This window comes from Erinaceus europaeus, chromosome 8, assembly GCF_950295315.1.
Source record: "Erinaceus europaeus chromosome 8, mEriEur2.1, whole genome shotgun sequence".
NCBI lineage: Eukaryota > Metazoa > Chordata > Mammalia > Eulipotyphla > Erinaceidae > Erinaceus > Erinaceus europaeus.
This window is the reverse complement of record NC_080169.1, coordinates 56,830,287-56,952,794: the sequence shown is the minus strand read 5'-3', so window position 1 is coordinate 56,952,794 and position 122,508 is coordinate 56,830,287. Positions and strand designations below refer to the sequence as shown.

The window sequence follows — 122,508 nt, the reverse complement described above, 5'->3', positions numbered from 1 at the left end:
CTATATATTGCGTTAATGAAGTACAATCTAGATACTTCCTCTTTTACATAAAAATATAACATATTTTATTCAAGCTCCCCTCCCCACCTGTAGAGGGAATGCATCATGAGCAGTGAAACAGGTCTCTCTCTCTCTCTCTCTCTCTCTCTCTCTCATTTCCCTCTCCCTCCTCAATTTCTCTGGTCCTGTCAAATTAAAAAGAGAAACTGGCCACCAGAGCAGTGGATTTGTAGTGCCAGCACCAAGCTCCAGCAATAACTCTGATGGCAAGTAATTAATTAATTAATTAATTAATACATATGATGTTTTAGAGTGGATTGTGGGTATCAAAAGATATATGACACTATTACAGTCTGAAATTTATTATTGGGAACTGGGTATTGGCACACCTGATTGATTGCCCACCTTATAGGACCAGGGTTCAAGCCCCCCAGTCCCCACCTGCAGCTTCACAAGTGGTAAAACTGTGCTGTAGGTTTGTATGTCTCTCTCCCTTTCCGTCCCCCTTCCCTCTCAATTTCTTTCTGTCTCTATCCAAAATAAATAACACAGTAGATAGGCTTCCCTATGTAAGACTGACTCTAGCAAAGACAGTATCATAATAAGTTTTAAATTATAACTGAGGTCATAGAATCTCCTTAAAAAGTCCTTCTGTCCACTTTGCCATTTTTAGGAACAGTTTACAAGAATAAAGGGTAGGCATTAGGGTAAGTGATTACTTATAAATCTACTCTAGAGTCATATAGCCAGACAAACTTGATATTCCACATTAAAATTGCATTTTGTTGAAACTCTGGCCAGAAAACCCTATATTTTTCTATTCATTTACTTTTTCTTTATTAAAATTAAAAGTTACCAACAAGATACAATTATATGAACTCTTTCTAATATTATAACAGTTCTAAATTTAGCTACTGGGTACTACTAAATCCAGTAGCCAATAAAAAGAAAGCCTTTTTTTTTTTTTTTTTTACTTACTGAAGTCTACCTTTTATCAAAAACTTTTTTTTTGTTTGTTAGCTTTATTTACTTATTGGAAGGAGCAGTCAGAAATCAAGAGGGAAGGGGGAGATAGAAAGAGAGACAGAAACATCTGCAGCACTACTTCACTGCTAGCAAAGCTTTCTCCCTTAGGTAAGGACCAGGTCTCAAACCCTGGTCCTTGTATATTGTAACATATGCACTCAACCAGTTGTGCCACTACCCAGGCCCTGAAACCTCCCTTTCTCACCAAGAGCTGTCTCTCTACTTTGTCAGCTTGGTATATCACACATGATTCTCTGATAGTCTACTAGTAAATTTTAATAAAGTTAAACATTTAACAATATGGGGGCCAGGCAGTGGTGCACCTGGTTAAGTGCACACATTACAGTGCGCAAGGACAAGGGTTCAAGCCCCTGATCCCCACTTGCAGGGGGAAAGCTTCACAAGTGGAAGATTTCCCTCTTTCCCTCTCTATCTTCCTCTCCCCTCTTAATTTCTCTCCATCTCTGTCCAATAATTTTTTTTTAAAGTTAAAAATGTAAAGAACTAAACACCACTTAATAATATGTAGTAGTGAAAATTATAACATATTTCATATACCTCCTTTTTTCCTTGTATTTCTCTTAAGACCATATTTTTACCATCTGATGTGAAAATAAAGTAGAATATTAACATTTTAAAACTTGGATAGCTATTGGACCATATTGTTTTATGTATATAATAAGCACTCAATTATAAAAAAAGATTGCCACTACTATAAGCAACTGAGACCTTTGAAAATATTTTTAAAAACAGTTTTTGAAAGTATTTAGAATATGTAACTATTGTTTCAGATGACAATGTCTGGGCAAAAGAGATAGCACCATCAGTGTCATAGTAGGCTTTAAGCCTGAGGATCCAAAGAACAAACATTCAATCCTCAGCACTACCATAAGCCAGAGATGAGCATTGCTCCGGAAAACACACACACACACACACACACACACACACTAGTTTGCTTAATGAAAATTGTTTCATAGTGTATAGGGCAGTAAACACCATTCATCTAAGTAATCTGTAACTAGTAAGTTCTTTTGACAACTCACTAAAATGTATGAACATATCACCAAATGCCTGTTAGCACCCAGGAAAAGTAATTTACTAAAATAAATTCCTTATTGTTCGTGAAAAGGTTAGAGAGGGAGATGGTAATAACTTCTTTTCAGAGGTACAAAGATTAAACAATTTTCAATTTTTAATAAATGTCATGTATTCATTATAATTCTAAATGATAGTTTCTCTAAAGTATAAAAATATGTTTTTAATTGTTTTATTTAACTGACTTTGAATTGTCTTATTTTACTAACTCCTACCTTGTTGTTTTTTAGTTTCTCATTATTTTCATGATGATTTGTATAAATGATTACTCTGGTCTCAGAGGTAGGACTGAACACTGCTTCTGCAATATGTGAGGATGTGGTAGGAACTTTCAAGTATCAGGGATTTGTTTCCTTCTCTGTATTTTGGGAAGTGTCCCTCAGAACTTAAGAATGTAGCTATTATATCCAGTATTAATCCTATGCAAGAAAAAAAAATCAAATAACTGTTTCATAAGTGGAAAATTACACAGACCTAATCATGTGGTTTAGCTTTTGTGTACAGATTTCATATGCCTCCTCTATTATGAAGATTTAAAATCATGTTTAAATAATAATATATTCATGCTAATATATATTTTTCAACATATATATTAAAAAATTTAGCCCAGATTATCTACATGTAGAGATTTTTATTTAAATTTAAAATATTTTAAAGGATCAATAAATTATATTTATAGACATTTCTTAGAGATCATTATTTTGTGCTACATACAGGATTAGGTAATGAGCTCCGATGTTGAACTATTGATTAATTTATTATAAATCAATACAATTTTGACAAGGGATTTTAATTTTAAGAAAGATTGACTTAATAATATCAACATAAAGTATATCCACACTTATACAACAGTCAGATTACTTATGCACTAAAAGGGCTTTAAAAATATGTCATCAGATTTTTTTGTATTGTTTAGCTCTTCTGTAATACAATAAATCCTTAATGCTTCTTAATTGCCATTTGCCATTAAAATGTTTCATAATAGATTCTATACAGTTTTATCCCAAGAGCAGTTTATTTATGAAACTTTTTTTTCTTTTTTACCAGAGCACTGATCAGCTCTGGCTTATGGTGGTGCAGGGGATTGAACCTGGGACTTTGGAGCCTCAGGCAAGAGAGTCTCTCTGCATAAACATTATGCTATCTACCCCTGCTATTCTTTGTGAAATTTAAAGATTTTTTTTTTATGTGATAGTTTAAGTAAACTACTATAGATATAACTCATAAGTATTTCCATATGAATATTATAAATAATGTCAATCTGTACAATCTGTTTGAAATAGATAATCAGCCTAAAATTTTGTGAACACCTGAATTTGTAAATTCATAATTTAAACAGTGCTATACATAGTTTAACAGACCTCAGTCTATTGTTGAGAATTATATTTCTGATGTGTCATTATGAAAATGAGATACTCAAATCTCAATTGTTAGCTATAAATTAAACTGTGATAACTTTAACAGTAGAAATAATATGTTCATATCTGTGAACAATGAATTTCATAGTAATAGTGTTTTAATGTGAGAAAAATTACAAAGTGTGTAGTGCTCAGAGATTCTGTCCATATGATACTAAATACATGTATTTCAATCTAACCTACACATACTGAGTTCTTTTTAACTTTATAAGCTAATTGGATTTCCATTGTGCAAACATCTAAAATTTGGATTATGTGGATTCTTTGAATAAGAAGGTGGGGTAAATTAAATCAGAACAGCAGGTGCTTGTGTATGATTTACAAATTGCCAACTTCAAGAAAGTGTTCTCTCAAGATTTTCATTAAAGGTCTTTCATAGCTTGCAGATCCAGTCTGAACAGTAACAGAAGTTATCTCTCTATGTCCAGTTACCCTACTTCTTTAAAAATCACTGCCCATCCCTTGCCTCAGTAGCCCTTGAAGTTAGTTTTGTTCATATAACTGAGTGCTGGCTAGGAAGATATTGAAGTACAGGCTTTATAGAGTTTATTCAAAGGAAAGCAGAATGGGTTCTTTATACTATTCCTCCATTATGCAGCCAGGATTGTAACTATGATAATAGGATCAACTATCTCTAGAGTACCAAGGCCACAGCCTAAAAGAAAGCAGGTTAGTGTTTGAAAATATCTCGACTATGTCACTGTTTCTATTGCCTTTTTCTGTATTTAAATCATTCTAAGTTTGAACTTATTTAAAGTCAAAACTCATAATTTCTGGCCTTCAATTTATTATAATCATGCCACTTAATACTGTTTGAATAAACCAAATTGCAATAATTCCCACCTTTAAAACCTTTTAAAGGCTAATGTATAATTTGCATTAGAATTGACTTTCCATTGTTAATTGTTTTCACTCATCTGCTTCCTTTGATCTTCCATTATACATTTTGTATCTTCCTGAAAAGATAGTGTCTTTATGATTGTATAATTGATATTTGCTAAAATTCTGTAATCCAAAATATTACTGTCAAAACACATACCATGTTTTTGTAACATTCTCATAGATCTACCTTATGCACACCTAAATAAAAGTATTATTTAATGTGTTTTTTAATTTTATTAGTGATTTAATAATGATTGACAAGACTGTGGGATAAAAGGGGTACAATTCCATACAGTTCCCATCTCCAGAGTTCTGTATTCCATCCCTTCCATGGGAAGATTCCCTATTCTTTATCTCTCCGGGAATATGGACCAAAATTCTTTATAGGGTGCAGAAGGTGGGAAGTCTGGATTCTGTAATTGCTTCTCCACTGGACATGGGCACTGGCAGGTCCATCCATACCCCCAGCCTGTTTCTATTTTTTCCTAATGGGGTAGGGTTCTGGGGAGGTGGAGTTCCAAGATACATTGGTAAGGTCGTCTGCCCAGGGAAGTCAGGTTGGTGTCACAGTAGCATCTGCAACTTGGTGGCTGAAAAGTATTAAGATATAAAGCAGAACAAATCGTTTAGTAATCAGGAACCTAAAGATAAGAGTATAGGAGATGAGCTTTGGGGTCTTTGTGTTGAGAGGCACTAGATGTCTAACTATTTTCCAATGGGACCTGACTTTCCTAATTTTTGCCTGGGCCCAACAGCTAACATGCAGGTGGGATAAAGATATTGTCTGTGGAGATGGTGTCGGGTTGAGAATAGAACTAAAAAGCTAGATCAGGTCAGAGAGTAGCTCCCAAATATGGGAAATGTATATAAATACTATTAACTGTAAACCACATTGATTTGACCTAAGGCCCATGTCTATTCATACTCAGCACAGGAGCCTGTATAACCTCTGCATCCTTGTCAGTCTGAGCTGACATTCCATGGTCACGGATAGGAACATTCTAGGCTGTACTCAGTTCAGGACCAGTCTTCTTCAAGTGGCAGAGTATGTTGACCCAGCCTCCCTTCTGAGAGTGGGGCAATTTCTACCACAGTTATTCTACATTTGAAGTCAAGTTCCTGTAGAGACCCACAAGAGGGTTTATAATGTTGTTCATGCTGGAGATGACCAGTGATAGTGGTGAGAGATCTGTTAGAAGTCTAGGCCCATCATATCTATGTGGAAATCCCAGGATTCCCTGACTAGGGCCCTGGATGTTGGGGTGGCCTGGTAGTGACCAAAAAGACCATCATTAAGAGTAATACGGGAGTCGGGCAGTAGTGCAGTGGATTAAGCGCACGCATCGCAAAGGGCTGGCTTAAGGATCCCAGTTGGAGCCCCCGGCTCCCCATGTAGGGGAGTCCCTTCATAGGCAGTGAAGCAGGTCTGCAGATGTCTTTCTCTCCCACTCTGTCTTCCCCTTCCTCTCTCCATTTCTCTCTGTCCTATCCAACAATGACAACAAAAATAACTACAACAATAAAACAACAAGGGCAACAAAAGGGAATAAATATTTTTTAAAAAAGAGTAATACATACTAGTTTTGCATTCATATATATATATATATCCACAGTTTTTATGAAAACTTCCACATAATGAGTATATATTCTTAAAACTGGTTCATTTAACTTCCATTTACTAAGTTTAAGTCAAGAACATGCCAGCAAAATAGCTTACTTGGATAGTGTGCTTCTTTGCCATGTAGGTGACCCAGGCTCTAGCCTGAGCCCCCACTGCACTGAAGGAAGCTTGGTGCATTGGTCTCTCTCACTCCCTCCTATCAAAACAAAATAAAAATAATAAACTAAGACCATACACAATATTTACGGAAGAGCCATCTTATTTTCTACTAAGCATCAGTTCTAAAACTTCCCACTACCCCATGCTAAAATAAAATCTCTAGATCCTAAAGTACTATATGTAAAATTGATTGTGTATAAGTTGCATTGCTCTACTTGAGATCATTTCTTTTTTAAATTTATTCATTATTGGATACCGACAGAAATTTAGAAGAGAGGGGAAGATAGAGAGGGAAAGAGACAGACACCTGTAGTACTGCTCCACTACTTGGAAAGCTTTCCCCCTGCAGGTGGAGACCAGGGGCTTAAACCTGGGTACTTGCACACTGTAATATGTGCACTTAGCCAGGTGCGCCACTGCCTGGCCCCTGAAATGATTTCTAAATTACTTACAATATGTAATACAATGTAAATGAGTTGTAAGTAATGTAAATAATTATATATTTTAATATTTATGTATTGGATAAAGACAAAGAAATCTAGGAGGAAGGGATAAAAAGATAAAAAAGAGAAAGTGATACCTGCAGCACTGCTTCATAAAGCTTTCTCTGTGCAGGTGGTGAACTTGGGTCACTGTACATTATAATACTTGTGCTCAGCAAGGTGCATCACCACCTGGCCCCCTCATTATACTATTTTATTTTAGAATGAGAGGGAATAAAGTTAGCACATGTTCAGTACAGTTGTAATGATCATAGTCCTTACTACCTATTATGTGTATTCTATCCAGAGTTCACTGAATTTGTAGATGTAGAACTCCAATATGGAGAGGCTGCTGCATATCCTGAAAGTTCCTACTAGAAGTTCTGTCTCGCTTACTTCTGTATTCACAACGTCTAATAAAATATGTCCTATAGATACAATTGAGGTATTACAAAGGATGTTGAGCCAGCACCATACTGAGCATGAAGCCCAGATTCAAGCCCTGGCATTACAGCACCAGGGAAAGCTCCATAGAAGGTGGAGTAGTGCTATGGTGTGACCCACTCTTTTTATCTTTCTCCCTCTATAAAATATAAAAGTATTTTTTTCAAAACAACTACTGATTCAACATTACATGAAATTATGAGTTTTTTGTTTTGTTTTTCGCCTCCAGGGATATTGCTGGTGCCTACACTAGGAATCCACTGATCCTGGAAGCCATTTTTTGATTTTTTTTTTTTATAGGACAGAGAGAAATTGAGAGAGATGAAGAAGACAGAGAGGGGGAGAGAAAGATAGACACCTGCAGACCTGCTTCACCACTTGTGAAGCAACCCCTCTGCAGGTGGGGAGCCAGGGGCTTGAACCAGGATCCTTGCTCAGTCCTTGTGTTTCCTACTATGTATGCTTAACCCAGTGTGCCACTGTCCGGCCCCTTGAAATTACATTTTTTATTATACAACATCCATGAAACTAGACCTTTATCCTGCTTACATCCTTCCATTTTTACCTGTTATTTCTGGTACTAAGAGTTGAAGTCCAAATGATTGGGGGCTGGGATCAAAGTTATATTGTGTATGAAACAACAAGGGAGATATCTAAGTACTACAATGAAAGATTGTTCTGATTAGAAATTATCAGGGCTTCAAAGAGCTCACTAAATAGTGCATCTGATTTGTCATGTAGATGATGAAAGTTTAAACTCCCCTTGTGGGGGCGGCTTTGGTGCTATGGTGTCTTTCACTCTCTTTTTTTTCATTCTTTTTTTTTTAATTATCTTTATTTATTTATTGGGTAAAGACAGGCAGAAATCAAGAGGGAAGTGAGTGGTAGAGCGGGAGAGAGACAGAAAGACATCTGCAATTGCTTCACCTCTCACAAAGCTTTTCTCCTGCAGGTGGGGACTGGGGGCTCAAACCTGGGTCCTTGCACATTGTACCATGTACAGTCAACCAGGTGTGTCACCACTCAGTTTCCTCACTCTGAAAAAGTTGACTCATAGCAGTGAAGTCCCAGAGTCTACCAAGAATGAAAAAGAGGAAGGGGTGAGTGAAGGAAAAAGGAAGGGAAGGAGGGAGGATGGAATTATACTGTATATAAATCATTCCTGATGATGTAATAAGTGCTCTAATGAAAGAACTGCGGTTATCAGAAGGGGGTGAGGAGAAATATAATGGAGGAATATTGGTGGTTGTTTTTTTTTTTTTTTTTTGCCACCAGAGTTATCACCTGGGCTCAGAACTTCCACTAAGAATCCACTGCTCCCAGAGACCAATCCCCCCACCCATTTTTTAAAAAGTTATGATAGAGACAGAAAAAGAGAGAGAGAGAGAGGGAGGGAGAGAGAGAGAGAAGGAAAGACATTTGCAGATTTCCCTACCTCTCCTGAAGCTCCCTCCTTCAAGTGGAAATCAGGCTAGAAACTAGGTCCTCACACTTGTGCACTTTACCTGTCATGCCACGGCCCAGTTCTGATATCTGTACTTTCATGGTCTGTGTAGTGTGATAACATTTAAAAAAAATTTTTTTTGTGATAACATTTTTAAAGAGTTGTGAAACTACTTCTAAGGCATATACAGTGTTGCAAATATTACAATTAAAAAAACGTTTCAGGTGCCAGGCAGTAGCACAGCAGATTAAGTGCACATGGCGCAAAGCCCAAGGACGGTGTAAGAATCCGGGTTCGAGCCCTTGGCTCCTCACCTTCAGGGGAGTCACTTCACGGTTGGTGAAGCAGGTCTGCAGGTGTCTATCTTTCTCTCCCCTTCTATATCTTCCCCTTCTCTCTCCATTTCTCTCTGTCCTATTGAACAACAATGACAGCAATAACAACAACAATAATAACAACAGCAATGATAAACTACAAGGGCAACAAAAAGGAAAAATCCAGGAGCAGTGGATTTGTAGTGCAGGCACTGAGCCCCAGCGATAACCCTGGAGGCCAAGAAAATGTTTCTCTTATGACCTTTTTCTTTTAAAGTCAGGCAAATCCTTGAAATCAGCTTGCACAAAGAAAGACATGGAATGAAGTCATGGTGCACGTTTATGAACTACTTAATCTTGCTTGACATTTAACTGAAGCAAAAGTGCCTTTTATCAGTTGAACGTTATCAGTGCATTTCAGAGAATGTGGTAACAAGTTAAATCTATGTTGTACTCAAGCCATAATGGTTTCAAACAATTTTTCTGTGATAAGAATAAGTTTGCATGTTGAATTGCCAGTAACCCTTATACAGCTGTGATAATCTTTGTTTTATATGCAAATCAACAAATGAAAGTTTTGATTGTTGTTGCTCTGAGGAAAAAAAAGTTTCCCACTCTAGCCATGGCCCCTGGACTTGAGGAGAAACGAACCTCCTGCCTGTGCACGTATGTGTGGAATATCTGGCTCCAGCAGTGCCAGATCAGGGACATGTATATTCAATGCTAGACACATGGACATTATATCGAGAGACTGGGGTAACCAGATAAGCTTCAGGACACTCAGTTAAGTTTAAAATGCAGACAAAGAACAAATGACTTGTTTTAGTGTAAGTCTGTTACAAACATTATGTGGATCTTTTTTCCCCTTTGGCTAAAGCTTGTACCCTTACTTAAACAGGTATCTTTGATCAAAGAGATGCAGCACAAGAGGGAACTGGTAGATAAATTCTCCTTCCTTTCCCTTTGGTGACAGATTCCAAGCTGCAGTCATTCATAAGACCTCCATAAACACATCCTAAATGAAGAAGCCGTTAGCTACACTTATTCCAAAGCTAGGCCCACTCAGTAGGCTAGTATTTGTGTCCACTCTTCCACCATCCACTTCACTTTGAGCTGTTCTTCACTTCTACTTCCCAGAGATAGCACCCTCCTGGCAACAAAGTGGCAACGGGTGAGTATTTAGACAGATTCCAAGGAACCTGGTCTAGTACTTTTGGTAGCAGGTTCTTCAAATGGAAAATGAAACATTAAATCAATGATTTTGATGAGGTCAGGTACAGGGTTTTGCAGGTCCAAAATCCTAATTGGCCAAGAGTTCCAAAAGTGGATGAATCTTTTAGGGACAGATTCGTGCTAGTCAAATGTATCGTGGTAGACAATTCAACCAGAATATTAATTTCTCACTACTGTGGGAAATAATCAATGTCCCATAAGGCAGAATACTAGTATTGCCTTAAGTAATGATACTTTGTTCTTGAAGGGGCACACCTGGCAGAACACACATGTTACCAATGCACAAAAACCTGGGTTCAAGGTTCCAGTCCTATCTTCTGGGAGGAACATTTCATAGCAGTGAAGCAGTGTTGCAGGGGCCTCTCTTCCCTCCCCTTTTTTTTTTTTTTTTAATCTCTCCGTCCCTCTCAATTTCTCTGCCTTTATAAGAAAAAAAGTACTCTGACCTTCATAATAATTTAAACTATAACCCAACGGACTTAGGGTTCTGTTATAGGTTAGATGGTAAGCCATTAAAATACATTTGCTGAAATCCTAATTGCAGTGTCTCAGAATGACTATATTTGAAGATGGGCCTATTCTGTGGAAGAGATAATTTAGGCAAAATGAAGTCATATAGAGAAACAATTATTGTTCAGTATGACTGATTCTTTGTGAGAAGAGGTGATTAAGAAACAGAAATTCCATGTGATGACAAAAAATGCTCATCTACAAACACAGATGTCTTTGAATGAAACTAGTCTTGGACACTTTGATATCTTTAACTTGTAGACTTCAAACTATAAGAAAATGAAGTTCTATTGCATCATTTACCCAGTCTATATTTGTCCTAGCAGCTCTAGCAAAGTAATAGATTACACATAAACAAAGCAATTTTAGTTAAATAATTTGAACAATTTATATTCTTGTAGTAAACACATCTGATTAGTTCTGTTCCACAATACATAAAGTTCTATATTGAGGATCTTAGCTAGTCAAACACAATAGTTTTTAGTTATAAATGCTAGGAAGCATTTTCTTTTTTTAAAAAACTTAATTTTGCTGTTATTGCTATTCTTGTAAAAAAAATTGGCAGTGCTATGATCTTATACATAAGTGGTTTTACTGCTTGAGGGCCAGTTTTCTTTTTTTCTTTCTTTTTTTTTTTTCTTACTTCCCTCTCTCTATTCTCCCTCCCCTCTACAGTTCCTGTCTCTATCCAATAATTAAATAAAAATATTCAAAAAGAAAGAAAGCAGAAATGAAAGATGCTTACAGACATCAAGGAATCTTGGACCATGAGCAAAGAGAAAGGGAGAGCCACCATAGCAATGGGGCTCCCACTGGTGCCAAGGATCACTCCTGGCTGCACACACACTCCTAGGTGAACTATCCTGGGTAACATTTTCATTTCATGGAAATTTTCCCATGACATCAAACTGAACGTTTGATGGGGCACATTTCTTACTACTTATTTAGTTATTCCACTAAATAATAATAGCTCCTGTAGTTTCCTATGTAAAAATCACTTGCACTTTGGATTATTTGTATACTTTTTGTTAGAATGGTTGACTTCAGGAATAGTTGTCCTTTTTTTGTTGTTGTTCTATACACTTATTATTCCCAAATTTGCATTCATGGTTCTGTTAGAAAGATACAATTACTTTTGTTTCTTTTCTTTCTTTTTTCTTTTTGTTCTTTGTTTCTGTAACAATCAACCTGAACTTTTTTAAACCAGACATTTTAAAACAATAAAGTAGATTAAATTACAGCTTTATGTGTATTTCTTGTTACATAATTCCCCTAATACTAACCTACAAAGATTGTACTATAATCATATCCCCTATGTGCTATAAAAAGTCTGTTTAAAATAAATTATTGTGACTCAGAAAGGAACATTTTCTTGAACATTTAGAACATCTGGCACTAGTTTAGAGACTACCAAATTCATATGCAATCAAAAATACTTAGAAACATTCCTAATTCATATCAGTGAATAATTATAATTCCAGTAAACATTGTTAATTAGGCAGTACATAAACAGGCATCAGAAAAATAACAATAATATTTTAATTTTTTCATTCATATGAAAATATACATAGAAAATAGAACTTGTGCATAGGGAGGTTAACATATAAAAATTCCCAGTTTAAGCCCCAAAATGCATTTTTTGTTTTTATTTTTTTAGTCTTTTTCTTCTAGCGTTTGCCCTTCTTCCGTAGCCAGTCAACAGCATCAGGTTGAGCCTGATGTAAAGTTTCGAGACCTCCTTTGAATCTGGAGAGCTGGCAGTCGTTGACTATGTGGGTCATAGTCTGTCTGGAGCCGCAGGGGCAGTTCGGGTCGTCTCTGGCTCCCCAGCGATGGAATATAGTGGCACACCGGCCATGGCCTGTTCGATAGCGATTGAGGAGGGCCCAACCATAACGTGCTAGGTCAAAGCCGGGTTGACGCTTGCAGGGGTCTGTGATGAGGTGTTTGTTCTTTACCTCAGCTGACTGCCAACTCTGTTTCCAAGAGACTGGAACAGAGAAGTTCAGTGTAGGCATAGGGGACCAGATTGGGTGATGGAGATGTCAAGCGTTGGACAGGGTGGGCGAAGATATCCGCGTATATTGGCAGGTCCGGTCGAGCATAGACGTGGGAAATGAACTTAGATGATGCCGCATTTCGACGAATATCTGGTGGGGTGATGTTGCTAAGAACTGCATGCAACCGGGGTGGAATGGATGGTTCCAGAAATTATCCTCATGGAGGAATATAATTTGGAATCGACCAAGTGGACATGGGGGCTACGGAACCATACTGGGGCACAGTATTCTGCAGTGGAATAGCATAATGCCAGAGATGATGATCGTAGTGTGGAAGCGCTCGCACCCCATGAGGAGCTGGTCAGTCTTGCAATGATGTTATTCCTCGCGCCCACCTTTGCTGCAGTTTTTATGAGATGTTCGTGAAATGACAGGGTGCGATCGAGAGTAATGCCAAGATAGACTGGCTAGGCTTCATGCCGGATTCTCTTATCATCAAGCTGCACATTAAGCTCACGCGAGGCCGAGGCATGGTGTAGATGGAAAACAGATGATACCGTTTTTGCAGTGCTAGGGATTAGTCACCATTTTTTACAGTAATCAGATATCAGAGACATGTCTTTCGTGAGTGTTTCCTCGAGGACGTCAAACTTGGATGCCTGAGTTGCACAGCAGATGTCATTGGCGTAGATGAACTTCCTTGAAGAAGTTTCTGGGAGGTCATTGATGTAAATATTAAGTAGCGTAGGAGCCAGAACAGAGCCTTTTTTTTTAGTGAGAGAGAGAGAGATAAAGAGGAAGAGCTAGAAAAAAAGACCAGAGCACACTGCTCAACTCTGCTTTAAGGTAGTGATGGAATTGAACCTAAGAGTTTTGATGCCTCAGTCATGAAAGTCTTTTTGCTATCTACCTAGTCCTCAGTTTGTAATCTAAAAGGAAAGTTAAATTGCACAAAATTGCTATTAGGCTAAAGCACATTTATTTTCTTCGTGTGACTCACTTCTCTATTACTAATTTATCTTTTGCTAAAATAAATTACAATTTCATTAGTCAATTTACCCATATATCCCTCTATGTTTTGATGTTATGAAAATGCCTCCTGTGCTTTTTTTTTTTAAAAAAGATTTTTATTGGGAGTCGGGCGGTAGCGCAGCGGGTTAAGTGCAGATGGCACTAAGCACAGGGTCCAGAGGAAGGATCCCGGTTCGAGCCCCCGGCTCCCCACCTGCAAGGGAGTCGCTTCGCAGGCGGTAAAGCAGGTAATAACTACAACAATGAAATAACAAGGGCAACAAAAGGAATAAATAAATAAGTAAATAAAATAAATTAAAAAAAGATTTTTATTTATTTATTAGATAGAAGGAGAGAGAAAGAACCAGAAATCACTCTAGTACATGTGTTGCTAGGGATCAAACTCAGGACCTCATGCTCCGGAGTCCAATGCTTACCCACTGTGCCACCACCTGGACTACTGTCTCCTGTGCTTTTGACATATATATTTTTTTCTTCAAAGATTTTATTTATTTATTTATTAATGAGAAAGATAGGAGAGAGAAAAAGAACCAGACATCACTCTACTACATGTGCTGCCAGGGAGTGAACTCTGGACCTCATGCTTGAGAGTCCAATATGGACCAAGGACCAAAATATAGCTCAACGGGTAAAAAGTCTGGCTTACTATGTGTGAAGTCCTGGGTTCAAATCCTGCAAGAAATGTGAGCACCAGGGACAACACCAGAGGATTGATATGAATGGTAAAAGACTGTTTAAGTATCTTCTATTATTTCTAAATAAAAAAATGAAAAAAAATTGGGCTCAGGAGGCTGCTTGGCAGCAGTATCAAGCATGCACAATTGGGGCCTTTATTTCATCCCTGGTGCTACATTAAAAACTATTAAAGAAAGACCGAGGGAGTCGGGTGGTAGCGCAGTGGGTTAAGCGCACGTGGTACAAAGCAAAAGGACCTGCACAAGGATCCTGGTTTGAGGCCCTGGCTCCACACCTGCAGGGGAGTCGTTTCATAGGCAGTGAGGCAGGTCTTCAGGTGTCTATCTTTCTCTCCCCATCGCTGTCTTCCCTTTCTCTCTCCATTTCTCTCTGTATCCAACAACGACGACATAAATAACAACAACAATAATAAAATAGCAAGGGCAACAAAAGGGGATAAGAAAGAAGGACCGAGGTGGTTGTACACCAAGTTGAGTGAACACATCACCAGGTGCAAGAACCCCAGTTTAAACCCCTGGTCCTCACCTGTAAGGGAAAGTTTCACAAGCAGTGAAGTGCTGTAGGTGTCTCCCTTTTTCTCTCCCTCTCTATCGTCCTCATCCCTCTCAATTTCTCTATGTCCTATCAAAAGGAAGAAAGAGAGAGAGAGAGAAGGGGGGAGAAAGGAAAGAAAGAAGGCAGTAAGGGAGGGAGGGAGAAAGGAAAAAAAGGGGGGCTACTAGAGCAGTAGATTCATCATGCTGGCACCAAGCCCTAACTGCAAGCAATAAAACAAAACATAATAATAAAAAAGAACTTAATAGAAAAATGGACATTGATTTAATTGATTGATTGATTGATAGGAGAGAGAAGGCAGACACCACTTTAACTTCCATCTCATTCAATCCTCTCAAAACAATTCCACTACAGAAATGAAAATGTGGGCCTTCGGCTGTTAACTTGCCCTCAATTCACTAATTTAGTTCAAAAGCCTTCAAAAGTTACGTGCAACGCCTTAATTCACTACACACTGGTATGGATAAAAAGCACAGAAGAGGTGAAAGTGTGGGAGACAAGAGGTGACAATGGCCAGAAAAATGGCTCGGCTATATCAAGATCATTCAGCCCTCACACTTAAACCTATTGGCGCCTGCTTTAAGAAAGTCCAATAACTACTGGTAAGACACACCTGGTGTCTCCTGGAACATTCCTCGTTTACACAGGCGTCTTCTGTCTTTCCTTCACGCGAAAACTATTCCACCTTCTTCTTCTTCTAGCGTTTGCCCTTCTTCCGTAGCCAGTCAACAGCGTCAAGTTGAAAGCTGTCAGGAGCTGCTTGTTGCTGGCTTTGAAAGTGACTGGGATCCATGTGGATTCAGTCGGCTAGGAAGGAAGGATCGTCAGTTTCCCCAATGAATGGGTACTCACGGGATGCACCACGAGAAGGTCGATCCAATTCCACCTAATACTGAGCATCACAGGCTCAGATTTTTGCTTGGTTTGGCTCCCAGGGTTTCCGTAGGAATTGTTACAGTCCCCACCTCGCTGGGCCCGCCCCTAGCAACGAGCTGACTGTGTTAGCAACGGGACCGCGGGCGAGAAGGAAAGTTGCTGGGTGGACAGTCGCAGACGCTTTGCAGGCGATGTCGGGGTGACTGAGGTCACAGCAGGACCCCCGAGACCTTTCGTGACTTTAGCAGCGCGCAAGTGGCCTGTCCTCGGCGGCGCGCCTTGGGGTTCCCCCGGCTGCCTGCGGGCTTTGTGGAGGACTGGGGGTGGGGCGGCCTCGCTTTTTCACTTTTGCCGCAACAACCATGTCGAAAGCAGAGACTGCGGCCCCTGCGGAGGCCCGGGAACCCGGCGGCAGGGTCAAGTCCGGCAGCCCGCGCCACCCGCTGGTGGTCGGAGCAGTGTCGGAGGACGAGGAGGCCCAGGTAGGGGCGGCATCTGTGCTTTGGGGAAGTGGCTGCAGGACGGGATGAGCTGGGGGGGGGTGAGGGCGGGACAAGGCTGAGGCGAGACCGGAACGGAAATGGGGTCGGAGGGGAGTCTTCGGGAGCCCGTGGGTTCCTAGCGCAGATCCGACCCCTCCCCAGAGAGCTGGGCGGCCTGAGGGGCGGCGGGCTGTCGTCAGCCTCCCGCCTAGGGAGAGGCGTGGCGGGGCCCTCCCGGAGCGTCACCTGGGCTGTAGCGCCCTTGCTCCTGGTAAAGTGTAACCCTGAGGACTCTGGGAAGGAAGGAAGCAATCTCTCTCTCTCTCTCTCTTTCTCTCTCTCTCTCTCTCGTTTACTTTTTATTATCTTAATTTGCTTGTTGGATAGACAGAAATCGAGAATGAAGGAGGTCATAGAGAAAGAAAGCAGAGAGAGAGAGAGAGAGAAACACCTGCTATACTGCTTTACCACTCCCAAAGCTTTCCCCTTGCAGGTGGGGATCGAAACCAGATCCTTGTCGCGTTGCAACATGTGTGCTCAGCCAGGTGTGCCACCACCCAGACCCTCGGTTAAAAATCTTTATTCTTTTACTTTTTATTACTATCTTTGTTTATTTAGATTGTAACATGTGCACTCAACCAGGCGCTTTCCCGCCCTTCCTCCCACTCCCCCTTTTTAAAAGCATTTGGTGACTTTGTACTGAGCTTTTATATTGTATATGATTCTGGTTATCTGGTTTCTTGATACAGTTGTAAAGTCTCCCATATCTAAATTTGCTTGTGTAAAAACCTCCCAGTTGGGGAGTATGGATTGCCCTGCCAACGCCCACCCACGCTTAGCGGGAAAGCAATTACAGAAGCCAGATCTTCCACCTTCTGCATCCCACAATGACCTTGGGTCCGTACTAAAGGGCTAAAGAATAGGAAAGCTGTGGTCCGGGAGGTGTCGCAGTGGTAAAGCTTTGGACTCTCAAGCATGAAGTCCCGAGTTCGATCCCCGGCAGCACATGTGCCAGAGTGATGTCTGGTTCTTTCTCTACTCTCCTATCTTTCTCATAAATAAATAAAATCTTAAAAAAGAATAGGAAAGCTATCAGGGGAGGGGATAGGATACGGAGATCTGGTGGTGGGAATTGTGTGGTGTTGTACCCTCTTATCCTGTGGTTTTGTCAGTGTTTCCTTTTTTTTTTTTTTTTTAATTTTTTATTTAAGAAAGGATTAGTGAACAAAAGCATAAGGTAGGAGGGGTACAACTCCACACAATTCCCAACACCCAATCCCCATAACCCACCCCCTCCCATGGTAGCTTTCCCATTCTCTATCCCTCTGGGAGCATGGACCCAGGGTCCTTGAGGGTTGCAGAAGGTAGAAGGTCTGGCTTCTGTAATTGCTTCCCCGCTGAACATGGGCGTTGACTGGTCGGTCCATACTCCCAGTCTGCCTCTCTCTTTCCCTAGTAGGGTGTGACTCTGGGGAAGCTGAGCTCCAGGACACATTGGTGGGGTCTTCAGTCCAGGGAAGCCTGGCCAGCATCCTGGTGGCATCTGGAACCTGGTGATTGAAAAGAGAGTTAACATATGAAGCCAAACAATTTGTTGAGCAATCATGGATCCCAAGCTTGGAATAGTGGAGAGGAAGTGTCAGGGAGGTGCTCACTGCAAACTCTAGTGTGGTCCTGCTCAGTGTTTCCTTTTTATGAATAATAATTAAAAAAGAATAGGAAAGCTATCGATGGGATGGGATGGGATATGGAGTTCTGGTGGCAGGAATTGTGTGGGGTTGTACCGCTCTTATCCTATGGTCTTGTCGATATTTTTTATTTTATAAATAAAATTAAAAAGAAGTCTCCTGTTGTTTTTGTTTTTGCCGTGAAGCCAGCCCGTCGAAAACAACAGTCTCCCAGTTGGGGCAGGGACTTAAAAAGGTAAATTAAGCATCATTTTGTTTGTTTAAAGAGATACAAAGAAAGATACAGAGAAAGCCCAGTGTACTACTCAGCCATGGTTTATGGTGGTGTTGCTGGGGATTGAACCTGGGACCTCAGAGCCTCAAGCATGAAAAGTGTTTGTATATAACCATTCTGCTATCTCCCAAATCCACTAAGCATAAATTTCACCTAAAATTCGAAGCTGATTGTAGGGTGGGTTGGAAACAGGAGAGAATACATTTATTGTGCTCTGGTTTTGAATAGTTTTTGTTATAAGTGCAAACTTAATTCTTTCAAGTTGCGAGATTTCACTTGGGAACCATGACTTAAACCTCCAGGCAGGGTGTTCAAAAAATTCCAAGCAGTTTGTTTCAGACTCGAGTTCCACTGCTCCTCTCCAGAGAGCCATGATCACTCCCTAAAATGTGAATTCTCTGGAGGAATCCATCCTGCCTCCTTACACAGAAGGTGTGGGGCCACTTTGGGAATTCCCGTTGAGATTTCACAAGTCTCAGGCTGCGTCAAGAGTCCTGTCTTTTACGTCCACATCCTGGAGCCTTGGAGAGTTCCCTGGCAGTGGCCAGTTGACTGGGGACCTCTACCACTGTGGGTTGCACTCTCTGAGGACTGTCAGACATTTACCCAGTAACCAGTAGAGAAACAACACTGTAGCAAGGGGAAGGGGGGGCAGATGTTAGGGGAATTTACCTAATCAGCCTTGTGGATGTATTTCCAAGTCCAGCAGGCAGGGAGACCTTTGAGGAACAGCAGCTCTTCTTTCCCAAAGCTGCAAGCAAAGGGGCTCAGCATAACAGCATTTTTCCCAGCCACAGGGCAAACCTGAAAAGTAGGTGACTTTTTCTATCTGCTGATTTCATCTTTCCTTTATTTGTTAATAAAGGGCTTGGGGAGGAGATAAGTTAGAAAAGCATGAACAAAAGAGCAGGAGGGGTGGGAGTGGAGGCAGGGATACTTTAAACTACCCATTACCAAAATGCGCCACAACATTCCAGGTAGAACAAGTTTACGTATGTGGATGCTTGTGTCTTTTCTCCCTTTCCATCCCCTTTCCTTTTCTCTCCCTTTCCAGGCCCTAAAATTCTCTTCCAGGAAGAAATCATTTGTGTAAATTAAAGTCTCTATCTTGTTGATAACTATTTCTAGGAATAGTAACATTTTTAAATACCTAAGAAAAATGCAGTTTCTAGTGAAATAAAAAAGTAGATTTTTTTTTTCAGAGCTGGAAGGAGTACTTACTCAACCTTGGTTTTTGTTTATAATTGTTTTTACAAATGATTGCTATTTAAAAAATACTTTATTAACATAGAGAGAGAGAATCAGAACATTTCTTTGGCATATGTGATACCAGGGATAGAGCTAGGGACCTCGTGATTTAATGATTTGTTTTGCCACCAGAGATATTTTTGGGTCTTAGTACCTGCATAACAAGTCTTTTGATCCTTGAGGGTTATTTTATTAGTAGTATTAGTATTCATATTCTATGGAGGTGAGACACCTGTAACCCTGCTCCATCACTCCCAGAGCTTTCCACTGGCAGGTGAGGACTATAGACTTGAACCAAGGTCCTTGAGCATGGTAACATGGGTGTTTTACTGGGTGAGGTACCACCTGACCCCAGGACTTCAGTTCAGCACTGTAGCTACTGTGTCACCTCCCTAGCCACTGATGACTCTATTAAGACCATGAATAATTGATGAGGGTTGCTCAGTTTCTTATTCATAAAGTGGGGTCTAATGCATATATATATGTATATACATATATATATATGTAGAAACGGGGGAGATAGAGAGAGAGAGAGAGAGAGATAGAAAGACCTGCAGCCCTGCTTCACTGCTTCTGAAGCTTTCCCCCTGCAGGTGGGGACCAGGGGCTTAAACCTGCATTCTTGTGCACTGTAATGTATGCACAAGGTGACCACTGCCTGGCCCTGGGTCTAATGCTGTTTGCTATCAAAAAAAAAAAAAAAAAAAAAGGGAAGAAAGATATCCTTTCAGAGCTCTGACAAATACCAGTAGAAGAAACACCCATTTCTAGTTATTTGAAATCATCCCACATTTCCAACCTCCTCTGCCTTTGCTGCTTGAAATACAGTTTATCTTAGTGACTAAAAGTGAGTATGGTGTCAACCTTAATGTAGTAAATTAGCCCCCTCATATACTTAAAGCACAAAGTTGAGGTCTGAGTGGTGGTGTACCTGGTTGAGTGTACATGTTACAGTGCACAAGGATCCAAGTTCAAGCCCCAGGTACCCACCTGCAGGGGGAAAGCTTTGTGAGCGGTGAAGCAGGGCTGCAGGGCTGTAGATCTCTCTCTCTCTCTCTCTCTCTCTCTCTCCCTTCCCCTTCCCCTTCCCCTTCCCCTTCCCCTTCCCCTTCCCCTTCCCCTTCCCCTTCCCCTTCCCCTTCCCCTTCCCCTTCCCCTTCCCTCTTGATTTCTGGCTCTCTATCTATTGGGAATGATTGATTTGTCCCGCAGGCACTGAGCCCCAGGTAGCAAAAACAAACAAAAAACCTGAAAAGCACACGCACACATGGCAGTTACAGTTGCCATAGAAGTATGTCTCTTATCTCTCAATGTTAAGTATCTGTGCCGTGTTCCCACGACCAAATACCATCTTCCTCCACCATCATGCTCTTGGTCCCCCTCATCCTCTCACACCACTGTGAATGCACCTCTTCTTCTTTCTTTCTTTCTTTTTTAAATTAGAAAGAAAGAGCAAAAGCACACATCACTCTGGCACATGGAGTATCAGGAATCAAAACTGGGGGAGGGTCTGCAAGTTCTGCATTCTACAACTGCTCCACCTCCTGAACTGATCTTTTCTTTCTTTTTTTTTTTTTTTTTTTTTTTTTTTTTAAGAATTTATTCATTCTTGAGAAAGGAGAGAAAGAAAAGCCAGATATCATGCTGGTACATGTACTGCCTGGGATTGAACTAGGGACCTCATGGTGAGAATCCAGTGCTTATCCACTACATCACTTACCAGATCACAATTTTCTATCTTTTAATGTCATTTTCCTCTTTGTAAAGGATCCCAAAGCTGTTTAAAGCAGTGTTTTTCAAACCTGAATGTGCATTTGTAGCACTTGGGGATTTCATTAAAAGGCACATTCTGAGTGTGCAGGTCTGTATGAAGATCCTGATTTTATTTTTCTAACAGGTTTCCAAATTATGACACTGGCTGCTACTTAAGCTTAGTCCTATGTACGCTTAATCCTGTGTGCCACCACCCAGCCCCCCAACTGGCTGCTACTTGTTAAGAGTACCCTCTTTCCCACTCTGGCTAGCAGTACTTAGTATATTATAGCTGCATATGGTGGAAACAGTGCTACAGAGTTCCACAGCTAAATTTTAGAAAGCTGTAGAAGATAGTTTCATGGTAGTCGGGTGGTAGTGCAACAGGTTAAGGATCCCAGTTCGAGCCCCCGGCTCCCCACCTGCAGAGGGGTCACTTCTCAAGTGGTGAAGCAGGTCTGCAGGTGTCTATCTTTCTCTCCCCTTCTCTGTCTTCCCCTCCTCTCTCTGTTTCTCTCTGTCCTATCCTATCCAACAACGACATCAATAACAACAACAATAATAACTACAACACCAAGGGCAACAAAAGGGAAATAAATAAAAAAATTCAAAAAAATAAAAAAACGATAGTTTCATGTATACTCAGATTATAAATAAAAATAAAAGACAGGTAAGACAGCTCACTGCAGTAGTGCGCTGCTTTGCTATGTGCACAAACCAGATTCTAGACCAAGCCCCACCCCACTACATTGAAGGAAGCTTCAGTGCCTTGAACTTTTTCATTTTCTCCTGCTTCTTTCCTTCCTTCCTTTCTTTTTCTTTATTCCTTCCTTCCTTCCTTCTCTCTCTCTCTCTTTCTTTTTAAATATTTATTTATTTGGTTGTTATGGGATAGAGACAGAGAGAAATTGAAAGGGGATGGAGGATAAGGGGAGAGAGAGACCTGCAGCCCTGCTTCATCACTTGTGAGGCTTCCCCTGAAGGTGGGGACCAAGGGCTTAAACCTCTGTCCTTGTGCATTATGTGTGCACTTAACCAGGTGTGGCAACACCTGGCCCCTCCTTCTGCTTCTTTCCCTCTCTCTATCTAAAACAAGGAAAGAATGGAGTGTGGGAAGAGAAAGAGAAAAGAAAGAATGCCCAACTGTCCCCCTTAAGTCAAACAATGTAGTTTAAAAAGGAAGTCAAATGGGGTCTTAAGAAAACTACTTGCTCTCTTGTCAACACAAGGCCTTGTATCCATCCTTGTATCCTTGTATCTGTCCTGTATTACTGTGATGCCCTTTGGCTTGTACTTCTTTTTCTGCCCAATCTGTTTTCCAGAATAAATCCTTAATAATTCTTTTTTTTTTTTTTGCAAAGCACTGCTCAGCTCTGGTTTATGGTGGTGTGGGGGTTTGAACCTGGGGCTTTGGAATATCAGGCATGAGAGTCTCTTTGCATAACCATTATGCTATCTACCCCCCACCCTTATTAACTCTTCTACCTGAGTCCTCCATTTCCTTCATTCTTTCCTTCCTTCCTTCCTTCCTTTTTTATTTCACAGTAGCTCCTTAACTGCATACCTCACCTAGTATAATTACATTAACCAAAATTATTTAACCTATATAAATCTATTTCCTTTTCTATAAAATGAGTCTATACTAGATAATGCTCCTCAAATTTGGTGGACTGTCACAGTCATGTGGGGAATTCTGGGGAAAGAAAAACACTGAGTTTGGAACTAGGTGGTAGCATACTGAGTAAAGCACACACATTTCCATGCACAAGGACCCAAATTTAAGCCCCCAGTCCCCATCTGCAGCAATGGAAATTTCACTAACAGTGAATCAGTGCTTCAGGTGTCTCTCATACTCTCTAACCCCTCTATTTCTCTTCACCCTATTAAATTAAAACAGAAAAGAAAGGGAAAAAATTGCCATCAGGAACTATGGAGTCATCTTGCAGACACTGAGCTCATTGGTAACACTGATGCCAATCAAGTAAATAAACAGACAAACCTGATTCTACTCCAGATCTAGTCAATCATAACCCTCAGTGATATATATATATCCTTATTTATTATTTATCTGTTAACAAGAAAGAGAACTAGAGTCACTGGCATATGCAGTACCAGGGATTGAACTTGGGACTTCAAGCTACCTGATGCACCAACTCTTGGGTCACCTGGAACTCTTTAAAAGCTACCTCTAGCTTATTATTGGAGCACCAACTTGCATGTTTGATGCCCCAGAGGTCCCAGGTTCAGTCCCCAGAACCACCTTAGGCCAAAAATGAAAGGTGCTACCTCACTCACTCATATATATACACACACATACACACAGAATGTTCTCTTTATTTATTGGGTAAACACAGCCAGAAATCAAGAGGGAAGGGGGTGATAAAGAGGTAGAGAGATACTTACAACAATACATAACCATGCGCAGAGGTTTCTCACAGCAGGTAGAGATGGAGGGTGGGGCTTGAACCTGAGTCCTTGCACATTGTGCCACCCACCACCTAGCCCTAAGAGTCTCTTTGCATAATAATCATTATTATGATAGCACCCTGAGCACACCCGATCTCATCTGATCTCAGAAGAATTAAGGTGCAAAGAACAAGTGTTCCTGCATTAGAGAAGCCCACTAACCCATTTATTACCTTTGCAACCTTAATAATTTAGTTCTTATGTCTCCAGTTTCAACAACTGAGATACAAATGTTACCGGTATATCATGTATTTGGGAATAAAATAAGATATACCAGACACATAAAAGAACCACAATAAAGGCTAGGTTCTTCCCTTATAATTATTAAATTGGTTAAAGAGACAGGATTTCTCTCCTTTGAAATAATCCTTGATAAGGCAGAAATGTAAGTTTATTCTATACCTTGAAGTAGACGTCTAATTTTCTTCAAAGCAGTTAATTAAACTCTTGATCTTACATTTTTGTTAAATGTTTTAATTTTTTTCTATGCACATGTTATGGTGATATCAGTTATTTTGTTATTTACATTTGTATGTTCTCTTCTGTACACTGCTTGTGTGATCTCATTTATCCAAATTCAGCCAATTATTACTCTAAGACTATGATTTATAAATCTCTACCTTACATTTGTCTCATCTGAACCTTCAGCACAAGCCTTTTCCTTCAGTACTTCCTATCTCAATAAATGATGCCACTGCTGTGTTATTTCTTAAACCAAGGAGTCAGTCATCCTTTTTGTTTCCTTTTCTTTCCCACTGGATAACATCACTCATTAGACTCTACTGATTCTACCTCCTTGATGTTTGGAGTCCCCTGATGCCACTACCTAAGATTTTAAAAATATTTATTTATTACTGGATAGAGACAGAGAGAAATTGAGAGGAGAGAGGGAGATAAAGAGGAAAAGAGACACCTGCAGACTTGCTCCACCACTCATGAAACTTCCCCCCTACAGGTGGGGGGCAGGGGCTTGAACCTGAGTCCTTGTACACTGTAATGTGTGCCCTTAACCAGGTGCACCACCATCTGGCCCTCACTACCTAAGATTATAGACTATTCTCCTATCTCCAATTTAGGCCTTGCCAGTTCAGTTTCTGCTCAGCAGACAAAATTATCTCTTGTTGCATTTTTATCATTAAAAACCTGTGGATGTATGGCATGTAAAGATCTCTCATTTGGTGAAAAAATCATGTTAAGTGAAATAAGTCAGAAACAGAAGGATGGATATGGGATGATCTCACTCTCAGGCAGAAGTTGAAAAACAAGATCAGAGGAGAAAACACAAGTAGAACCTGAACTGGAATTGGTGTATTGCACAAAAGTAAAAGACTGGGTTGTGGGGGGGGGGAATACAGGTCCAAAAAGGATGACAGAGGACGTAGTGGGGGTTGTACTGTTATATGGAAAACTGGGAAATGTTATGCATGTACAAACTATTGTATTTACTGTTGAATGTAAAACATTTATTCCCCAATGAAGAAATTAAAAGAAAGAAAAAGAAAACTGAGAAATGTTATGCATGTACAAACTATTTACTGTTGAATGTAAAATATTAATTCCCCAATAAAGAAATTTAAAAAAAACCTGTGGAAATAAGTCACCATAAAAAGAAGGTATTTATACACAGTTTGTTTAAAAAACAGAGTCAGCCTGGTTGCATTTGGCAGAGACCCCAAAGCAGTCAGTAAAGTTGTGGAAGAAGGGAAGACTTCTGTTGTGTTCTACTAGGAAATTGTTTCCATGAGGAGGGTGGAGGTCATTTAGGGTCATATAGCTAGAAGAAGATCATCCTATGTGATTGACTTGGGAGGCAAATTTGGCTTTTATTGATTGGTAATTGTTGGGACCATGTATAAGCCTGATAGAGCTTAGGGAGAACCACCCCTGTCCCTGGATGGAGGTCTGAGAAGATAACCTCTTGGTAAGTCTCTCTCAACCGAGGTGAGCATAAGGGGGGAAACTCAGACTTGGTTCTTTCCTTCTTGACTCTCAGGCCCACAGAAACCCCAGTACTTCCCTCCATTAACTGCAGGCCACATGGCCGCAGATTCACTTATTCAAAGTCACCTTCTGATCACAGAAGAACACACCTTATCACACACTTCATCACACACCTCAGACCCCAGACAAGAGAAATTCCAAACTATATGGCTTTTTGATATCCATCTTCTCTTTGTCTCACCCCTACGGATTTAACCCCTATGCTTCTCTCAGATACCTTTGGATAATTAAGTTGCTTGTGTCATGGAGAATAACTGTCTTATATCTCATCAATTCCTGTCATACCAGCCCCCTACCTTAGGGGCATGCTGACCGTTAAGAAACCTGTAATTTCTGTCATATTTCAACAGTAATTTTCTTCGTTGCTTTTCTGTTTAACTCATGTCCACTTTGCTAATGAACGGATTCTACAGATTCTAGGATTCTACGGATTCTAGGCACGCTAAGAGTCCCCTGGTGTCTTTTACTTCGTGTCACCCCTGTCATGAGTGAGAAAGAACCAGCCCGTTACCTTTCCCCTGGAGACCACCCCAAACCAGAGAGAGAGAGAGAAATACCGAAAGGTAATGAGTTGTAATGGGAGGGTGCTAGAAATGGGAAATATGGAAGTCATTGACCACCAAAACCTGACTCTTTCTAGTCTGTATATTGCTGCACAAACTGGTTTGTTCCCCAACTCTGGTTTGGCTTCTGTGGAAGTTGTAAGCCAGAATTGTAATTTGACTTCACCTCAGCAGTCAGCTGTAGGCCCTATTTCCTATACTAGCCTCACCACACATACTAAAACAAAATGTCATGTTTGTTTTTTTTTTTCCTCTTGCCTCTAGTCCTTCACAGATGTTACTTCCTCCATCTCTCTCTCTCAAACCTGTTCATTTCTCTAATCCTGCTCAGCCTCACCTCTGCCTATAGATTATTTCTGGAAGCTGTCCCAGTTTCTTCCATGTGCCATTCTGTGCCTCTTCTGTGTACTTCCAGAATACAACTCTCAGCATTCATGAAACATGTCACATACTGTATTACCTGTACCCCATAGCAAACTGATAGCTTACTTCAGTTAAGGACAGTATGTTGTTCCCCCATTTTTAGCATGGTTCTTAAAATGCAGAAGCTGCTTATATATGTCAAAGGAAGAACAGACTCTAAGAGGAGAGAGGGGGAGAGAAATATTTAAATTGTGATATATGCCAAACAGTTTAAACACAGAATAACAAGAAGTGATAATACACTGTAAATATAAAAGTTATCAGCAATTAATTTGTACTACTTCTTATAAAAGTTGCAGATTTGGGGGGAATATTTTCTGATAATACTGGTATTAAAAGAGAACTTTTAAACTGACTTTTGATTCAGGGTCCTTTCCAACCTACAAAACCAAAAATCAGAAAACAGATTTGTAATATATAGAGCTTTAATCTAGCAGGCAGCGGGTACAGATTGTATTGAACTGGCATACCAAGCCTATTACAGTTTTATACTTAACAACAGGTGGCAAGAAACTTAAAGCTAAGAACCATGTGGGAGTCTTGGCAGTAGCCTTCCAGACACTTTCTACAATCTTGCTGAGAGCAGGGACAGTGGATGACATATTGGATTTCAGTCTTCTTAGTAACAGACTTAGTAGCAGATTCTGGGGGGAGCACTCTACCCCTAGGTAGCAACTGATTTAGCTAGGGACTCTGAAACATAAACCAAGAGTGTTAACTATCTGCAGATAGTCCAGGCTTTTACCAGCTCAAACCTTAAAACTAGCAGAAAATGTCCTGTCGACCTCCCAAAGCATATCCCACTAGCAAGGGGGATTCTATTGCCTGCCTTATTCCTCTGTCAAACTATAAATGCCAGAACCGATTCCCAGCCAGTCCCAGACTGTGAATGTTATCGCCACCAGAACTGAGACCCTAAGCTCCTTTGTGACTTGAACCCCCACCCATGGAAACTTAAAGTCTACTGAGAACTTGAAGTCTTCAACTCCTGGTCACTACACAGGTTGACTTGATCTCTGTTCTATAGCTTCTGTCATGTACTTGTGATCATGAAGCCCTTGTTACTGTGCAGGCCTGCTCAAGCACAGACCCCTGGCCCATGTCCTTAAAGAGCATCAGACATAATGAGAAGACAGAGGAAATTACCCACAGTGATGGACCAGGACAACAATTTGAAGAAAACCTCAAATCCAGTAGAGGTATGTTGTCTTCCTAAATAGGCCTTCAAATCAGTGGTCCTTAAGATGTATATTGAGGTGAAAAGTTCAGTGGAAGAAAGCAATAAAGTCAAAGATAGTATGAAACTATAAGAAAAGTCATAACAAATCCAAGATAAAGAATAAAGTAGCTAAGCTAAGGGCCACTAATAGAAAGATAGAAGCTAATGGTCAAAGTGGTAAGCTGGAAGATATGGGAGAGAAAGTCAACTATCTCTGGCTCTGTTTCTGTCTCTCTCTCTCTCTCACACACACACACATACCACAAACACACATGCATACCATCAGAACTAAAACAAATGAAAATAATATAATAGCTTTATGGGATAGCATCAGATAGAACAGCATTTGCATCATGGCTGTGCCAATAAGAGAAGAGAGGAAGAGACAGAATTATTATTTAAAGAAATAATAGCAGTCCTTGCCATGTCTTCCCACAAGTCTTTCAGAATCAAGCACTTCCTGGATAGAAGTAAAAGCAGAACTGTCCCATTCTCCAATGGATTTGGATGAAAACTGGTAATAAAATTAGGTACAGCTCCAAGAGGAGACAAAACTGGATCTATACGGATTCCCCAAAGGATTCCGCAAGGTTTTTTTCTTTACCAGAGCACTACTCAGCTCTGGCCTATGGTGGTGTGGGGGGAATGAATCTGGAATTCTGAAGCCTCAGAGTTCTTTTCTTTGGTGTGATATACCATCCTTGAAACTGCACTTTTAAAACTAGTTTTGATGTGGGGTAATAGCATAATAGTTATGCAGCAACATAGTCTTGTAAACTAAGAATACCTTAAACAAATTTATTTCATTTTATTTTATCTTTTTAATCTCTTTATTGGGGGATTCATGGTTTACAGTCAACAGTAAAATACAATAGTTTGTACATATATAACATTTCCCAGTTTTCCACATAACAATTAAGTACTCACTATGTCCTCCTCTGCCATCATAATCCAGGACCCGAACTCTCCCCACAACCCCATAGTCTTTTACTTTGGTGCAATACAAACAAATTCATTTTAAAAAGGAATATGAGAGAGATGAATGATAGTTTTAAAGGGCAGAAATATGATAATGTTAATACTAAGAAGTTATTTATCGTAAACAAAAACATGAGAGATAATAAGTACATATAAATAATATATTTAAATGACAGGGATAAGTAAGATTTTCTTTCTTTTTTTTAATATTTATTTTATTTATTTATTCCCTTTTGTTGCCCTTGTTGTTTTATTGTTGCAGTTATTATTGTTGTTGTCGTTGTTGGATAGGACAGAGAGAAATGGAGAGAGGAGGGGAAGACAGAGAGGAGGAGAGAAAGACAGACACCTGCAGACCTGCTTCACCGCCTGTGAAGCGACTCCCCTGCAGGTGGGGAGCCGGGGTTCGAACCGGGATCCTTATGCGGGTCCTTGTGCTTTGCACCACCTGCGCTTAACCCGCTGCGCTACAGCCCGACTCCCAATTTTCTTCTTTCTAAGTATATTTCATATTATCCTTACATCATCTTTTCAGATAGTTAAAATAGATATAATAAAAATCCAACAGGGAAATTAGGCAGTAGCGCAGCGGGTTAAGCGCACATGGCACGAAACTCAAGGACCTGCATAAGGATCCCAGTTCAAGCCCCCAGCTCCCCACCTGCAGAGGAGTCTCTTCACAAGCGGTGAAGCAGGTCTGCAGGTGTCTTATCTTTCTCTCCCCCTCTCTCTTCCCCTCCTCTCTCCATTTCTCTCTGTCCTATCTAATAATGACATCAATAAACAACAACAATAATAACTACAACAATAAACAACAAGGGCAACAAAAGGGAAAATAAATTTTAAAAAATCCAACAAAAAATAAACAAAGTAATTTCAAATGATTTAATTCACAGAGGAGTAACTCTGATAGTGAGAAAGAGCATAAAAGGTATATCCCTCCCCCAAAAAAAATCAATAGTGTACATTTCTTGTAAAGGAAATAAAAATCTTGAACTTTTATTTTAAAAGATCCACTGACCAATAGGGGAAAAGGAGGTAAATTTTTCAGATCATTCCCCCACTTCATTATTGTCCTTTTTCTGTTATATATAGTCCCTGTCATGCTTGTATTGTGCAAGACCCCACGTTTTTCAGTCACATGCTTAAAGCCCATCCTGTAAAATTGGGTGTTTCTTTTCAGTACAGGATATGGAGAAATAAAGTCATAGTTTTTTATATTTTTATATTACAGAATTACATGTCAACAGGGGTTTAAATCCACACCATTCCCACCACCAGAGTTCTGAAATTTCACTTCCCCCACTGCAATCCACCAAAGTTTCCCTAAAGTTTTAAGACATGGGCCAACCATCTTCTCTACAACTGTCTGTCCACATTTATACAAAGTTGTCCCTTCTTTTCCTGATTCAATCCTCTCTTTCCCTTTAAGCCACTCATGACATCATAACTACCTCCATATGTCCCTCTCCTTTTCCTTCTCTCTCTCTGAGTGCTGATGGAGCTGGAGTGCAGAGTCCTCTTATCTTCATCCTATCACTTCTTCCCTGCTGGGAGTATGGATTAAGGTTGTTTATGGGGAGCAGAAGGTAGGAGTTCTGGCTTCTGTAGCTGCTTCTCCACTGAGCATAGGCATTGACAGGTCAATCCATATCCCCAGCCTGTTTGTATCTTTCCCTAGTGGACCAGAGCTTTGTAGATGTGAGGGTCCAGGACACATTGGTGAGGTCACCTGCCCAGAGAAGTAGGGGTGGTGTCATGGTAGCATCTGCAGCCTGATGTCTGATAGGTGCCATGACCTAAATTGAGAAAAGATGGTTAATGGACAGGAACCAGAAAGCAGGATCATAGCAGATACGATTAGGGATTTTAGGATAGAAGAAAGCTAGGAAATCCATTTTAGGCATGTTCCTGGGGACATACAACTATGGTAGTTTTGCTTGAGTTTGGTAGCTAGCCTGAGGTTGGATGAGAATATTGTCTGAGAGAATGGTGTCAGAGTGGAGAAAAGGGCTAGAAAGTTGGGTTAGGGAAGGGAGTAGTTCCCATTCTTATATAAAAAAATTGTGGCTAAAATTATTTATCTCCATCCACCTGCTTCAGGGCCCATATATAAATGCATATTTATATTTAGTGCCAGAGCCCGTGTAACCTCTAAGTTGCTATTGAGATTATAACTCATGGTCACATCTAAGGAACATTGCAGGCTGCACTCATTTCAGGACCAGTCTTTTTCAAGTGGCTGGGTAGGATACCCCCAGCCTCCCTTCAGAGACTGGGGTTATGCTTACCGTCATTGCTTTATGGTAGAGCCAAGGTCCTGAGAGGGTCCACAAGACATTGTTCCTTATGGAAGTGACCAGTGGTAGTGGAGAGAGGGACCCTTTAGAGGTCAAGACACATCATATGTGTATGGGAATCCAAGGATTCCTAACTAGGACCCCAGATGATCAGGTGGTGTGATATTAACCAAACAGGCCATTATTAAGTGGGCCAGTCTCTTGCCTTTATCTAACTTTTGTAGTCCTTTCTTTATCTGATTATCTTAGATTTTCTCTCAGTTCAAGTGTTCAGTATCATTTGTTGAGCCCAACCAGAGTTGGGTTTGGGGGATCTGTCTTCTTTGGGCCTTTCTGTTAGGCTGTCCTGCTAATTTGGTCTAAATTCAATCAATTACAGAATTTATGATGCCTTCTTTAGGCACTTCAACCATTATTAAGCGCTTTGATTTTGGGTTATATGATTGCCACTTGTTTATGGATATGTGTACACCTGTATTCAGTACCCTAAACCCTAGCCTAATCAGGTATCTGTTACTTACAAACTAGAATTCCTTAGCAATAAATTTTAATCTCTTCTTGCTCTATCACAATGGGAGTAATATTGATATGTGAATTAAAAAGAAAACATCATGTAATGAAGCATTGATCTCCAAGTTAAATATAGCAAGGGCTGTGTTTACAATTGGGAAATTTCTGTATCATCTATAAGTGCTTACACTTTGGACTGTGGCATCTTCTATTTTATCCTCCACTTTACCTACAAATAACTATGATAAAATTACCTGTTGGTTGCATTATAAGCTTTTACTGAGTAATCAGTGATATCATATGCCAGGTTCAGTGTTGATAGTAAGAATGAAGGACAACAAAAGTCTTCAAGTAAACTTTGGAGCAGAGTATGGTGGAGATGAACATATAAACTGTTCTAGATCAATGTGATGAGGATTGTCATATATATATATATATATAGATATATATATATCTTAAGGGTGCTGTGGAAACACAGAGAAAAGACATAAAGTTCTTTTTTTTTTTCTTTCATACCTTGGGGAGGTGACATCTAATCTGTGGAGGTTAACCAGTGAGAGAATTGTTTAAATGAAAGTAGAAGAATTAGTGGCATCACTTGAGACTTGTTGAAATGCGGCTTACATTCATATTTGAGTTTTGTTATTCTGACCATAGAATAGAGGATGGTGTGATGGATGCAAGGGGAACAACAGAAAACCTTCACAACTGAGTGAGAGATCTGAAGTAAAATAACAAATTAGTAAGATGGGGTGGTCTTAAGAAATATTTAAGATGTAAATTTTTTAAAAAAAATTATATTTTTTCCCTTTTGTTGCCCTTGTTTTTATTATTATTATAGTTATTATTGTTGTTATTGATGCGGTCGTTGTTGGATAGGACAGAGAGAAATGGAAAAAGGAGGGGAAGACAGAGAGGGGAATAGAAAGATAGACACCTGCAGACTTGCTTCACTGCTTGTGAATCAGGATCCTTATGCTGGTCCTCGAGTTTTGCTCCATGTGCACTTAACCTGCGCGCTACCGCCCGACTCCCTAAGATGTAAAATTTATAGAACTTGTAGTTAAATATCTTGCTTTCCAATCTAGATGGCTGTAAGAGTACCATTTGTGAAAAAGGATGTTTAGGAAAGTTACCTCCTACCTGTTATATGTATGTGTTTATGAATAGTTTAGAAGATATAAACTCATATTCATCCATAGATAAAGTGTAAAGTATATTCATGAAATGTGTAATATGTATTCATGAAATAATTTATTTTCTAAAATGTGCAAGTGCTATTATTTTAGATGTTCTTCTGGACCTCTCAGTACTAGTAAAGTTATACAAGAAGAATCCAAAAGATGTTCTAACTCTACAGTTTATCTACTACTACAAAGTTTCAACAAGGGGGCTTGGCAGCAGTGCATTGGGTTAAGCGCACATGGCACAAAGCTCAAGGACCAGCGTAAGGATCCCAATTTGAGACACTGGCTCCCCACCTGCAGGATGGGGGTCGCCTCACAAGCAGTGAAGCAGGTCTGCAGGTGTCTATCTTTCTCTCCTCCTCTCTACCTTCCCCTCCTCTCTCCATTTCTCTCTGTCCTATTCAGCAACAACAGCAATGACAACAATAACAATAACTACAACAACAAGGGGAACAGGACCAACAAAAATGGGAAAAAATGGCCTCCAGAAACAGTGGATTCCTAGTGCAGGCACCAAGCCCCAACGATAGCCCTAAAGGCAAAAAAAAAGTTTCAGCAACATTTCATTGTCCTTTCTCTGTTTTTTTTTTTTTCTTTTTTGCTGTTGTTAAAGATATTTTTAAAGACTTTCTTTTAAAAATCTTGTTTTTTAAATTTTTATTTATTACTTATTGGATAGAGATAGAGAAATTGAGAGGAGAGAGGAGATAAGAGAGGGAGGAAGAGAAAGAGAAACAGCTGCAGCATTTTTCACCACTTGTGCAACTTTCCCCCTACAAGTGGAGACCAAGGACAAGAACCTGGGTCCTTGAGCATTGCAACATGTGTTATGAAAATAGTGTGTGAGATTTCCTGATTCTTATGATCTTGAATATTATGAATTGTATTTTTTAGGGTGCTTTCAAGTCTATGGATCTGAATCGTGTCATCAAACTTCTTGAAGAGACTGATAAAGTAAGTTTGGAGAAAAACATTGGTGCTATGTCATTTATAAATTGTGACTTCCCTGGAAAAGTTACATGTGTTTTCCCAAAAATACCTTATTTCTCTCCTTTTGTTGAAAGCACTTCATACGGTATTTATCTTATATTGTAAAACTTAAAATTCAGTGTGAATGCATTTAACCTGGAAGGAGGCTGAATTTGGGGGATGGGAAAATTTACAATAGATAATAAGCAGAAGGAAGCATTTAATTAGAGAAATTATTCTAGCCTCTGCTAGTTGCATGTTAGGAAGTAAGAAGTGAGGAGTGAAGGTAGAAAAGTCTATCATGTATTAAAATTTTCTGATATGAAATCAGGATATATATATATATATATGCATACACTTATACAGACTTGTAAGTAATTTATTTTGATAAAAATATTATAGTTAATACCATGGAAATAAAATTATTTCAAACAAGAGACTTAAATTTCAGAACTGAGCCATCGGGATAAAGGGTAATGAATGCATATATTCATATGCACACTCTTCTGAGATTACACTCTTTGAGAATTAACTGAATGCCTAAAAGCCAGCATACACTCTACAATTATGACGGCTTGAACAAGAATACATACCTGTAGAATGTGATAAATGGTTTGACCATGGTAGTACAACCTATTAAAGTAAAAATAGTATTCTGTAATTGGTAGACACAAAAAATATGCTAATTGTTTTAAGATTTTTTTTAAATGATTTATTTATTTTTATGAGAAAGACAGACCAGAACACTGGCTTAAGTAGTATCAAGGATGAGCCTGGAACTTCGTGCATGCAAGTCTGTGCTCTGCTACTGAGATAGCTCCACATGCTTATGTTTTTCTAGTCTCTACATTTTTACATAGAAGAAAAAAAATAATGATATAAGAATAATTTGTCTTTTCCAGGCTGTTTATTGTGAAGTTTTAATTTTAATCATGAATGCATGTCTGTATTAAGAAAAGAAAATTCAACTACATAAAGCTCATAATAGCTCAATAAGAAAGCTAAAAGAAAGTATGGAAAAAGTTATAGCTTTTTAAAAAATAGGTTAATAGGAGTATAGATTAACACCATTACCACCACCATAGATCTGTGTCCCTACACCAAGCTCCTACAAATGAGCTTAAGATCTACACCCCCCCCAAGTCTTTTACTTTCATGCAATTAGCTTTTCACAAACAATTTGGAACATTAAAATGGGTCTATGAAGATAGAGCAAAGGCAGTGCACCTAATTTATGCCTGAGGCTTGGAGATCCCTAGTTCAATCTCCACATCACCATTAGCCAGAGCTAAGCAGTGCTCTGGTATTGTTTCTCATTAAAATAAATGAATAGCTAATTTAAAATATGTTAGGGTAGGTGATTGTATGACTAGCTACCTTCTGTCCAGGTGTCCATGTTTAAATTTCCAGCAACACATGGGAGTGCCACAATCCTGGATACAGTTCTGCTGTTATGGGATCTCTTTACCCCCACCTTCCACTAAATGAAAAAAAAAAAATGACCAGGGCATAATGAAGTTTCACATGTGCAAAATCCTGGGTCACCAAAAAAGAGAGAAATGAAAGAAGGGAGGGAAGAATATTAGGAAGACAATGTGACTTACTAAAGAAAATACATCATTGTCTACAGTTTTGTTTCTCTGATCTTTAGATTGTACCACTATAGTGGGCATATTTCGAAGCTAAAAATATATATTTCTAGAGTCAGACAAACTTGGCTCCTAAAATACCACTTATTAATATTTGGACAAACTGCTTGTGTTTCAACTTTGAGTTCCCTACTCTGGAACAAAGGGATAATAATAGTATATTCCTAATGGAATTAAATTGAAGATTAATAAATGGTGGACCAGGAGGTGGCACAGTGGATAAAGCACTGGACTCTCAAGCATGAGTTCCTGAGTTTGATCCCCAGCAGCACTTGTACCAGAGTGATGTCTGGTTCTTTCTCGCTCTCCTTCTATCTTTCTCATTAATAAATAAATAAAATCTAAAATAAATATTAATAAAATGAAAACGAATTAGTGCCTACAGAGGTGCATGACATACATGGATGCACAACACACTTCAGGTGATGTTAATATTCCCTCTAGAGATAATGTCTATTTTTCATTAACCTCGTTTGGATTCTACATTTTTAATGGGATTTAACATTTTTTACTGATAACTTAATTTTTCCTTCACTGTTTTAAGTAAACTCTTTTTGTGAGAGAGACTGAGTCCAGAGCACTACCCTGCCATTTGTGATGTTGTTTGTTTTTGTATTTGTTGGTTTTATGTAATGGATGATCGAATCCAGAGCCTTATGCATCCAAGATACATTTCACCACTTAGTCATTTTCCCAGCTCACAGGAAACATTTTATAATACTTACATCTTAATATAGTAATCTATGAACTACTTGATAATCATAACATACATCCTCTCTATACTAAAGAAATTTTTAGAAATCTCAACAGTTATAATCATAAACAGCTAAGCTAGATCATTTGTTTTAGGATGATTTAGAAGAAAAACAACTAAAATCTGTGAAGAAACTGGTGCAGTGTTATCAGAACGGACTTGTATCCTTTATATATAAGTTTGCTCATTTTCTTTATCATGAAATAGGTGCTTATAAGCAAATATATTAATTTTCTATTGCTACTCTTAACTTGTGGCTATCCCTTTAAAATAGCAACACTTTCACTCCTGCTTCTGACCTTGCATCTCCTTTTCTACCTCTTTTATAAAAAACTCTGTTACCTTGGACCTTCTTGAATAATCTAGAATGATTTTACCATCTTAAGATCTTTGATTTAATCATATCTGAAAGATCCCTTTGTTATGTCAGGTAGTATGTTCACAACTCCAAAGGATCAAGATATGAACATCTCTGGGTAGGCCATTATTGTTTACCACACTAAATAAATACCTAACATTTTGTGTTTTTAAAACAAAATCTTACATATTTATGTACTTATTAGATATATACATAATTACATATACATATTTTTGTTTTTTAGAGAACAAAATAGAGGAAACCGATACTGTGAAGTTAACTCTGTGCTTGCAGGCTCGCTCCAGGTGCCCCACCCCCCTAGCCAGTGGAAGTGAGGGTCAGAGCAGCCCCCTGGGAGTCCTGGGGTGGCTCCATGTGTCAAGGGCAAGTGCTCAGAGAGACAAGCAGTCAGCTCTGGGAGAGCCTAAGTGTGGCAACTCATTTATTGGGGGAAAAGGCAGGCAGATATACCCATTGCTCTGGGGGAAAGGTTGAGGTAATTATTAACCCAAACACAGAGCAACACAATGCATTTTGACCTACAGACTATTTGATCACAAGTAAAAGTTACCATACAAGGTTTGATCACAAGCTTCACAATGTATATTTTTCCGGAGATAGACTGCAGGCACTTTAGGTAGGGGTGAAGGGAAGCAGCTGAGCAATCAGGATGTTTGCTGGTGGTTTTCAAGTTGGCCATACACAGTAATTTATGGTCTTTGTTTAAAAAGGGAGGAAGGGTGGCATGTGTAAAGAGGTGCCCATGTCCGGGGCCCAAGTCATAAATTCCAGAGGTCAGGGGAGATCTGCCTTATCTCAACCCACAGGGGGGAGAGTTTGGGGTCGACCTACTCAGATTCTCATGGAAACAATGGGCCTGGGCTTTCCCAGCAATGGGTCCAGCCCCCAACACGTGCTGATAGCAGTTTCTGTAAGCTCAGTACAAACAGCATATATAGTCAGGAGAACCTAGTCAGTTTTATTTCTACCAGTCACCTTGAGTATTTCCATGGTAGATAAGCTTCTGAACTTCTTCACCTTTGTAATATAGAACTGAAAGCAACTCATGAAAATGTCAGTAGGACCAGATGAGATAACATATATGAACATATTTGATGGCTTGTAAAGTATTAATATATCACCACTGAATATACCACCATGATAAGAATATATGTATGTCAAGATCCCAGTTGGGTGGGGGAGATGGCACAATGGTTATACAAAGAAGACTCTTATACCTGAGGCTCTGTTCAATCCCTCAGACTACCATAAGCCAGAGCTGAGCAGTACTCTAGGAAAAAAAAAACGGTTTTGGGGTGGTTGTTTTTCTAACCTTTGCCTAGATATGCTATTGGAAAGTTCAGTTAGGTTATCCTGAAAACTTCTCTCTATAACCATCTTATCACAAACTAGTAACATACAGTTCTAGAACTGGCAGTGGCAGTGGTTCATTGATCGAATTTTCATCAATATTGATCTGAACTATCTATGGCAGTTGTCCACCATGACGTAACAAAGAAACCAGTTTAGTTTGTTCCAGCTTTTCAAAATATCTTAAGCCTTCTATTCAGGGAAATGTGCTTCACAATTTTATCTAAACCCTTTATTACTTTATTTTTACTTTTTTTTTATTGGATAGAGAAAAAAACTGAGAGGGAGAAGAGGAGATAGGGAAAGAGACAGAGAAGAGGTAAAGAGATAGACACCTACAGCCCTGCTTCACCACTTGTGAAGATTTCCCCATGTAGGTGGGGATCAGGGGATTGAACCTAGGTCCTTGTGCATTGTAATGTGTGTGCTTAACCAGGTGTGCCACACTGCCTGGCCCCTGAGCTTGTTGTTTTTTGTTTTTGTTGTTGTTGTTGTTGTTGTTGTTTTTTGCTTGTTTTGTTTTAATCAGAGCATTGATTAGCTCTGGCTTATGACAGTGTGGGAGATTAACCTGGGACTTCACAGCCTCAAGTATGACAATCTGCATAACCATTATCCTATGTACCCCCACCCCCTTACCTTATTTTTATATGGATTTGTTGAAGACTTGAGATTATCATGCATTATTTATAAGTAGACAAATTTTATTAGTAACTTTTCTTTTTTCCTATCTTAATCTGGTACCTCAGTAACTAATCATTTTGTTTTTGACTAGAGAATTGGTGACAAATGGCTCTACTTCTGTATGCTTCTAGTAGACTGAATTTTGTACAGCGTAAAACAAAGATAGGTTAGAATATCTTGGTCAAGGCGTCAAGTGGTGACACATTCAGTTGAGTGCACATTACCATGCACAAGGACCCAGGTTCAAGTTCCTGCTCCCCACTTGCAGGGGGGGCACTTCATAAACAGTAAGGCAGGTCTGCAGGTATCTTTCTCTCTCCCTCTATCTTTCTCTCCTATCAAATAAAATAGAAGGAAAAAAGAAAAAGAAGATGATGAAGAAGTGAGTAAATAGTCACTGAATACAGTAGATTCATTGTGTAGGCACTGAGCCCCAACAATAACCTTAGTGGGAAAAAAATGTATCTTGATCACATCTCTAAAAAGTTAAAAAGTTCGTATTTCTTTATTTTTTTTTCAGGAATTTTAAAGTTTATTCTGGAAAATTGAGAGCATTTACTTGTTAGGCCAAGAGAGTAAAATAGAGAGAGGGAGAGAGGAAGAGAAGCCCCCAGAGCTCTTACTCACATGTTGATGGGGCACTCACCTCGGGCCAAGAGCAAGAAAGACAGAGAGAGAGAAGCCTCTGAGAGCTCCTACTAACATACTGACCTTGGCAGACAGGAGAAGTTTATATTTCTGATATGCCCACTTTTTTTAGATTGTGAGGGTTTTTTTTTTTGTTTACTTGTTTAAGATTTATTTACTTATGAGAGAGAACCAGAGCATCAACCTGGCATTGGATCAACTTGGGATCTCATCCCTGAGGGTCCAACGCTTAGTTTATGATGCCACCTCCCAGGCCACTCCCCTGTCTTTCTTAGGAATGCACAGAGGGGGCCAGGTGGTGGTGCATTCAATTGAGTGCACATGTTACCAGATCTAAGGACCCAGATTCAAGCCCTTGGTCCCCATGTGTAGGGGGAGCTTGAGTGGTAAGCAGTTCTATAGGTGTCTCTCTTTCACTCTTACTAACTCCAACTGCCCTCTCAATTTTCTCTGGCCTATCAAAAAAAGAAAGGAAGCAGTGGATACTTCCTACAGACACCAAGCCCCAGATATAACTCTGGATATATATATATATATATATATTTTTTTTTTTTTAAGGAAGTGCCTACAGGAAATGAAGTGGTAGGATTCAAGCAAGAAATGCAAGTCTCAACTATCAGTACTATGCCCTGTTAGCTATAGAATATGAACTATGCAATTTGTTCATATTAGCAATTGCTTTTTAGTTTTCCAAGAAATACTTCTTAAAGATTTGCTTCTTTACTAGTGGGGGAGAATAAGACAAAGAGCTGGAGCCTCAGTCTGACACATGAAATGCCAGGGATCAACATAGGGACTTCATATCTGACAATCCAAAGCTTTATTCACTGCATCATCCCCAGGTCACACCAATTGGATTTTTAAGTGGCTAAAATTAAAAAGTACTTGTATCTGAAGACCTTGAGAAGATTATGTTTTGCTTTCATACTAGCTTAAAAGGAAATAAAATTTCAGTAATTTAAGTCTTAAAAGCATGAACATTTAAGTAATGTTACGAAAGTCATCCATTGGGATTAGGTGAGAGCACAGCCAATGTAGCACACAGGTTACCATGCTGAAGGAGTGGGGTTTGAGCCCCCAGTCTCCACCTGCAGTGGGAAGCGTCATGGATGTTGGAACCAGCTGCTGGTGTATCTCTCTCTCCAGAGCCCCAGTAATAACCCTGGTGACAAAAACAAACAAAAAATGAAACAAGGGAGTTGGGTGGTAGCGCAGGGGGTTAAGTGCACGTGGCGTAAAGTGCAAGGACCGTGGTGTAAGGATCCTAGTTAGAGCCCCTGGCTACCCACGTTCAGGGGAGTCACTTCACAAGCGGTGAAGCAGGTTTCAGGTGTCTATCTTTCTCTCCCCATCTGTCTTTCCCTCCCCCTCTCCATTTCTCTGTCCTACCCAACAACGACAACAATAATAACTACAACAATAAAACGACAAGGACAACAAAAAGGAATAAATAAATAAATATTTTTTAAAAATAAAAAAACGAAACAAAGGAAAAAAAGGTTATGCATTAAAGTAAGGTTGGTTTGAGTTATGGATTTTGAAGTAGTGTGTGGTTGGAAATGAAGGATATAATTGAGTCATCAAGTTAATTTTTTCCATATGTTATTATTCATTAATAATAGTAAGTCATTGATAAGCTAGCTTTGTGGTGTAATAGTTGATAAAAAAAATTCTATGATGTAGTGAGTAGAGAAAATAATACTTTTGGATAAGAAGTTACTGTGACAAAAAATAGTATTTGAAAAATTTTATGACTTGAAGTTCAGTTTGCACAGTCTATTTCTGCTCACAATAAAACAAACAAACAAAAAAGACACCAGGCTTCTAAATATAAACTGATAGGACTTGTAGTATTAACAAAAAATAAGTAAGTTTATGTTCTAAGTTTTCCTCCTAAACTTTAAAATTGGTGAAGTTAAAAATGTCAAGCACATTTAACAAAGTAGATAAAATTCCAGACTTTGCTTTTTCTCCCCCTCCAACTTCCTTGACAGAAATACTATTAAGAATAAATTTCTTTAAAAATATTACTCTTAATGTTATTTCTTAACTAATAATATTGAAGCCTCTCAGGGATTTAGCACAAATATTTAAAGTTCTAAATCTCTGTGCAGAAAAAATTGAAAACCAGCCTTCTTTTGTAGAATCTGCATGTAATATCCTAAAATTATGTGGGTAAGTTATTCTTTGTTCTATATTAGCATGCATTATAGCAATGTGATAAAAAATTTTCAGAACTCTAGTGATTACTTTATTCAAAAAGTTGAATTGAAAAAGTTATACTGTCATTTGAGATTGATAGTTATGAGAGATTATAATTATATTAAAAATGTTTTATCATGAAACTACCTGTCAGTTAAATTATATATGTTAGATAAGTTTTGTGGACAACAGTTAATTCTATTCTCTTTAGAAAACATGACTCTCAGGGCTGGGCGATAGTGCACCAGGTTAAGTGCACACATTACAGTGCACAAGGAACGTGGTTCAAGCCCATGATCCCCACCTACAGGGAGAAGCTTCATGAGCAGTGAAACAGAGCTGCAGGTGTTTCTCGGTTCTCCCCATCTCTCTCCCCTCTCAATTAGTTTCTCTCTGTCTCTATCCAATAATAAATAAATAAATAAATAAATAAATAAAAGAAAAAATGGCTTTTAAAGTTTTTGTTAGTCTATGTATCTTATTTGATTTGACTTTCCAAATTTGAAGAATAAAATGTCACAAATTATTTTTCATGGATGTATGTTTAATGTAAATTAGAGGTCAGAATTATAAAATTAATGACTCTTTTATATGAGTTTTCACAACCTTTCTTTTGCTTCTTTGCTGCCACATAGTGGCTAATCAAGATATATATTAATTTTTTTGAGGTTTTCAATACAATTTAATTTCTTGAGTTAGGAGTAAATCCTTGTAGCCCTTTCACCAATTTAAAAGAATACGTTTTGGAGGGTATGGGATATGGAGTTCTGGTGGTGGGAATTGTGTGAAATTGTACCCCTCTTATCCTATGGTTTTGTCAGTGTTTCCTTTTTATAAATAAAAAAAAGAAAAACACATATACAGATAGAAATAGTTGAACCATATGGAGATTTTTAGCTCTCCAATCTTTTAGATTTAACAATAGTAATATATAAATTTTTATAACTACTTTTCACTTATTCTTGTATCTGAACAAGAGAGTAAAAATATATATATATATATATATATATATATATATTTTTTTTTTTTTTTTTTTACCAGAACACTGATCAGCTCTGGCTTATGGTGCAGGAGATTTTGAACTTGGGACCTTAGAACATTAGGCATGAGAGTCTCTTTGCATAACCATTCTATCTATCCCTGCCCTGAATGACTTTATAAGGTGAATGCTTTTAAAGAACTCGTATGTCCTAATTGGACATAATTATCCTGGATGTGAGGGTGATCTGGTTGCAAGATCTATCATCCTCTTGTCACTCATGGTCATCCCATTGATCATCCCACTGGCCACCATTGATGAGTTAATTCAGCTGAATTGGCTAGTTAACAGGTATCTCTTTCCTCCCTAACCACTTCATGTGTTTCCCACCTGACTGAAGAGGACAACCTTTCCTAAATAGAGATGGTTGGTTCAGGGTATATGAGTAACTGTTTTTCCTTATAGAACCTTCAAACAAGTTCTCAAGGAAATTATTATCTTGATGTGGAGATTACATTATATGAAACATTTTTAAATTTTGAGGCAGTGCAACTCTTAGAATACCAGGTTCATAAGAACTGCTTTCAACATTAGTGCATCTACAGAACACTACCAAGATTTGGTTCTCTATGAAAGCAATATTAAATGTTTCATTGAATGATATCACAAATCTTTTGAGTTGTACTCACTACACTGCATATTTCATAATTATTTACATTATTTTGACTCTCTTGATTTTTATCTTTTGCCTACCTGCATAATGTACTATCATCTGATTCCTTTTACAAAATATTTTTTCTTTCTCTTTTTCTTTCTTTCATTTTACTAGGGAGCTAATAGTTTATATTATGGTTGTTGACACATGAGACTCATGTCTCTTTGCAACAAACGTCTGCAAAACAGGCTTCCCCTCCACCATCATGCACCAGGACCCCAAAGCCCCTCTCCCACCAAGCCCCTTCCTGCTCTCCCTCCCTAGAGTTCTGTGTTTTGGTACAATACTAAATCCTAGCCAAGTTTTCCTTTTCTGTCCTTTCCTAAGTTTTGCCTATGAGTGAGATCATCAAATATGAATCCTTCTCTTCTTTGGTTTATCTAACATTCCTTCAGGCTCCACAGTCAAAACATTTCTGAGAGAAATATTGGAAAAAAAAAGTTTTAATTAAAATCAAGCTTTTCTGGTTTTGTTCTCTTAAGTAGTATTATTTCTCAGTGCACTAGAAGTATAATGATTATTTTCTATTCTCTGTAACTATTTGGTCAAAAATTCTGGGTTTTGTTGTTGTTTGTTTATTTATTTGTTTTGTTTCCTTCATAGTAAAGTAATTAGTTCAGGGATAAGAAAAACTAGTTTTAAATTTCTTCCACTGAGAGATCCAACAATAAGCTGGATAAGTTTTCAAATGAAAAAGTCAATCAAATAATAGAAATGAACCTTTCCTGCCATTTATAAAACTGTCATTTGGGGGCACAGGAGAAAGCATAGTGGATATGCAAAAGATTTTCATCCCCAAGGCTTCAAGGTCCCAGGTTCAATCCCCAGTACTCCCTTAAGCCAGAGCTAAGCAGTGTCATTTTTATTTTCTTGCCCATGAAATATCTTTATATTCTAATGATATATGCATGTATATTATATATACATACACATTATATTAACATATTTTATACATAATATACAAATTATAGTAATAAATAAACCAAACATTCTCATTCTAATGCTTGGTTAATTTTGTTGGAAAAGTTTAGTTGTCACTATTAAAAAATTTTCAAAACAATTTCCCTTCAAAATTTCAATTTCAAAAACTTTTCAAAGCTTTCTTAACTTCAAAAGGACATATAACATATTTATACCTATAAATGTTCATGTAATTATGAAATTAATCTACATGTAATAGTTCTAAATTCTGTTTTTAACCTTTAGTGTACTTTTCTTGAAAAATATGTATCAAAAGTCCTACACACAAGGTACATTATATTTGAAATAATACAGAAGATTCAAATACTAAAGTCATCAATAGCAAAATTTTATATTGAGGAAATAATGTTCACCCCTCCTTTGATGTTTTAATGAATGACCTAGGTTTGAGTGTACTGTATTTTATGATACTAGTTGTAGTAGCTATGAAATATAATTCTAATATAATTAATACCTATTAGCATTGAATTTCTTCATATCCCCCAAATATTTTATATTGTACATGATAACTAAGTCAGTTTATAAGGGGTGAAAATAGACCATTGGTCTACTAACTAGAATTTTGAAACTTCAGAAATCTTTGATATCTTTTGTTATAAAGAAACCCAGATCTGTGCATTTTTCTAATTTTGACAGTACAGCTATCTTTTACTATATGATGAATATATACTGTTATTTAGCCCTCAGATAAAAATAATTGCTTATGCATTGTTGCAAATGTTTTTTATTTATTTATAGTATTTATTTTTGTTTTATTTGTTAGTACAGAGGAAAACTGGGAGGGAAAGGAGATAGAGAAGGAGGAAGAAAGGGAGACACCTGAGCACTTTTTTAAAAAATATCTTTTATTTAAGAAAGGATAAATTAACAAAACCATAAGGTAGAAGGGGTACAACTCCACACAATTCCCACCACCCAATCTCCATATCCCATCCCCTCCCCTGATAGCTTTCCCATTCTCTATCCCTCTGGGAGTATGGACCCAGGATCGTGGGTTGCAGAAGTTGGAAGGTCTGACTTCTGTAATTGCTTCCCTGCTGAACATGGGCGTTGACTGGTCGGTCCATACTCCCAGTCTGCCTCTCTCTTTCCCTAGTAGGATGGGTCTCTGGGGAAGCTGAGCTCCAGGACACATTGGTGGGGTCTTCAGTCCAGGGAAACCTGGCCAGCATCCTGATGGCATCTGCCCTGAGCACTTGTTTTCAACTTATGAAACTGCCCTGCTGGAGGTGGGAGCCAAGGTGTGCGCTCAACTGGGTATGCCATCACCTGGCCCTGTTACAAAAGTATTATCTTAACTCATATGATTTTTCTTCTCACTTCTTAATTTTTACAAACTTATTTTGTTCTCCTTTTGGTCACTTAACTTGAGTGCTGTGAATTTGCTAGGGCTACAGATTTGCCAGGGTAAGATATTACCCACTTATTCTTTAGAAAGGAAATTTTCCTCTATAAATGATGCTTCAATGAAGTAACACATTAAACATAATTCATATATCTTTTATTCTTATTAAAGCCTGCCATTTTTGAAAAAGAAAGTATCAGATGAAATAACATATGCTGAAGATACAGCCAATTCACTTGCACTTCTAGGTACGTTAATATTTCTTTATATATATATATATATATATATATTTGTTTCCTTTTGTTGCCCTTGTTTTATTGTTGTAATTATTATTGTTATTGATGCCGTTGTTGTTGGATAGGACAGAGAGAAATGGAAAGAGGAGGGGAAGACAGAGAGGGGGAGAGAAAGACACCTGCAGACCTGTTTCACTTCTTGTGAAGCAAACCCCCTGCAGGTGGGGAGCCAGGGGCTTGAACCGGGATCCTTACACTGGTCTTTGAACTTTGCGCCTCATGTGCTTAACCCGGTGCGCTATCGCCCGACTCCCAATATTTAAGATAGAAGAATGTAACATATAGCAAGTCTTATTGACAAAAAAGGAAGTGGTCTCACAAGATTTCAATAAAAGTATTCCTCCAAAGTTTGATGGCTTTCTTATTTATGCTTGAAAACTAATCATAGTATGCTTGATAATAAATTTTATATTGTTTTCGGGGCAGGTGGCGGCACACCTGGTTGAGTGGCACATGATACAGTGCGCAGGGACCCATATTCAAGCCCCCAGCCCCCACCTGCAAGGGGAAAGCTTCACAAGTGTTGAAACAGGGCTGCAGGTGTCTTTCTGACTTTCCCTCTCTATCACCTCCTTCCCTTTCGATTTCTGGCTGTCTCTATCCAATAAAGATAATAAAAAAAAATTTTAATTTTTTATATTGTTTTTCACCCCAGCATTTTAAATTCACAAGTGATGAAGCAGGGCTGCAGGTCTTTCTGACTTTCCCTCTCTATTACCTCCTTTTTTCCCAATTTCTGGCTGTCTCTATCCAATAAAGATAATAAAATTTTCCACTACAGCATTTTATTATGCCTATGATATTCTGTATTACTTAAATATAAGAATTGGCAGATACTTTGTTATGCTTATTTGTCTTGATGTTATTTAGTTTGATGAAATGTTAACATTTTTTTCTTCAATAAATCAGAAGTGTTTCTTTGAATAATCATAACCATTTTTTCAACTTTGATATTTTTAAATAAAATATTTTATGTATTGATGTGAGGGATGGTATGAGAGAAAGACAACCAAACATCACTCTGGTGCATGTGCTGCCAGGGGTTGAACTTAGGACATCATGCTTGAGAGTCCAGTACTTTATCCACTGAGCCACCTCCTGGACCACTCAACTTTGATCTTTGATAATTGCTAAAATTGCAAAGAACCACATTGTTAAATAATCTAAAGCTTAAAATCACAAATGAGAGGATGCTAGTATAGTACACATAAAGATATGGGTGGTTTTGTTATATTAGTAAATATGAAAAAACGTTGTAAAGGAACAGATGCTTATATTTGGATCGTTGTTTGATTTCCTAGAGAAAGAAAATAATTCATAAGAAATTACCTGAACCAAACACCAGTTCTTTGTATCAGACCCTGAGATGTGTCACCATGTTCCCAAAACAAATTCTACACTAAACTTATTAATTTAGATCTCTTTGTAAGGGAGAAATAAAAGATAAACAATTGACCCAAGTTCCTCACACAAAAAAATTATTTTCTGAATAGTTATGTTCCCAGCATTATACTCCACATTGAAAGAGTATAAAGTTTTTTTTTAATTATTTCTAACATAGACACTGACTGTTTTCTAGCAAAGTAAATGTCACCATCTTCAACTGTAGGTGCTTTGAAAGAAATTATAGCCTAGTGTAAGTGAAGGTGTCAAAGAAATGACAATAAACATAGTTTACATGACATAAGAAGCAGCTCAGTTGAAATTAATAGGAGCCTTAAATTCTGAGAATTTCTGTCATCTATGGAAATTTACAATTGAAAATCAACCTAGAAGAGAACACGGTCTTATTTACAAATTAAAACTGCAAATTTGACCAATAAAAATTTTTCAGATGAAACACTTCCATTGCCGTTATTTTTACATGGTATCTCAATGAATGTTGACAGCTCTTTGTACAGTGAGTACATGGCCTGTTTCTTACTGAGTTCGTTTGCTCTTTGCTGACTGGCTGACTGCCTGCCTCCAAAACAGTAGGGTTTCACTTGAGGTCAGTATGAACTCTTAGTTTAAAATGAGCTTCCTCCACTGATTACTGGCAGCAAACACCACTGTTTTTCTCCTATTTTTTAATTTTTTTTCACCATGGCTAAACTATTATTTTATTCAAATAAGAATTGAAGAAGTTACAAAATTTCAGTATGATATGATACAGTGATAATATTTTTATGAGCATTTTGATTTTCAAAACCAATATATTGTCAGACAACTGTAATATATAACTTTAAAAACTTCTTTCCTCATTAGCCATATGATTTTTTCTTTTTTTATTATATATATTTAATTAATTTATTTATTTAAAAAAGATATTAACGAAACCATACGACAAGAGGGTACAACTCCACACAATTCCCATATATAAAGTGTTGAACAAACTCTATTCATCACTTTTACTAGTAACTTTTAATTTCTATTTTGTAGTAGTAAATTACATAGTTTTTTCTTGTAAACTAATATCTATTTTTGACACAGGAGTAAGATTCTGGAAATGTATGAAGGAAGAAATTGGTACTTTGCCTTTATATTGCGAAACAGAAACTATGAGAAATGAACTAAATTTACTGGAACTAAAAGGGTGGAGAGCTAATGAAAAGCCTCAAAATCTCCCAGTTGTTTTGGAAAAGTTTAGTTTTTATTGCCTACATTTTTTCAGGACAGTGATTTTTTGAACTTCAAATGATCCACAAAATAAAATAAAGAGCATACCATTTTTTTCACTCTTCTCCCCTCCATTTTAGGAGATTTATTTATTTATTTATTACATATTCTGGAGAGAGAGGAAAGATTTAAAACATTAGGGACATGATGACCAAACCATAGTTGTCAGAGGGCCTTATCTGTTGACACTACTTGGGTTTATTGAGTCTTAACCATAGCTGCTGGGTTCTAACTTTGTCCATTCCAGAAACATTGCCTTTCTGGAGAGGCTGCTTAAGTAACAGGATCCTATCATCCTTTCTGGAAGGACTGCAGGCAGAACTCTTATCTGTCTCCATTCTGCTCACTTCCAATCACTCTTCTCCCTTTTCTCTGTATTCCATGAAAATTCCAGGGAGATGACCTGGCTGTCTAGAGTTGATGGAATAATGGAGACTAAGACACTCATACTAGTTTGTTGAGAGTGAGGGGGAAAATCCCACAAGAACCAGAGTGTTTTCTTGTTGTTTTTCTCCCTTCCTTTCCTTTTCTTTCTCTTCTTTTCCCTTCCCTTCTCTTCCCTTCCCTTCCCTTTTTTTTATAACAAAACCAACAGTAATATCTTTTACTAATAATTATTTTATTTTATTTTATTTTATTTTATGTGTAGAGACAGAAAATGCAGAGAGGCAGAGAATGAAACTGGAAGAGACCACAGCATCAACACTTCCTTCATTGTGGTAGGAGCTGGGCTCAAACCTAAGTCATACACATGGCAAAACAGCATGTTATCAGAGTGTGCTATTTCACTAGCACACTAATAGATTCTCTTAAAGCACAGATGACTGTTTCCTACGAGCTCTTTCTGTTCAGTTGCATCCTCACTCACTGACCATCCCCAAAGATGGAATTGGAATTACAAAGGACAGGCCTTCAAGGAATACATAACCATCCCTTTACCCCAGAGAATTCAACCAGAATTCCTTCAGTTATTTAGAAGCAACTGTTGACTTCCTTTGTTTTCTGGCAGCCACAGAGGGTGCTCATTCACAGACTCTCAGAGACTATTCTTATGCGCTCTGGGTATCACGTCTGTAAGACTTTCCGAGGGCATATGCAATCCAGTATGAAACATATACTGAAGGTTATCCAGAAATAGTGTAGATATGATGGAAAAAGAATCTTCTCTATCCTCCATCACTACATAATTTGAACATAAAACTCATACCTGTGGGGTAAAGTCTGCCTTAAAAACACTGTTTTCTAGTTTATTAGCAAACTGAAGAGTAGTGGTCACTTGGAAATTATTATAGACAGCAAATTACTGACTGCTTGATTTGGAAAGAATATGCTAATTCATCTTACCAAAATATTAATAAGAATGTACCATATGCTAGACAGTGTTCTCTACAACTTTTATTTATTTTTCATTATCTTTATTTATTTATTGGATAGAGACAGCCATAAATTGAGAGGGGAGAGGGTGAAAGAGAGGGAGAGAGACAGAGTGATACCTGCAGTCCTGCTTTACCACTTGCAAAGCTTTCCTCCTGCAGGTGGGGACCGGGGATTCGAATCTGGGTCCTTGTGCATTGTAACATGTGCGCTCAACCAGGTGTGCCACCACCCAGTCCACTTTTCTTTTATTAACTAATTCTGACAATAATCTTGAAGTTAGTAACTACGATTATACCCATTTTATAGATGAGAAAAACCAAAGCACAAATTTATATAGGTAGAAAGTATCAGAGTTTAATTTTAGATAGTCTGGTTCCCACATTTATACTGTTAATCCCAATCATTTACTTCCCAATATCATTAGACCCAGGATATCTTGTGTATAGATATATAAGTGTGTGTAAAATCCAGTTTATATATAAGTAAAATCCAGTTTAGGTATATAAGTGTGTGTAAAGATCCAGTTTAAATCTCTGATCAGTATACTTTTTTTATGATCGTTATTAACTTTTTGACAAATACACTTATGACAGTTTTCTTAGATAGTATTTATATTCATTTATTCTTCCTGGCAGGTGACTTAATGAAAATACCAAATTCTGAATTAAGGATTCAAGTTTGTAAGTGTATTGTTGACTTTTATCATGCAGAACCACCAAAGAAACACATTACAGGTAAAGTTTTCAAAATTCTTTGAAAATTCTATAAAACAGAATATTTTTTCCTATTTTTAAAAAGATACATTTATTTTAATGGGGGGAGCACCAGGGCATCAGCTGGCATTTGTGGTGCCATGGATTAAGTTTGGAACTTCACACCTGAAAGTTCTGTGCTTTGCCACTGAGCCACACCCCCAGCTATTCGACCTTATTTTTTTTTAATTTATTTTTTGTTTAAGAAAGGATAAATTAACAAAACCATAGGGTAGAAGGGGTACAACTCCACACAATTCCCACCACCCAATCTCCATATCCCATCCTCTCCCCTGATAGCTTTCCCATTCTCTATCCCTCTGGAAGCATGGACCCAGGGTCGTGGGTTGCAGAAGGTGGAAGGTCTGGCTTCTGTAATTGCTTCCCTGTTGAACATGGATGTTCACTCGACCTTATTTTTTTAAACTTGGGAAGATGCAGTGGGATCGCAAATATAATACCTTAAAAACAAAAGGATTTTTTTTGTAGTTTTGAGTTTTCAGCCATTTTATACAATATTTTTTTTTTTTATTAATTAACAAAACCATAGGGTAGGAGGGGTACAACTCCACACAATTCCCACCGCCCAATCTCCATATCCCACCCCCTCCCCCGATAGCTTTCCCATTCTCTATCCCTCTGGGAGCATGGACCCAGGGTCATTGTGGGTTGCAGAAGGTAGAAGGTCTGGCTTCTGTAATTGCTTCCCCGCTGAACATGGGCGTTGACTGGTCGGTCCATACTCCCAGTCTGCCTCTCTCTTTCCCTAGTAGGGTGGGTCTCTGGGGAAGCTGAGCTCCAGGACATATTGGTGGGGTCTTCAATCCAGGGAAGTCTGGCCGGCATCCTGATGACACCTGGAACCTGGTGACTGAAAAGAGAGTTAACATGCAAAGCCAAACAAATTGTTGAGCAATCATGGACCCAAAGCTTGGAAAAGTGGAGAGGAAGTATTAGGGAGGTACTCACTACAAACTCTAGTGTACTTCTGCTTTCTTACTTTGGTGCCATACTCCAAACTCAGTCAATTTCTGCTTTGCGTTTCTACTTCTTTTTTTTTTTTACATGCATAACATTCCCCAGATTCCCATTTAACAATACAACCCCACTATTTCATTCATCATTTTTCATGGACCTGTATTCTCCCCACCCACCCACCCACCCCAGAGTCTTTTACTTTGGTGTAATACTCCAATTCCATTTCAGGTTCGACTTGTGTTTTCTTTTCTAATCTTGTTTTTCAACTTCGGCCTGAGAGTGAGATCATCCCATATTCATCCTTCTGTTTCTGACTTATTTCACTCAACATGATTTTTTCAAGGTCCATCCAAGATCGGCTGAAAACGGTGAAGTCACCATTTTTTACAGCTGAGTAGTATTCCATTGTGTATATATACCACAACTTGCTCAGCCACTCATCTGTTGTTGGACACCTGGGTTGCTTCCAGGTTTTGGCTATTACAAATTGTGCTGCCAAGAACATATGTGTACACAGATCTTTTTGGATGGATGTGTTGGGTTCCTTAGGATATATCCCCAGGAGGGGAATTGCAGGGTCATAGACAATATTTTTATTATTTCAAGTTTTGATTTGTATATTTTTGTTCTGATGCACAACACTTATAACACAATTTTTAAAGTCAGATTAGTCTAGTTATTAGTCTAGTTAGTTAATTACAATTAACACTGTATAAGACTGCTGATAGAAAATATTGCTTTCCTAATAGTTAATAGTTATCCATATCTTTCTGATCCATTTAGATAGTAAAATTCCTAATGTGAATAATAGTCTCCAAGTTTAGTGAAAGTTTTACATGGTATAGCCAAGGGGTTTTAATATATAATGATAAAGGGAATCACACAGCAATGGGTGGCACTCACACTGTGGGGAATATAATGTTAATTAGGGTATATTTCTTACCTTCATATTTTCTGTAATTTATAATGAATCTAGAAGGGAAAGGAAATGTAAATAATATTTCAAGTCTGTGTCCCTTATGAAAGTAAGTCAGTAAAAATGAGTAGTGGAAGATGGGACTATCTCTAAAGTAAAAAAAATAAATGAGATTATTAAAGGTCAGGTTTCAATTATTTATGAGAGAGACATGAGGAAATGTTTAGTAGATAATAGACAATGGATACTAAGAAACAAAGATCAGAAGTGGAAGTTTGGAATTTATCTAAACAGATAGAAATTGAAGCCATAAGAAAGCCTGAGTTTTTCAGAAGACAGCATGTAAGTAACAGATAATCAAGAATGAAATCCTAGAGAGTGTCTATTGAAAATTGGAAAAGATTGATTCAAACAAGTTGGCAGTGAATGGAAGCTGAAAGAGCAGGAAGAAAATCCAAAAACTAGCATGTCTTATGTGCCAGTGAATGAAATGTTTGAAGCTTTTGGCAGAAGACATGGTCTCAGTGGTAAACACTGTCAAGGTTTTGTAAAAGAAGGATGAAAAGACCAAGTTAATGTGGTATCTGTAAAGCTGGCATTACTCTTTGGCAGATATGATGTCATCAATTGGTTAGAGCACTTGAGAAGATTGTGAGAGTAAAGGCGGAGGGAGGGCCTTAAGATTATTGTACCCTTCTTTTAAAAAATATTTTTATTTATTTATTATTGGATAGAGACAGAAATTAAGATGGAAGGAGGAAATAGAGGGGGAGAGAGGCGAAAAGACACCTGCATCCCTGCTTCATCACATGTGAAACTTCTGCAAGTGGGAACCAGGGGCTTGAACCTGGATCCTTGAACACTGTAATGTGTGTGCTTACCCAGGTGCACCACTGCCTAGCCCATATTATATCATTCTATAAAATTTTAAACTCAATAGAAAAAGGTATAATAAGTATAAAGTACAGTAGAATGCAAAGTTCTGCATATACTTCATTTTTAAAATGATAAATATCAACAAGAAATGTACCAAGATGTTAATGTTATAATATCTGTATGGTGAAATTACAGGCAACCTGCTTTGTTTCACTTTATACTATTTTTTTCTTGCCTCCAGGGTTATCTCTGGGTCTCCATGCCTGCACCACAAATTCACTGCTCCTGGAGGCTATTTTTTCCCTTTTGTTGCCCTTGTTTTTATCGTTATTGTTGAGATTATTGTTGTTGTCATTGTCATTGCTGTGGCTGTTGTTGGATAGGACAGAGAGAAATGGAGAGAGGAGGGGAGACAAAGACACCTACAGACCTGCTCCACTGCCTGTGAAGCGACCCCCCTGCAGGCAGGCACTTAATACTTTTTAAATCCCTAGAGGGATTTAATTTTTTTATTTTTAAACATTTTTATTGGAGTAATTAATGGTTTACAAAAGATCTCTGTGTAGCTATGTACATAGCTGTACAATTTGTAACTGTGGAAGCAACCTTGCCCTCCAACAACAGATGAGTGACTAAGAAATTTGTGGTGTGTATACACAATGGAAAGATAAATATGGGATTTTAAAATTGCTACCACTTAGGGAAAACCAAAGAAAATCCATTACAAGAATAAATGGGGCGGGGACGATAGCGCAGTGGGCACGTGGCACAAAATGCAAGGACTGGCTGAAGGATCCCGGTTCAAGCCCCCAGCTCCCCTCTTGCAGGGAGGGTCGCTTCACAGGCAGTGAAGCAGGTCTGCAGGGTCTATCTCTCCACCTCTCTGTCTTCCCCTCCTCTCTCCATTTCTCTCTGTTCTGTTCAACAAAAACAAGGGCAACAAAATGGGAAAAATGGCCTCCAGAAGCAGTGGATTCATAGTGCAGGCAGTGAACCCCAGCAATAACCCAGGAGGCAAAAAGAAAAAAAAAAAAGGACAAAAGAATTGTCCAGAGTCAGTGATCAGAAACATAACACAAACTGACAGACATCTCAGAACTTTGGCAAAATTAAAAGATCTAATGGGAAAGTCAAGAAGTCAGGGTATAGAGAATATCACTGAGAGAAAAAAACAGCTTCTCAGATGTTAAGCCATCAGCTGGTATATCAATGAATAAGCTACAGCTGCATCAGGAGAGGTAATTTCTCACAGGAGCTAAGGCAGAAGGGAATTCTTATGTTGCCAAAATTCAAACTTACATAATACCACGGTAGTCACTAGTATATATTATAACATCACCACATTTTCATTATGTATTGTCAGCATCACATAATTGCAGCCCCTTGAAAGCCTTTATGTACTGCTTTCACTTGAATAGTGAAATACCCAGTATTTGTAATTATGCAATTTTCCTTTATTGAAAGGCATATTAACTGAAAAACAGAAAATATTTTTCTTTTTTAGACTGTAATGTGTGCTACCCCTGCCACAGCTTTGTGGTACTATTTCAAATGTTGAGTCAGCAATCAACAGACTGGATCCTAGGCTAAAGTTGGCGCAGTGTATGAATAAAGTTTTACTGAACACAGCCCTGCTTCATTTACTTATTATACCTGCTTTCATGTTACAGTAGCAGAGTATTTGAGACAGAAATCTTATAATTTAAAAAAGACTGGAAAAAAAGCCTGAAATGCTTTCTACTTGGTTTTTTATAGAATAAATTTTCTTCCCATTTTCTATACCATTTAACAATGCCAGACTGGGGGCCAGGTAGTGGCGCACCTGATTGACCAAACATGTTCCATACAGTGTGTAAGGATCTGGGTTCAAGCTACCATTCCCCACCTGCAAGGAGGGGAAGCTTCACAATTGGTGAAGCAGTGCTGTGTCTCTCTCTTTCTCCCTCTCTATCTCCCCCTTCCCTCTCATTTTCTGTTTCTAGTCTAAATAAATAAAATATTTCTAAATGCTGTACTTTTTAAAGATTTTGATGTCTAATGCTTAGTTATTCATTCCTTTGTCTTGACATTAATTGCTCTGTAAAATATACATTTTCAAACTAATTCTTATTAGGTTATCAACAAGCTAATTCATCATATAAGATTCAAATGGCTGAAGTTGGAGGATTAGCAAAAACAATGGTCCAGTCACTGGTCTTACTCGAAAATCAACTTATTGAGAAACTTTGGGTACTTAAAGCTCTGCAGCACCTCTCAACTTCTGGTTTGTACAGCATTAAATTTGAATACTCCATTCTCAACTATTTTTGTTTCTACCTAATAATATCAATGCTATACAGTATAAATCATGTTTAACTTTATTTTTAGAAGTCAATTGTACTTTAATGATGAAAGCACAAGCAGCCAGTGGGATCTGTACTCATATCAATGACCCAGATCCTTCTGGACAGCTTCTGTTTCGCTCATCAGAAATACTTTGGAACTTACTGGAAAAAGCTTCAAAAGGAGAAGTTATACAACAACTTAGTAACTTGGACTGTTTGCAGTAAGTATATATGTCTAGGTAGGGATGGATTTTTAACTTTACAATGGTTCTAGTTACTTAAATAACATCTTTAATTTTCAGTTTAGGCTTCTGATTCATGGAATGGCTGGCTCTATTTTAGGATACTTTATAGTAGTGCTGGAGGTGGCGCAGTTGATAAAGCATTTCACTCTCAAACACGAGGTCCTGAGTTCAGTCCCTGGCAGCACGTGCACCAATGTGAAGTCTGGTTCTCTCTCTCCACTTATCTTTCTCATTAATAAATAAATTTTTTTCTTAAAAAAAAAGTCCTTTGTACAAGTAGGTGTGACTTAGAAAGGAAGAGAAGGCAGGACCACAGAAAAAAAATGGGCATATATATAATAGTCAATCTAAATATGTGACCTTGGGAGAACTGATGCAGTTTTCAATGGGGGAATGGGGACACAGAACTCTAGTGGTGAGAAATGTGCGGAAGTATACCCTTGTTAGAATTTTGTAAATCAGTATTAAATCACTAATACATTTAAAAAGAGATTATTCCTGTGACCCTGGAGCTAGCTCAGAAGCATAAAATCTTGCATTTGGCCCCATATACTACATGAGCCAAAAGGATGCACTGGTATGCTGTCTTATGGAAAAGTAAGAATGAAACATGAAGGATAATATTTTCATAATAAGTAAAAGCAATTTCCAACATCTAAAAAAAAAAAAAAAAAGCAAGCACTCTGTACAAGGAATTTGACCCAACTTGAAGAGTTAATACTCATTTTCTAATCCTAATCTGTTATTTGGATAATAAGACCACACAAAGGAGTTTTGGATGCAGAGATCACCCTAAACAATGAAACATGCATAGAAATAAAATTTAACAAAAGCTAATAATAATAAATAATGAAGAAGTGCAATATATACACAAAGTATAGCATAAAATAATGAGATGAGGTTTACATGTTAGCAGGGACCATAACATGAAAGGCCTGGTGAAGTTTGGTTAAGAAGTAGAGTTTTTGGTGTAAGGATCCTGGTTTGAGCCCCCGGCTCCCCACCTGCAGGGGAGTCGCTTCACAGGTGGTGAAGCAGGTCTGCAGGTGTCTGTCTTTCTCTCCCCCTCTCTCTCTTCCCCTCCTCTCTCCATTTCTCTCTGTCCTATCCAACAATGATGACATCAATAACTACAACAATAATAACTACAACAATAAAACAACAAGGTCAACAAAAGGGAATAATAAAAAAAAGAAGAGTTTTTGAGAGTTGGCAGTAGCGCAGGTGGCACAAAGCACAAGGACCAGCGTATGGATCCCGGTTCGAGCCCCTGGCTCCCCACCTGTAGAGGAGTCACTTCACAAGTGGTGAAGCAGGTCTGCAGGTGTCTTATCTTTTTCTCCCTCTGTCAGTCTTCCCCTCTGTCCTATCTAACAATGACAGCATCAATCACAACAATAAAAACAAGGGGAACAAAAGGGAATAAATAATATATATATTTTTTAAAGTAGAGCTTTGGACACAGTCTGAGCTGAAGCATGTTGAGGTGACAATCGTTGCATTGATCAGGTTGTGATTGGCTGATGCAATATTATTTGATATGGATTGGGAGAGGCATGCAGGAAAGTGGGCCCTATCCTAAGGTTCCAAGACTGGGAGAAATATAGGCTCTATAGTGGAGATGTAAGGTTCTGGCTGTCTTAGGGTTCAAAAAGACAATATTATCATCACATTATTTGGTAATTGGGTTAACTTTGAAAAGTCCAGGGAAGCAATTACAGAAGCCAGACCTTTCACCTTCCGCAACCCACAATGACCCTGGGTCCATGCTCCCAGAGGGATAGAGAGTGGGAAAGCTATCAGGGGAGGGGATGGGATATGGAGATTGGGTGGTGGGAATTGTGTGGAGTTGTACCCCTCCTACCCTATGGTTTTGTTAATTTATCCTTTCTTAAATAAAAAATAAAAAAGGAAAAGCATAGAGGGCTGGGTGGTCACATGCTTGATAATTCACAAAGACGGGTTCAAGCCCCCCCCATATATATATATATCGCCTTGCCCTCTCAATTTTGGGCTGTCTCTATCCAATAAATAAAGATAATAAAAAAGTAGAAAAAAAATTTTAAAAAGAGAAAGGTGATTTAAAAAATATTCACTCTTCATTTACTGCTCTCACTTTGTCTACTATCTATATATTAAATTGATGAGTTCTCTCAGCAAATGTATTTTAATGGCTTACCATATAAACTCTAACAGAACCCCAAAATCCACTGGGTTATAGTTTGAATTATCATCTCATTCACAGAAAATTAGTGGCAGAGGTAGAAGTGTGGAGCAAGTTAGAAATATCAAAATAAATCATTTAAATTTTTTTTAATTTTTAAATTTTTTATTTATAAAAAGGAAACATTGACTATACCAAGAATAAGGGGAGGGTACAACTCCGCACAATTCCCACCACCAGAACTCTGTATCCCATCCCCTCCCCTGATAGCTTTCCAATACTTTAACCCTCTGGGAGTATGGACCCAAGGTCATTGTGGGATACAGAAGGTGGAAGGTCTGGCTTCTGTAATTACTTCCCTGATGAACATGGGCATTGACAGGTCAATCCATACTCCCAGCCTGTCTCTCTCTTTCCCTGGTGGGGAAGGGCTCTGGAGAAGTGGAGCTCCAGGACACATTGGTGACGTTGTCTGTTCAGGGAAATCTGGTCGGCATCCTGCTAGCATCTGGAACCTGGTGGTTGAAAAGAGAGTTAACATACAAAGCCAAGCAAATTGTTGACCAATCATGGACCTAAAGGCTGGAATAGTGAAAATGAAGAGTTGGGGGGTCCTCCATTTTGTAGATAGCTAGCAGGCATATTTTAGTTATATTCCAAAGGGCCTATAGCTATACTAGTTGTTGTTGCTGTTTTTTTTCCTGAGTCTGAAATCTGATATGCCAGTGGATCCAAGTTATTGTCTGAGGAGGTGATGTCATGGCTGGAAAAGAGACAGAAATCTGGAAGAGAGAAGTTCCCTAATATGGGAAAGGGGTATAAATATTGTTGACTGTAAACCCCATCGATATGATTTGGTCCATATTCAGCTTAGGAGCCTATGTGACCTCTGCACCCCTGTAGGTCTGAGCTCACATTCTGTGGTCATGAGTAGGAACATTCCATGCTGCCCCAATATTGACCCATCTTCCTCAGATGTAGCATAGAGTATGTTGTCCAGCCTTCCTTCAGAGGGGAACATTCTCTATCGTTGTTGATCCAAGTTGAGGGCAAGGTCCTATGGGGGACCCCAAAGTCAGTATAAAGTTCATAATGAAATAGTGTCTACTTAGACTTAGATACCCTCCTCACCTACTTCCTATTACAGTTCTCTCACTCACTTGAAAGCTATCCTTATCAAAGCAAGGACTGCAAAAGCTGAATAAGGGCAAGAGACTGGCATACCTTAATGATGACTCTTTAGTCACTATTAGGCCACCCCATCAGCGGGGGCCCTAATCGGGGGAGTCCTGAGATTCCCAAACAGACATGATGGGCCTAGACTTCGAATAAATCCCTCTCTCCATTGTTACTGGTCATTTCTATCGTATTTTTAAAAGGAGGTCTTGGGGTGGGAACATAGAGCTTAGCTGGTAGGTGAAGTGTGGGACTATACCCTATAATATTATAATCTTGTAAGCCATTATTAAATTACTAGTAACAAAAGGAAAAACCTATCCTAACATAAAAAGGTATTATTGATAAACTAGTTTTTCTATTGAGTTCTTGTTTTAAAGATGTAATTTTACTTTCTAGGGCCTTAAAGGAAGTATTTAAAAATCTGTTTATTAAAGGTTTTAGTAATTATGATCGTCAACTTAGAAATGATATATTAGTGATCACTACAATTATAGCTCAAAATCCTGAAGCACCAATGATTGTAAGTATGAATCAAATTCCTTTGCTTTTAATTACACAAGTTCTAGATGTGGAGAGAGGGAATCGTAATCCATGCTGCAATATTAATATACTTTGTGTTAGTGCCAAGTTGTGTTGTAGTGGCATGATAGTCATGCTGCCAACTCTTTTTTGCATCCCTTTGGAAACTCGAGATATTCTTCTTATATTTTGTAATTTATGTATATATATATATATATTCTAAAATAGTAGAAATATAAAGCTGTGAGCTCAAAAGGCCAGCGTTTGCCCCTTTCACCTCTCCTTCACTTTCAAAGTCCAACTAGAACAAGAATGAGTTCACTCATACTGAAGTATGTACAACTCTGGTCATTTTTCAGGGCTTTAAGAACTGCCTCTATCTCTTTTTCACATATTTGACACAATAATGAAGGTAGGGGTAGGGTTGGGGGAGGCAGTATTTAAGAAGAAAATCTGAGAAAAGTAACAATATTTGCCTCCTTTATTTTGTCACTTGAAGGTATAATTTTGTTTAACCAGAGTACTGTTCAGTCTAGCTTATGGTGGCTAGGTGGATTGAATCTGACACTTTGGAGTCTTGGTCATTTTTATTTCTTTATCTTTTTTTGCATAACCCTTATGCTATCTTCTCCATCCTGAAAGTATAGTTAGTTAGTGAATCACTTAAGTAACTTGTAGATCTAATACATTTTTTAGCTCTTACCAAATTTTAAATAGTATCTCCTAAAATATACATAGAATAATGTAAAAATATGTCTTGTAGCCTACAGAAGTAAGTTAAAAACTAAATGATAAGTTTATCTTGCTGTGTGCTTTTTTTTTTATTTAAAAAACCTTTATTAGGGTTTTCTGAATTTAAGTGAATTCCAATAGAAGAATCTGATAAGGATACATATTAGGTAAACATGTTCATCTATATCTTTATCTCCATACAATTAATTAATCCTTTTTTTCTTTTTTGGTATGTGTATTTACACTAGGAAAGTGGCTTTACCAAGGACTTGATACTATTTGCAACCTTTAATGAAGGTAAAAATCATAAAAGCTTCAACATATTTACCTTGATAATACATCATTTTAGCTTTTAACTCTTTCATTTTATTTTCCTCACAGTTAAAAGTCAAAATCCTTTAGTGAAAGGTATTAAGCTCTCTAATTCCCATGAAGATTTTGAGCTAAAGAAATTGCTGTTCAATATAATTGTGATCTTATGTAAAGATTTATCTACTATACAGGTAAAGAATAAGCAAAGCAAACGTTAAAGTTATCTGATCTCAGTTTGTAGTAGAGCTTTTTTAGAGCCGTGCATGACTGCAGACCTTTTCATCAGCCTTATGTCTACCATAAAAAGTAACAACTTGAAGCTGGTGGGAAAGATGACATCAGACAAAACAGGCTTGGGTGAAGCCTTGAGTCCTTTTTTTTAAAAAATATTTTATTTGTTTATTCATGAGAGGGATAGGAGAGAGAGAAAGAACCAGACATTACTCTGGTACATGTGCTGCCAGGGATTGAACTCAGGACCTCATGCTTGAGAGAGCAACATTTTATCCACTGCGCCACCTCCTGGAACACAAAGCCTTGAGTCCTCTCCCTGGTACAGTATATTCCAGAGTGCTTGTGTATTTTCTGAGATGACAAAAAAAAAAAAAAAAAAAAATCAGTAAAATATGCTTTGCTGTTGTTTTCAGTGTAATGTTATAGGATTATTAAAATAATAGACAAAATAAAAATCTTACAGAGTATAAGCTAGTTTGTTTAAGCAAAAAAATCAAATGGTACATAGACTATGGTAAACTTAAAATACTTTGGGAGGAATAGAATCAACTATTTTCAACTACTTTTTTATGCCATATATTTGTGTCTCAGTAATAACTATTGTGATGAGTACAAGTACTGATATTTGTAGTTTACAGGTATTTCAAAAACATTATCCAGTGGTCTGGGAAGTGGCTCAATGGATAAAGTGTTGGACTTTCAATGAGGTCCTGAGTTCAGTCCCGGGTAGCACATGTACCAGAGTGATGTCTGCTTCTTTCTCTCCTGCTATCTTTATCATGAATAAATAAAATCTTTAAAAGAAAAACATTATCCACTTAATCTTACAGAAATGATAAAACTAGTTGCTATCCTTCTTTTTAATGTGCTTCTAGGCAAAGAATCCAGGACATTAAGAATGTACAATACCACCAAGTATTCTCACCAGTCCAATTTTTCATTCATTATTTTTGAGAGAAGGAAAGCAGAGGTAGGGAGAGGCACAAAGAGAAGTGAGAGACACCATGGCACTGTTTTATCACCCATCATTCTCTCCTAGTGCTATAGATGGTTCTCTGATACATTGCAGACTTTAAACCCAGGGTCTCAAGCACAGTAAAGTTTGTACTCTACTGAGTGAGCTACCTTCTGGTTTCTAGTTGTTACTCTTATTCCCACTTTCTCATTTTTTTTTAACTGGGGAGTAGTCTTTAACACATAGACACAACCTCTCATTTCCCTTGATTGGTGTCTAGGAGACACAGCAAGATTCCAGTATCTCTTCATCCTGTCCCTTTCCATCCTTCCCCAGAGTCCCTTGCTTTGGAGCAATATACCACCCCCAGTCCAAATTTGATCATGTGTTCTTCCTTTCTAACTCTGTCTCCCAAGTTACCCCAACATGTGGAGTCATCCAATATTCATTCTTCTCTTCTTGACCTATCCCACCCAGCACTTTTCCTTCTGTATCTAATAAGTGTGAGGCAAAGTTGAGATTTTAGAGTTTCTGTTCTGATATCTAGGTCTTTGATATTTGGCTTTGGTTCACCAACATTAGTCAAATCACTGTGTTCTTTCTGTCATCCCTATTCCTTTTGCTACTGTTGTTTGAGTTCCTATTTCTACTGTACCACAGATTACCTCATTTGAAGTTAGAGTTCCTTCTTTTCCTGTAGGACTCCTTTCAGTAGTTTTTGCAAGACAGGTTAGTTGTGGTGTATTCTTTCAGTCTCTATATGTTTGGGAAGCTTTTCAAAATATTTATTTTATTTATTTATGAGAAATATAGGAGGAGAAAGAGGAAGAACCAGTTATCACTCTGGTACATGTATTTCTGGGGATTGAACTCCAGACCTCATGCTTGAAAGCCCGATGATTTATCCATTGTGCCACCTCCCAGACCACACTGTTTGGGAAGCATTTGACTTCTCCTTTATACTTCAAGGATAGTTTGGAAGGATAGAGTATTTGTGGCTGGTAATTCTTACCTCTTAATATATATATATATATCTTCTTGGGATTGTGCTGAGAAATCTGGTGAAAGCTTGATGCTTCTGCCTCTGTATGCAAAATTCTTTCTTTCCACTTCAACCTGCAATATTTCTTCCTTGTCCTTGCTTTTGGAAAGTGTTACTATATGTGTCTTGGCATTGACTGTTTGGGATTCAGTAGTTTTGGTTTCTGTTCAGCTTCCTCTATATCAGTATTTTGGCCATTGTCTAGGTGTGGAAAATTTTCTGCAATAATTTCTTTAAATATGCTCTCTGCTCTGCTCTGTTTCTCTTCATCTGGCACCCCAAAAACTTTCACATTTTTAATTTTGATAGAGCCTGCTGTTTCACAGAGAATTGCTTCATTTTTCATAACCTTTCTTCAGCAGCTTTACACACTGAGAATGTGGTGGTTTTTTCTTCTAATCCTACTATTCTTTCTTCAAAATGATTTATTCTGGATATAAGGCCACTTAAATAAGTCCTAATACTTTCCAGTGTTCCCTTTAATTCCAGGGTTTTCTTTAGGAATTCTTATTGTGTTGGGACCATGTGGTGGTGCACCTGGCTGAACACACATATTACAGTACTTGAGGAATTCTTTTTGTGAATTTTTTAGTTCTTTGGTGAAGAGATTTCTAGATTCTTTAATTTGCATTTTTATGCTGTGGTTGGAGTCTTGAATTACCTTCATAATACACTTTCTCAATTCAAACTCAGACATTTTTTCCAAATTCTTCTGATGGTGTACATTTGCATTCTTGTACGTTTCAGTTGACTGTTGTTTCTTCTGTTCAACCAGCAGGTGGTGCTTTGGTTGTATTGTTTATACGTGGTGGTGTGGCAGGGGTGGGGAGAGTCCTCCCTGTTACTCAGGTCTGTTTAGAATAAATCCACAACAGGTGATGGGAGTGCTGTTGCCCATAGCTCAGGGCCCAACTGCCTTTACCTGTTTCAGACTGCATTCAGGCTTCTGGCCACCCTATGCCATGGTCTCAGCTGTTCCTGAACTAGGGGCCAGGTTCTCGCTTCAGTATGGCTTTGCTTTCTGCCTGCTATTACCTCCAGATTCAAGTCGCCTCTGTCCCACTATGCTCTCCCCTGCCCCTTTCCACATGTCCATTTGCATGCGCCTGACCCTCAGCAAGTTTCTCAAACTTTGTAGGTTGTAGTGTGAGGTTGCAGATTTTTTTTTTCTACTGTTTTATCTGGTTTCTCCCAGGTGTGATCATTCAGTCCTTGTGACTCTATGGCCAAACACGCAGCACCCAAAATTTTCTACTCCTGTAGTTTTATCACAAGCAGAAGCTAAATTACATATATAAGCAGCACAGACAAAAGAATTAATATTAATTGTCATCTAAGGAGTGCATATTCCCCCCAAAGGAGGTAATAACCAACTGTTAATACTGAATTGCTTTTTGTTAACTTAAGAATCTTTAGTATCCCTCACTAGTATTCAGAAGAACTTTGAAATTATTGTCAATAAAGCAAATTTGAAATCTGTTGTTTAATTTTTTTAGGTTAAATTTAAATTACATCTCTAACAGTATTTTTTAACCTTTCTCTTAATAGCTACTAATTGATGGAAAAGTCATTTGGGCTTTGTTTACCTATGTTAAAAAGCCTGAGAAAAATAAAATAATTGAGTGGTCTGCAGCACAATATGAAGAATTACAATTGCATTCAATTGCCACTTTGTCATCAGTGGCCCCTTTACTAATTGAAGAGTATATGTTATGCCAGGGAAACGCCCGGGTCCTTGCTTTTCTAGAATGGTGTGAGAGTGAAGGTAAGTGGTCCTACAATTCTTGTCAAAATTTTAATCTATATGTTTCTTTCTTCCTTCTTTTCTTTCTTTCTCTTCTTCTTTATTTCTTATTGGATAGAGAGAGGAGGAGGGGATAGGAAGAGAGAAAGAGAAGTACCTACAGCCCTGCTTCACCACTTGTCAAGCTTTTCCCCTGCAGGTGGGGACCAGGGTCTTGAACCTGGGTCTTTATGCATTGTAATGTGTGCACACTTAACTAGGTGTACCACCGCCCAGTCCCCAAAATTTTAATCTATATATTTCAACTGAACTCTTAATGCATAGAAAAAGAAATTTAATTAAAGCATGGGAAAAATATACAAGCTTGTCTTTCTGTGATTTCAGTATAGTTAGATGAAATCTCAAGAAAAAAAGGTGGACCTTGAGATTTCACTTAAAATGAGACATTAGTATCATAACTCTGGGTGATATATACTTCTCAGTAAAAGATAGACAACTAATATGATTTAAGTATTTGTATTTTTAGGTTCATCAGACAGTTACATGAGGTTATGACAACATTTTAATTATTCACTCAACAACTATTTATTGCATACCTATTAAATAATACCAGATGCTATATTAACTGCTAAAGAGACATTTGTGTTCAAAACCAACAAAATCCCTATATTCATGGAACTTAGAAATAAGATTTCTATGGGTTGGGTGGTGGCACACCTTTTTGGACATACATATTACCACATACAAGGACCCAGGCTCAAGTAACCTGTCCTCATCTACAGGGGAGAAGTCTTACAAGTGGTGAAGCAATGCTGTAAGTGTTTCTCTCTCCTCTACTTCTCTCTTCCCTCTTGATTTCTCTTGTCTATATCCAATGCATTATAAAAATAATTAATTAAAAAATTTAGTTAGTTTTCTGGGGCTAGCAAAATAGCCATCTGGTAGGGTGCCTACTTTGCCATGCATGATACACAGGCTTAAGTTTGACCCACAGCACTAAGGAAGTTTTAGTGCTATGGTATTTTTCCCTTTGATCCCTCTGTGTCTCTCTCTCTGTCTTTTTATCTGAAAAACTCAGCCTACAAAAGTGAATCACCTACCAAAACAGAACACACTAGATTTCTAATGAGAAGTAATTACTGTAGGGCTGGGGAGATAGCAGAATGATTATGCAAAAGACTTTCATGCCTGAGGCTCCAACCTCCCAGGTCCAATTCCCAGCACCACCATAAGCCAGAGCTGAGCAATGCTCTGGTCTTTCTTTTTAACTGGATAGGACAGAGAGAAATTTAGAGAGGAGGGGAAGATAGCAAGAGAGAAAGACAGACACCTACAGACCTGCTTCACTGCTTGTGAAGCATCCCCCCTGCAGGTGGGGAGCCGGGGACTTCAGTCCAGATCCTTGCTCAGTCCTTGTTCTTGGTACTGTGTGACTTAACTGGGTGCAACATCATCTGGCCCCCTGCTCTGGTCAGTCTTTTTGTGTCTTTCTCTTACCTCATTAAAATGAAATAATAAAATATTAAGAAAAGTAATTACTGTCATGTAGTCTACCAAATTAGGTGATCCCTAATCTGTATAAATATTTTCTTCAATTTACAGAATTCTTTTTATTTATTTATTTATTTATTTATTTAAGAAAGGAGACATTAACAAAACCATAGAATAAGAGGGGTACAATTCTGCACAATTCCCACAACCCGATCGCCACATCCCACCCCCTCCCTTGATAGGCTTCCCATTCTCTATCTCTCTGGGAGTATGGATCCAGGGTCTTTGTGGGTTGCAGATGGTGGAAGGTCTGGCTTCTGTAATTGCTTCCCCGCTGAACATGGGTGTTGACTGGTCGATCCATACTCCCAGTCTGTCTCTTTCCCTAGTAGGGTGGGGCTCTGAGGAAGTGGCGATCCAGTATACATTGATGGGGTAGTCTGTCCAGGGAAATCTGGTCAGCATCCGGAACCTGGTGGCTGAAAAGAGAGTTAACATACAAAGCCAAACAAATTGTTGAACAATCATGGACCTAAAGACTGTAATAGTGCAGATGAAGTGTTGGGGGTATTCCCTGCATGCTCTTGTGTACTTCTGCTTTCAGGTATATATTTTTCCCCTAGTTTATGGGCACGGGTGAACCTATGCTCTATCTCAGGGGATCTGGTCTATATCTAGGTTTGGGGACTTTATTGGGGAGTGGAACACCTGGAATGGAATTAGAGAGTACTATGAAAGGACAGGTCTCACCCAAGTGATGAAGCTGAAGGGTTGTCATTCCACACCTGAAGTCTCTGGTCACAGTCTAAAGTGAAGCATGCTGGGGTGACACTCGTTGTGTTGATTAGGTTACAATCCGCGGATGCAATATTATTTGATTTGAATTGAGAGCAGCTTGCAGAAAAGTGGGCCCCACCCTAAGGTTCCAGGACTGGGGGAAATATAGGCTCTATAGTGGAAATGTGAGGTTCCTGTTGTCTTAGGGTTCAAGAAGACAATGGATAGTTACTGTTATCATCACATTATTTGGTGATAGGGTTAACTTTGGAAAGTCCCTTTGATAGAGTTTGGGGTATAGTACCCAGCATCTTGTATATAGCTGTGCTACCAGTTGCTTCTGTTCTCCCTGGTCTAGGCTTTTGGGAGAGACAACATATCAAAGACAGCCTATGTATTAAAAAGACTCAGTCTGTGTTTTAAGAAGTTCTAGACATATCATCAGTTTTTCGCCTCTCATATTAATTAAATAGTGGTTTATATAATGTTTACACTTTAATAGGATTGTACATAAACACCACTCCCACCACCAAAAGACTGTATCCCATCCCCCCTACCCACCCTCACCCCACCCACCCTCCACCATGCAGGAAGCCCAATGGCCACCCTCCCCTTCACCACAGTGTTTTTACGTTGGTGCCCTGCTCTCGATTTAATCAGATCCTGCTTTTAGTTTCCCTTTCTGTTCTTCTTTCTCAACTTCTGTTGATGAGTGGGGACATCCCATACTCATCTTTATCTTTCTGACTTAGCTGACTTAACATAATTCCTTCTAGCTCTGTCCAAGATGGGTCAGATAAGGTGGGTTCATTGTTCTTAATAGCTGCATAGTATTCCATTGTGTATATGCACCACAACTTTCTCAGCCACTCATCTGCTGTTGGGCAGCTGGGCTCCTTCCAGGTTTTAGCTATTATGAATTGTGCTGCTATGAACATAGATGTACACACATCTTTTTGGTTGGGCATTGTGGAATCCTTGGGGTATAACCCCAGGAGAGGAATTAACTGGGTCATATGGAAGGTCCATGTCTAGCCTTGTGAGAGTTCTCCAGACTGCTCTCCAGAGAGGCTGGACCAATTTACATTTGCACCAGCAGCATAGAAAGGGTTCCTCTGTCCCCACAGCCTCTCCAACATTTGTTGCTGCTGTCCTTTTTGATGTATGCCATTCTTACAGGAGTGAGGTAGTATCGCAATGTTGTCTTTATTTGCATCTCTCTGACAATCAGTGACCTGGAACAGTTTTTCATATGTTTGTTAGCCTTTTGGATCTCCTCTGAAGTGAATGTCTTGTTCATATCCTCTGCCCATTTTTGGATGGGGTCATTTGTTTTTTTGGTGCTAAGTTTGCTGAGTTCTCTGTATATTTTGGTGATTAGTCTCTTGTCTGATGTTTGGCATGTGAAGATCTCCCATTCTGTGAGGGGTCTCTTTGTTTGTGTGATAGTTTCTTTGGCTGTGCTATGTGAATAACTTTTTAAAAATTGAATAACAGAATGTTACAAGAAGTATATATAATCTGCTACATTTGAGTAAAAATCTAAAGTACATGTTTCTACCCTGGTAAAAGGTGAGGGAAACAGGATAATTCTCTAAAAAATGAAGTATGACTACATTTTAAATTTAGAGACATATATATGAGATGCCTACTACATTCTGTTTGAAGTGATATATGCTACATTTTTCTGATGCATAATAAATTATTAATATTTATTTACAGATTCCTTTTTCAGTCATGGTAACAGTTTTCATGGGGCAGGTGGCCGTGGCAACAAGTTTGCCCAGATGCGTTACAGTTTAAGACTTCTGAGAGCCATGGTCTACCTTGAGGATGAAACTATAAATAATGATCTTTGTGAAAAAGGAACAATTCATCAACTAATAGGTAAAAACATAACATCTTTATGTACTGGTGAAAATAAAGTACATGTAGAGTCTGGAGTTCTGTTTAAAATATTTTTCTACAGATTATTTTGTAATAGTAAAAGAAAAATATTCTTTATAGTTGAGAAACTCCTACTTTCTTGTTTTATGTTTCATATGCTGTAAGGTAATTTATTTTTACAAAAACATTATGATCATGTTTCCTTTAAACATTTGTTTAATTAACAAATAGCAGATAAAATTTCATTATTTGTTTTAAAAGAATAAAGGATTAGGGGGTCGGGCAGTGGCGCAGTGGGTTAAGCGCATGTGGCGCAAAGCACACCGACGGGCGTAAGGATCCCGGTTTGAGCCCCCGGCTCCCCACCTGCAGGGGAGTCGCTTCACAGGCGGTGAAGCAGGTCTGCAGGTGTCTATCTTTCTCTCCCCTTCTCTGTCTTCTCCTCCTCTCTCCATTTCTCTCTGTCCTATCCAACAACGAATTGCATCAACAAGGGCAATAATAATAGCCACAACGAAGCTACAACAAGGGCAACAAAAGGGGGGAAAAATGGCCTCCAGGAGTGGTGGATTCATTGTGCAGGCAATAACCCAGCAATAAACCTGGAGGAGGAAAAAAAAAAAAGAATAAAGGATTAGCTTTATGTTTTAAAATATATACGATTGTCAGAGGAGGACCTAGAAGGGACTTGAACTGTTATGTGGAAAACTGAGAAATGTGAACAGGGGAAGATGGCATAATGTTTAGGCAAAGAGACTTATTCCTGAGGCTCCAAAGTCTCAGGTTCATGGTGCATTCACCTTCTATACCCCATCTTGAATGGAGCTCAAAAATGTCATGTTAAGTGAGATAAGTCAGAAACAAAAGGATGAATATGGGATGATCTCACTCATGGACAGGGATTGAAAAACAAGATCAGAAGGGAAAACTCTTAAGCAGAACTTGGAGTGGAGTTGGTGTATTGCACCAAAGTAAAAGACTGTGAGTTGGTGGCGGGGAGATTCAGGTCCTAAAACATGATGGCTGAGGAGCACCTAGTAGGGCTTGTATTGTTATGTGGAAATGTTATGCTTGTACAGACCATTGTACTGTTAACTGTAAACCATTAATTCCCCAATAAAGACATTATATATGTATAATTGTATATAATAATACATAAATATATTATTTATATAAGTATATTTATATAAATATATAATTGTATATATATATATATATATATATATATATATATATATATATATACACAATTGTGTGTCTGGGTGGTGGCACACCTGTCTGAGCGCACGTTATAATGTACAAGGACCCAGGTTCAAGCCCCCAGACCCCACCTGCAGGGGGAAGTGTAACAAATGGTGAAGTCAGGCTACAGATAGCTGTCTCTTTCCCTCTCTATAAAAGTTTGTTATGTTTCATTTTTCTGTAAATAAGATCACCACTTTTTGGCTAAATACTTCACTTTAAAATTGAAATTATTTTTCAAGAGGCATAGCATCACTTTTATTGTTGTAGTCATTTCCAGGGTTTTGCTGCTCTGCATTGATTCTTTTTTTCAGATAGAAAAAACAGACACTAATATAGAGATCACAGCACTGATGTTTCCTTAAATGTGATGGGGGCTGGGCTTGAAACTGGATGACTTACACAGCAAAGTAAGACACTTGTCCAAATGAACTATTTTTGCTAGCCCTTTTGTATTTTTAATTCTTTTTAAGATTTATTTTTATTGACCAAGAGACAGGAAGAGGGGGAAGAGAACAAGAAGACCAGAGCATTGCCCTGGCACATGTAATATCAAGGGTCAAACTTGGGACTTCATGCTTGTAAGTCCCACTTTCTTACTACTGTGTCACCTCCCTCACACAGTATTACATTTTTATGACACAGGACACTGTTACATACAGAAATGTACACAAGAGATTATTTCATTGGATAAAATATCAGGATATCCTTGATTTTCAACTTATAATTTTGTCTATTTCTTAATATTTATTTATTTATTGGGTAGAGGCAGAGGGAAATTGAGAGGGAAGAGGAAGATAGAGAGGGAGGAAAGGAAAGAGAGAAACCTATAGCAAGCCTCATGGCTTGTGAGCCTTCCCCGCTGCAGGTGTGGACTGGGCGCTTGAACCCAGACCTTCTACACTGTGTGCACTCAACCATGTGTGCCACAGCCTGGCCCCTTTAACTTGTAATTGACTATGACTTATCCCCTTATAGTCGACTTTGTAAGGTCATTGTAAATTCAGAGCCCTTGAACAAACTTGTTTTTTTGTAAAAATAGACAAATTTTGGAAAAAATAATTGCCCTCTAGCCATAACCTTTCTAGATTTTGAAAACTAAGAACTATTTCAGTTAAAAGAATTATTTCAGTCATAAGCATATACTTCAGTCTATTTATTCAGTGATGGCCTCATAAGTAAGTCATAATTTGATGAATGTCTGCTCCAAAGGCCTGCTATAAAGCTTAGGTGTTTATTATTTCCTTATTAGTATAATTAAATAGTACCCTCTAGTAATAATTGTAGCAAGCAAAATTGTTCAAATGGAGTCTAGGCAAAGGCCTTTTTGATTAATTTTTTCTGTATGATCACACCTAGAAGTAGATTTTATCATTTTCATGCACATTATATTGTATAGAACTCAACCATTGATGCTCCAGCCTAACTGGATAGAGTCTAAAAAGAAAGCAGTCATCCATGTGTCCAGGAGAAAGTCTCTTTTTTAATTGGAGGGATTAGTGGTTTACAGTAAATACAGTTGTTGATACATGTGTAAAATTTCTCAATTTTCTGCAAAATACTCTCACTCAAGCCTAGGTTCTCCCCCACCATCATGCACCAGGACCTGAGTGCCCTGCACCCAAAGGCCTTCACTTTGATGTAATACACCAAATCCAGTCCAAGTCCTACTTTGTGTTTCCCCTTTCTGTTCTTTATTTCTCAACTTCTGTCCATAAGTGAGATCATCTCATATTCATCCTTCTCTTTCTGGCGTTTCACACATAGCATAATTCCATCCAAGATGAGGTAAAGGTCAATTCATCATTCTTAATAGCTAAGTAGTATTCCATTGTGTATAATACCACAACTTTCATTGCTATCATTATTATTTTGCCTTCAGAGTTATCTCTGGGGCTCAGTGCCTACATTATAAATCCACTGCTCCTGGCGGCCATTTTTTTCCATTGCTGTTGGCTAAGACAGAGAGAAATTGAGAGAGGAGGGGAAGACAGAGAGGAGGAGAGAAAGATAGAAACCTGCAGACCACTTGTGAAGTGACTCCCCTGCAGATGGGGATTCGGGGCTCAAACTGGGGTCCTTGGGCTGGTGCTTGTGCTTCACACTATGTGCATTTAACCCAGCCCCCATACCACAACTTTCTTATCCACTCATCTGTCGTTGTACACTTAGATTGCTTTCACAACTTGTGTTGCTGAGAACATAGGTATACAAAGATATTTTTGAATGGGTCTGTTTGATTCCTTAGGTTGTACTCTCAGGAGAGGAATTTCAGGGTCATAGGGTAAGTCCATTTCTAGCCTTCTGAGAGTTCTCCAGACTGCAGTCCACAGAGATTGGACCAATTTACCATCTTATACCTGTAAGATTGTGACACTTTATAAAGGACAGAAACAAGTACTGGTGAGGATTCTGGGGAAAAGGAAGTGGATCCCTTCTATACTTCTGGTAGGAATGTAAATTCCCCCCTCCCTTGTGGAAAATAGTTTGGAGAGATTCTTATGACATTAAAAATGAGCCTACCAGATGATCTCACTTAATGGTGGAACTTAAGAAAAAAAGGGAAAATATAAGGTTAAACTTAAACTAGGTGTGATCTATTACAGCAAAACCAAGGACTCTTGGGAATGGAGGGAGAAGTAGGCAGGGGTTGAGAAAGAGTTAGGGATCCAGTGCATTATGGTTAAATTGGTAGTAAGAATGATGTGCAGACACCTATCATGGGGAGATAAATTGTATTTATGTGGAAATAATCAACTTAAACATTCTTTCTCTAATATAATGATTGAAAAAAAATATTAAAAAGTAAGGGAGGGAGTCGGGCGGTGGTGCAGCGGGCTAAGCGCACGTGGCACAAAGCACAAGGACCAGCTTAAGGATCCTGGTTCGAGCCCCCAGCTCCCCACCTGTAGGGGAGTTGCTTCACAGGCAGTGAAGCAAGTCTACAGGTGTCTATCTTTCTCTCCCCCTTTATATTTCCCCTCATCTCTCGATTTCTCTCTGTCCTGTCTAACAATGATGACATCAACAACAACAATAATAACTACAACAACAATAAAAAACAACAAGGGCAACAAAAGGGAAAATAAATATAAAAATGTAAAAAAAATTAAAAAAGAAGCAAGGGAGAGATTTTCAAAAGATATGAGAACACTGCTGCCTAAGTTTGTTTTAGACATCTTTAGGTAGACATAGAAGTGGATACAGAAAGCAGTACCATGAAAGACTGTTTTTCAGATGAGATGAGATGAGAAATCGTACCCATGTGCCATAACTGAACTGTAAACCATTAGCCTCCCAAATTTTAAAAAAATCATAAATTTATGGCACAGAAAAACAAATAAGAGGAATACATTTTTTTTCTTAAGATTAAAGACCTTCTTTGCTTAAAGTTAACCCAGTTATAGCCATGAGAAGAGATGAGGCTAACTAATAAAGCATTTTGGTCATATATTTGCATGGATACTCATCCTTGCTGTCTCATAAAATTCTTTGAATTTTAAAGGTTTGTTTACTGGAGTAAGTATGAAGTTTTTAGGGTATTTTTTTTTGTGATGTTCTGTTTATTCTGTGTTAGAAATTCTAGGCAGTGGACCTTGTGGTGGCACACCTTGTAGAGCACACACACTACGGTGCTCAAGGACACAAGTTCAGTGCCTGGTCTCGACTTGCACGGGGGATGCTTCATTAGTGGTAAAATAGTGTTGAAGGTGCCTCTCTCTTTTCCTGTCTCCATCCCTCTCAATTTCTTTCTGCCTCTATCCAGAATAAACAAGTAAAATAAAATAATGAAATTCTAGACAAATATGAGGCAATAATTTATTGTATTGAAAGTTTAAAGAATGTATTTATCTTTGCCTAGTTTCTAGGTAACGAACTACTTGATGATATAACTCCTTTTAAAACACTTGATCTAGCTGGAATGTTATAAGGAAGGATTAAAAAATTAAAATACAGTGTCCAGTAACTTTATATTTTTATTTTTTTTCAAACTAGGAATCTTTAAAAACACAATAAACAAGGATAATGACAGGGAAGAGGCTATTCTTTTGGAAATTCAATCTGATATATTGCTTATCTTATCTGGTCTTTGTGAACATAGTGTTCCTAGGAAGGTATGTATGTCTTTGAGTCAAAGATTTGTTTAGAACTCTCAATCATCTAATGCTACTTTTTCTCAGTAAGTCTTCACAAATGTTAGTGTTTTTGTCAGTCTTGTGAAAATGTAATTTAGTATTATTTTTAATAGCTAGAACATAACTACGTGTAAGAAGAGATATAGCTCTCAGTATCGAATTCAATAGATTCTAATAACTGGGTGTACCCATTTAACTAAAAAGCTCAGTTAAAATATAGTATATTGTTACCAACCTATAAAACTCTATCATGTCCACTAGCAACTATCCCCCAAGTAGCTTCCAGGCAACTATTATTCTGATTTTTCTCCCCATTTACTACTTTTGCTTATTCTTTAACATTATGTGAATGGAATCACATAGCATTTACTCTTTAATCTAGTTTTCTGTCATCCAGCATCATATTTTTGAAATGCATTCATTTTACAAATATCAACAGGTCATTCCTTTTTACTGATAAATATTAATGTATAAATATGCCTAAATTTGTTTATCTGTTGACACTTAAGCTGTTTCCATTTGGGACTATTGTGAATAAAGTTTAAATGAATATCATACTAGTCTTTTGTGGACATAAAGTTTTCATTTCTCTTTAACAAATGTCTAGTAGTGAAATTTAAGGATCATAAAGTATGTCTTATTAGAAATGCACAGTTTTCCAAAATGGCTTGTACCTTTTTAAGTTCTTTTTTTATTTAAATGGTATTAATAACTCAAAAGTTAAGAGGGGAGAAAAGGAACATGATTCCTTTCTATCTTCTTTAGTCCCACAACAAACTCTGGATATCATATCAGGAAATCAAAAATTGTCAGAATTGTGACAATAAAAGTAAGAAATTGTAAAAGTACCATGGGGCTAGAGATAGCTCACACAAGGCCATGGATTCAGCTGCAGCATCACAGTGGAGCACCATGGATGGTATCGGGTGCTGTGTGGGTGGTGGATTGGTGTCGTGGTATATCTTCTTCTGTGTGTCTCTTTCTCTCTCATACCTTCTCTAAGATATTGAATGGGTGTGGGGGAGAGAAGACTAGGGAGACCTCTCAGTGCTAATATCATTCATGTGCAATGCTTAGTGCCACATAAAATAAATTATGATGGTTTCAATAAATGGAAAAAACAATATTAGATATATACTTAGCTTCCAGTTCTAATGCAAAAATTATATTATACCACCTGTGCTCTTCTGGAAAAAATAGAGAGATTGAGTTTGGTATATTGATTAATGCCCATTCTTTTTTTTCCCCAAGGCTTTCCCCAGGATCCTTGACTTTGGTGCAATACACTAATACCCACTCTTAAAGTAATTAGCTTTACAATAATTTCCCTCAACTCTCTTAAAACAACCAAGTACAAATTCAAGAAAAATAATATATTACAAGTATTACTTTTCTAACAATGTTGGTTGCATTTCTCTGGTAGAAGTTTTAAGGTACATAATAAAGTATGGAAGAATAAGGAGTTATTTATTTCAAAGAAAATTCTAAAATCTTTTAGGAAATTTTTGGAATTGAAGGAGTGGATATAATTCTTCATGTAATGAAAACAGACTCCAAGAAGTTACAGAGTGGATTAGGCTATAATGTTCTTCTTTTTAGTACATTGGACAGTATTTGGTGAGTACTACTTTATTTAAGTTTAATAAACCACAGTACAAAAATATTGCCTAAATATTAGTATGCAAATTCTCTTCCTTCAAAACAACAATGGAAAGGTAATTCCCTTAAGCAGAGTGCTGACCTGGTGTAGTGGTTCTGCATACGGACTGAGAGGCAGAAGAGCTTCAGGTTCAAACCTTATTCTCACCAGAAGCCAGAGGTTCACCCCTCTGGTGGCGGGGGAGGGGATAGAGGGGCAGTGATAATTCCCTTAAAATCTATTAGAAAGCTCCAGGAAATTACTAAACAATATGTTAAAGTGTCAGGCTACAAAAATCAGTGGCATTTCTCTCTGTAAACACTAAACTATTAAATAGAAAAAGAAATATGGAAATTAATTCTTTTTACTATAGCAGCAGAAATAATCAAGTATTTAGGAATAGAGTGAATAGAGGAGGTGTAAGACTTGTTCAGCAAAAATTATGAATCACAATTCAAGGAGATAGAAAGAGATATAAAGAAATGGAAAGATATCACATGCTCTTAGATTGGTATAATTAACATCATCAAAATGACTGTCCTACCTAGAGCTATATACAGATTTAATGCCATCCCTACCAAGGTACTACAGAATTTCCTCAAAGGAACAGAACAAATGCTACAAAGTTTACCTTGAACCAGAAAATAAAGTAATCTTGAGAAAAAAGACCAAGACTGAAGGCATCACACTTCTTGATCTTAAATATACTACAGGGCTACAGTAATCAAAACTGCCTGGTACCGAATTGGAGTAGAATGGAAAGCCCAGAAATAAGACCCCATACCTGTGGACAATTAAATTTTGACGTAAGAAACCAAAATACTAAATAGAGAAAGGAGAGAGTCTTCAACAAAGGATGATGAGAAAAGTGAAACTTTTAGGATTAAATATACAGACAACCAAAACTGGACCATTACACAAAAGTCAGCTTCAAATGGATCGAACACAATGACACTAGAATAGAAACTACCAAATACATAGAAGAAAGCAGTGGCAAAACAATTCACAATCTGTGCTTAGGAAATGTCTTCAAAAACTCAAGCCCATTAGCAAGAAAAATAAAAGCATACCAATAGAACTACATCCAACCGAAAGACTTGCACAGGAAAGAGAGCCGTCACCAAAACAGTAAGACAACCTACAGAATAAGAGATCTTTATTTAATCAAGTGACTGATTACCAAAATACATAAAGAGCTCACTAAACTCAGCAGTAACTGTGAACAAATAAACAACATTAAAAAGTGGGGCAAGGATATGGACAGAATCTTCATTGAGGAAGAGATCCAGAGGTGCAATGGACACATGGAAAAGTACTCAAAGTCACTGACTCAGAAAATAATAAAGACAACTACCAGGGTGTCGGGTGGTAGCACAGCAGGTTAAGTGCATGTGGCGCAAAGCGCAAGGATGGGCGTAAGGATGGGCGTAAGACCGCAAGGATGGGCGTAAGGATGGGCGTAAGGATCCCCGAGCCCCTGGCTCCCCACCAGTAGGGGAGTCACTTCACAAGTGGTGAAGCAAGTCTGCAGGTGTCTCTCTTCCTCTCACCTTCTCTATCTTTCCCTCCCCTCTCCATTTCTCTCTGTCCTATCCAACAACGACATCAATAATAACTACAACAACAAAACAACAAGGGCAACAAAAGGGAATAAATACTTTTAAAAAAAAGAAAAGAAAGACAACCACCTTACACATCTGTGAGAATGGCATACATTAGAAGGGATAGAAACAACAAATGTTGGCAAGGACAAGGACGTGATAGAAAAGGGACACCTCTGCACTGTCAATGAGAAATATAACTTGGTCCAACCCTTGTAGAAAAGTCTGGATGCTTGTCAGGACACTAAAAATGGACCTACCCCATGGCCTACCAATTCCTATTTTAGGGATATATCCAAAGGAAGCAAAGACATTTATCCAACTATGTACATAGCAGCACAGTTTGTAATAGCCAAACATTGGAAACAATCTAGATACTCAAAACAGATGAATGGTTAAGAAAATTGTGGTATATATACACAATGGACTATTACTCAAATCTCCTTTGCCCCTGAAAGAACCATTTTAAATGAGATAAACCAATAGTATAAGGATGAAAACCAGGTAACCTCACTTTTAGAAGGTCCCTAAGAAGCAAGGATGGGGAGCCAGGTGGGTTAAGCGCATTTGGGGCGAAGCACAAGGACCCTTGCAAGGATCCCAGTTCGAGCTCCCGGTTCCCCACCTGCTGGGAGGTCTCTTTGCCAAATGGTGAAGCAAGTCTGCAGGTGTCTATCTTTCTCTCCTCCTCTCTATCTTCCCCATCTCTCTCGATTTCTCTCTGTCCTATCCACCAACAGTGCAGCAAAATGGGAAAAATGGCCTCCAGGAGCAATGGATTCAGAGTGCTGGCACTTCTTCTAGCGTTTGCCCTTCTTCCGTAGCCAGTTAATGGCTTTGAAAGTAACTGGGATCCATGTGGATTCAGTCGGCTAGGAAGGATCGTCAGTTTCCCCAATGAATGGGTACTCACGGGATGCACCACGGGAAGGTCGATCCAATGCATCCCAGTAATAACCCTGGAGGCAAAAAAACAAACAAGAATCAAGGACAGAAAGGGAAAACACAAGGTGAAACTTGGCCTGGGTTTAGTGTATTGCACCAAATCAAAGGACTCTGCAGGAGGAAGGGATGGGAGGGGTTGATGAGGTCATTGGAGTCCCAGTACATGATGTAGGGAAGAGACCTAAATTGGGGGTGGGAATATTTTGTAGACACCTCTCATGAGATGAGAAATTATACCCATGGATCAGCAACTGTAAACTTAAATCCCACTCCAATAAAATGATTTAAAAAGGGGGGCAGAGAGTGGTAACACACCTGGTTGAGTGCAGCACATATTATAATGCTCAAGGACCTGGGTTCAAGCCTCCATTCCCTACTGCAGGCAAAAATCTTTGCTAGTAGTGAAGCAGTGTCTCTCTCTCTTTCTCCCTTATCATCCCCATCCCTCTCAACTTCATTTTGTCTGTGTCCAATAAGTAAAGATAATTGAAAAAAAATTTAAGTGAGAGTAAGGCAGGGCAGTTCTCCTGTGAAACTAGGAAACACAACCAAAACTCACCTGAAGACTCAATAAAATATACCTTGAATTTCTTCAGAAACTCACTAAGCCACAGCCACTAACTTGCTGGTGCTACTACAATTTCATCCTGAACTCTTTAGGCAGATGACCTCACCAATATGTCCCAGAACTTCACCTCTCCAAAGCCCTACCCCTACAGGAAAAAACAGACTTTGGGTATGAGTGGACTGCCAACATCCAAGTCCAGTGGAGAAGTAATTACAGAAGCCAGACCTTACACCTTCTATACCCCATAAAGAATTTTGGTCCATACTCCCAGAGGGAGGGGAAGGTTTGGGGAAGGTGAACAGAGGGCTCTGAACTCCAATTCCATCAGGGTCCAGAAAAAGAAGAGGAAAAATAAAAGAGATAAAGAATCTACCTATGATAGCTGATAATTAGAAAACTATTACCTTGACATTAATAAAAGTAGATTTATCTATAAATTAAAAAATTTTTTTGGGAAAAAGAAGTGAGGACTCTTAAGGTAATTGTGACATTGTGAGACTAAAATGAGCAAAAGGCTACAAATTTCTTGGGGGGGGGATAAAAATATTTTGTCTTTTCATTTTTTTTTGGAAGATATGTTTAAAATTTTTTAGCTTCTTTTGTTTGTTATTGTTGCTTTGCTTTTGTTTTAAAATGCCAAAAGAGAAGCCAATAGAACATGAGAGAAAGAATAAAATTATATAAAGTGGCACATACTTATATTTAAACATTGCTTCTAAATACTAATAAATAACACATAACAAATTAAATAGCATCAATAGAGAAACATATTAAACATATCCCATTATAAACAATTATGTTTTACTATAAGGAAATACGTTGTATCAGGTAGGGGTAGATGGCATAATGGTTATGTAAAGAGACTTTCAGGCCTGAGACTCCAGAGTCTCACCAGCACCACTATAAGCCAGAGCAGTACTCTGGTTAAAAAAAAAAAAAAATGTGGTGTCCAATATAGTGGTTGCATTTTGCATTAGGAGATGCTTAATAGCATATCATGAATGAAATTAATCAATAATGAATTGATTTTCTTTATCTGAAGCAGCCTTTCATAGCACCCATTGAACAGATGCCACCTTTTATGAACCACTATTATATTCTTATTAGAATCAATAGGTGGCTGGAGAGATCAATTAGTTATTCTTCCCTTTTTAAAATCTTTTCATAAATATTTCCTAAGATGGCAGAAGATGCAATATAAGTAGACCAGAATTATTACTTTTCCTGTATGACACACTCAAGTATTACTAAATAATGACTATGATCAATTGAAAGAAAGTTAAAATCAGACCTTTTGGATAAGATGCATGGAATTTAGCATGATTGTGCTAAGTGTAATACATAAGAGAGTAAAAGATAATTACCAGATATTTTCACTTACATGTAGAATGTGAATGATTAAAGCAAATAAATTTGCAAACAACAAGAGTAACTCTTGGGCTCTGAAAATGATGGTGATTATTGGAAAGAATAAGGAGACAGTGTGGATGTGGTTAGGTTTTCTTTGGTGTAATGGCACTAGAACGTTGGTGCTGGATTTGGTGAGTCATAGAGACATATATGTATGAATTTATACCTCTATGCTTTTAAATCAGTGTTAATAAGTTTGAAAAAAAGAAAAATTTGAAATTAAGCTTCATTAGCAAAGTCTCTTGAAGTTCACTTTTAAAGGAAAAATACTTAAAGGAAATGGAGAAAAGTATTGAGAATGTTTCTGATTGAAGTAAATTAAGTTTTAAGCAATAAATGCTTATTAAATTAATAACCTCCTTTGTTACTAAGGTGCTGTATTTTGGGTTGTTATTCCTCTGAGGATTACTTTCTTGAAAAGGAAGGCATTTTCCTCCTTTTGGATTTATTGACAGTAAGTATGATTATAAAAATTGTAAAATAGGGAGTTGGGCAGTAGTGCAGCGGGTTAAGCGCACGTGGTGCAAAGCACAAGGACCACCGTAAGGATCCCGGTTCGAGCCCCCAGCTCCCCACCTGCAGGGGTGTCGCTTCACAGGCAATGAAGCAGGTCTGCAGGTGTCTATCTTTCTCTCCTCCTCTCTGTCTTCCCCTCCTCTTTCCATTTCTCTCTGTCCTATCTAACAATGACAACATCAATAACAACAACAATAATAACTACAACAACAATGAAAAACAACAAGGGCAACAAAAGGGAAAATAAATATAAAAAAAAAAATTGTAAAAGAAAATTTTGTTCTTAGTGACCCTTTTCAAACTAAGTGCCATAGAACTCTTTTTTGTGATTAAACATGCTTATTTTATTAATAATATGTTTATTATTAATTATATTTTATTAATGTATAATATTATTGAGATATTTTATTTATTATTAATATATATTAATTTGTCAGAGGATACTCAGAGTCACAAAATTAACTTGGAAGATATTTCAGGAATCTTGTTTTTACTGTTTTTTTATTGCCACCCCGGTTATTGCTGAGCTCTGTGCTGGCACTACCAATCTGCTCCCCAGTGGCCATTTTTTACTTTTTTTCCCCTAATTTTTCTTTTTATTTATTTATTTATTTATTTTTAAAAGGAGACATTAACAAAACCGTAGGATAGGAGGGGTACAACTCCACACAATTCCTGCCACCAGATCTCTATACCCCATCCCCTCCCCTGATCGCTTTCCTATTCTTTATCCCTCTGGGAGTATGGACCCAAGGTCATTGTGGGTTGCAGAAGGTGGAAGGTCTGGCTTCTGTAATTGCTTCCCCGCTGAACAAGGGCATTGACTGGTCGATCCATACTCCCAGCCTGCCTCTCTCTTTCCCTAGTAGGGTGGGTCCCTGGGGAAGCAGAGCTCCAGGACACACTGGTGGGGTTGTCTGTCCAGGGAAGTCTGGTCGGCATCCTGCTGGCATCTGGAACCTGGTGGCTGAAAAGAGAGTTAACATACTGTTCAACAAACAAACTGTTCAACAGTTATGGACCTAAAGGCTGGAATAGTGCAGATGAAGTGTTGGGGGGTACTCACTGCAGACTATTGTGTACTTTTGCTTTCAGGTATATATTTTGCCCTAGTTTATTGATACCTGTGAACATATGCTCTATCTCAGGGGACCTGGTCTATATCTAGGTTTTGGGACTTTGTTAGGAAGTGAACCACCTGGAATGGAATTAGAGAATACTATGAAAGGAAAGGTCTCACCCATGTAATGAAGCTGAAGGGGAGACCTGAAGTCTCTGGACACAGTCTGAAGTGAAACATGATGAGGTGGCACTCGTTGCACTGATTAGGTTGTGATCGGCGGATGCAATATTATTTGATATGAATTGAGAGAAGCATGCAGGAAAGTGCGCCCCACACTAAGGTTCCAGGACTGGGGGAAATATAGGCTCTATAGTGGAAATGTGAGATTCCTGCTGTCTTAGGGTTCAAGAAGACAATGGACAGTTATTGTTATCATCACATTATTTGGTAATGAGAGAGCCTAGGAGATAGAGAGGGAGAGAAAGATAAACACCTGCAGTCGTGCTTCACCTCTTGTGAAGCGGACCCCCTGCAAGCGGGAGCGGGCCCTTGAAGCTCACTGCTTGAGCTTGGCAGTATGTGCACTTAACTACATGTGCCACAACCCAGACCCCCTTGCCATTACTTTTTAAATTTTTATATGTTTTTGCCACCTGGGCTTCATGGGGCTTTGCAACTGTTTATTTCACCACTCCTGGTGCACTTAGCTCCTCCTCCTTTTTTTTTTTTTTTTCCACACAGAGGGTGAAAGAGAGGGAAAGATCACAGTACCACTGCACCATTCATGAAGTTACCCTTTTGCATGGTGTTCCCTTGTGGTGACAGGGGGTTTAAAACCCAGGTCCTCACTCATAGTAAAGCTCTACTGGGTGAGCTATCTCTCAGGCCCAAATCTTGCTTTTACTTGAAGATATGAAAGTTTATTTTATTAAACATCCATATTAAGATGTTATATTTTGGGCAGGGGTAGATGGCATAGTGGTTATGCAAAGAGACTCTCATGTCTGAGGCTCCAAAGTCCCGGGTTCAATCACTACCACCACCACCACCATAAGCCAGAGCTGAGCAGTGCTCTGGTTAAAAAAAAAGTTATATTTCATATTAATGTTTGAGATTATGTAGAAAAATTCAACTACATTGCTCACCATGTTCACTCCTTTACCATTAGGTTTTTGTTTTTGTTTTTTATAGAAAAGTATCATGGTACTGATAGAAAAAGTCTTATAGCAGAGTTAAGAACACAGATTAAGCTCATTATATCTGAGGCTTCCAGTAGTTGTTAACTGCATAACTTGGATATGTTATTTATTCACTTTGTTACCAAATTCTTCATCTGTAAAACAGACAACATTGATATATACCTCATGCACTGTTGGGAGGATAAGTGATTATGTGTGTACTTATGTGTGTGTACACTAGAATAGCTGTAGACATACTTTTTATAATTTTTCTACTGTGAACATAAGTATTAGATTGTATATAATGTGGATTGAGCCAGTCAAATTACAATTTTTCTCTAATGAAGCTTTTATAATAACCCTTGACACTTAATTCTTTTTCTTAAAAATAAAATAGAAAAATAACTCAACTGAATATTCTGATTAATACAGTCAGATGAAATATTTATTTGGTATGCAGTGATTATAGTGGCTAATAATGATTGAATATTTATATCTCTCTAAGTATCAGTGAGTCTCATATATCAACAACTCATCATAACAACTCCCTAAATATTATTACTATAATTTATAAAAGAGGAAACTGGTGGTTTTTGCAAGTAAAACACTTGTTACATGTTTCCCTATTTGTGTGTTACTAGCATTATAATAAAAGTTAATTAACAAAAACTATTTTGTATGGAAGAAATCACTGTGAAGGGTATTTGCTCTAGATAGACTTTAAAAAAATATTTATTTATTCCTTTCTGTTGCCTTTTTTTTTTTTTTACTGTTATAGCTATTATTGTTGTTATTGATGTCTTCGTTGTTGGATAGGAGAAAAATGGAGAGAGGAAAGGAAGAAAAATGGAAAGAAAAATGGAGAGAGTAAGGGAGAGAAAGATAAATACCTGCAGATCTGCTTCACTGCTTGTGAAGCTACTCCCCTGCAGGTGGGGAGCTGGGGGCTCGAAATTGGATCTTTACTCTGGTCCTTGCACTTTGAGCCACCTGCGCTTAACCTGCTGTGCTACTGCCCAACTCCCTGGATAGACTTTACCTAAAGTTCTATACTTATAATTTGACTGAAAACTAGTTGTACTAAGATAAAGGAAGTTAATGAATAAGATAATTTTTCTTAAATTAAAAATACTCTTTTATGAAATCTGACTTTCAAAATGCACCTCATTTTGATTTCCATGTGTGACTGTTACTTGCAATTACCACCTTTTTAAAAAATTTAAATCTTTATTTATTGGATAGAGACAGAATTGAGAGGGAAGGGTGTGATAGAGAGGGAGAGAGACAGAGAGACACATGCAACACTGCTTCACTATTCACAAAGCTTTCCCCCTGCAGGGACTGGGGGCTTAAACCTACGTCCTGTGCTTTGTAACATGTGCAATCCACCAGGTGCGGCACTATCCTGCCCCACAATTATTATTTCTTAATAACAATGAGGTTATAACTAGATGAGTCTTTACAAACCTTTGTAAAAAAAAAAAAAACACTGAAGTTAGAAAAGTTCTATAATTAAAGTGCCAGATATGAAGCACTATTCACCTTGGTCCATTTAGAATGACTGTCTTCACTTACTTTTTAAATATCTCTTTTTTCACCTCAATCAAACCAATTACTATTTTTTTATATTTATTTATTTTCCTTTTTGTTCCCCTTGTTTTTATTGTTGTTGATGATGATGTTATTGGATAGGACAGAGAGAAATGGAGAGAGGAGGGGAAGACAGAGAGAGAGAAACAAACACCTGCAGAGCTGCTTCACCACCTGTGAAACGACTCCCCTGCAGGTGGGGAGCCAGAGGCTAGAACCGGGATCCTTATGCTGGTCCTTGTGCTATGCGCCACGTTCACTTAACCCACTGCGCTACCACCCGACTCCCACCAATTACTATTTTTATCATATGCTTAAGACTGTATCTGAATAATATTTTTATTCTTTCTTCTTCCCTAATGTTTGTAAGTATTCTCATTGCAGTGGGTATCTATTTTACTATTACAAGCCTTTTTTTTTATTCAGAGAGAAAAAGAGAAGAGGAAGAGATACCATAGCACTGGAGCTTCTTCCAGAACTATAACACTTCCTAGCTGGTGCCAGGTTAAAGGAATCATATTAAGTGAGATAAGCCAGAAAGAGAAGGATGAATATGGAATGATTGATCTCACTCATAGGCAGAATTTTAGAACCAAAGCAAAGACCTCTGAGGAAGGAGGTCAGAAAAGGGGGTTGGAGTATAGCTTTTAGGTCCTGGTACACAATGATAGACCTAGTCTGGAAGTGAGAGCGTTTTTTTGCAGATACCTATCTTGGTGAGAAACTGTACCCATGTGCCAACAACTGTATTATAAACCATTATCTTCGCAATACAAAATAATGGGGGGATGGAAGTGGGTCTTGTGCTTGACAAGACAAGAACCCTACCCAGTGTCTCCTAAAAAGGAAAGAAGGAGTCGGGCTGTAGCACAGCAGGTTAAGCACAGGTGGCGCAAAGCACAAGGACCGGTATGAGGATCCCGGTTCGAGCCCTGACTCCCCACCTGCAGGGGAGTCGCTTCACAAGCGGTGAAGTAGGTCTGCAGGTGTCTATCTTTGTCTCCCCCTCTCTTTCTTCCCCACCTCTCTCCATTTCTCTCTGTCCTATCCAACAACTATGACAACAATAATAACTACAACAATAAAACAACAAGGGCAACAAAAGGGAATAAATAAAATAAATATTAAAAAAAAAAGAATGAAGGAAAACGAAGGAAAGAGCCAGTTCTTCGTGTGTGTGTGTGTGTGTGTGTGTGTGTGTGTGTGTGTTTACACACCCGCGCATGTGCCTCCATGGTTATTGCAGGGGCTCGGTGCCTGCACTATGAATCCACTGCTCCTGGAGGCCATTTTTCCTATTTTGTTGCCCTTGTTATTATTATTACCATTGCTGTTGTTGTTGGATAGAACTGGCATCCTTGTGCCGTCCTTGCAGTTGGTGTGCCTTGTGCGCTTAACCAGTTGCGCTACTGCCTGGCACCTGGAAGGAGACAATTCTTAATAGTTATTACAACTCTTTTTCCTTTTGTTTCCTTGCAAAAGTTGAACCAAAAAAAATTCTGTAATCTGATACTTGGAATAATGGTTGAATTTTGTGATAATCCCAAAACTACGGCTCATGTCAAGGCTTGGCGAGGGAAGAAAAACCAAACAGCTGCCAGTCTTTTAATTAAATTGTGGAGAAAAGAAGAGAAAGAACTAGGTGTGAAACGGGATAAATACGGGAAGATCATTGGTAAGTGTATTGGTAATTATTAACAAGAAATTACATTAGGGAGCCAGGTAGTGGGTACCTGGCTGAACATACATATTACCATGTGTAAGGACCTACACTCAAACTCCTCGCTTTTAACTGCAGTGGTGAAACAGGGCTGCAGGTGTTTTTGTCTTCCATTCTTCTTGCTCCTCCCCTTTCATATCTCTCTGTCCTATCAAAAGAAATGAAAAAAATTAAATTAGTTGCATAATTAAAACATCTTTATAAATCATTAGGGAAGTATAAGAACTTCCATCCCTTTGTTTAAAGTTATTACAATGGCCTACAGAAATTACTATGTATATAATTAAATGAAAACTAAATAAATTAATAGCAAGTTTACAGTTCCATAGAATATCTTCAGGAGATGGTATTTCATTATATTTTTTAATTTGAAAAAGCCAACAGTACTTCCTAAAGAAGCTTATGCCTTGGGGGTCGGGCGGTAGCGCTGTGGGTTAAGCGCACGTGGCTCAAAGCACAAGGACAGGCATAAGGGTCCAGATTCGAGCCCCCCAGCTCCCTATCTGCAGGGGGGTCGCTTCACAAGTGGTGATGGAGATCTGCAGGTGTCTTTCTCTCTCGCTGTCTGTCTACCCCGCCTCTCTTGATTTCCCTTTGTCCTATCCGCAGTAACAACAAGGGCAACAAAATGGGAAAAGTGGCCACCAGTGGATTCCTAGTGAAGGCACCTAGCCCCAGCGATAACCCTGGAGGCAAAGAAGAAAGAAACTAATGCGATTACTATTTATTACATTCAATAATATTTTTTTACTGTTATGTGGACATCATACCTGAAAACAATTTTATATATATAGTTTGTTTTCCTTCTATCTTTATTGTTTTATTTTATTTTACATTTTATTTTATTTAACCAGAGCACTATTCAGCTCTGGCTTATGGTGGTGTGGGGGAATGAACCTAGGACTTGAGAGTCTCAGGCATGAAAGTCTCTTTGCATAACCATAATGCTATACCCCCACTCCTTCTATCTTTAATTGCCACCAGGGTTATCTCTGGGGCTCAGTATCTACACAAGGAATCCATCACTCTTGGCAGCCATTTTTCCTCCTTTTACCCCACTCTTTTTTAAAAATAAAGACAGAAAGAAATTTATAAAGAAGGGGAAGATAAGAGAGGGAGAGAGAAAATGAGACTCCAGCAGCACTACTTCACCTCTCATGAAGCTCTCCCCCTTGTAGGTGAGGGTTGAGGGCTTGAACCCAGGTGCTTATACATGGTAATATGTGCACTTTACTGAGTGTGCCACCACCCGGCTCTGTATTATTTTGTGTGATTATTGTTTCTACAACGTTTGTATGAAAGAAGTTGTCTTCTAAATGAAAATAAATCAATTTTTCACAAATTCTAATTACTAGATTCTAAATGAGGTTCACAGTGTCAGAATTTATAGCTCATCTACTTTACAGTGCTATATTATAGTTCTAAACCACTTAAATTGTTGTTATGGTTTCATCTAAACAGTATTTTTTTATTTTAGAGAGAGGCAGAGAGACTAAATATTGCTGTGCCATTCATAGAACTTGTTTGTGCCTTTCTTTTTTTGCCTCCAGGGTTATTGCTGGGTCTCAGTGCCTGCACTATGAATCCACTACTCCTGGAGTGCAGGATTCATAGTGGATTCATGCTATTTTTTCGCTTTTGTTGCCCTTGTTGTTTATCGTTGTGTGGTTATTATTGTTGTTGCTGGATAGGACAGAGAGGGAGAGAGAAAGACACCTACAGACCTGCTTCATTATCTGTGAAGCGACCCCCCCCCTACAGGTGGGGAAGCGGGGGGGAGGGATCAAACCCATGCTTATGCCAGTCAGTGGACTTTGCACCATGTGCGCTTAACCGCTATGCTACCGCCTGGCCCGGGTTTTTTGTTTTTCTTATCTCTATGTAGTGCCAGGAATTGAACCCAGGATTTTGTATGCACTCTACCACTGAGCCACCTCTCCAGACCACTATTATTTGTTTGTTTGTTTTTAAAGAAAATATTTTTGGGGCCAGGTGGAGGCGCACCTGATTGAGCATACATGTTACAATGCGCGAGGACCCAGGTTCAAGCCCCTGATCCCTACCTGCAGGGGGAAAGCTTTGCAAGTGGTGAAGCAGGGCTGCAGGTGTCTCTCTCTCCCTCTCTATCTCCCTCTACCCTTTCAATTTCTGACTGTCTCTATCCAATAAATAAAGATAATAAAAAAAAATTTAAAGAAAATACTTTGCGGGGCCATGTGGTGGCGCACCTGGTTGAGTGCAAGGACCCAGGTTCACGCCCCTGGCCCCCACCTGCAGGGGGAAAGGTTTGCAAGTGGTGAAGCAGGGCTACAGGTGTCTCTCTTTCTCTCTCCCTATCTATATACCTCTACCCCCTCGATTTCTGTCTGTATCTATCCAATAAATAAAGATAATTTTTTTAAAAAATTTAAAAAAGAAAACACTTTCCCTTTAACTTCAAATAGTTTCAATCTTCAATCCATTTTTTAATTATTTTAAAGACTATTTAATAAGTGAGACCTGAGTGTCGCTCTGGCTGTATGCTTTGCTGGAAGTTGAGCTCAAAGCTCGATGTTTACATTCCCTGTGCTTTACCTCCTAAGCCTCTGGCTGCCAATTCATTTTTATTATGTTGCTGTCACTTGTAAATCATAAAATAATTTTTATGCTTACAGCATGACACATAGAAACTGAAAGAAACAATGACCACTTGACATTATGTACTTTCTGAATCTCAAATTTAAAAGTCTGTTTAAATGTTTCACTTTTTAAAAAGGTAATTTTATGATTTTTTTGAATATTTCACATAAGAAAAATTAAGTTTTGCCACATAATGGGAAACAAATAGCTCACTGTGCTTTCAAGGAGTAACCATGTACATGACTTTGTTTTAATACCTTACATTTTTGTATTGTATGGTGCCTAGACAGAAGTTTCCAAATCAAGTATTAATTTGCTATGATTTTTATCTGTCCTTTCTATATTTACATGATAACCTAATAGATACAAAGAAGCCTCTATTTACTAGTTTTCAAGAGGAACACGCCATCATACCACTTCCTGCTAACTGCCCAACGATGGCAGTTATGGATGTTGCTGAGAATATCAGAGCAAAAATATATGCTGTGTTGGGCAAACTAGGTAAGAAGCTGCTTTACAAACTTTTGAGGGCCGGGTGATGGCACACCCGGTCAAGCACACATAGTACTAAGCACAAGGACCTGTGCAATGATCCAGCTTCAAGCTCCCAGCTCCCCGCCTGCAGGGGGGACGCTTCACAAGTGGCAAAAAAGGTCTGCAAGTGTCTATCTTTCTCTCTTTATTTTTATTTTTTATTATCTTTATTTGATAGAGACAGCCAGAAGTCAAAAGAAAGGAGTATATAGAGAGGGAGAGAGTGACCTGCAGCACTGCTTCACCACTTGTGAAGCTTTCCTCCTGCAGGTGGGAACCGGGGACTTGAATCCAGGTCCTTGTGCATTGTAATGTGCACTCATCCAGGTGCATCACCACCCAGCCTCCTCTTTCCATCTCTGTCTCCCCTCCCCTCTCAATTTCTCTCTGTGCTATCCAATAAAATGGGGGGAAGAAATGGCCCCCAGTAGCAGTGGATTCATAGTGCCAGCACCGAGCCCCAGTGATAACCCTGGAGGCAAAAGAAGAAAAAAAAACTTTTTAAAGTTTTTGTTGTTACTGAATGCACAAATTAATTTTTCTTTGAATTCTATTTTTAAAAACATAATGAGCAAAAGTTTTTTATACAGATAAATTCATATCGTATCACCTCATTATCTCGACTATCATCCTGTCCCATTAAGCAAAAATATCTGCTTTTGGAACCTAAGCATCATTGTCTTTTTTTTTAATTTTTTATTGGGATTAATGGCTTATTGTCAACAATAAAATACAGTGACAAAAAACTAAAATACAATAGTTTGTACATGTGTAACATTTCTCAGTTTTCCACATAACAATTCAGCCCCCTCTATGTTCCAAGACCTGAACCTCCCTGCCCACCCAGCCCAGAGTCTTTTACTTTGGTGCAATTCACTAAACTCTGTCCAAGTTCTGCTTTGTGTTTTCTTATTTTTCAACTTCTATTATTATTATTGTTACTGGTTATTTAATAATAATCAACTGTGGGATAAGGGGGGTACAATTCATACCCTAAGCATCATTTTCATTAAGTTCCCAAGGAAATCCCACTGAGCAAACAGAATTAAAATCAATTTGTTTACATGATTGGTCTTTAATACTAGAATTCTGAAACACATGATTTTTTTCTTCTTTAAGCCCTTGTAAGAAAAAAGTTCTTAAACACACCACAGCACGGAAAGAATTTTTTCTTTTAATGACTAAGTAGGATGAGCTACTAGAGGTTTTTTCTGAGAGGAAGCTAGAAGTTCATAAAAAATAACTTTTTCATTAAATTAAGATGAAAATAAATGTTTGCATTTATTTTTATAATAGATCTATGTCTCTTCAAATCACTTGCTTTGTAAAGTAATTCTTGTTTTATAAATTTTATTTAGATTTTGAAAATTTACCAGGCCTATCTGCTGAAGATTTTGTCACCCTCTGTATTATACACAGATATCTTGATTTTAAAGTGAGTATCTTCTTAATAAATGTGTTACTAAACTCAACCATGGCACAAAAAAAATGGGGGATAAATTGTGTCATTCACCCATGTACTGTGTGTATGCCCTATACACCTTTTATTATTTCATTTTTCTAATATCTTATAATTTTATTAATGACTTAATAGTGGCTTACAAGATTATACAATTACAGGGATATAGTTCCACACTATACCTACTAACAAAGTGCTTCCAGTCCCCATGATAACAACAAGAGTTCTCACAAACTCTTAGAGGCACTGCATAGTTTTTACTTCTATTATGCATCTGATATTGTTGAGGAAGCATGCAGTTTATAAAGTGAATATTTCCCATGAGGTAAGATTTCATCTACAGTCTGGGAAGTGACTCACTGGTAGAGCATAAGACTTGCATACCTGAAACACTATGTACAGTCTCCAACATCACATATGCTAGAGCAGTGTTGTGGTCTCATTGTCTCTCATTTGCTCTCCCTCCTTATCTTTTAAAATTTTAGATTAATAAAATGATCTAAAAATTAGGGAAATATTATCTTACAAAGTTCTTACTACAGGTGTACAGTTCCATGTATAAAAAAAATTGGGAGGCCTCGTAGTGGCTCACCCAGCAGACACAGAACTATTCAAAAGCCTAAGAATTTTTAATATTATTTCTTCTCTTTGGAATGCAGTGGGAACGTGGTCTGGGAGATAGCGCGGTGGATAAAGTATTGGGCTCTCAAGCATGAGATCCTGTGTTCAATTCCTGGCAGCACATGTGCCAAAATAATGTCTGGTTCTTTCTCTCTCTCCTTCTATCTTTTCATCAATAAATGAAATCTTTTAAAAAATAAAGTGATAACTAGAATTAAATAATTACTCATTAAAATAATATATTACTACTTATTAATATATCATATAATCAAATATCAATTAAAGGATATTAGGTTAGTGTACTTACTGATAATAATTTTATTGGTATATAATTGCTTTTGAAGTTTCAGAAAAGTCTTTTTAAGTGAACATTCTTTTCTATTAATTATATTAACATTAACACTGTATTTAAAAGTTGTAAATTAATAAATTGCTAGTTTCAAATGAAAACTAAGTTAAAATTTTGTCCTATCCTGCATATATAATTTTTTCTCTAAATTTAAGCTATTCAAGCACATTAATTTCTGTACAACCCAAATTATGAGATGAAATTATCAAAATAATGAAGCTGTAGAGTTACTTGAGACTCTGTTGTTAATCTTAGCTAGAAAGTAAGGGTGAGAGCCCCTGTTTCCCAGGGTAGTGTGGCTCTGAGGAGTCCTCATGTCCATTATTCTAAAAATGCAGTTTGACTTAACCTTTATATAAGACTTCAGGGAGGAAAGCATAGTTCAGGAAGATGATACTGAAGCAGCAGTTTCTGTAACTGTGAAGACAAAGTACTATAAACAACAGGGCAGTGAAGATGGTAAAGACAAAACTTAGGTAGTGGAGGCTCATCCATAAATAGCATTTCATTGAAAAACATTTGGTAAATTACTTCTGAATACTCATATGTAACCTGTAACCAGTGCCCTCAAAAGCATTCCAAATGCTGTCACAGTTTACTTCTAGGAGGAAAAGTTAGGAGGGAGTAAGAATGGTGTACCCATATGTCAACAACTAGTCTGTAAACTGTTGTCCCTCCAATAAAGAGATTTGGAATAAAATAAAAATAGGAACTAAGAAAAGCTAGCTTAGTAAATATTAAATTTGAAGCAATCACCCAAATAAAGGATTACTTAAAGTTATATCATAAGTTTTGGGTTAACTTAAGTTTTTAAATTTAAAATTTGTCACAACAGATTGGAGAAATATGGAATGAAATACGTGAGGAAATAAAACTAGAAAAGCTAAGACCAGTTACTACAGACATAAGAAATCTAGATATTATTACAACAGCATCAGAAAACATTGGAAAAATGGTTGCCTCTCTGCAAAGTGAAATGATTGAAAGCCAAGCACGCCAAGATATGCAAAATGAACAAAAAGTATACTCAAAAGTAAGTCACAAGTACCACTAAGACACAGGATAATGTATAAACTAGGAAATTCATAGAATATGTTTGCTATACTTGTGGATGTGTCAGCATTTACAACTATCTTATAATCTCTTCTGGTGTCTTTGTACAGTTTTTAAAGTAGCCAAACTTAAAAAATTCAATTACTACATTTAATCAATAATAATAGTTCAGTACTTTGAATGGCAGAATCTGCTCTACTGAGTTGCTATTATAGATTTATTGGCTATTGTTGATTTGTTAATATAACTCTGACCTTTTTCAGAAGTTTTTAATTACACAGTCTTAGATTCGGGAGTCGGGCGGTAGCTTAGTACATTAAGCGCACATGGTGCAAAGCATGAGGACCAGCGTAAGGATCCCGGTTGAGCCCCCAGCTCCCCACCTGCAGGGGAGTCTCTTCACAGGTGGTGAAGCAGTTCTGCAGGTGTCTTTCTCTCCCCCTCTCTGTATTCCCCTCTTCTCTCGATTTCTCTCTGTCTTATCCAACAATGATGACATCAATAACAACAATAATAACTACAACAATAAAACAAGGGTAACAAAAGGGAATGAATAAATATTTTTAAAAATTTAGTCTTAGATTTATAATTTAAACTTAATAATACAATCAAAGGTACCTGTTTCTCTGATTATATAATGGCCAGTCTGCTGAGAACTATCAGCTTTACAGTTGTTATCAATTCCCTCCCTAGACTGCATCACCACACCTCAGCAAACTCAGTCAAAACTAATTGACTTGCTGTAATCAATATAATCTGCTTAGACTATTGTCAGTGGCAGTTGAAATCTATTTTCTCCTCTAGATTTGATACATATATATATATATATATATATATATATATATATATCTTGTTCTAGATTACAATCTGTCATCACAGTGCTAAGCATAAAAAAATAATCAATCTGGCTGAAAATGATTATTACCTTTTATGTTTTTTAACGTTTATTTATAAAATTGAAATATAGACAAGACTATAGGATAAGAGGGATACAATTCCACACAATTCCCACCACCAGAACTCTGTATCCCACCCCCCCTTCCCCGATAGCTTTCCTGTTCTTTAGCCCTCTAGGAGTATGGACCCAGGGTCATTGTGGGATGTAGAAGGTGGAAGGTCTGGCTTCTGTAATTGCTTCCTGATGAACATAGGCATTGGCAGGTCGATCCATACTCCCAGCCTGTCTTCTCTCTTTCCCTAGTGGGACAGGGCTCTGGGGAGGCGGGGCTCCAGGACCCATTGGTGGGGTGGTCTGCCCTGGGAAGTCAGGTGGCATCATGGTAGCATCTGGAACCTTGTGGCTAAACTTCCTAGGTTTGAAGCAGACTCCTTGCAGAGCTCATGCCAGGTGTTGTCTCCAAGTCGCCATAGTTAATGTTAATAAGAAAAGAATGTTCAATGTTAATAAGAAAAGAATTTAAAAGTTTAAATTGACCCCTCACTATGTGAACGGAGAATTTAAAAAAATTTTATTAGTGACCTACCAAATTGTAAGATATAGGGGTATAGTTCCATACAGTGTCCACCACCAGAGTTCTGTGTATCCTCCCCTCCATTGGAAATTGCAGTAGTTCTCCCAAGGTCACCCATATGGGCTGATTCTATAACTACCTATCTATCTATATATGTGGATATATATTCCCCCCCATTTTCCAGTGGGTCTGCTTTCACTTCCTTTCTGGTTCACCCCTAAACCTATTACTACGCCCACGTGTCTTTCCTTTCTTCCTCTTCAGGGAGAATGTTTATTTGTTTTCATTTTGATACAAGTTATTAGAGTCCATGACTACTCGACATTTTCCTATTTAGTCTAAAATTTTACCTTGAGATAAAAGCAAATTCAAAGTAGGAACTTTTAAATACATTGTCATCCTGTCATAGAAACTGGAACTCTTAAATATCTTTCTCATTGTAGATACAAGCTACACATAAGCAACGAGAATTGGCTAATAAATCATGGGAAAACTTTGTGGCTAGAACATCAAATGTTAAAACTCTGAAGGTAGGATTTTTAAAAAATTATGTAAATATATATATTAATAAATATATGTAACCATAGCAGAGTGAAATTCTTTTTCCTTTTCTTTTCCTTCTTTCTTTCTTTTCTTTTTTCTTTTTTTTAATTTCTTTATTGGGGAATTAATGTTTTACATTCAACAGTAGTGAATGCTACCTTTTTTTTTTTTAACCAGAGCACTGCTCAGCTCTAGCTTATGGTGGTGCAGGGGATTGAACCTTGGACTTTGGAGCCTGAGGCATGAGACTCTCTATAACCATAGCAACTAACCAACTCTGACAAAGATTTTTCAAGAATAGATACACATTCACCTTTTCCTATTTACCTTCCTTAGAATACCGACAGGATATAAGAACTTCGCATACAATTCAGCATGATTGACACTATGCATTTTCAGTTATAGAAGTTGCTACTCTGGGGAGTTGGGCGGTAGCGCAGTGGGTTAAGCGTACATGGTGCCAAGCGTAAGGACCTGCATAAGGATCCTGGTTTGAGCCCCTGGCCCCTCACCTGCAGGGGAGTCGCTTCACAGTAGGTGAAACAGCTCTACAGGTGTCTTTCCCCCTCTCTGTCTTCCCCTCCTCTCTCCATTTCTCTCTGTCCTATCTAACTACAGTGACATCAATAACAACAACAATAATAACTACAACAATAAAACAACAAAGGCAACAAAAGGGAAAATAAATATTAAAAAAATTAAAAACTAAGAATTTAAATAAAAAAGAAGTTGCTACTCTGAGTTTCATTTGGTTTATTGGTGGAAAGCAAGAGTGGTATATGATAGTGAATATGATTTACATAATGCAGATGGTAACCATAAATGAATGGGAGAAATGTCCTTATAGTTTCCATTCTGAGCTTCTTATCCATCTATTAGTTTTTGTAAAAAGTGTAATGAAGGGCATAAAAAGCAATTGCTATTACCAACCCCCCCAGAATATATCCCCTACTTAATCACCAGAAGAAGTATTATATTAATGGTAATGGAAACTTTAAATACAGTACCCTCTAGAAAAAATGCTAAGCTACTTAACAACTGAAACAGTTCACTTATAATGCTAATTGTTAATTGAAATATGTGAGAAGCATCATGGATTTCCAAAATTTCATTACTTTTCCCCCATCTTTTCCACTAATACTTATCTTTCTGGTGATTAATAGTGGCTTACACTGAGCATGAGTGGGAGGTAAATGTAAAGGCAGATGCTATTTATTTATTTAATCACCAGAGCACTGCTTAGCTCTGGCTTATGGGATTGGACCTGGGACATTGGAGCCTCCAGCATGAAAATCTCTTTGCATAACCATTATGTTATCTACCTTGATTTTTTTTTTTTTTAAATTGTCATCAGGGCTACTGGTAGAACTCAGTGCCTATAGAACAAATACACTGCTTCTGGCAGTCATTTTTCTTCCTTCTTTCCTTCCTTCCTTCCTTCTTCCTTTTTAAATATTTTCTTTCTTTATATTTGATACGACAGAGAGAAATTGAGAGATGAGGAGAGAAAGGGAGAGAGAAGAGAGAGAGAGAGACAGAGAGAGAGAGAAAGCACTGTAGCACTGCTTCACTGCTCATGAAGTTTCCCCACTGCAGGCTTGAACCCAGTTCCTTGCACATATTATATGAGCTCAACTGGGTACCTAACCCCTGAATATAATTTTATGTAATGTTATAATTCATCTTTCAGACAAGAAATTGTTAAAAGTTAAGCTGGTCCATGAAAATAATGAACACATATTAAGGCAGTTAAGAACAAAGTCACTCAAATTCCTAAATCCCCTTCTTACTAATACTTCTTCCCAAGCTTCCTTACAAAGCATCCTTGTGGATGATTTCACACTTAAGAAACAAGAACAGAAAGGGAAAATACAAAGTAAAACTCGGTGTGTGGTATATTACATCAAAGCCAAGGACTCTGGGAAAGGTGTGTAGGGGGAGGCTTTTAAGGTCCTTGTGCTTGATGATGGGAAAGGGCCTAAGCTGGGTGTTAAGTGTTCTGTAAACAGCTGTCACAGAGAGATGAGAAATTTTGTGCAGGTGTCAACAACTCTACTATTGTAATGCATTAACTCCCCCAATAAAGAAAAAGAAATTGGATGTTAAAAAATCTTTATAACTCTATGGACTTTTTAATTTCATGCAAATCAGTCCTTTCCATGCAAATCATTTGATACCATGAATTTGAATTTAAATATAAATGCAGCAAGTAACTAGTATTATTCTGACTGAAACTTCTAAGTGTACTTAGCTGGTGTTTAACTTATGTAAACCTTTTAAAATATGTGTTATCCATCACACATTTAATAGTTTATTGAACTACATGCTAAAATTGAAGCTGATTTCCTGAGGATCTGCTTTATCTCTTGGTCACATATGACTATGGAAATCTTAGTAACATTTTCAGATGACTTGTGTCTTTTGCAATATGTTAAAAATGTCACTTGCGGAGCTAGGGGAATAATAGTGGTTATACAACAGATTTTCACACTTGAGTCTCTGAGATCTCAGGTTCAATCCCAGTAACTACTATAAGCCACAGCTGAGCAGTGCTCTGGTCAAAAAAAAGGAGAAAGTGAAGGGGGTTTTGCTAATATCTTTCTTTTTAGCCTAGATGAGTAAATATAGGTTCCAGTTCTACTTAATAAGTAAAATATAAATCAAACACAATTAAGTGTACTTTGTTTAGTTCATTTTAGGTATTATAGTTAAAGATTTTAGATACCATAGTTAATGATATTATTTCCTTCCTGGTTAAAAAAAAAAAAAAAAACTTCAGAAAGCAAAAAGACTGCAGGAAAAAGCTATAGAGTCCTCCAGATACAATGATCGACCTCCAAATGCAATATTTCACAGGACTGATATTAAAGGCCTTAACACAACGGTACGATTTTTTTCCATAACTTTTCTTAGTCAGTTATAGCCTCCAATGAATGTTATTTCTGTGAACTTTTGTATCATAATGTTCTTTTCACTGTTTAAATTTCACATGGCTAATACTTATTTTCCTGAAGTTTTGCTTCCCTCATCATGGCCCAGTTTAGCCAAGTCTTCTAGTATTTCTGAAAAAATTGTACAAACATGAGTTTCAATCATTTATTTCTGTATCACTTTGACAGAAATTGTAGAGTTCCTCCTTTGCCTGGCAATTAGATCTTTACCATGATACAGTGCTCCTAGTTGATCCAGTTTTTCTCTTCTGGACATTATTTATTGTTGCAAAGCTCATAAGCAATAGAAATTAAATTTAATCATACTTCCTCAAGCTCAAAAAATTTTCTTTCCATTATTCCTTTCAATCTTCTAGTCTTTTATAGTATGCTTTGCTTCCCTTCCATAGTAAGTTGAAGGATGATTTTTTTATAATAATATTGTAAATGGACTCTTAGATATTTACTTACTGCTTTTTTAGGTACCTTCTGGTCCAGTCATAACAGTGGAAAGTACTCCTGCTCGACTAGTGGGAGGACCTCTGGCTGATACGGATATTGCTGTTAAAAAACTGCCTATTCGGGGAGGAGCTTTACAGAGGGTAAAAGTAGGGAAAACTGTGGATGAACCAAAGAGGAGTGCTCCTACATAAAATCCTCTAGAGGCTTTCCAAAATAAGGTCTACTTATACTTTTTTAGTCAAATATATCTTTCTATACAAATATAAGACAAATATTTTAGAATAAATTATTGAATAAGATACTATAAAATAAAGCACATATAGTTTATTTTTATTACAGATATAAGTGGATAGCATCAGAAAGGTTGTCAACAATTTCTTTGGAAAGATTACCAATTTTTAACTGAAATTTAAAAAAAATTTCTATCCATTAAGACTCTTCTGATTGTATGTGAACTACTCCAACTTGTTTAAGTCAAAAGTTTAAGTAAAAGTAACTTGTTTAAGTAAAGTTCATTTTTATAGATTCTATAGCTGTCAAATTTAAGAATAATTAAAACATACTAGCATTATTCGATTAGGGACTAAAGCTATGTGAATAGAATCTTATTCGTTAGCAGCTCATACTTCCCAGGTCATTATCTAATAGAAAAAACTGCATATACAGCCAGTCTATTGGTACCTACCTTTGCATCTTGGGATCCCTGATTACCCACTCTTGATCCATTCACCATGACTTTGATCAACTGTAAGTACTGTCTGTTCCTGGAGCCAGAAGCAGACCAACCCACATTCAAAGTATATGAATGGAATGAGGGATCAGGATATTGTTATATTGTTATCAAGAGTACACATCACTATGGAGAAAACAAAGTCTGTCAAAGTAAGATAATTTATCTCTGCTGCAAAAAGAAAATGTTTATCATGAGCTAAACAATAAAAATTAAAAGTAAATATAAGGTGATTTTACTTTTAAAGTCACTAAAACACAATACCTCTCTGTGTGTTTGTTTGTTTATCATACCCTGGACCTTCACCACTCAGACTTTTCCAGAAAGAAACAGAGAGAGAGGGGGGAAAGAAACCATAGCACCAAAGCTTTTGGTCAGGACTAGGCTTTATCATTTTTTTTTTCTTAATATAGTGTCAGGGAACAATCTCAAGCCTTCATGTACATGTGACACAACTGCATTGCCTCCTTGGCCCAATCTGTATTATTATAGTGAAGAAAAAGGAGAGATAAATGCCATTCCACCAGTGATGGCACTCCATCCATTTTTATCCTTGGTGCTCTCTTTTTGTGCTAAGACTTGAACACAGGGGAGAGGCAAAGCCGGTAACGTAGAAACAACACCTGGTGTGAGCTCCAAAAAAAAAAGTGGCTTACAACCTGGGGTTCTCTGGAGAGGGTAGATAACTGGCACGTCCGTGAAAGGGTAAATAATGGGTGGTCAGAGTGACACCAAAAAAGAGTCCTATAACCCACAGGCTGGCAAACAGAGGCCAAATGGACAAAGAAATGAAAATCTTTGGCTTCACTATTTTGAACTCAACTTCCCCTCCCCCGAAACAGCCCCAAGGGCTGGCCAGCTGCTCCTAACAGGCTTCCTATGGAGCTATTTTCTTTACCAAGATTCCTGGCTTAGCAGGGTTCATCCCAAGCCTTTTTTTTTTTTTTTTAATCTTTTCCTTTTTTTAGGCATCTGGAACTCTATATGAGTGACAAAATGCCTAACAAATCAGAGCTTCAGCCCTGCCTGGAAAAGACTACTTGAGTTTTGTTGTTGTTGTTTTATTTTTTTATACTTCTTATGGTGTCTTTGCTCAGGCTGAGTGCAGCCAATCTGGAGTGGTCCAAGCTGCAAACTGACTGTTAGGTTGTTTTTTTTTATTCTATTTAATTATACTGTTACTATCATTATGTATGTGTGTCTCTTTTCCCTCCTCTTTAAGCTGACCCAAATTAACTGCTGTTGCTTTTTCCATTGATAGGGTGTCCTATCCATTGTGAGAGGAACTTGTTTCTCTCTCCCTCTTCCCTCCATCCTCCTTTTTCTCTCTTAGCTAATTCAAAAACAAACAACAAAAAAACTCTTTCCTTTCACTGCTTTTTTTCTTTTTTTTTTTCTTCATTTCATCCATCTTTTGCTTTCTGAATTCACTGGCACTCATTTGTAAATTATTTTGTGGGAGAAATCTGACTTGGAGTGAAGTGTGTGTGTGTGTGTGTGTGTTCTCTACTTTCTCCCTTTCTCCTCTTGCTTATAGTGGACAGTAGATTTCCATAATTGTCTATTCTTGCTTTCCCTTTTTTCCTTTCTCTTTCTTTTTATTTTGGTTTTTTTTTTTTTTTGGACTGGAGGTGTTGTTTGGCTAACTGGTATTGGTTGAACTGCATCAATCCTTGCTTCAGTTACTGTTGTAATTTCTGAGGTTGGGTGACTACATTTGTCATAAAGGTATTTAATATCGCGTGGCTTATACTCAAAACACAACAACTAAAGAATGACAGAATAGAAAAATAAAAAACACATACATTAAAAAAATGGTTAAATCAAGAGCAAATAAAACTGATACCACAATGAATCGGGACAGAAACTCCAAATCAGTCAGAAGTAACCATAATAAGAAAAGCATGCAAACAATAGTAATCCTAATAATCACAGAAATGAAGACAACTATGGAGGAAAGGGCTAGCAGAATTAGGGAAACAACAGATGAGACCCTCAAGAAATATACTAGCTACCTCAAGGTAATTAGAGAACTGAAAGCTGAAATAGCTGGGCTAAAAGGTCAATTATCAGAACAAGCTAATACTATAACTGAACTGAAGAAAGAAGCTGGGGAAGGGAAAGCAGACTAACAGAAACAGAAAACAGAACTAGCCAGACAGAGGAAAGCTAGAGAAAACAAAGAAAGAGGTAAAAGAGCTCAAAAAGAGATTGAGAGAGACTGAAAACAACAACAGAGACATATGGGATGATCTCAAATGAAGTAACATTCATATAATTGGCCTGCCAGAGGAAGAAAGAGAGGAAGTGGAAGCAAACATTCTAGAAGAAATAACAGAAGAAAACGTCTGAGACCTAAACAACAGAAAGGACATTAAGATTCAAGATGCCTAGAGAGTCCCAAACAGAATCAACCCAGACCTGAAGACACGAAAACACATCATTGTTATAATGAAAAGAAGGATTAAGACTTGAAAACAGGGAAACGTGCATGGAGAGCATGCACTGTGCTGCTGAGCCAGATCTAAGGCCCCAGAATTTGTTTACTCATTTATAGGAGAGATTAGACACCATAAGGTACTTACTCAAATAGTTACTACTTAGACCTGGATACCCTCCTCTGCAGCTTCCTACTTCACTTCCCTCAGTCTCCCTAAGCCTATCCCTGTCAAAGTAAGGACTACAAAAGCTGGAAAAGGGCAAGAAACCGGCACAGTGTAATGATGGCCCTTTTGGTCACTACCAAGCCACTCCATCACCCAGGACCCTAGTAAGGGAATCCTGGGATTCCCACATAGTCGTGATGAACCTAAACTTCTAACTGGTCCCCTCTGCATTGTCACTAGTCATCTCCATCAGGAACAACATAGTGGACATTTGTGTCTGCCTCTACCAGACCTTGCCCTCAATGTAGAACAACAGTAGGGACTGCCCTACTCTCCAAAGAGAGGCTGGGTCAACATACTCTGTCACTCCAGGACCTGTTGTGAGGGAGAACTTCATGAGTGGAGCATGCTGCAGGTGTCTCTCTTTCCCCCTCTATTGCTCCCTCTCTTGCCCTATTTCTCACTGTCTACAAATAAATAAATTTTAAAAGTACTAAATCAATGTGACATTGGCTTCAGCTCCTGGAAATCTTTGAGCTCTGCAAATGAAGCAGAAGTCCTTAAATTCAGTAGGCAAAACCAAAAGAAAAAATACCTCAAATAGCTCATAAGTATGGACATGGGGAGGGGGGGTGTCAGGCACTGGCTTAAGCGCACATAGTACAAATGAAGCACAAGGACACACGCAAGGATCCAAGTTTGAGCCCCTTCACAAGTGGTGAAGCAGATCTGCAGGTCTCCCTCCCTCTCCCTCTCCTTCTCTCTCTATCTCCCCTCCTCTCTCAATTTCTCTTTATCCTATACAATAAAATGGGAAAAAATATGGCTGCCAGGAGCAGTGGATTCATAGCGCTGGCATCGAGCCCCAGCTATAACTCTGGAGGCAATAAATAAGTAAGTATGGATTTGTTAAGGTAATTAAATGTACTTAGTTCCTAGCAGTCATAGAATACTTTCTGTTTTATTTATTTACTTATTTTTTATATTTATTTATTTATTTATTCATTACCTTTTGTTGTCATTGTTGTTTTTATTGTTGTAGTTATTATTGATGTCACTGTTGTTGGATAGGACAGAGAGAAATGGAGAGAGGAGGGGAGGACAGAGAGGAGGAGAGACACCTGCAGACCTGCATCACCACCTGTGAAGTGACTGCCCTGCAGGTGGGGAACTGGGGGCTCGAACCGGGATCCTTACGCCGGTCCTTGCACTTTGCACCACGTGTGCTTAAACCACTGCACTACTTCCCGACTCCCACTTATTTATTTTTATTAGAGATTTAATAAGATCAACAAGATTGTGGAATAAGAGGGTACAATTCCCACCACTGGTGTTCCATATCCCATCCCTTCCACTGGAAGCTTTCCTATTCTTTATCCCTCTGAGAGTATGGACCCAGGATCATTATGGGGATGCAGAAAGTGTGGAAGGTCTGGCTTCTGTAATTGCTTCTCCACTGGACATGGGTGTTGGCAGGTTGATCCATAACCCAGCCTGTTTCTGTCTTTCCCTAGTGGGGCAGGGCTCTGGAGAGGTGGGGTTCCAGGATACATTGGTGAGGGAAAAGCGTAAAATTCAAATAAAATGTGAATTGAGTTAATAATGTATCAGCACTAGTACATTAGTTATAACAACTATACAGAACTCTCACATGTTAATAGGTAAAATGAATGAGGAAGTAATATGCAAAAACACTCTGCTACTCTTGAAAAAAATATTTTTATTTTTGGATAGAGACAAACAGAAATCGAGAGGAAATGGGGACATAGAGAGGGGGGAGAGACAGAGACACCTGCAGCCCTGCTTTCTCTCTTACAAAACTTTCTTCCTACAGGTGGGGACTGGGGGCTTTAACCGGGTCCTTGCAACCTGTAACATCTACACTCGGCTAGGTGCACCACCACCCCTGACACCTTCACCTGTTACTCTTGCACTGTTTTTGTAAACCTGAAAAGTTTCTTCCAAAAAAAAAAATTATCCAGTTATATTCTATAGGAAGAACAGAAATTTAAGTACAAGTAGTTATTTGTCAACTGTATCACCTTATAAAGAAAAATTTTGGAAGCACTGTTGTTGCTTTTTCTCCCTCCTCAATCTTAAGCTCTCAAGAAGATAACTGGGTATCAGTTATATATACAAGTAGTTCAGCATAAATCCAAAGCTATAAAACTGAGTTACCTTAATAGGACTATAAGATTTGATGATTTATTTTGTGTTAAGTTATCTCAGCTATACAAATCATGTTATTTTGAATAGGGGTAAGGAAAATACATTTCCAACTCAATCCATTTTTACCACCATTTATTTATCACATTTTCTCCCCTCTCCTTTTATATCTTACAACATTTAAAAAAATTTTTATGTATAAAATGGAAACACTGACAAGACCATAGGATAATAAGGGTACAATTCTACACAATTCCCACCACCAGAATCCCATATCCCATTCCCTCCCCTGATATCTTTCCTATTCTTTAACCCTCTGGGAGCATGGACCCAGAGTTGTTATGGGGTGTAGAAGGTGGAAGGTCTCACTTCTGTAATTGCTTCCCTGCTTAACATGGGCATTGACTGGTCAATCTATACTCCCAGCCTGTCTCTCTTTCCCTAGTGGGACGAGCTCTGGGGAAGTGAGGCTCCAGGACACATTGGTGGAGTCATCTGCCCTGGGAAGTCCGGTTGGCATCATATTAGCATCTGGAACCTGGTAGCTGAAAAAGACTGAAGATAAAAAGCAGAACAAAATGTTGACTAATCATGAACCTAAAGGCTGGAATATTGCAGATGAAGATTTGGGGTCTCTGTTTTGGATACAACATTTTTTAATAAGATGTATTATTTCCCACTGTACCTTTGTTCCACTATATTTATAACCTTGTAGGTTAAGGATTTTGTCTGGGTTATTCTTCCATTGTAGTTCCAAGTATATATGTTAAATAAATTAATGCTTTTTTTAAAGAAAAATTTTAGCATACAGATGACAGAATTTGTGTCCAAAACTGGCAGAAATCCTAACAGCATGGTCTAAGTAATTTGAGGTCTTTAAAAGCTTAATTACTTCAAAAAGGCTCTAAAACCAAAATGCTTATTTTGGCAAATGTCTTTATATTAACTTCTTTAATAATCCAAGATTGTATGTAAATTCAATTTGGAGAACTAAGAAACTATTTGTAACTCACTTACTTATTTATTTATTTAATGTTTGATCAATTAATTATACCAGAGCACTATTAGGTTCTGGCTTTTGGTGGTACAGGGTATTGAACCTGGGACCTTGGAGCCACAGGCACGACAGTCTGTGCGCTAAACCGGTATGCTATCTCCTCTGACCTGTAATTAACTTATTTTAAGTTTAGTGGTTTTACTGATTGAAACAAAAAGGCTCATTTTTATGACATCTGTGAGCAATTGTTGATAACTGGTTGACTAGATTTTTAGGTTAAATTGCATGGTTTTGTTTTCATGCCATTGATCTTTTGAGTTTCAATCATTTACACATAGCTTGTAAAAGATTTGTTTTCTTTTTTATATATCATTTTTACTTATAAAAAGGAAACACTGGGGGGTCGGGCGGTGGCGCAGTGGGTTAAGCGCATGTGGCGCAAAGCACAGGGACCGGCGTAAGGATCCCCCGGTTCGAGCCCCTGGCTCCCCACCTGCAGGGGAGTCGCTTCACAGGCGGTGAAGCAGGTCTGCAGGTGTCTATCTTTCTCTCCCCTTCTCTGTCTTCCCCTCCTCTCTCCATTTCTCTCTGTCCTATCCAACAACGAATTGCGTCAACAAGGGCAATAATAATAGCCACAACGAAGCTACAACAAGGGCAACAAAAGGGGGGGGGGGGGAATGGCCTCCAGGAGCGGTGGATTCATGGTGCAGGCACCGAGCCCAGCAATAACCCTGGAGGAGGAAAAAAAGGAAAAAAAAAAAAAAAAGGAAACACTGACAAAAGCCATAGGATAAGACGGGTACAGCTCCAAAAAATTCCCACCACCACAACTCCCTATCCCATTCCCTCTCCTGATAGCTTTCCTATTCTTTATCCCTCTGGGAGTATGGAACCAGGGTCATTATGGGTTGCAGAAGGTGGAAGGTCTGGCTTCTGTAATTGCTTCCCCGCTGAACGTGGGCATTCACTGGTTGATCCATACTCCCAGCCTGTCTTGTCTCTTTCCCTGGTGAGACACGGCTCTGGGGAAGCTGGGCTCCAGAAAACATTGGTGTCTGCCCAGGGAGGTCTGGTTGGCATCACGGAAAGATTTGTTTTCTAAGGAAAATTATGACCCTGTACCTCTAGCTACCTCTTTAGCCCAACTGCAAGATATGAAATAGCATGTTATTGGGGTATCTGTTGGCTTATTTTTATAAGAGAGCATAAGCATAATCACCAACCAATTGGTTTTCTGAGCTTAGGGATCTATGCTTAATTGTCTAGGGCATTGTATCAACCTAGGACATTATATCACAGTTATAACTTCCTATTATCTACAACCTACTTGTTATGTAAAACTCAGTTATAGAAAATAATATTTGTGAAAGGAAAGTTGAAACCTGTGCAATTCATTATTTAATGTTGAAGATTCTTAATTTGGGGTTCATGTAACCCTCTGCAATTATCCACAAAATAATGAATGTGTGTATATCTAGCAGTCTACTGCTTTATCATAATTTCAAAAGTGGTCTATAACTCAAAGAATGTCAGATATTCCCTTATTTATTATTTATTAGTTTATTTATTTTTTCCTCCAGGGTGACTGCAGGGGCTCGGTGCCTGCACCACAAATCCACTGCTCCTAGAGGCTATTTTTTTCCCTTTTTGTTGCTCTTATTTTTTTTTTAATTGTTGTGGTTATTATTGTTATTGCTGTCGTTGTTGTTGGATAGGACAGAGAGAAATGGAGAGAGGAGAGGCAGAGAGGGGGAGAGAAAGATCGACACCTGCAGACGTGCTTCACCGCTTGTTAAGCGACCCCCCTGCAAGTGGGGAGCCGGGGACTCAAACCAGGATCCTTAGATGGGTCCTCACGCTTCATACCATATGTGCTTAACCCACTGCACTAGCACCCAACCCCCAGATATTCCCTTTAATTCAAAATTCATTCTTGAAGTCAAATAGTCCTAAAATCATATACTTGTTCAGTGTCTTTTTTTTTTCCTATTGGGGTTCCTTTTAAAAATGTTTATACTTAATTGAGTCTGGATGTGTAGGCATCTTCTAGCATAGAAGGGAATCCAATACTTTTGGGATACTTGAGATCAGAGTGCTATATCATGACAGACACTATGAGAGACAAGATCACTGGGTTCTTATTTCTTCCTTTTTTTTTTTCTTTTTCTTTTTCTTTTTCTTTTTTGCCAGAGCACTGCTTAGCTTTGTAGCTTTGGCTGATAGTGGTGGTGAGGAGGGGGGAGTTTGAACCTGGGACTTTGGAGCCTCAGGCATAAGAGTTTCTTTGCATCACCATTATGCTATCTACCCCCCACCCAGGGTTCTTATTTCTAAGAACAGCTGGATTTCTCCTAAATATTTTTATTAACTTATCAGTATTTTGACTCTTTAAACTCCTCATGATTTCCTCTAGACCTAGAGACTTAGGCACCTCCTCTAAAAATGGAAGGGGGCTGATTTTATAAATAAATTAATATACATATACATATATATATTTCCCCCCATTTTTTCAATGACCCTGCCTTCACTTCCATTCTAAACTCACCCCTATACCTATTACTACTGCCAGGTGTCTTTCCTTTTTTCCTCTTCTCTTTTAGATAAGAGAAATAGTGCCTGGTTTCTTTGGTGATTCTTTGATGATTTGGTGATTAGCTTCTATATCAGTGGTAGTATAAAAAGATTCCAGGTGACAAATTCTGGGTCCTGGTGGAATGAGGGTACAGAGCCCTCTAATTTTCTTCCCCTGTCACTTACCCTTTTGGAAGTATGAACCAAAATTCTTTCAGCGTGGGTGCAGAAGATGAGAGTTCTGGGTTCTGTAATTGCTTTTCCGCTGGACATGGATGTTGGCAGGTCAATCCATACCCCAGCATATTTCTTTGATAGAATTTTTGTCTTTGGGTGTGAATTCATTTTTTTGTTTGTTTTGTTTTTGAAATTTCACATATATAAGTTTCATTATCAAAAAACTTAAAAATGTAGCAAACAACAGGAAGACAAAGCAAACAATAGGATAAGGAGATTGGAATGATGGGGTGCAGAGACAGGAAATTTATATGCAGTTAATGTTTATATTAATACTAATAAATACATGTCATAAAAGTTTCCATCTGTGGTGTAAGTCTAGACTCTAAAGGGTAGATCTAAATTTGGTCTGGGTTTCCTCCTCCCCTCCCATTTTCTTACAATCTTGTAAATCAATATTAAGACACTAACAGAATAAAACATAAAAACAAAAATCCTATCAAACCTCAGTTTGCTAAAATGAAGGTTATTGTCTGTTTTTAATTCATTTTTACAATGAGACAATAAAAATGAGAACATAAAATAACTATTCCTTAATACATAGAAAAATACTTTGATAAGAAGACTTAGTGATGAAATGCATATTTCAGAAGCCACATGGCGCGCTACATCAAGATTATTACTTTTAAGATAATAATACTATCTTTTGTAGAGAATTATACTTGCGAGGCATCACTTCTCTTTTGCCCATTCCATGAAATTTTGAAAGCAAACATTCTATATACATGTTCCAGAAATCCTCAACTATGTTTAAGAAGACATCATAAAGTATAGGCCGCTGGGATTTTTGCAAAAACAACATGAGATCCCAGAAGGTATCAATATTATGTTTTATCTTCAGTTTTTTGAAATCTATTATTTTCAAAGAGCAAATATTCCAGCAGTCAAGATCAATGTGCTCTGAGATCCCAGGGCTGACACTGGCAAGCACTGCCTTTTGAAGTTCAAAATCAGCATTAATCTGACTGGCCAACATCATGCAGCCTAATGTTAGGTAGAACCATCTTCTTGTGGCAAAACCCATATTCTGTACAGAAAAGGAAAAAAAAATTAAATTATTCACTTACTGATCTATTTAAACCTAAAAAGTTATAAATACATATATTTTCTGTTTTTAGCAAGTCAATTTTGTCAACTATGTATTTGCTGTTTTTTTCCCCTAAATTGCTGATTCCCAAACTTTCCTTGTAAAGAATAGTGCAGATTAAGTTGTTTACCAACGTTCTGACAATCTTTAAGGAGTCATTAAAAAGTTAACACGTTTATGAAGATGTAATAGGTTCATTTCATCAAAGACCTAGAACTAGAAGTAAACTTTAAAAAAAAATGTGCTCCCACATTCTCCCTTTAAAGATCAGAAGGAAAAAAAGTTAGCTAATGATATGTCTCAGCAAATTCTTAAATCTCTTGTCTCCCTATCCAAGCCCTCTGACTATAATACATTTTAATATGGTGAATCAAAGCCCAGTCTGTGCGTAATTAAGTTAAGCACTGACATCTGATGGATCCCTCCCTGGCTTCTAGCTGGTTGCAGAGTTACATACATACATACAGGAACGCAAAAGGTGATATAAGCCTACCAATTGACTTTACAGTAAACTAGCCTAAAGCATATTGCTGGAAGTCAAGGATTAAATTGGATTTACATTATCACAGGTCTGTGACACAACCTTGACAGCCATAGCGAAATTGGTTGGGGTTGGGGTGGGGACACAACCTGCTCCCTATATACACCCCTCCCGCCTAAAAAAAAAAAACAAACTGTTGAGATAAAGAGACGAATCTAAAGATACAAATTTAAACTTTAGTTATCCCTGTCTTTCCACACCTTTGAGAACTGTGCAGATTCTCCAAACTGGGTTGACAGTGAACAACTCCTGAATTCTAGAAAGGAGGGAGTGGGGGTGGGTTGGAACTGGGATTTGTCTTTGCCAAGAACTTCAGGATACGCTCCACTTGAGACTGTTGTTTTCCACCGAGACGGGTCACCTCGACCGAGGGGCAGGCGGTATTTCCCCTCCGCGGGCCGCCGAGGTGTGCTGTGCTCCTGGAGGCGCCTCGTGCGCGCTGCGTTCACTCGGTGACTCGGGCTGCTCCTGCCCGGGAGGAACTTGAGAGCTCAGCGCCGGCTCCTTACGACTCCCAACCCTCGGATCCCCAACATCTGCCCACTCAAACCGACCGCGGGAGGCGTACGAAAGACTGGAAGCAGTGCCCTGCATCCCTCTCCGAGTTTTTCCCAGGACTCTAGGCTTACCTGGCTGAATCGCCTCGCGTTAGCAGATGGTGGTACTGAGAGCTCTGCTGGGTAGTTCTGTCCCGCAGCCCCAACCGAGTTCCTTTTTTAGGCACAGGAGGAGGGGAGGGGGGGAGGAGGAGGCAAAGTGAGTGGCAGTGCTCCCAAGCCCCGCCCTTACCTTTCCCACCTTCCCAGTGTTATATTTATTATTATATTTATTACTGAAGAAAGAAGTTTAGAGAAGGGGAGATAGAGAGGGAAAGAGCCAAAAAGACACCTGCAACCCTGCTTCACTGCTTGTGAAGCTTTCCCCCTGCAAGTGGAGACCAGGGGCTTGAATCTGGATCCTTGCTCTCTGTAGCTCACTACCCCACTCATAAAGCTTTTCATCTGCAGATAGGAGCTGGACTCTGGGTTCCCTGACATTGCTAGATGTGCACTCTATTGGAGGTTCCACTTCCCGGCCCCTAGAAAAACATTCATAAAGCTATGGCCCTATTAAAATCCTCAAGCTCTCTGAGGTCCTAAACTGTAGTTAAGCACCATTTAAATTATGAATGAACACCTTTTTTTGTTTAAAAAAAAATCTTCAGTATCACTTAATTGAAGGAGTGTTGACTCACAAGGATTGTTAATTGTGTATATTTCCACAGTTTCCTAATAGAGGTGTTATATTATTACCAAAATTACGTATTATACCAAAATGAGACATGGACAGTATAAAAAGGATTAAAGTCGTAGTTCTCTTTCATTAGTGATTATGGGTAATAAGTGCCTAAACAAAATATTAAGAAATGGAATTCAGAAGGATTTACAAAAAGTACACATCAGTAAAACTGAAGTTATCTCGAGAATGCAAGATAGTTCAACTTATGAAAATTAACAACTATATTCACTATATAAAGGAAATTTCGACAGAATCCAACACCTATTTAAGGTTTTTTTTTTTAAGTAACTTAGTAAACATAATAGAAGAAGCATTTTAGTTTTTTTAAATTTCTTTATTGGGAGATTAATGTTTTGCGTTCAACAGTAAATACAATAGTTTGTACATGCATAACATTTCTCAGTTTTCCACGTAACAACACAACCCCCACTAGGTCCTCTGTCATCCTTTTCCAGGACCTGTACTCTACCCCCCACCCACCCCAGAATCTTTTACTTTGGTGCAATATACCAACTCCAGTCCAGGTTCTACTTGTGTTACATTTTAGTTTCTTAAATGATGTTCACCAAAACCCAACAGCAAGCGTCTTTATTATGGTAAAGCATTAAAAGCATTCTCTTTTAAAATAGTAAAAGCCTTGCACCAAAGTAAAAAGACTCTGGGGGTTAGGGGCGGGTTCAGGTCTTGAAACAGGATGGCAGAGGAGGAACTAGTAGGGGTTGTATTGTTATGTGGAAATGTTATGCATGTATAAGCTACTGTATTTTACTGTTGACTGTAAACCATTAATCCTCTAATAAAGAAAATTTAAAAAAATTAAAAATAAAATAGTAACAAGCCAAAGATATCTAGTATCCCTGCTCATATTCAAAATTACATGCAAGTAGATAGGTTTAAAAAATGGAAGAACTGGGAGTCTGGTAGTAGCGCAGCGGGTTAAGCACATATGGTGAAAAGCGCAAGGACCCGTGAAAGGATCCCAGTTTGAGCAGCTCTCCACCTGCAGGGTGTTCACTTCATAGGCAGTCAAGCAGGTCTGCAGATGTCTATCTTTCTCTCCCCCTCTCTGTCTTCCCCTCCTGTCTCCATTTCTCTCTGTCCTATCCAACAACAACAACATCACTAACAATAACTATAGCAATAAAAACAAGGACAACAAAAGGGAATACATAAATAAATATATAAAATTTTTGAAAAGTAGAAGAATTATAAGGATTAGAAAAAAACTTTTGAGAAATGTTTAATGTAGTGAAGAGATAGCCAATTGTTAGCTGAGCATGGAGCTTAAAAATCAGCTGACTGGGTTTAAATTCTGCCTTCTAAATTCAAATGATATATGTGATTTTGAACAAGCTTCATAATCTCTTTATGACTTTGTTTCTTTACCTGTCAAATAGGGATGAAAATGAATCTGTTTCATAGAACTGTTGAAATAATTTAAGAGATTTATAATATGTTTGGAACAATGCCTACTATAAAACTTGCATGTTACATGTACATACATGTTTAATAGTAACCAAATAAATTATATCCTCAATAAATTACAAGCTAGTAAGAGAGTTTTGTAAGACTTCATAAGGTGTTCAGATATAGTTTCAACCTACAAAAATATTTTTCATTTCAATTTATGAGCAACGACAAGAAAATAGATATGTTTAGTTATGAATTGCAAAACAGCAGATTGCAGGAGAGTCTGTTATTATAAAGTTCAAAGACAAAAAAAAATAAAACCACATGTTTTGTTTTATTTTTTTGCCTCTGGAGTTATTGCTGGGTATCAGTACTTGCATTGCTCTTTTTGTTTGCTTGGTTGGGGTTCTTTTTTGTTTTTGTTTTTTGTTTTATTTGATAGGACAGAGAGAAATTGAGAAGGGAAGGGAAGATAGAGAGGGAGAGAGAAAGACACCTGCAGATCTGTTTTACCCCTTGTGAATCACAGCAACCCCCCAACCCCTGCAGGTGGGGAGTCAGGGGCTGGAACTGGGATCTTTGAGTGGGTCCTTTTGCTTTGTATGATGTGTGTTTAACCCGGTGTGTCACTGGAGATGATAGCATAAAGGTTATGCAAAAAGACTTTCATGCTTAAGGCTCTGAAGTTCCAGGTTCAATCCTCCCTCACCAGCATAAATTAGAGCTGTGCAGTGACCTGGCAAAAAAAGGGGGGGGGCTTAAATAAGTTTTTTCATTTGGCAAAAAGAAGGTGCAGTGGTAAAACTCAAAAGCATACTATATATATATCATAAAAAATAATCAATATTTATGTAGAGACGTAACAAAAAATAGATAAGAAAGCAGATTAAAACTAGATTAGAAAAGTAGATAAGAAGTAGAAAACAGAGAGAATTGGAATGTATACAAACAAGTTAGGTAAGACTACTTAGTCTTATGTAAAGTGAAATCTTCCATCTCCTAAACAATGTACCTGATTATTTATGATATTTATTATTATTTATGTACTTGTAACTGCAAGAGCTAATTGCTTTGAATTTTGCTCCTGTAATTCCTGGCTTGCTTGCTTGTACTTACAAACTTATGATATAAAAGGCACTTTAACCCAAAGTTTGGGGCCGAGCACTTTCTCTGCTCTGGCCCACCACTGTAATAAATTTCTCTTTCTACCCATCTTGGTCTCCATTATAGACTCATTATTGGCTGTAACACATGTAGAAGTTTAGATCCAACAGTTAGTTATTTTTTTTATTTATAAAAAGGAAACATTGACTAAGTGATAGGATAAGAGGGGTACAACTTCACACAATTCCCAACACCATAACTCTGCATCCCATCCCCTCCCCTGATAGCTTTCCTATTCTTTGACCCTCTGGGAGTATGGACCCAAGGTTCTTGTTGTATGTAGAAGATGGATGGTCTGGCTTCTGTAATTTCTTCCCTGCTAAACATGAGCATTGACAGGTTGATCCATACACCCAGCCTGTCTTTCTCTTTCACTATTGGGGAAGGGCTCTGTGGAAGCTGAGCTGCAGGACACATTGGTGGGTTTGTCTGTCCAGGGAAGTCTGGTCAGAATCCTGCTAGCATCTGGAACCTGGTGGCTGAAAAGAAAGTTAACATACAAAGCCAAATTGTTGAACAGTCTTGAACCTAAAGGCTGGAATAGTGCATGTGAAGAGTTGGGGGGGGGCCTCCATTTTGTAGATAGTTAGTAGTCCTATTTTAGTTTTATTCCAAAGAGCCCATGACTATACTAGTTTTTTTTTTTTCCTTGAGCCTGACATTTGATATGCAGGTGGATCCTAATTATTGTCTGGGGAGATGATGTCATGGCTGGCAGAAGGACCAGAAAGCTGGATCAGGAAAGAGTAGCTTCCAAATATGGGAAAGGGGTATAAATACTGTTGACTGTAAACCTCATCTATTTGATTTGGTTGGGGCCCATATTCAGCTTAGGCACCATTGTGACCACTGCATCCCTGTAGATCTGAGCTCACATTCTGTGGTCATGAGTAGGAACTTTCCAAGCTGCCCCAATATCAACCAATCTTCCTCGAGTGTAGCATAGAGTGTGTTGTCCATCCTCCCTTTGGAGGATGGAACATTCTCTACCATTGTTGATCCAAATTGAGGGCAAGGTCCTATGGGGGCCCACAAAGGGGTCTATTTTGTTGTTCCTGATAGAGATGACCGGTAACAATGAAGAGAGGGATTTATTCAAGGTCTAGGCCCATCATGTTTGTTTGGGAATCTCAGGACTCCCCAACTAGGGCCCCAGCTGATGGGGTGGCCTGATAGTAACTAACAAGTCATCATTAAAGATGCCAGTCTCATGCCCTTATTCAGCTTTTGCAGTCTTTGCTTTGATGAGGTTAGCTTTGGAGTGAGTGAGAGAACTGTAATAGGAAGTAGGTGAGGAGGGTGTTTAAGTCTAAGTAGACACTATTTCATTATGAACTTTATACTGACTCACTACAGACTATTGTGTATTTTTGCTTTCAGGTATATATTTTGCCCTAATTTATGGATACATATGAACATATGCTCTATCTTATGGGACCTGGCCTATATCTAGGTTTTGGGATTTTGTTAGGAAGTGAACCTCCTGGAATGGAATTAAAGAATACTATGAAAGGAAAGCTCTCACTCCAGTAATGAGGGTGAAGGGTTGATGTTCCATACCTGATGTCTCTGGACAAATCTGAAGCATGCTGAGGTGGTACTCATTGCGTCGATTAGGTTGGGATCAGCAGATGCAATATTATTTGGTATGACTTGAGAGAAGCATGCAGGAAAGTGAGTCCCATTCTAGAGGTTCCAGGACTGGGGGAAATATAGGCTCTATAGAGGAAGTGGGAGGTCCTGCTGTCTTAGAATTTAAGAAGACAATAGATAGTTATTGCTATAATCACATTATTGGACAATTGGATTAACTTTGAAATATCCCATTGTTAGGATTTGCTGTATCATACACAACATCACCATAATTTATGTCCTTTGACATTATTTGTATATAGCTGTGCCACCAGTTGCTCCTGTTCTCCCTGGTCTAAGCTTTTAAGAGAGGCACCATATCAAAGACTCAGCCTATGGATTAAAAAGACTCAGTCTGTGATTTTAAAAGTTTGAGATATTCAATCAAATTTTCCTTCTTATATTAATTAAATAGTGATTTATCTGACTACAAATTGATAGGAGTGTACATATGTCGGGCTAGCAATGTGAGAGAGATATAACCCAGGGACCAAGCTCAGGCGGCAAGGCCCTTCAAATCTTTATTCATCTGAACACCCCAGAGTCAGGTGGTAGCACACCTGGTTAAACCGTGTGGCGCAAACCACAGTGGCCAGCAGCAGTCTCCTGGTCTGCCTGCATGCTTCTCCAGGCTAGAAAACAGAAGAGAAAAGTGGGAAATGGAAGTGGCTTGACAATACCAACATAGTTAGGAAAGGCTCGGAGAAAGGTGAAAGGGGCTGGGAAAGGTAGGGACTTCCTTAGCAACTGTTGCTAGGGATTTAACTGGTAGGATTAATAATACTCTGCAGTTTTGAGAGTAGGAAAAGAATATATTAAATGAGCAGAATGGGTGGGGAAATAGGATGGAGGCCTTAAGCCATTTGTTAGACAAAGCAGAAGATTGATATGTAGATAATAAAAGGTCAGGCCGTAGTATCAAAGAATACAGGGTGGAACAGGGGGAGCTGGTTTAATGTTTTAAGGAATGCCGGGCTCCTAGAGGCAGAAAAATGCAGAGTGCTTTGTGAGGCAGGGAGTCTGATAAGACGAAGCAAACCTTGGGGGGTCTCGTGTCCCTCCTTTTTGACCTCTCAGTAGAGAGAGAAAGACTGACAGGATGAATGCCTACCTCTCAGGTCAAGCTCTGCCAAGCTCTACCACATCCTCACAATTTCCCTGCATCTCCCCCTTTCTTTTTATCTAGTGGCCATATTTAAATGGGTCAATGTCTGTAAATGACTCCATTTCTGTCAGAGGAATAGCAGTGTAGGGGTGCAAAGAAACCTGAATGATATCATGCAGGCATTTTTAAAAGAACTGGAATAAGACAGGGAGAAATAAGTAAGAGTAGCAAGGGCCAGTGTGAGGCCAAGAGGAGTCCTGATGGGCCGGCAGGGCAGGGCCTGACAGGCGAAGGGCTCAGGGCCTGACAGGCAAAGGGATCCTGAGACTGCAAGCTGTGAAGTCCATGGACTGCTGTAGTTAATCCTCAAGAAGTCCAGCAGTGTAAAGGGAGTGCCCAAGAGCTCCACCAGCAAGTCCGATAGAAGTGTCAGTCCAATGCCAACGACCAGGGGAAGAAACGCTGCATGTCTTATCTTGATGGGGGACACCCAGTCACCTATCAATGGAAAAAACAGCAACAACAGTTCATTTTGGTCCACCTGAAGAAGGAGATGGCAAAAGGGACACACATATATAATAATAGTAGTAATAAAATAGAATAGAGTAAAAAACCCTAACGGTCAGTCTGCAGCTTGGACTGCTCTGGATAGATTGGCTGCACACAGCCTGAGCAAAGACAGCCAATTGTAAGAAGTATCCAAAAAAAACCACAACTTCCTCGTAGTTTTTCCCAGGCAGGGGTGAGGCTCTGATTGGTCAGATATTTTGTCACTCAAATAGCCACTTACAAAAAAGAGAAGGAGCACAAGGACCGGCATAAGGATCCCGGTTCGAACCCCGGCTCCAGGGGAATCGCTTCACAGGCGGTGAAGCAGGTCTGCAGGTGTCTATCTTTCTCTCCTCCTCTCTGTCTTCCCCTCCTCTCTCCATTTCTCTCTGTCCTATCCAACAACGACAACAACAACAATAACTACAACAATAAAAAAAAAAAAACAAGGGCAACAAAAGGGAATAAATAAAAAATTTAAAAAATAAAAAAAAAGAGAAGGAAAGGAAAAGTCTTGGAATGACACCCCTGGTGAGCGAGGAATCTTGGTAAAGAAAATAGCTCAGAGAGAAGCCTGCTAGGAGTGGCTTTCCCTCCCCTGGGGGCTGGTTCTGGCGTGGGGTGAGGAGTGAGCTTCAGAAATAATCAAAGGATTCCTTTCCTTTTCCTTCTGGCCTCTGTTTTCTAACCCAAGAGTGGTATAACCCTTGGGACCCCTTATTCACCCTCCTGCTGACAGCCCAGTATCCTACCCTATCCAGAGAATCCCCAGTCACATGTTGCTGCTTGTTGGAGCTCACGCAAAGTTCAAGTCGCCATCTTGGCTCCACTCCCAACAGTTGATTATTTACAGTTAGGCTAAAGAATCCATCTAATTTATTATCATATTTAAAACAACCCCCCAGCTAAACAAGCATGTCTTCCAGGTTATTTTTTTGTTAAAAATCATCTTCAACAACAAACAGCATCATCATCATCATCATCCTGATCCCAGAAAATTCTATTCACCCCCAGATTTCACTTCTGAGTTACAGTTAGAGCATCTTTCCCTTTCACTCTGTCACTTTAGTCCCTGCCCCACTTCAGAGTTCCTTCCTTCCACATAACTCAACTTCCTGCAATTAGTTTTTTTTCATTTTCATTACATTAGCTAGCATCCATTATTACATATTTTGGCCTTTTTTTTTCCCCATGAGGTCATATCATGCTCCCTACTAGCTTATAAGATCAATATATATATATCATGTTTTCCTGGGACTGAAAATAATACAATGATCACTCAATAAATAGTTTTAGCTGATTTTTTACTTCCTATTGTGATATTCACTACACTTAGGATGTTTTGAGTTCCCTCAAAGATAAGGCATACCTGAGTCTTATAAAACTTGAATGCTCAGTGTGAAGATTGCCCCATCTGGTCAGGGTAGTAGTCCATTCATTTGCCCCCATGCTGTCTACTTTACAACCACTCAGTTGCAATTCTGTCACATTTGTGTTTATCCTTTATCCAGTATGTGTATCCAGGAAATACTGCCATCTTTGTCCCTGTCCCTGACCCTCATTCCACTCCCAGGATTCAAGAGAGCCCTCTACACACAGCGGGACATTTAACTGACTAATGCTCAGTACCTACAAAAAGAATAATGTTTCAATTCTTTCACTTTCTGACTCATTATAATGAAAGGCATTAATTTAATACATCTACAATTGCACTTGCCTCTAGTAAATCTTAATGACATTGTATTTATCATAGTGTGGCTCAATGATCTCAGGGAGAAGGGCAGGAAATAAAGCTGAAACAAATAACTACCCTGCAGAGAAAATAAGTTCTGCTAAACTACTGACTAATTGAAAGGAAAGAAGACATTATTTTTTTTCCCAGAAACAAAAAAGACAAAGATGAAGAAAATATTGTCTCAGAGACAGTAGGAGAAAAAAAGTTCAGAAGAGAAGTTACTCTTGCCCAAAAGAAACTTTATTGAAAATATTTTGTTATTGTTTAAATAGGATATAAAATAAAGGTTTATCCTAAATTTAGTTTATCTTTAACTTAGTTGATATATAGAAGATGTATAATATAAGCATCATGTGTTCTAGATCCTCTATCCTCAATGTATGAATTTTAGTGCTGGCTTTAAGGCTCTTAATGTATATCCTTATTTTTCTACAGATTATTTCAAGGCAATACTGAGTAAATTTAATGCTATAAGTATATTAATAGATATAGATGTCATACAGTACCAGGGAATAAACTCAGGGCTTCACAAATGCACAATGATGTTACTGGGCTGCGTCGCCAGTCCAATTTTTTCTTCTCTATTTTGAGAGAGACAGAAAAAGATCAAAGCACCATTACACCATCCATGGAGTCCCATTCATAATAAAAACAATTTCAAGGTGTAGGTACATTTCATGTTTTTATATTTTTTCAGACTGAAGAACTTCTCTAGTATTTTTTTGTAGTGCATATTCAATGGCAATATGCTCTTTAACTTTAATCCAAAAGTAAATAAATGTTTTATTTAACCTTCTTTCTTGAAAGACCATTTTCACTGAATGTAGAATTCTGAGTTGGTATGATTCGGTTTCCAAACTTTGCTGACATTTTTGGACATCTACATTCTGCCGTCAATCTTGTGAGTGTGTGTGAGTGATTTTTTTTTTTAATGTGTTGTTGCTGGGGGCCTTGGGGCTCCCTTTGGACCTTTCAGGTTCTTTGCTGAACAGTAAGCACCATCAGTAAATTAGGTAGAACATTATTAGAAGGTATAAAGAGGCAAAAATACACTTCCATACAAACAGAGAACAAGAAGGCATAGAGCATTTTGAACTTCTGGGCCTACATAGGTTGCCAGGCTAGCGTGGAGGTGCCTCTTCCCGGGCGCGTACTCTCTGGGTTGGAGAGAACTAGACTGGAACCAGTCTGGGCTGCTACTTACTCAGCGATGCAGGAGAGATGACTCATGAACTCATGGCGGAGTGGCAATGCAATGTCTTTATTGATCAGAGAGCCAATGCTTTTAAACAGTAGACCCGGAAGTGGCAAGTAGAAAATGGAAATGGCTAGGAAGGGGGTGGAGAAAGGCAAAAGCAGGCTGGAAAGGTAGGGACTTCCTTATCAACTGTTGTGAGGGTTTTAATTGGTAGCATTAATATTACCCTACAGTCAGGGAGGGTCTTGAGGTAGAAAGAAGGTAGATCAAAGGAGTGGAATGGATGGGGATCTCTCAGGCAAGCAATGATTATGTAGATAGGCCATATTATCAGGAATGCAGGGTGCTTTGTGAGGCTCCTCACAGTTACCTGACAATAGGTTGTTCTTAGTTCCCTCCCATGAGCTGACATAGGCCAAGCCTGGTCCTTTGTAATAGGTGGATCCTTAAGGAAGCATTTTGGGTTATGAGGAGACCTGACTGACGTGGCCAGACAAGGTGGGTACTTTCTTCTGTTTGCCTTCATTTGGAGTCCTTGCAGGTAGCATTCCTACTTAATGTGATTTTAGTCATTTCCGATGTTTGTCTCCATTTTCTTATCTCTCTAATATCTACTTTAACAGTGTTGTATTTTTTTAGTCCAAGCATCTCCATTTTATTTTATTTTTGGTTTTGTGTTTGTGTCTTCATTCTTTCTTGTTTGTTTGTTAGTTTTGTTGTTTTTTGCCTCCAAGTTTATCCCTGGGGCTTGGTGCCAGCACTACAAATCGGCATGTCCACCCCTCACCACAGGGTTTTTACTTTGGTGCCCTACTTACAATTTGGTCAGGTCCTGCTTTTAGTTTCCCTTTCAGATCTTCTTCCTCAACTTCTGTTGATGAGTGGGATCATCCCATACTCATCTTTATCTTTCTGACTTAGCTCACTTAACATAATTCCTTCTAGCTCTGTCCAAGATGGGTCAGAGAAGGTGGGTTCATTGTTCTTGATAGCTGCATATATTTATTTATTTAGTTATTTATTAATAAGGAAGACAGGAGGAGAGAGAAAGAACCAGACATCTCTGGCACATGTGCTGCCAGGGATCAAACTCAGGACCTCATGCTTGAGAGTCCAAAGCTTTATCACTGCACCACCTCCGGACCACAGCTTTCTTTAACCCTCTGGAAGTATGTACCCAAGGTCATTAACCAGAAAGTGGAAGGTCCTGCTTCTGTAATTGCTTCCCCTCTGAACATGGGTGTTGAATGGTCTATCCATACTCCTAGCCTGCCTCTCTCTTTCCCTAGTAGGGTGGGGCTCTGGGGAAGTGGAGCTCCAGGACACATTGGTGGGGTCGTCAGTCCAGGGAAGTCTGGTTGGCATCATGCTAGCATCTGGAACCTGGTGGCTGAAAAGAGAATTAACATACAAAGCCAAACAAATTGTTGACCAGTCATGGACCTAAAGGCTGGAATAGTGTAGATGAATTGATGGAGGGGGGGTCCTCCATTTTGTAGATGGCTAGTAGACATATTTTAGTTATATTTCACAGGGTCTGTAGCTATACTATTTTTTTTTTGAGCCTGAAATTTGATATACAATTGAATTCAAGTTATTGTTTGGGGAGATGATATCATGGCTGGAAAAGGACCAGAAAGCTGGATCAGGGAAGAGAGTAGCTCCCTAATATAAGAAAGGGATATAAATATTGTTGACTGTAAAAACCCCATCAATTTGATGTCATCTGGGGCCCATAATTAGCTTAGGAGCCTGTGTGACCTCTGCATCCCTGTAGATCTGAGTTCACATTCTGTGGTCATGAGCAGGATCATTCCAAGCTGTCCCAATATTGAGCCATCTTCTTCAGGTGTAGCATAGAGTATGTTGTTTATCCTCCCTTCGGAGGATGGGACATACTCTACCACTGTTGATCCAACGACATAGTCTCTTCTACAGCACTGAAAGAAGGGAAATGTAACTGTAAACTAAATGCAAAATTGTGATTACAATATAAGAACCAATAATCTAGTTTCCTAATAAAGGCAGTGTTTTGGATTATTTTTTTAAAAATCTCAAGGTTATTATCTGAAAGTGATCAGAAAATCAGATGTCCAATTTAATGGTAAGGTAAAGCTTTTGCCACTGAAGATTTAGACATTGATGCAAAATGCTATGTTAAGTCCTATGATCAGGGCTTGCTCTATGTAAAAGTAATAGAAATTGAATTGAGGAAAAAAAGATGGGAGCTGAGAAGAAAGCATAAATATGCTTAAGAAAAAACAGAAAATTCTAGGAGGTTGAAGAATGAATAGGACATAAGAAATAGATTCTTAAAATGAACACCAAAATATCTGAGAGTTCTCTAGTCACCAAATCAGCTATTTAATGTTTTTGCAAGAGAGACTGAATGAATAAATAAATCCAAAGTTTAAATAGAATCATGACAATTTTTTTTTTTTGCCTCCAGGATTATCACTGGGGCTCAGTGCCAGTGTTATGAATTCACCACTCCTAGTGGGCATTTATTCCTTCCCCCACACCCCCATTTTATTAAGTAGGACAGAAAAATTGAGGGGAGAAGGAGACAGCGAAGAATACACAATGTAAATTAGCTAGAATGTTGTCTTTTACAAGTAAATACTGTAAGCAGACCTGCTTCACTGCTTATGAAGTGTCCCTGCTTCAGACTGGGAGCCATGGCTCAAAATCAGGTCCATGCCTCACAGTTTACAATGTGCCCCATGTAGGCTATAATGGGTGTAGTGTGCACCCATCATATTCTATTTCAAAGTTAAAACTTTGAAATAGAATATGAAATATCAAAGTTATATGTTTCTATTCTATTTCAAAGTTACAACTTAGCATGTATGGAATAG

The 122,508-nt window shown here is 38.3% G+C and overlaps 2 protein-coding genes across 6 annotated transcripts; one reads left to right on the top strand and one right to left on the bottom strand.

Moving 5' to 3' along the window:
• The first annotated feature begins 15,929 nt into the window (after positions 1 to 15,929).
• On the top strand, positions 15,930 to 99,632 carry CFAP69 (cilia and flagella associated protein 69). Of its 4 annotated transcripts, XM_060196260.1 has the most exons (24): positions 16,138 to 16,269; positions 27,757 to 27,883; positions 33,773 to 33,832; positions 36,346 to 36,411; positions 41,377 to 41,486; positions 45,705 to 45,781; positions 50,500 to 50,598; positions 55,500 to 55,649; positions 55,754 to 55,931; positions 59,695 to 59,818; positions 60,798 to 60,846; positions 60,931 to 61,052; positions 64,641 to 64,857; positions 68,827 to 68,991; positions 74,230 to 74,348; positions 75,868 to 75,986; positions 80,905 to 80,986; positions 86,362 to 86,554; positions 89,582 to 89,719; positions 91,111 to 91,187; positions 93,017 to 93,214; positions 95,150 to 95,236; positions 98,029 to 98,133; positions 98,662 to 99,632. In XM_060196260.1, exons 2-24 carry the CDS (start codon positions 27,809 to 27,811, stop codon positions 98,830 to 98,832), a joined length of 2,781 nt encoding a protein of 926 aa, XP_060052243.1. In that variant the 5' UTR covers positions 16,138 to 16,269; positions 27,757 to 27,808; the 3' UTR covers positions 98,833 to 99,632. The 4 variants fall into 4 exon arrangements, with proteins under 4 accessions (XP_060052244.1, XP_060052242.1, XP_060052243.1 ...); XM_060196259.1 differs by lacking the exon at positions 27,757 to 27,883 and having other exon boundaries at positions 15,931 to 16,269; XM_060196261.1 differs by lacking the exons at positions 27,757 to 27,883; positions 98,029 to 98,133 and having other exon boundaries at positions 15,930 to 16,269.
• An 8,880-nt stretch (positions 99,633 to 108,512) lies between these two features.
• Positions 108,513 to 110,292, bottom strand: FAM237B (family with sequence similarity 237 member B). 2 transcript variants are annotated; one of them, XM_060195706.1, is made up of 2 exons: positions 110,209 to 110,292; positions 108,513 to 108,978 (listed from the first exon to the last, which is right to left on the bottom strand). In XM_060195706.1, the coding sequence occupies exon 2, from the start codon at positions 108,973 to 108,975 to the stop codon at positions 108,577 to 108,579; it is 399 nt and encodes a 132-aa protein (XP_060051689.1). In that variant the 5' UTR covers positions 108,976 to 108,978; positions 110,209 to 110,292; the 3' UTR covers positions 108,513 to 108,576. The 2 variants fall into 2 exon arrangements, with proteins under 2 accessions (XP_060051689.1, XP_060051690.1); XM_060195707.1 differs by lacking the exon at positions 110,209 to 110,292 and adding an exon at positions 109,780 to 109,927.
• Between the last annotated feature and the right edge of the window lie 12,216 nt (positions 110,293 to 122,508).

What these genes read in the sequence shown, in the direction of transcription:
- CFAP69 (XM_060196259.1), top strand. Translation starts at nt 16,150, where the DNA reads ATGTCGAAAGCAGAGACTGCGGCCCCTGCGGAGGCCCGGGAACCCGGC. An exon ending in AGTAACTTGGACTGTTTGCA is followed by an intron (nt 55,932 to 59,694) that starts GTAAGTATATAT and finishes TTTACTTTCTAG; the next exon opens with GGCCTTAAAGGAAGTATTTA. An exon ending in ATTTGCAACCTTTAATGAAG is followed by an intron (nt 60,847 to 60,930) that starts GTAAAAATCATA and finishes TTTTCCTCACAG; the next exon opens with TTAAAAGTCAAAATCCTTTA.
- FAM237B (XM_060195706.1), bottom strand. Translation starts at nt 108,975, where the DNA reads ATGGGTTTTGCCACAAGAAGATGGTTCTACCTAACATTAGGCTGCATG.